General features: G+C 42.9%; 2 protein-coding genes across 15 annotated transcripts; both read left to right on the top strand.

Moving 5' to 3' along the window:
• Window positions 1-4,919: 4,919 nt before the first annotated feature.
• Window positions 4,920-40,687, top strand: NOD2 (nucleotide binding oligomerization domain containing 2). Of its 5 annotated transcripts, none has more exons than XR_016035815.1 (13): window positions 4,920-4,986; window positions 10,164-10,384; window positions 11,576-12,042; window positions 14,499-14,604; window positions 17,725-19,540; window positions 24,962-25,045; window positions 25,258-25,341; window positions 28,307-28,390; window positions 30,589-30,672; window positions 31,723-31,806; window positions 33,610-33,704; window positions 37,175-37,258; window positions 38,742-38,760. XR_016035815.1 is itself a non-coding variant. In XM_055412798.2 (13 exons), exons 3-13 carry the CDS (start codon window positions 11,584-11,586, stop codon window positions 38,812-38,814), a joined length of 3,042 nt encoding a protein of 1,013 aa, XP_055268773.2. In that variant the 5' UTR covers window positions 4,920-4,986; window positions 10,164-10,384; window positions 11,576-11,583; the 3' UTR covers window positions 38,815-40,687. The 5 variants fall into 5 exon arrangements, 4 of the variants coding, with proteins under 4 accessions (XP_055268773.2, XP_055268774.2, XP_055268776.2 ...); XM_055412798.2 differs by having other exon boundaries at window positions 33,610-33,693; window positions 38,742-40,687; XM_055412799.2 differs by having other exon boundaries at window positions 10,164-10,401; window positions 33,610-33,693; window positions 38,742-40,687.
• Window positions 40,688-51,326: 10,639 nt separating this feature from the next.
• CYLD (CYLD lysine 63 deubiquitinase) lies at window positions 51,327-128,394 on the top strand. Of its 10 annotated transcripts, none has more exons than XM_055412788.2 (18): window positions 51,327-51,389; window positions 52,006-52,085; window positions 57,725-58,376; window positions 59,506-59,808; window positions 62,297-62,402; window positions 92,964-93,062; window positions 94,783-94,899; window positions 98,667-99,046; window positions 99,947-100,112; window positions 101,909-102,050; window positions 103,762-103,884; window positions 106,257-106,348; window positions 107,157-107,223; window positions 117,921-118,053; window positions 120,169-120,277; window positions 121,052-121,170; window positions 121,444-121,660; window positions 123,291-128,392. In XM_055412788.2, exons 3-18 carry the CDS (start codon window positions 57,873-57,875, stop codon window positions 123,473-123,475), a joined length of 2,862 nt encoding a protein of 953 aa, XP_055268763.1. In that variant the 5' UTR covers window positions 51,327-51,389; window positions 52,006-52,085; window positions 57,725-57,872; the 3' UTR covers window positions 123,476-128,392. The 10 variants fall into 10 exon arrangements, with proteins under 10 accessions (XP_055268763.1, XP_055268770.1, XP_055268769.1 ...); XM_088830240.1 differs by having other exon boundaries at window positions 51,389-51,481; window positions 121,444-121,604; window positions 123,291-128,394; XM_055412790.2 differs by lacking the exon at window positions 51,327-51,389 and adding an exon at window positions 51,396-51,481.
• Window positions 128,395-144,179: the final 15,785 nt, after the last annotated feature.

Below are 144,179 nucleotides of genomic sequence, written 5' to 3'. Positions count from 1 at the left end.
AGCCTTTGTGCGCATGCGCAGTGTCTCCTTTGCCCCAGGGATGGGAAATATGTGACCTCTTGATCTTTTAATCAAACAGGGTTTAGCCCCTCTTTCTCCCTGCCATAACTGTTATCTTAAAGTGTCCGCAGAAGACAAAGTCCAGCCATACCCTGTTCCTGTTGCTATTTCCATCTCGAAGTGCAAACAGGAGACTGGTTGTAAATATCTATCCTAGATCCCACATGCCTCCTTCCTCAGGAAACGTAAACAGGAGGCTAGTTGTAGAGTCTAGCCAGGAGCCCATCTATCTCCTGCTTCAACACCACTTTTGAGAAATTCAATAGGAATTGATCCATCACAGGCATAACTTCACATGTTTGGCAATGAAAACCCAAATGGTGAGGGGTTTGTTCATAGGTGATGAAAAACCTGGTCATGTCAATCTTGTTTTCTTTTCATAGCTAGGTGTACACGCATCAGCCTTTACAAAATCTGAAAAGTTCTTAATATTGCAGGGTTTTTAAATTAAGGCCACAGACAGAGTGGGCTGTGGGGCACAACTATGGTTATCCTGAGACATAGCATGGTGGGGACGGGGGTGTGGGCACCACTTAGTTGTAAGCGATACCTAGGCCAAGGTTAAATAACTGATTAAATGGCACAGAGTTGGGATTCAAAGCCAGGTTCGCTTGAGTCCAGTGTCTATGCTGTTCAAACTGTTGCCACCCTGGGCAGAGAGTGAGCAAAGCTCAGGTGTGAGGACCAAACTATTAATGTAAGGACATTAGTGCCTCGTTTGGGCCTGATTGTAGAAAAGTTTGGACACTGGCAGATGGGTGGGCTGCTTAGAACAGCGAACTGAAATGGAGACTGGGGTTCAGTGTGAGGCTGGGATAGAAGAGAGACTAGTTGGAATCATAGGGAATAGCTGGGTACTCTTGCCATAACCCAGGTGAGAATGACAGTGATTTGGACTCAAGTGATCAGGGTGTATATGGTTAGAAGTGGCTGCATTCTGAATATGTTTTGAAGGTCAAGTTGACAAATTTGATCCCAGGATGGGTATGGGATATGAGATAAGATAAATCAGGTAAGTTTTCCAGGTTCAGCTGCTCTGTCACTTTTCTTTATAACTGGGCATTTAGGAGGCTTCTGGTTTTTTACTGTTACAGATAAGATGGTGGCGAACATCCTTCTAGGGTTTTCCAGGGGCACAGTGGAAAAGAATCCACCTGCCAATGCAAGAGACATGGGAGACTTATCTTTAATCCATGGGTCGGGAAGATCCTCTGGAGAAGGAAATGGCAACCCACTCCAGTATTCTTGCCTGGAAAATCCCATGGACAGAGTACCCTGGTGGGCTACAGTCCAAAGGGTTGCACAGACTCAGACACAACTGAGCTACTGATCACAAGCATGAACATCCTTGTAGATGGGTCTGTACACCATCTGGAAGGGTTTTCTTGGGGGTAGATTCAGTCCTTCTGACTCAGCCAACTGTGCACCACCTGTGCAGGTATTTACCTGGAGGCAGAGTGGGGTGGTAGTTTGAGTATGAACTTTGATGTCAGACATTTGGGAGCAAATCTGGGCTTGGCTGTCAGGACTTGGATCGATTGATCAACTCTTCTGTGCCTCAGTTTCTTCCTCTGTAGATCAGAGTAATGATAGCCAATATCCAACATCAAGCAAAATACCAGGCTGGATGAAGCACAAGCTGGAATCAAGACTGCTGGGAGAAATATCAATAACCTCAGACATGCAGATGACACCACCCTTATGGCAGAAAGTGAAGAACTAAAGAGCCTCTTGATGAAAGTGAAAAAGGAAAGCAAAAAGGTTGGCTTAAAACTCAACATTCAGAAAACTAAGATCATGGCATCCAGTCCCATTGCTTCATGGCAAATAGATGGGGAAACAAGGGAAACAGAGACAGACTTTATTTTCTTGGGCTCCAAAAACACTACAGATAGTGACTGCAGCTGTGAAATTAAAAAGACATTTGTTCCTTGAAAGAAAAGCTATGAAAAACCTAGACAGCATATTAAAAAGCAGAGACATTACTTTGCCAACAAAGGTCCATGTAGTCAAAACTATGGTTTTTCCTGTAGTCATGTATGGATGTGAGAGTTGGACTATAAAGAAAGCTGAGCACCGAAGAATTGATGCTTTCGAACTGTGGTGTTGGAGAAGACTCTTGAGAGTCCCCTGGACTGCAAGGAGATCCAACCAGTCCATTCTAAAGGAAATCAGCCCTGAATATTCATTGGAAGGACTGATGCTGAAACTCCAATACTTTGGCCACCTGATGTGAAGACCCAACTCATTGGAAAAGACCCTGATGCTGGGAAAGATTGAAGGCAAGAAGAAAAGGGGAGGACAGAGGATGAGATGGTTAGATGTCATCACCAACTCGACGGACATGAATCTGAGTAAACTCCTGGAGTTGGTGATGGACAGGAAAGCCTGACGTGCTGCAGTTCATGGGATCACAAAGAGTTGGTTGGACACGAGCGACTGAACTGAACCGAGCCAATATCCTGTAGGTAGGATTAACTCAATGTCTGTAAAGCACTATGTCAGTGTCAGTTTGTTTTCCCTTGAAATTGATTTCACATTTAAAAATTTCCAAGTACAAATGTTTTAAAGGGACCATTTATACTAATTGTTGTTGTTTAGTCCCTAAGTCATGTCCAATTCTTTTCTGATCCCGTGGACTGTAGCCAGCCAGGCTACTCTGTCCATGGGATTTCTCTGGCAAGAATACTGGAGTGGGTTGCCATTTCCTTCTCTAAGGGATCTTCCCAACCCAGGGATTGAACCCACATTTCCTTCACTGCCAGGCAAGTTCTTTGCCATTGAGCCACCAGGGCAAAGCAATACGTTCAGTGAAAAAGTAGCAGTCAGTTCCCATAAAATAAATTTAATGTGAAAAAGAGTTCTGGTAAATTCTAGTTAGGTAAGGTCACAGAGCCAACTGGACTAGGCAGTGTTAGAGAGGTGTTCAAGCCCTGTTATTACTAAATTGAGATTGTTTGTCTCAACTTGGAAGAATTGAAAGAAAAATATAAAAAGAGGAAGTTTAAATGCCCTGTTACCTAACATGTAACCATCATTCTTGGGAGAACTCTGTCCTGGGACTTCACAATAGGAAGGCTTTAGATGACTAAACCTCAGATAGGCAGATGACTCCACCCTTAGTGCAGAAAGCAAAGAGGAACTAAAGAGTCTCTTGATGAAGGTGAAAGAGAAGAGTGAAAAACCTGGATAGAATTGATGCTTTTGAACTGTGGTGTTGGAGAAGACTCTTGAGAGTCCCTTGTACTGCAAGGAGATCCAACCAGTCCATTCTAAAGGAGATCAATCCTGGGTGTTCATTGGAAGGACTGATGCTAAAGCTGAAACTCCAATACTTTGGCCACCTCATGTGATGAGTTGACTCACTGGAAAAGACTCTGATGCTGGGAAAGGTTGGGGGCGGGAGGAGAAGGGGATGACAGAGAATGAGATGGCTGGATGGCATCACCGACTCTGTGGACATGAGTTTGAGTGAACTCTGGGAGTTGGTGATGGACAGGGAGGTCTGGCATGCTGTGATTCATGGGGTCGCAAAGAGTAGGACACGACTGAGTGACTGAACTGAATTGAAAGCTCAACATTCAGAAAACTAAGATCATGGCATCCAGTCCCATCACTTCATGGCAAATAGATGGGGAAACAATGGAAACAGAGACAGACTTTATTTTCTTGGGCTCCAAAATCACTGTGGACATTGACTGCAGCCATAAAATTGAAAGATGCTTGCTCCTTGGAAGAAAAGCTATGACAAACCTAGAGAGCATATTAAAAAGCAGAGACGTTACTTTGCCAACAAAGGTCCATGTAGTCAAAGCTATGGTTTTTCCAGTCGTCATGTATAGATGTGAGAATTGGATCATAAAGGAGGCTGAGCCGAAGCTTTAGAACTGTGGTATTTGAGAAGACCCTTGAGAGTCTCTTAGACTGCAAGGAGATCCAACCAGTCCATCCTAAAGGAAATCAGTCCTGAATATTCATTGGAAAGACTGATGCTGAAGCTGAAATTCCAATACTTTGGCCACCTGATGCGAAGACTTGACTCATTGGGAAAGACTCTGATGCTGGGAAAGATTGAAGGCGGGAGGAGAAGGGGAGGACAGGGGATGAGATGGTTGGACGGCATCACCGACTCAATGGACCTGAGTTTGAGCAAGATCCGGGAGATAGTGAAAGACAGGGAAGCCTGGCGTGCTGCAGTCCAAGATGTGGCAAAGAGTCGGACACCACTGAGCGACTGAACAAAAACAAGACGACTATTGACTTCAGTTGGGTTCAGTCGCTCAGTGGTGTCCGCCTCTTTGCGACCTCATGAATCACAGCACGCCAGGCCTCCCTGTCCATCACCAACTCCCGGAGTTCACTCAAACTCACCTCCATCCAGTCGGTGATGCCATCCAGCCATCTCATTCTCTGTCGTCCCCTTCTCCTCCCGCACCCAATCCCTCCCAGCATCAGAGTCTTTTCCAGTGAGTCAACTCGTCGCATGAGGTGGCCAAAGTATTGGAATTTCAGCTTTAACATCAGTCCTACCGATGAACACCCAGGACTGATCTCCTTTCGAATGGACTGGTTGGATCTCCTTGCAGTCCAAGCGACTATTGACTTACTGACCCTCAAAGCGGGGGCAGGTAATACTGACCCCAACAGCTTACCTAGCTTTTCAATTCAAAGTACATCTCTGCGTGTGTATGTGTGTGCCCTCTGTGCTCAGGCCGCCGGGGTCTCTGCGGTTCCCGACTCCCAGGAGGTGCGGGGCGGGGCCGGGAGAGGTGGGGCTGCCGGGCAGAGGGGGCGGGGCAGTAGGGGGCGTGGTCGGGATGGGGGCGGGGCCGAACGCCGGCTCAGCCTAGTCTGGCCGGTGCGGAGCAGGCGTGCGGAGCAGGCGAGCGGAGACTCAAGCTGCACCGAGGAACCTGGTTGCCGGGGGTGAGTGATCCTGAGCCCAGCGCAAGGGACGGCGGGCGCCGAGGGTCCCGCTACTGGGATTGGGACACCTGACTGCCGTCCAGGCCGCCAGGCTCGCGATAAAGCTGCCTCGGTTTCCCCTTCGGGAGTCCCGAAGTCTAGAAGGAAAGGGGCCGTCTGGAGGTTGGGGAGCCTCCTGGCGGACTGTGACTACAAACTTGAGGCGGCCAGAGGGGAGCGGCGTGAGCAGAACTTCCGTCCCTGGAGCCTCTGAGTTCCGTAGAGAGGTGTGATTTGGGGGTCGAGGTTGTGTGTAGGGAGAAAGTCCACGATGAAGTTGTGAGGCGCCGGCCGGCCACGCTTCAGGTTTCTGAGCGGGAGCTACTTTCTGTCCAGCCTGCTCCTCGCTCCCTCAGTTTCCCCAATTTCCCCTTGCTTTTGAGTGGATGGGTATAAATGAGAGTGCCCGGATGCTCTCTAACCCTGCCTGTGGCCTGGTAACGGTCCTGGGAGTCTCCTGCCTCCACCTCCTCACTGGTGGGTGTGGAGACCCCTGCCCATCCCCAATCCTATCTCTGCCCATACCCACCCACACCAGTGCCTGCCAGCACCACATCTTTTGTGCTGTTCATCCTCTCATTTCCTCCTCCTGTTGAGGAACAGCCATCTGGTCCTCCTTGCTTTGCGGCAAACTCAAACGCCTCCTCCATCTCCTCCAGGAGGGCTCCCCCAGCTGAACCCTTGGCTCCCAGTCTGTTCTTGCTTCTCTCCCTCTTTTTCGAGCTCTTGGGCTTCTCCCAGTGGTGGGCTCCATCTCCCCACAGGCTGTTCTCTGGGCCCATGGTCCTTGTTCCATAGAGGGGAGAAGACCCCATCGGTGAAGACCAGAGTGACATTGCTGTTGCTTCACGCTCCTAATCACTCTGCTCCTAAATTGACTGATTACTCAGATTCCCTTCACCAATCAGCATTCTGAGGTCTGAGGCTGGAAGGGACGACCCCACCTAGCCTGCTAACCTCCTACCCAGTGCACGATGCCTCAGCTACATATGCTCAGTGTTGGGGAGCTCATTACTTAAGAAACACTATTCAGCATCCTGCAGCTCTGGCTTCATTTAGTCAAAAATCTGTGGCTTGCAGATTGCACCTCTTGGCTCCACTTCTGGCTCCTAGAACCATGCAGAGGAAATCCATTTTTTTATTCGTTCATACAGTCTTGATCAGTTCACTGGATGTGACACCAAGGGTACAGCAAGGAAAACATCAGATAAAATTCCCTGCCCTCACGGGGTGCGTTTTCTGGAAAGGAGTTGGACGGTGGTCAGTAAGTAAATGCATGACCTGTCAGGTAGTAATAAGTGCTATAGAGGGAAAGAAAGCAGGCAAGAGGGATGAGGTATGGGGCCAGGTGGTGCTCGTGTTAAAGAACTCGCCTGTCAATGGAGGAGACGTGGGTCTCCGGGAAGATCCCCTGGAGGAGGGCACGGCAACCTACTCCAGTATTCTTGTCTGGAGAATCCCATGGACAGAGGAGCTGGCAGGCTACAGCTCATAGGGTTGCAAAGAGTCGGACATGACTTAGCACACATGCATTGTGGTTTTATACAGCTTAGTCAGGGAGGCCCTCTCTGAGAGAGTGACAACTGAGCAAAGCCTTACAGGAGGTTAGAGGGAAGCTATGTGAATAACTGGGGGAAAGGACAGTGTGCCCACAGAGGGAAGAGCATATACAAAGGTCCTGGGGCAGAAGTATGACAGGTGGAAGCAGGTCTGGCTTGTTCTAGGAACAAGGTCAGTGTGGCTGGAGCAGGGTAGGTGAGGAGCCAGTGAAGTATGAGTAGGAAATGAGTGCAGAGAGGTAAGGGGTGGGAAGCTGGGGATCCTTACATAGGGTGGGGTCTTGAAGGCCGCCTCGAGGGCTTTGGTTTTCACTCTGAGTGCACTGGGAACCACTGGAGGTCTTTGTGCAGAGCATCACCTACTCTGACTTAGGGATTAGCAGGTTCATCTGGCTATAGGCAGGAGAGAGGCTGTAGGGAGGTGAAGGCAGAAGGGTAGGGAGACCACTGAGGGGACCACTGTTGTCATTCTGGGGAGAGACCATGCGGGGCTTGTACCCATGGCAGAAAAGTGATGAAAAATATCAGATTTTCAGATTTGGGATATATTTGACGGTAATGGGTGATAGAATTTGGGATTTGAGAGAAAGGGGGAGTCTAAGGTGCCTGGGAGATTTGGGGGCTGAGCATGGAGTGAAATAAGGTTTCCCTGGAAACACAATGCGGGAGACCCAGGTTCAATCCCTGAGTCAGAAAGATCCCCTGGAGAAAGGAATGGCCACCCACTCCAGTATCCTTGCCTGGAGGATTCCATGGACAGAGGAGCCTGGCAGGCTATAGTCCATGGGGTCACAAAGAGTCAGTCAGACATGACTGAGTGACTAACACTTTCTTTTCTTTTTCATAGACTGAAATGGGACCTGTTTAGGAGGAAGATCTAGAGTTTGGTTCTGTGCTTGTGAAGTTTGAGATGCCCATTGGGCATCCCATTAGGCCGTTGGAAAAGCTTAGTGGGGACGTTGGAGTTGGAAATAAAATTTAGAGCATCCTCACCAGATAGCTGGTATTTAAAGCCACAGGCTCACTATGGAGAGAGTCATTCAGAGAAAAGAGGTCCCACCAGGGAGTTCTGTGGCTCACAGCATTAGGAATTAACCAAGGAGACAAAAGAACACCCAGTGAGATGGGAGGAGAAATCAGAGAGTGGGGTGTTCTTGAGGGAACACAGAAGCTGCTTCAGGGAGAAGAGAGGGAGTGATGATTGACGAATGCCTTTGGCAGAGCCAGCAAGTGAGGGTTGAGAATCCAGCAACCTGGAGGTCACTGGGGGCCATGACAAAAACCGCTGGAGGCCAAAGGGGACAGGAGGGGAGAGCTTGAGGAGAGCAGTACAGATGACAGCTCAGGAGTCCTGCTGTGAAGTGGGCAGAGTAATGGGGTTAGGTGGAGAAATTACATTATGTGTATGTGCTGCTGAGAACAGCTCTCCCGGTGAGAAGCTTGGTGAAGGGGGCAAGAATGGAGCATGCTGCAGTCCGTGAGGGGGCTATAGGTCCAGTGCCCCAGGGGAGGCGTGGCCCCTGAAAAGAGCTGGACAGCTCAGGAGTTGAACTTCTGGGGCCTCCCTCTCTTTCCTATCTGCAGCGGTCCAGCAGGCTGAGATTTCAGCACTTAGGCAAATCAAATGGCTCAGGGCTCCAGAGAAACCAGACCGGCTGTGTCTCAGGAAGGGAGGAGGGGTCAGGGCTTGCCCTAGGCTTGGGGATAAGCAGGGGCCCCGTGTGGGTTGCCCCTTCCACTTGACCCTCTGTTTCAGCAAGGAAGTGCACCTTTCTTTGCATAGACTGTACCCTCCTCGAGAGAAGACTATAATGACCTCAAAGTCTCAGTAATTGAGGTGGAGAAGAAAAGGTAATGGAGAGAGGCTGATTGATTTAGTCTGAAAAGGGGAAGTCTGGCAGGGAATAAAGGGGCAAGAGGTAGGGTTTTAGGGACAGTTTTTATGAGATAGGTGTTGAGTGGACATCTGTTTTCTTTCGTTCGCAATTTAAACTGAAGCAGGAAAAACTTTGGTTAGACATGATGAGGAACTTCCTGTACTGGTTAGTGAGGACAGCAACGTGCCAGGTCTTTTGCCCTGGATGTTTAGGATGAGAAAGGACAATGCCTTCTTAGACACAGAGTGCTCGCAAGATTGATCCTTGGAGAGTCTCCCAGCTCTGAGGTTTCTGGAAGAAGGCTAGGACAGAGATGGGACTTTCCAGCTCTTGGTGGGAGGATAGACTGCCAAACCTTCTGGCTAGGGCGTGCCTCCTTCTCCGGGTACCCTAACGTCACAAGTCTGATATCCGTGCCTCAAGCATCTGTCGGCTGACCCAGACTTGGCCTGCTTGCGGAGGGCCCCAGCTTAGCTGGAGCTCGTCCCCTTGTGGGTGAGTGTATTTGTGGTGTGTCAAAGATCATTAGGCTTGGTGGGGTCTCTCTGTGCAGGTCATGGTGGAGGCCGAAAGCTTTGTGCCAGAACTGCTGAGAATTACGTAATTCTCTACATCTGCTTGGCCAACTCTGGCCTCTGCCCATCTTGTAGGGGGTTTCCCCAGGAAAGACGTGGAGTCTGTGGGCAAATTGAGACCTGCCAGTCCTGTGCCACATCAGACCCGCCTGCAGGTGACTTGGCCAGGCCTACTCCAAGTCATGGACTGAGGAGCCTGGAGTGCTACAGTCTGTAGGGTCACAAAGAGTGGGACACGACTGAAGTGACTGAGCATGCAGTCTAAACCTGATGATCTTAGGGGGTCGGGGGTTGAGTGATCCAGATTCTCCCGATGCAAAGGAAAGAGCCACTGTTCGTCCTTAGGCCTCCTCTGGTTGAGAGGGGCAGGCAATGTCCTATCTCATCTGAACTATTCAGCTTCTTTAATTCCTGGTTGCACATGCGTCTTCTAGGCGTTAGGTCCAAGGTGAAGTGCAGACCCCATTTCTGGACTGTTTCTGGAGGACCTGGGCAGGCATGGTGATGGAGCTGGTGTTTTCACAGCCGAGAACCACTCCAGCGTCAAGCCCAGAGCCTGTCCTACCCCGTCTTGTTCTCTCCTCTCCCCTCTCCCTACTTCTATCCTCTGGACTCCTCTGCTTGGCACTGGGCACAGGGAGGAGGCCTGCTTGGCCAGAGAGAACTGTGTTCCTTTCTGGTTTACAGTGGCCTCCACGTTGGGGATTCACAGCCCCCGAAGTTGCCAGACACGTGGGCCACCTGGCTGCCTCAGTTTCCTCATCTGGCCAGCACAGGAATTCCAGCCTACATGTTGGCAGGATTCTGAGCTGTGATCTCTCCTTTCCCTTCCTTTGGCTGGCATATGAGAACGGGTACAGAATGTTCCAGCCCCACCTCTTCCCTTGGAGGATTTTTGTTTTGTTTTTTTTTCCTCGGTGGATTTTTGATTCATGAACATTCCCACTGTACTTCCCCGTGGCCCAGCTCCATGCCAGGCTTAGAGATGCCAGGATGAGTAAAACCCAAGCTTCCACTTGGGCCAAGAAGGGAATTAGGCACATAAAGAACCAATAGGGAAAAGGCAGACTTTCCAAGCCCCTTGGCGTCTGCTCCCTTGAATCTCTTGAAATGTCCCTGTTTTGTAGACAGATGCTGGAATTCCTCCTCGGTTCCCATGCCTACGCCCTATCACTTTCACTTTCTGTGGGCACTGCACCAGCCCACATCCCTGGACTCCGTGACCATCACAGAAGGGAACCTGCCGAGAGATTTTCTCTGCCGCATGGGGACCCTGCTAGAGCTTGGAGCTCTATGAGATCGCTTCCCACGGATTCCCAGGACCCAGAGTCTGAAGGCTGAGCCCAGAGTAAGCCATTGACAGAGGTGATGGCACATGGTGTGTGGTGGTGGGGAGGGGAGGGCCCGGGCATTTGGGGAGTGGAGCAGGAGACTGGAGTCAGTGCATCCATAGGCTTTGACATGTACCACGAGTTTTACTTCACCTGGGTTGGCATCTTTCCAGCAGTGTTCTGGGTCTGCCCCTGGGGGTTGCCGTGGGTTATGTACACAGGTCTGGACTCGGGCCTCTGTAAGGAACCCAAATACAAGGGAATGAAACGCATGCCTTCTGGAGTTGCTCTGCTGGGGTTCAGATCCTAACCTCATCTAGCTTTCAGCCCTTGTGCAAGTCACCAAGCTTCTCTGTGACTCAGTTTCTTCATCTGTAAAGTGGGGCTGATCCTAGTACCAAATTCAGAGTGGTTGGCGGGATTAATCAAAAGCACTTAGGATGGTGCCTGACACGTTATATGTGGTTAATAAACATTAGCCATTATTGAAGAGAGAGCTATGGTAGCGTGAATCCAACTAGCATAAAAGGGACCTCTCATTGAGAAATGATTCCCCGATTCCTCGGGAGACATTGCTCCTAATATTAATGGAATCCTTTTTAAATTTTTAAAGAAATTTTAATTTATTTTTGGCAGAGCACCAAAAATTCTTCACTCTGCCCGTGGGGTTTCTCTGGTTGTAGTGAGTGGGGGCTATTTTGTAGTGGCAGCATGTGGGCTTCTGGGTGCAGTGGCTTCTCTTGTTGCAGAGCACAGGCTTTATTTAGGGCATACAGTCTTCAGTAGTTGCAGCATGCAGGCTCTATGGTGCGGGCTCAGTAACTGTGGCACACAGGCTTAGTTGCCCTGCAGCACTTAGAATCTTCCCGCACCAGGGTTTGAACCGTGTCCCTTGCATTGGCAGGCAGATTCTTAACCACTGAACCACCAGGGAAGTCATAAACTTGTTAAACCAGGGATGACGCATAGATGTGGGAGCCAGGGGCCCTAATTTAACTCCTGGCTGTTTCAGACCCTCTGTGAGACCACAAGCCAGTTTGCCTTCTCTGGGCCTCAGTCTGTACATCTGTACAATGGGGCGCTTGCCTTGGTGGTGTCTGAGGGTACAGCCGTGGCTGGCTTGGCCTCAGGGTTGGGCAGAATTGCCCTCTCCACTACCCTCCGCCTACTTTCTGAGAAGGCCTGCTCTGACCTCATTCTCCTCCCAGATTGTGAAATGTGCGCACAAGATGCTTTTCAGACACAGAGAAGCCAACTGGTGGAGTTGCTGGTCTCGGGGTCCCTGGAGGGCTTTGAGAGCATTCTGGACCGGCTTCTTTCTCGGGAAGTCCTCTCCTGGGAGGACTATGAGGGGCTTAGCCTCGTGGGCCAGCCTATCTCCCACTTGGCCAGGCGCCTCCTGGACACCATCTGGAATAAGGGTGCGTGGGGCTGTGAACAGCTGACTGCAGCTGTGCGGGAGGCCCAGGCCGACAGCCAGCCCCCCGAGCTTCCCAGCTCCTGGGACCCCCACTCACCCCACCCAGCCCGTGACCTGCAGAGTCACCGACCAGCCATCGTCAGGAGACTCTACGGCCACGTGGAGGCTGTGCTGGACCTGACGCAGCAGCGGGGTTTCATCAGCCAGTATGAAACTGATGAAATCAGGCGACCCATCTTCACGTCATCCCAGCGGGTAAGCACTTCCCTCTTGGCTCATCAGAATGCAGAGGAAAAGTGTACTTAGTTATTGAGACTAGTTCACGACATCAGGCCTGTGGGGACATGTGGGTCATAGTCCTCCTCCTTTAAAGGTGTGTGTGTGTGCATGCATGTGTGCGCGCGCGCATGTGCGCGCGTGCATGCGTGTGTGTGCATGCGTGTGTGTGTATGTGTGCATGCTCAGTCTTGTCAGACTCTTTGTGACCCCATGGACTGTAGCCCACCAGGCTCTTCTGTCCGTGGGATTTTTCAGGCAGGAATGCTGGAGCGGGTTGCCATTTCCTTCTCCAGGGGATCTTCCCAACCCAAGAATCGAACCCGAGTCTCCTTTGACTCCTGCACTGACATATGGATTCTTTACCGCTGTGTCACCTGGGAGCCAGCAGTCTTTCCCGGCCGTCCAGTGGTTAAGACTCCACGTTTCCACTGCAGGGTGCACAAATTTGATCCCTGATCAGAGAACCAAGATCCCACATGTTGCATGGTGTGGCAAAAATTAATCAATAAAAGTAAATAAAGGTAGCTGGGAAGGTAAAAGTTGCTGTGGATTTTTGGTATCATGCCACTTCCGATTCGAGATGCTGTCATGTGGTGGCGAGCATCTTGGATTCTGAAGTCAGGATGATGCAGGCTCAAGGCCTGTGACTTCAGATTTCTCTGTGGAAGCTCTCATTCCTTAATCTCTCCTGTCTCAGATTCCTCATCTGGCAAACATCAGCAAGATCTTGGGAGAATTCAGTGAGGTGAGCGACATAACTCTTAGAACAGTGCCTAGCACATAGTAAGCACTCATTGTGGAGAAGGAAATGGCAACCTACTCCAGTATTCTTGCCTGGGAATCCCGTGGACAGAGGAGCCTGGCGGGCTACAGTCCCTGGGGTCACAAGAGTTGGACACGACTTAGCAACTAAACCACCGCCAAGCACTCATTAGCTTCCTGTCTGCTACTATCAGTTCTGTAGCTGGCGATGTTCTGTACTTGTTCACTTATAGTGCTGTCTGCTTTAAATTAACAGCTCAACAGATCACAAAAATTTATTAAGTTAAATCTGCGTTTAATAATTAATACAAAACACTATGTACTTATGTAGTTTAAATGCCCACATAGGACTTCTATATGAAATTGCGTTAGATCATAAACGTTCAGGGTTATGATAACTGCCTCTGAAGATGCTATTCCACAAGAACAGGAAAATGTCTTTGGGGTATTTCTGAAGCTCTTTGTTCTGTTTTCCCCCAAAGAGTGAACCTCAGGTCTCCTGTAATGCAGAGGGAACAGTCATTAACAGCCCACTTTATGGATTGGGAAATTGAGTCTCAGAAAAGTGAGAAAAAGCTCACAGTAGTTAATGAGAGGACCAGTGCTAAACCCAGGGCTTTGACTAATTATTTGGATTAATCAGAATTGAATTAATTAATTAGAATCGTATGACTCTATTTTGAGGCCTACAATGTACCAGTTTCTGTCTTAAAACTTATTGTGCTGAGAACCTTGTACATAGTAGGCACTCAAGAAATATTTGTTGATGAAATAATGAATTATTGAATGAATGAATGAACTGGAATACACTGCAGTGTTAGGATGGAGTAGGTTTATCTCATTTTTTATTTTGTAATAATGTTATTTTAAAAGATTTATTGGAATATCATTCATTTACAATGTTGCCTGCTTTCTCATTTGAATTTTAAACACTTGCTTGAAAAATTATTTCACATCAATTTTTGCTTCTTTTGGGAAGCTCTCGTGTGTAATTTATTGATAGCATCTCTGAAGAGCAAAATCATTGATGATGTTTGAGCAATGTTTCAGATGATGGAGGAGCCATTAGACTGCTCTAAGTGAAGGAATGTGTATCGTCTCAAAATGTCAAGGGGACTTTCTAGTTTTGCGTTTTGTCTGTTTTTGAAGTATGTGGTGTCCAAGCGCGTTTCGGTGAAGCTGATTGAGACTCGTGGAATAAGCCTGCTCATGGCTGCTTTAAAGCGTTCATGGTATTCATGCTCGGTGTCTTCAAGCAGCTGTGTGCAGTCCTCTATCACTCGTGCACCTGAAACCCACCCTCGTACCTTGTGCTGCAGTCCCTGTGGGGATTACAGAGACTCGAAGAAATCACTACTCACTCAAGTGATTTCCGTCTTCCAAGAGTTAGCTTTCCCATTCTTGTAGGTTTACGTCTTTTCCTTTTTTTAAGTTGTTCACTCTTTCAATGAGTCTTAAGAGGGAACCACACTGGATGTGTGTTCAAGTGTTCACTTCACCGCCTGATACTGCATTGACTTATTTCAATGCATCTTATTGTACAGATGTCTTTCTGGCCTTTCATTGTGGTGGAAGAGAGAGGCTCATGGCATTGCCATAGTTGGTAGAGACCTTCTCACACCTCTCCATTTTCCTTTCTGGATAAATAATGACTTTTGCTTTCCCCACAGGCAAGAAGGCTCCTTGATCTCGCCACAGTGAAGGGGAATGGGTTGGCTGCCTTTCTTCTACAGTGTATTCAGGAATTACCGGTCCCATTGGCCCTGCCTTTTGAAGGTATATATGTGTTCTTTTCAGTTATCAGAAAAGGAAAGGAAGACTTCCAGATTCATGGTGAAGAGCAAAAACATCAGCATGAGACTTGTCAGCTAAAATCTCACTTACTGGCTGTATTCAGTTCAGTTCAGTTGATCAGTTGTGTCTGACTCTTTGCGACCCCATGAATCACAGCATGCCAGGCCTCCCTGTCCATCACCAACTCCCGGAGTTCACCCAAACTCATGTCCATCGAGTCGGTGATGCCATCCAGCCATCTCATTCTCTGTCGTCCCCTTCTCCTCCCGCCGCCAGTCCTTTCCAGCATCAGAGTCTTTTCCAAACTCAGCATCTCATTTTAAGGGTAACATCACCACTGTTTGGGGGCATCCCTGGTGGTCCAGTGGTAAAGAATCCACCTGCCAATGCAGGAGATGGGAGGTTCGATCCCTGGGCTGGGAAGAAGATCTCCTGAAGGAAATGGCTACCCACTCTAGTATTCTTGCCTGGATGATCCCTGGACAGAGGAGCCTAGTAGGCCACAGTCTATGGGGTTGCAAAAGAGTTAGACATGACTTAGTGACTGAACAACAATAACAACACCACCACTGTCTCATTGGGATGTTGGGAGGATTAATGTGTGTACTATTAGGGTTTGCTTTTATTTCTGTTTATCCTTCAGAGTGATCACTGGAGCAACCTTGTCTTGAGGGCTAATACTGGCCTTTCTTACTGGCCCTTCTTACTGGCCCTTCTCTCGTTACTTGTATTGGAAAGATACAGAAACACTTTTTGATGACTGGTATCTCTTGATCTCTGCAGTTTAGCTACTCATCATCAGAAACTTAGGAGCCAAATGGATTTAGATAATGTGATATCTCTCATCTCACATGGTCACCGACCCAACTCAGGAAGGGGAGAGGCTCGGATAGCACAGCTCGAACATCCCAGGCATCCTGCCAAGTGCTTTATTTATGATGTCTGTCCTTGGCAGCAAGCCTGAGAAGCAGGTATTATTTCCTCCACTTTGCAGATGTGGAAACTGGGGCAGGAAGATTGAGTGATAAGGTAGGGGAGGATGGATCTGGTTTTAGACCATCTGCACCCATACTGCCTCTTTTCTTGGGAGAAGAGCTCATTGGTTGTAAAGAGAGGATGCAAGCCTCGTATCACCATCAGGAAAGCTCGTTACCATCAAGGCCCCCTGACTTGTGCATGGTGCTGACAGATGGATTTATCACCTCGGGCTCTGCCCCCTGAAGGAAGGATGCCTGGAAGCCTGTGCTTGGCATCTGGGTCTGCACCCTCTCACCTGAGAACAGAATGCAGACATCAGTACACGATAGGGGATGCACAGCTCTGAGCGTGGTACCCTGCTTAGCCCTTGGTTAATGTTTGCCATTGGTGTCATCAGCCTCAGCTGGCTGTTCACGCATGATTAACACTGTGTCATGGTACAAGGTTCCCAAAGGTGACAATTGCAAAGGTGACAACTGACATGTGTTTGTTTTTAAAATGAGAAAGTTTTTTCCCCTAGAGAATTTTGATATGATTGCTGGCAGCTGGAAATCCTGAATGCAAAATCAGAGTATTAGGAAAATATATATATTTTGCAGTCTCCATTCAACACTCCTAGTTTATCCAGGTGGCATTAAGGGCAAAGACAGTCATCAGCTCTGGGAACAGAAGAGGAAACAACAATCACAGGGCCTGTCCTTTGAATGACCATAAATACAGCTTCTGTGTGCTCAGAGCGTTCTGTGAGAATCACCTTTTAGCCTCTGAGTTGAGAACAAATGGGTCAGTACCTGGTTGGGGGCAGTGAGGCTGTGGTGCTCTATGGTCCTACTGCCTGGGGCTCTGGACCATCACTTCTTAATTTCCTATAAAAAGAACTAACCCCTGACCCTGGGAGTGGTTTGCTCATGTTGGTATAATGTGAGGATGATGAAGGCAAAAGGTGAAGAGGCCAGCAAAAGATGAAATGCATCATCAACTCAATGGACAAGACTACGAGCAAACTCTGGGAGATAGTGAAGGACAGGGAAGCCTGGCGTGTTGCAGTGCATGGGGTGCCCAAAAGTCGGATATAACTTAGCGGCTGAACAATAACAACAAAAGGAAAAGCAGCACCCCTGTGGACACATCCTAGACACGAGAACTTGTATTGCAGATGGTTGTATGAAGAGGATGGGGAAGTAGATCCTGATTAGGGAATATTGTCCAGGTCCTTGATCTGGGCGCCCCAGTGGCCCAGATACCGTCCACCGCTGGCTCCACTCACATAAACTAGGATAAGCTTCCCATCTCAAGGTCTTTAGTTTAATCACATCTGTCTAATCCCTTTTGCAAGTAAGTTAACATATTTACACATGCTGTGAATTAGAAAGTGGGTGCCTTAGAAGGGCCACTGATGTGCCTGCTGCTTCCAGTAATCATAATGATAATAAACATTCTGTGAGAGTTAACTGTATGTCACCATTCTTTTAAACTTTTCTTTTTCTCATTTCTTCCTGAAACAATCCTTCAAGGTGTGGTTTGTTCCCAGTTTTAAAGATAAGAATGCTAAAGCCAGAAAGGATGAGATGCTTGCCTAAGTTGATGGTAGACCCAGATTTCAAACTCAGGTGTATCTGACTTCAGAAACTGAGCTCCTATGTCCTTAAGCCTTCTGTTTCCCTTTAGAAAGAACGGCTGAGGCTGAGTGGCGAGGGGACTTGTCTAAGTCTACTGAACCAAAGTGGTGGGACAGACATCAAAATGCAGGTCTTCTGACCCCAGCCCGGTGCTCCTGATCTTTTCTACAGCTCTTTGCAACATCAGTAACGATAATGGTGCTAGGCAGTGTCTTTTGAGCACTTTGTGTTGGACACTGAACAAAGAACATTATCTTCATTGATCTTCAAGTTTTTACATGGGTCCCTACCTGCAAAACGTAGGGACCACCACTTCTCCTGTCCCACAGAGGAGAAAACTGAGTCTCAGGAAGGTTACATGACCAACCTCAAAGTCCATGGCTTTGGAGAGCCAGGACGGGCACAGCCCATGTGTCACATCCCATTTCCCCGAGGCAGCCCACCCCTCATCAGGTCCCATTTTCACCATGGTTCCAGCTCCTCTGTTTCTTCTTCTGTCTTCCAGGTGCTGCCTGTAAGAAGTATATGTCCAAGCTGAGGACCGTTATATCAGCTCAGTCTCGCTTCCTGAGCACCTATGATGGAGCAGAGAATCTTTGCCTGGAAGAAGTGTATACAGAGAATGTTCTGGAAATCCAGATGGAGGTGGGCATGGCTGGACCTTCACAGCAGAGCCCTACCACCCTAGGCCTGGAGGAGCTCTTCAGCACCCGCGACCATTTCAACAAAGAGGCGGACACTGTGCTAGTGGTGGGCGAGGCGGGCAGCGGCAAGAGCACGCTCTTGCAGCAGCTGCACCTGCTCTGGGCTTCGGGGCGGGCCTTCCAGGAGTTTCTCTTCGTCTTCCCGTTCAGCTGCCGGCAGCTGCAGTGCCTGGCGAAACCGCTGTCTGTGTGGACGCTGCTCTTTGAACACTGCTGTTGGCCTGACCTTGGCCCCCAGGATGTCTTCCAGGTCCTTCTTGACCACCCTGAGCGCATCCTCTTAACCTTCGACGGCTTTGATGAGTTCAGGTTCAGGTTCACGGATCGGGAGCGTCACTGCTCTCCGACCGCCCCCACTTCAGTCCAGAGTCTGCTCTTCAACCTTCTGCAGGGCAACCTGCTAAAGAACGCCCGCAAGGTGTTGACCAGCCGTCCAGGCGCGGTATCGGCGAGCCTCCGAAAGCATGTGCGCACGGAACTCAGCCTCAAGGGCTTCTCGGAAGAGGGCATCGAACTGTACCTGAGGAAGCGACATCGCGAGCCTGGGGTGGCCGACCGCCTCCTCTGCCTGCTCAGAGCCACCTCGGCCCTGCACGGTCTGTGCCACCTGCCCGTCGTCTCCTGGATGGTATCCAAATGCCACGAGGAGCTGTTGCTGCAGGGTCGGGGGTCCCCGAAGACCACCACGGATATGTACCTGCTGATCCTCCGGCACTTTCTGCTGCACGCCTCCCCGCCGCCCTTAGCCACCCATGGCCCAGGGCCCAGCCTGATTCAGGGCAGGCTCCCCACTCTCCTGCACCTTGGCCGCCTGGCTCTCTGCGGCCTGGGCACGTGCTGCTACGTATTCTCAGCCAAACAGCTGCAGGCGGCACACGTTGACAGTGAGGACCTTTCTCTTGGCTTCCTGGTGCGCGCCAAGAGGGTTGTACCCGGGAGTACGCCCCCCCTGGAATTCCTGCATATCACTTTCCAGTGCTTTTTTGCTGCATTCTACCTCGCCCTCAGCGCCGACACCCCGCCATCCTCGCTCAGACATCTCTTCCAAAGTCACAGACCTGGAAGCTCGCCCCTGGCCGGGGTGCTGCCCAAATTGTTCCTGCGGGGCTTCCAATGCAAGGAGGGCAGCGTGGCAGCTTTGCTGCAGGGGGCCGAGCTGCACAACCTCCAGATCACAGGGGCCTTCCTGGCAGGGCTGCTGTCCCAGGAGCACCGGAGCTTGCTGGCCGAGTGCCAGGCCTCTGAGACGGCCCTGCTCCGGCGCTGGAACTGTGTCCGGCGGTGTCTGACCCGCAGCCTCCGCGAGCACTTCCGCTCCATCCCACCCTCCGTGCCAGGTGAGGCCAAGAGCATGCACGCCCTGCCGGGCTTCCTGTGGCTTATCCGGAGCCTGTACGAGATGCAGGAAGAGCGGCTGGCGCAGGAGGCCGTGCGCAGGCTGAACGTCGGGCACCTCAAGCTGACCTTCTGCCATGTGGGCCCGGCCGAGTGTGCCGCCCTGGCCTTTGTGCTGCGCCACCTCCGGCGGCCTGTGGCCCTGCAGCTGGACCACAATTCTGTGGGCGACATCGGCGTGGAGCAGCTGCTGCCTTGCCTGGGCATCTGCAGAGCTCTTTAGTGAGTAATGCTGGGTGATGCTGGCTGGGCACTGTGGGAATGCTGCCATCCTGATTGCAGGTAGGGGAGCCTCCTTTATGCTGGGAGCCAGGAGTCCAGGCCCAGCCCCTTTTGTACAAAAACCCAGCAGAAACCCCGCCCCAGTCTGCACCTTAGATTCAACTTATGATAAGGATAGTCGAAATTCATGAAATGGCCCGTGTGCCAGGCACTGTATTACACTTTCCCCAGAATTGCCTCTTTTAATATTTTTTAAAATATTTTTTGCCCTGTGAGGCCTGTGGGATCTTAGTTCCCTGACCAGGGATCGAACCCACATCCCCTGCATAAAAAGCATGGGGTCTTAACCACAGGACCGCCAGGGAAGTTCCAGGATTACCTCTTTTAATCCCCACAACCACCCTGGGCTCTAGGAAGGGATGTTATTATCCCTATGCTATGCGTCCTTAATTGCTTCAGTTGTGTCTGATTCTGTGACCCCATGAACTGTAGCAGGCCAGACTCCTCCATCCATGGGATTCTCCAGGCAAGAATATAGGAGTGGTTGCCATGCTCTCCTCCAGAGGATCTTCCCGACCCAGGGGTTCAACCCACATCTCATGTCTCCTGCATTGGCACTGATGCCACCTGGGAAGCCCTTATTATCCCCAGCATCCTTGATTTGAGGCTCTGCGAAGCAAGGTAACTTGTCCAAGATCACACAGGAAATGGCAGAACTGGGATTCACAATTGATAGCTTTCTCGTTACCGGCCTCGGCTCCCCACAAGCAACCTGTGTTATGGATGGGCTTCAGAGGCACCATGGCAGCCTTGAAGTCACAGGCGAAGTTTGGTGTAATATGTGTCTGTATTAAGAACTACCCTCAAATCAGAGGTGACTACACGCATGAGAGATTTCATTTTGAATTTTAAAAATTTATTTATTAACTTATTCTTAATTGAAGTATAGTTGATTTACAATATTGTATTTGTTTTAGGTATACAGCAAAGTAGTTAGTAATATACACACACACATATATATTTGTCTATATATTTTCCTATTCTTTTCCATTCTAGTTTGTTACAACAAGATATTGAATATAGTTCTCTGTGGCATACAGTAAATCCTTATTGTTTATTTTATATTTGGTAGGGTACTTCCCTGGTGGCTCAGATGGTAAAGAATCCTCCTAGAATGCAGGAAACTCGGGTTTGATCCCTGGGTTGGGAAGATCCCCTGGAGGAGGGCATAGCAACCCACTCTAGTTTTCCTGCCTGGAGAATCCCATGGACAGAGGAGCCTGGCAGGCTACGGTCCATGGAGTTGCAAAGAGTTGGGCACGACTGAGCGACTAAGCATCATACACAGCACAGCACACCTGTTAATCCCATACTCCCTTGAGAGTCTTCCAAATCCCAATGAGATAGAAATTTGGAGACCCAAGAGATTGACAGTGGCCACAGAGTTTCACCTGCTTTTTAATTCTTTATGTAGTGGAGAGATTTTAACCCAGCCCCACCGCTCTCAGCTCCCGTCTGAAGTTGTGAGCTTTCCCACTTAGGAACATCTGTGCACCCCCCACCCTCCCACCCACCCCCCCCTCCCCGCCGCGGACCTCTCTCCATCCACGGGCCAGATGAGGGCAGAGAGGTGCCCAGGTCAGGTGGCCAGCACGCTGCAGGCTCCCAACTTCCTTCCAGCCTTGAAAGGGGATTTCTGCTCCCTGTTTAAACCTCTGAGAAAGCAGAAGTTGTAGCTTAAACTTAAAATCGACTCGCAGCTTCTCCAGGGCTTTATGTCTACCCTAGGGGACCTTGTGTTTACCCTGAGCAAGGAACAAACCTCTGCTTGACTGTATTAGGGTGACATACCTTTCCCTGGACTAAAGCAGGGAGACTTTTTTCTCTGTGGAGCAAGTCCATGGATATCTATTAGAAACTGCGTGGTGGCTTTTGTTATCAGGACACAGGTTTCTAAATATAATATAATAGTAACGTAGCATATAACATATCACAGAGAGTTGGTTTACATGTGCTGTGCTGTCCTCAGTCGGTTCAGCTGTATCTGACTCTTTTTGGCTCTCTGTAGCCCACCAGGCTCCTCTGTTCTTGAGATTCTCCAGGCAAGAATACTGAAATGGGTTGTCATGCCCTTCTCCAGGGTATCTTCCCAACCCAGGGATTGAAGCCACATCTCGTAAGTCTCCTTCATTGGGCAAGCAGGTTTCTTTTTTTAATCACTAGGTAGGCTGCAGTCCGTGGGGTCGCTAAGGGTCGGACACGACTGAGCAACTTCACTTTCACTTTCACACATTGGAGAAGGAAATGGCAACCCACTCCAGTGTTCTTGCCTGGAGAATCCCAGGGACGGGGGAGCCTGGTGGGCTGCCATCTATGGGGTCACACAGAGTCGGACACGACTTAAGTGACTTAGCAGCAGCAGCAGCAGTGCCACCTGGGAAGCCCCTAATAGGTATGTGATGCAGTTAATATATGTGATAAATATGAATGTATAAGGAGGAAGTTGTTGGGTGATTTGAAGAGAGTTTATTTAATAAAGGGACAGCTTACAAAAGCTTGGGCAGGAGTTAGGAAGAGCAGAGAGGGATGATGCAGGCTGCTGGCGCTGGGGCTGGGGTAGGGACAGGGCTGTTAGCCTCCTTAGGCCTGAATGCGAAGAGCTGACTCATTAGAAAAGACCCTGATACTGGGAAAGATTGAAGGCAGGAGGAGAAGGGGACAACAGAGGATGAGATGGTTGGATGGCATCACCGATTCGATGGACATGAGTTTGAGCAAGCTCTGGGAGTGGGTGATGGACAGAGAAGCTTGGTGTGCTGCAGTCCATGGGGTTGCAAAGAGTCGGACATGACTAAGTGATTGAACACCAGCAACAAGGCCTGAAGGAGCAGGGGTGGGCGGTTGGTTATTGGCTGAGAGGCGGGCGTGGAGAGGGCTGCCGGGAAGAATGGAGGCGGCAGCAGCCTGGACGGGCGAGGGCTGGAGGTAAACCCTAGCCCTTCCTCTCCTCCTCATTCTCGCTTGACCCGACAGGGAGCCCCCAGTCAGGGTGTCTGCAGGAATCAGCCAGGTGGAGAAGGGGAGAGTGGGTCTGGCTGGGTAGATGGAACGTGGCAGCACAATTCTCTAGTTCCCCAGGAAGGAGGAATCATAATTTTTTTCACTCAGGAATTTCGAGACCTGTCTGTGGGAGCTGTTTTCCTGATAGAAATATGAACGAGCATATTTATGGATAGTGGGCCCATAGTTCTCAAATGGGTTCTTGAACTCCAAGAGGTCAAGAACCTCTGGTCTGGATGATCCTCAGTAGATGGATCCCTAGAATGAATGGATCCCTTCTCCTCGGCTGGGAAACGTGACTCCCACATGGCCTAGCAGGGTTGGGTAGAGACTGGGGGCCTGCCTCTATTTTCAGAGGAAGATGAGGATGGGCTGGTTCTAGTACTCAGACCAGAGTGTGCAAAGGGGGCTTGTGGCAATGCAGGGTCTTGGGCCTGTTCCAAGAACTCCCATTCTGTAGGTCTGAGGTGGGGGCCCTGGAATTTAAGTTTTTAACAGAGTGATTCTGCTGCAAGAGGCTCAGAGGCCACACTATGAAGACTGCAGGTCTGTGGGAACCAGCTTGAATTTCCATTAGCAGTGAAAGTGCCCGACCACGTTCCACCACACTTAAGTACTGAAACCGCCATCGCTATGGGGGAGAGGCGGGTAGCAACTGTGAGCCTGCTGAGTGGGCATTTCCTGTGTGTAGAGAGACAGACAGACAGAGACAGAGAGGAGTGAGGGAGGGGGGCAGAGAGGGAAGCAGAGACGGAGACAGGAGGGAAGGAAGTAGGGAAGAGAGAAAGGGAGAGAGAGGGAGGTTTCTCCCCCATGGTGCCAAACTGTGTCTCTCCCACTCCAAGTTGTTTCCATGCCAACCGAAACCCTCAGGCTCCAAGAAGCCCCATACACAAGGTGCCCAGTGCATGCAGATTTCTTGAGACCCCGGTTCTGACTCTAGGGCCATGGCTTTCAAAGGTTTTGGACCAAGACCCCACGGTGAGGGAGAGTGTAAGCAAGCACCCAGACATGTCAAACTGAAATTTCACAAAATGACTTTCTGTTACCAACTCTGGTACACTTTGCTCTCTTTTTCCTTCCTGTTCTGTTTCCAGTTTAAGAAGGCTGCTCCAGACCTTCAGAGTTGGTTTTGTGACCCACCCATGCATGGATCTGACCTTAGAGCCCTGAGCAGGCTGTAAGGGAGAGGCCGTATGATGTGGTTTACAGGAGACTGTGGAGCCAGAGCGACTGAACACAACACACACACACACACACACACACACACACACACGGAGCTGGAACACCTGGGCTCCAATCTTTTAGCTCCTGTGCGACCTTGGTGAAGTCACATCACTTGCTGGGCCTCTGCAAGTTTCCTTCTCTCTCATGAGCATCATAATAGTACCTATCATCAGATTGAGGCAGATTAAACATCAGTACTATTGGGAAGTGCTCCATACGTATAAGTGGTCAGATTACAGGGAGCTTGTACTCTGTGCCAGGTGCTCACAGGGCTTTATGTGCACTGTCTCTTTAAATCCCCACCCGAGTCCAGTGAGGCTCACTTTACCTTCCTTCCTTTTTCTCCAGCGAAGGGACCAGCAAATAGCTAGTCACGTGACTATCCAGGATCAGAACTTTCTTTGAGGGACTCCAGAGAGCCTGAGGTGTTAACCTTTAAGTCAGGCCCAAAGCTGACCAAAAGGTGCAGAATCATGGGCACAGTGAATAAAATACACGGATCCCTGAGTCCCGCCCCATAGTTGCAGACTCACCAGCTCTGGGGAAGGGGCCAGAGAGTCTGTTTTAGGGGCACTATATGACTGATCTTGTGATCAGGTGAGCTTTGGGGAACACCGTTCCCAAAAGGAAATGTTGGAAGGAACCTGCCAGGCAGAGGCTGGCTTGCAGGAGTATTGACATAGGGTGTGTGCTCATTTCCAAAGTCTTAGCCACTCTTGTCTGATTTTCCATCTGGTCGCCTGGGTGGTGGTAACCACCATGACCCCCAGCGGTGGCCTGTCTAGTTCCCTGTGCCTTCCCCATGCTACTTCTCACCTTGGAACTTTCGTGATGCTCCTTTCTCTTTTACAGAGCTGGAAACAGTGCCTGCAATTAGGTAGTGCCTTCCTAAGGATTCCAGTGTTCTTTAGTAGAGACTCTGGGTCCCCACTTCCAAAGCCCTCCACCCCACCAAGTGCATGACATTAGCACCCTGGCCAGGCACGGGGGATTGTCCACTTTTCTGTGGCATTTCCCAGGAGCTCAGAGGCTGGCACTTCAGGGTTAAGCAAAAGTCTCTTTGGGGGTTTTGTCCATTTTTTTCCCTCTCTCATTGGCTCTGTGTTCAGATTTCTTTATTTTGACTTTGTTTAGCTTGCGAGATAACAACATCTCAGACCGAGGCATCTGCAAGCTGGTTGAACATGCTCTTCGTTGTGAGCAGCTGCAGAAGTTAGCGTAAGTCAGGCTGTGAACGTTGGGCCCCGTGTCCCCAGACTCAACCCAAGCCATGCTGCCTGGGCAGCAATTGTGAGCAAGTGATGGGCTGGGATGTTTGCATGGCCAGAGGGCACAGGGGACTCCTGAGGGAGCCAGCGACCTGGGGTTGGGGTGGTCACTGTCTACTATGCTTTATCTCCATGTCCCTCTTCTCTCTCGGAACTTTCCAGTCTGTTCAACAACAAGTTGACCGATGGCTGTGCACACTCCATGGCCAGGCTCCTTGCATGCAAGCAGAACTTCTTGGCTTTGAGGTGAGCCTGGGGCTTCCCTACTCCTGGAGACTTTCGTCCCCACAGCGGAGTCAGTTTGGTCTGGTCTCGCCCCATAATGGGCATATGACCTCACCTCGCTGAAAACAAGGACACTGTCTCATTCTGAGCAGGGCTTCACTGATGCTGTGACCTCCCCAGCAAACTCTGCACCAATGCTGCTGAGGCTTCCTGCCCTTTGACCTTTAGCCCCCAGGACTGAAGAGGGTTTCCAGGACCTTTTCTCTTCCTTGTGTCTCAGGGTATCACGGGCTCTCTGGGGTGATCCATTCCCCGATGGTACACTGAGCACGTGTTGGGTCGGGGTAGGAATGCAGCAGTCATTTGCCGCCACAGAGGCAGCCAGTTGCCAAAAAGCTCTCATAAAGTCCTTTTATTGGTGGGTCCAGTGCTGAGCTTCCCTGGTGGCTGACACAGTAAAGAATATGCCTGCAGTGCAGGAGACATGGCTCCAGTCCCTGTGTTGGGAATGTCTCCTGGAGTAGGAAATGGCTATCTACTCCAGAATTCTTGCCTGGAAAATTCTGTGGACAGAGGAGTCTGCTACAGTCTGTGGGATCGCAAAGAGCTGGACAGGATTGAGCACCTAACACTTTCACTTTCTAGTCTGGAAAGTCCGAGTTTCTGCTGCTTCCCACCCTCTCAGCCTCGAGTGGAATCTCTTTCCCATCTGACACCATTGCATCATACCCCCAGCTGGTCCATGGGTTGGCCTGGCTTCTTTTTCTCTCTGAGATGTTCTTGCCTTCTGGGTTTATGAGGCAGGGTTGTTGTTGTTCATTCGCTAAGCTGTGTCCAACTCTTTGTGACCCCATGGACTGCAGCACGCCAGCCTTCCCTGTCCTTTACCATCTCTCTGAGTTTGCTCAAACTCATGTCCCTTGAGTCTTATGATGCCATCCAACCATCTCATCCTCTGTCACCCCCTTTTCCTCCTGCCCTCATTATTTCCCAGCATCAGGGTCTTTTCCAATGAGTCAGCTCTTCACATCAAGTGGCCAAAGTATTGGAGTTTCAGCTTCAAAGTGAAGAATTGCTTCCATGCATTTGGGGATGAGCTGCCATTTTAAAATTGTTGACTCAGTCTCGGGCAGGGCCGCTGAGGCCAACACCAGAGGCACCATTCTATACTGAGGACTCTCTTCTGCCTCTACTACCTGCTACCCTCAGCTCAGGAAGCCAACAGTGGCTGTGGCCAGAGCTGGGCTGGTGCAACCTCCAGGGAAGGCTGTAGGGTAGCCAAAGGTGCTGCTCCCACAACGTGAGAGTCTGTGTTTTGGGTTAATATAGAATCTCAGTTGGGATCACAGGGCTCTGGAGCCAGACTGACCAAGGCTTGGATCCAGTATCCCTGAGACTTGAATCTTCATTAGCTGTGTGACCTTGGGTCACACAGTGACCTCTGTTTTCTGTGTGTCTGTTTCACCTTCTATAAAATGGAGAAAGTAATTATAGCCCATAGGTAGTTGTGATGATTAGAAAGTGAAAGTCGCTCAGTCATGTCCAACTCTTTCCCACACCATGGTCTGTAGTTCATGGAATTCTCCAGGCCAGAATACTGGGGTGGGTAGCCTTTCCTTTCTGCAGGGGATCTTCCCAACCCAGGGATTGAACCAGGGTCTCCTGCATTGCAGGCAGATTCTTTACCAACTGAGCTACCAGGGAAGCCCAAGAATACTGGAGTGGGTAGCCTATCCCTTCTCCAGGGGATCTTCCCGACCCAGGAATTGAACCGGAGTCTCCTGCATTGTAGGCAGATTCTTTACCAGCTGAGCTACCAGGGAAGCCCTGTGATGATTAAGCAAGTTAATATACATAGAAAGCTGGCACAGTATCCCAGGTTCTTTCCATGGTGAACTTAGTGCCTGAGAGATGGTGGATAAATCACATAAGTTCTTAGCATGTTGATCCTGTTTGTCCAGTCCTCCAAGGAGGGATTAGATACACAACAAGTTTGTTGGGGGAAATGCCTATGGGGGGAAATTGAGGAAGGGAGCTGGATGGGGAGGCTGGGAGAGCCGCAGGTCTGACCCTGAGGGAGGGAGAGAGGGAAGGAAGGGTTGTCAGGAGGAAGCATCTTAGACCCCAGTGCAGTTTGGAGAGAAGACAGAGGCTGCTGTGGGGAGTCCTCCAGCCAGTGTGCCCGAGGAGGCTCAGGTCTCCCAGTCCTTGGCTGGGAGCAGCCCGTGGGAAGCAGGCCTTGGGGCAGAGGGGGCACTGGACTTGCCAGCACAGCAACTGGGGCCCTTGGTTACCCAGGAAGGTCAGAGGTCTGTCAGCTTAAAGTGAATGAAACTTCTTTGAAAGATGAAACTGGCAGTATTATTCCAGGAAGCCTGGAGCTGTGGGTGAGATTTCCGGGGACCTCCCTGAAATTCTCTGAGGTGCCCGAATTTTGCTGAAACCCCCTCCTTCTTCCCTGCCCGAAGGTTTAGCAGGATCCCTTTCTTTCTTTCAGCCACCAGAGCCCCCCCACCCCCAGGCACTTTCAAAACAGGTAGATGCCACCTGCAGCCACCGTGGATGGGGCAGGCTGCGGGAGGAAAGCTGGGTCCAGCGCCTGCCTGCAGTCAGAGAAGAGGGTGGAAGAGTGAGTCACTCTCCCTCCCTGGGGAAGCTGCCTCCCTGCACTGTTGTGGTTCCTGTTCCTACCTGCCACGGTGCTTTGCACAACAGGCCCTTCCATGCCTCTCCCTTTGCTGGTGGAAAATAAAGTCGCAGGAGCATTCAGTGAGCCCCCTGAGCTGGAGCAGCACACACCACGTCTCCAGCTGGAGCTGGAGGACTGGTTCCTGCGCCCTTCAGAGAGGTCCCCCACCCTTTCTTCCCTGTTTCTCCATCTGGGCCACACTCCCTGTGCACCCCCCACCCCAGACTCGGGTCTGGGGCGGCAGCAAGGGTCCTGCCCTGCTCTCCATCTCAATGTCTCCTCTGTCTTCCCTTCTAGGCTGGGAAACAACCACATCACGGCTGCGGGAGCCAAGGTGCTCGCCCAGGGGCTCAGAACCAACAACTCCTTGCAGTTTTTGGGGTAGGTGGGATTCTGGGGCAGAGGGTCAGCACGCAGGGGTTGGGGGCTTGTGAGGATTTAGGAGCGGGTGAAACCAACTCTTCAGCCCCAAGATCTCCGAGACAATCCCCCGGCCTCCACCCCCTTGCCCAGGCTGCAGTGGGGAGTGAGAGTGTGGGCGGCCCTTGTTGCCTCTGCCTTGCTTTTTGCTCAATAAACAGGAAGTTCAGGATGTCAGGGTTGGGGGAGGGCAGAGCCCACGAGCAGTGGCAGGAAGCCCTCTGGTCCTCCAGAGCGCTGGAGCTGTGTTTCTCACCTTGGTCTATACGTGGGAACCACTGGGGAACTCCTGAAGAAGGCCACTTTCTGCCCCAGGCTAATTAAATGAATTATCTACATGCGAGGTCTGGAATCAGTAATGTAAAAAAGCTCCCCAGATGATGTGCAGCCTGGGGTGAGAGCCAAGGAAAGAGAAAGAAATGGGGAAGTTTGGACCCTGGACCTTGGATGGGAGGAGGCTACACTAGGTCCTACAGAGCCCTGTGGGGTCATGCCAGGCAGGGGAGAGGGCAGACAGGAAGGGTCTGACAGAGGGGTCAGGCGGGAAGGGCAGTCTGCAGACCTCAGGGCCCCCGAGTGGGGCTTTCCCTGTTTGCTGGGCAGTCAGGGTTGTACCTGTCCAGTCCCCTGGAGCCTCTTTCCTGTCCTTTCTTGCCCTGGTGTAAACTAGGGTCTATTTGAAAACAAAACAAACAAGCAAACAAACAAAAAAATGGGGATTTTAGAACCTAAGACTGTAGGAAGAATGACTTTAGGGCCTGGGTGTTCCAATCCATTTTACAGGCAGGCAAGTTGCCCACTGGCTCAGTTTGAGCCCTGAGTGGGACCGTGTTGCTGGAGAGATAAGACCTTGTCCAAAATGCATTAGTAGCATCACAGAGTCTAGGAGAGGGTGGCCTCAGCCTCACTGAGCTCCTTCCTTCTTGAGATCACATCTGGGGTGTTTAGCTTTCAACACCTATTTATGAAGGTACCTGTCTGGGCTTGGTCTTGTGCTAAAACCCCCAAGCACTATCACGTGATACAAACTGTTATGTAACTTGCTTTTTTTTTTCTTCTTAACACTGTATTATTACAGGTATTTTGTTCATATCACATGGCGTCACTTTTAAAAAGAATAGCTGCTTAGTATTCCAGTGGTTTGATGTCGTGATGTGTTTAGTTGGTTTCATGCACACTTTAGGTTGTGGGCGGAGTTTTTGCTATTACAGTGTCACACCCTGGAGTGCAGAGCGGTGCTGGCATGGGGCAAGAGCTCAGTAAGTGTTCATCTTATGAGTGAAGGTGCAATGAGCATCCCAGCCTTCTCTGCCCACGTGGGCACCTCCAGGTCCCATCCTAACTTCCCACATGGGAAAGGGCCAGGTGCCAAGGTATGAACTGGGCTCCATCTTTGAAGGGGGTGTTTCCCAATTAGGATGGGTCTGAGGAGGAGGAGCCAGAAGGTGAAGGAGCTGGAGGCTGCGAAGGAACTGGGGATGTGACAAAGGAGCAAGAGATGAAGAACCAGCGTGTGGAAGAAGAGTTTGCCTTGTTCTGGGTGGGAGGTAGCTAGGGAGAAGGCAATGGCACCCCACTCCAGTACTCTTGCCTGGAAAATCCCATGGATGGAGGAGTCTGGTGGGCTGCAGTCGGACACGACTGAGCGACTTCACTTTCACTTTTCACTTTCACACATTGGAGAAGGAAATGGCAACCCACTCCAGTGTTCTTGCCTGGAGAATCCCAGGGATGAGGGACCCTGGTGGGAGGCTGTCTATGGGGTCACACAGAATCGGACATGACTGAAGTGACTTAGCAGCAGAGGTAGCTAGGGACTCGTGGGTGGCAGTGAGCAGAAGCAGGTCTAACCCAATGTCAGGGAAAATGTCACAACTGTGAATTGACACTGAGAATGAGTTCCCCATCCCTGAGAATATGCACTGGGTGGGCCCCTATTTTGAAAGTCTGATTTAAAGAAACTAAAAAGTCTAATTGAAGTTTGGCCGTCCCTCCAAAAAGATGGAGGCAGGCTCACTTTGCTGGGATCTGAGTCCCCCTGAGACCTTTCTGGGACTGGGGAGTCCTGCCTCTCTGCCTGGAGCTGCAGAGGGGAGGGGCACGTGTCTCGAACACAAAGCAGGTTCTCACTGACACTCTCTGTCTGTTGAAACTTTCAGGTTCTGGGGCAACCAGGTGGGTGACGAGGGGGCCCAGGCCTTGGCTGCAGCCTTGGGTCATCACCAGAGCTTGAGGTGGCTCAGGTAAGCCTCGGAGTTCGTCCTGCGGTTGATGGGGGAAGCCAGTGTGAGGAGGGAGGAGCCTGGGCCAGTTATGAAGGTCTGTGAACTTCATTTTCACCCTGCTGTGTTAGACAATGTGATGAGAAAGAGCACCGGAGTGGAAGTCGGGACACCTGAGTCTTTCTGGGTGACTTTGGATCCCTTTTCCTCTCAGGGGTCTTGATTCCCTGTCTGTACTCAGAAAATCTTGGGCTGGATCAGATAGTTTAGTTGCTCAGTCATCTCCTACTCTTTGCGATCCCATGGACTGTAGTCCGCCAGGCTCCTCTGACCATGGGATTCTCCAGGCACGAATACTGAAGTGGGTTGCCATTTCCGCCTCCAGAGGATCTTCCCAACCCATGGATTGAACCTGGGTCTCCACATCTCCTGTGTCTCCTGCATTGCAGGTGGATTCTTTATCCACTGAGCCACTGGTGAAGCCCTGGATCAGATACACTTTTTAAAAATCATTTATTTATTCAGGCTGTGCTGGATCTTTGTTGCTTTGTTGCTTTTCTCTAGTTGTAAAGAGTGGGTGCTCCTCTCTAGTTGCAGTGCATGGGCTTCTCATTGCGGTGGCATCTCTTGTCGTGGAACACGGGCTCTAGGGCACACGGGCTTCAGTAGTTGCAGCACTTGGGCTCAGTAATTGCGGCTCCCAGGCTCTAGAGCACAGCCTCAATAGTGGCATAAGGGCATATGGGATCTTCCTAGACCAGGCATTGAACCCGTGTCTCCTGCTTTGGCTGGTGAAGTCTTAACCACTGAGCCACCAGGGAAGCCCTGGATCAGCTACACTTTATCTCAAGAGTCAACTCCAGTCTCTTAGGGGGAGCTGCTCAGTAAACCACGTTGGGAAGGATTCTAAAGCTGCTTCTGGACTTAATGAAAAAGAGCACTGTAATCGATTAGTCTGAAATGGAGCAGACCAGGACTTGTGGCAGTGTGTGCCGTGCATTTTGCCCTTCTTGAGTTATCTTTGAAGTCCCTCACTGCTCTGACATATTTTTGTTTTTTGACTACATCCAGCCTGGTGGGGAACAACATTGGCAGCGTGGGTGCTCAAGCCTTAGCATTGATGTTGGAAAAGAATATGGCCCTGGAAGAACTCTGGTGAGTTTAGGGGATTCATCTCTCTAGGGAGGCAGACACTAGCCTTTTTTCGTTCTCTGGCCTCATCTGTGGAAGCTGATGTGGGTGTAAGACAAAGATGGATGACTGAGTGATTGGGTGATTGTGTTTGTCTTTGTCCTAAGTGGCATGAAGCTTATAGAGCCTGGCTAATTCTTTTCATTGAATTTTTCAAACCAATATGACTGGTTTGTTGGTTTGTGTGCTTCCTCCATGGCGTATAATAGTTCAGAGCACAGACTCTGGAATCCAGCAGGCTGAGCTTCAAGTCCTGCTGTGATCTTAAGCAAGTTAAGTAACAGTCACTGAATCTCAGGTTTCTTACCTGTAAAATGAAAGTATGGATGCTTTCAACTATTAAATACTTTTGTAAGAATTAAATGAGATAACACCTATAAGTAGCTTTGTACAGTGTCTGGCGTATGTGTAAAGGCTCCATAAATGTGAAATTGTAATAGGATAGTGTTTCAATGGACATGAGCTTGAGCAAAGAGGAGATAGTGAAGGACAGGGAAGCCTGGTGTGCTGCAGTCCATGGGGTCGTACAGCGTCAGACCCGACTTAGCAACTGAACAACAGCAAATATTTCTACCACTCTTGCTGCTGCTGCTACAGTGATTGCTGCTGCTACTACTACTAGTGTTTTGTTATTTCAAGGTGAATGTGAGTGCCTAAGAACCCTGGATATGAGAGTCAGGGTAATGTGCAAGGCAGAGTATTTGGGGGAGGTTCAAAGATGAACCATGAATCATATTTATCCTGATACCAAGCTTTCCATCCTTTAGATGCCACTAGTCTAGCCTTCTTATGACATAATTCTGTGCAGTTCCAAATTGTATCAAGGAGATAAAATGCTGAATGTTTTATTTTTTTTCCAGGAAGCATAAAGGTACTGAAACCTATTGAGCATTGCCACAAAGTGGATGTTGCTGATGGTCTTTGACTGTCAGTAGGGCTCACTAGCTTGGCCAATGTACCATCAAGTATATCCTGATTAGGTTCCACAGCTTGCAAATCCTTGTTAGAGAATTGCCTCACTGTGAATGTATTGGTTATGACTACATTAGGTTGTAAGAGATGGAAAACCTCCATCTAAAGTGGCTTAAATCAGTAAAGAATTGACTTTTTAGAAAAAAATGTACATGCAGTTTGGAGGTAAGCAGCATACAGCTGTTATGGCAGCTACATACAGCCAGCAGGAGTCTGGACCCTCTCTCATTTTGATCTGTTACATCCTCAGCATGTAGCTTTGTTCTCATGGTTGGTTGCCTCGTGGTTACAAGGTGGCTGCTGCAGCACCTGCAGCAGTCCTGTATTTCAGTTTCAGCCTCTATATCTAGGAAGGGCAAAAGCCTGGGTCTTTTCACTTTAAAGAGCACTCACAGAGTCCCCATCTGTCAACTTCTCCTTATGTGTTAATGACCATGTGGATGTCCCTTAGCCAACTCTGGCTGCAGTAGAGAGCGGGAAATGTAGTTCTTTCACCAAGCACATGCTCCAAATGAAATTAAGCTTCCATTAAGAAGAAAGAAGCAGAAAATGGATCTTGAGTCACTAGGACATAAGGGAACTTCTGTGGAGGAGCCCTGGGGAAAATTCTCTCCCAGAGATGTCCCAGAAATTGAGGACCCTTACACTTTGCTTGACCTATTTTTCCTTTATTGGTTTTCAGAGGTTGGATATTCTTAATTGGCAGGGGTGGGGCACGTGGGTTCATCTTTACTGGCATCATCGTATATAATAAACGTCGCCAGCCAACTGGGTTTTCTCCTTTATTCTTGGCAGCCTGGAGGGGAACCACGTCCAGGATGAAGGTGTGTGTTTCCTCGCCAGAGGACTTGCAAGAAACTCAAGTCTGAAAGTCCTGAAGTAAGGAATCTGTAAGCAGGAGCTGGACAGTGATGATCGGCCTTGAGAAGGGGTGTTTCTGAATAAGAAATCTGAGTGGCTTCCCAGCCTGGCTAATTCACACGAGGTGGCCTCCTAGAAAACAGTCTTTCGGGGTCCTCCCAAATGCAGGCAGGGGGTAGTGAAGTGAAGCTGGGGAGGGAGAGTAACCAGAAAAGGGTGTCATCAAGCTGGTGATCACTGGGGACCACTGGGGTGCAATCCTGTGGGCATGAGGCAGCAGGGGTATTTATCCACCAACTGTCTCTGCTTCATGTATTGAGGCATACTTGTGGGGATTTTTGTTTTCCCGTGCTTCTGGCTTGCCCTGACCATGGTTAAGCATGCTCCTGGGGTCCTCAGAAAGATCTCCTACAGAGGGTGGCGGTTCTGCCAGCAAGCAGCCCTCAGAGTTCGAGGTGAGAGCTGAGGGAATAAGGGTGGGTTGCCCACAGCATCTGCTCCGTGGCTTACAGGACATGCCCTTTTGCCTCCCCAGGGGTCTTCCCTTACTCAGACAAGAGATTTCTGATGGTCATTTCCAGTGGTTCCTCTTGGTGTGTGATTAATATATAGACAGACCTTTTTGCTTTTACTCATATGTGCATGCATCCGTTTATGTACTGATCCAAGAAGTGTTTCTGGAACACCCACTCTGTGCCAAGCTCTGTTTGAGGCGCTGAGGATAGAGGGGTAAACAGGCCCTGCTCACACAGCTCTTAGCTTTGAATAGGAGACACAGATGATGAGCAAGGAGACAAATACAAGAGATCATTTCTGTTAGTAATATGCGCTCTAAAGAGAATTCAAGAGAGAGATGACAGGGGAGGGCAAGGTAGCTGCTGCTGGGCAGGGCCTCTAAGAAGGTGACATAGGACTTGAAACCTGAATAATCACAAGGGCCCTGCCATGCTGAGATCTTAGGGATATGCATTCCAGGTGGGCAGAACAGCAAGTGCAAAGGCCCTGTGGCAGAAACAGGCTTGGTGGTTTTGGGAACAGAAGGAGGACCTGTGAGGTTGGACTATAGTGGATGGTGGAGTGAGGCAGAGGTGGGAGGAGCCAGCCATGGCAGCCTTAGAGCCCTGGGAAAGAACTTGGAGTTTATTCTGAGGGTGTTGAGGAGCCTTTGGGGGATTTTAATGCGGGCAGTCGTGTAATCTGATTCATATCATCCAAAGATCATGCTTGTTGCTTTGTGCAGAACAGGTGGAGGGGAGGTAAGATGGAGGCAAGGAGACCAGCCAGGATACCCCTGCAGTCTTCCAGGCCAGAGATGGAGAATGGGTCAGGGTGAGGGCAGTGAGGGAAGCAGGGCACAGGAGCTCGGGAAGCTCCCTTGGGGGACCAGGGAAGTGATGTCAGGACCACTGGTGGTGTACTCGGTGGGCAGGGATGCATGCCACAGGAGAGGGATGGCAGATGTGAGCAGGAGCCCGGCCAGTGGTCACCACAGGCTCGTGGAATACCACACCAGCCATGCTGCCAAAGGTCTCATTTCCCAGGGACATCAGGGCACCAACAGATGGCTCCTTTCTCTAGAGGAGAGTGGCCCCTGCCCTGGCAGACATGGCCCAGGGGAAACACTTGCCTTCCGAGACAGGCAGACAGCTGCCTCTGGGAGGGCAGCCGCTTCGCTGCCTCGCTGCCAGCCCGCCATCCACTCTGGCAGCTCTTGTTTGTGTTGTTCCACAGGGGCTAGGAAGTTGCCAAATGTTTGGGGAAAACACTTCCACTCATCACGTGGGTGACGCTGGGGCTCAGGGGGCCTGGGTGAAGCCTGGGTTTATCTGAACTGGGATGCCAGGCTTTGCACATGGTGAGGGGCCCTTGGCAATACCTAGTTGATGATTGACCAGGTGCGGATGAGGCAAACTTGTCCTCCGTCACTGTCACAGGCTTACCCCGCTTGACCCCCGCAGATGCCAGGCAATGGCAGCCGCCAGGCCCCACGCTGCGTCAGTAGGAGTCTTATAATTCAGCAACACTGAACTGTATCCTCCTCCACCGTTTCCCTATAAAAATTGAGCTTCTCACCGGTCTTAAAAAAGAAAAGCAAAGCCTACATCCTTCTTCTTCTAGGTGTAATCTCTGCCAAGCATTGGTTAAGAGCACAGGTTCTGGAACCTAATGGCTGGGGTTTGGCCCCAGCTCCGCCGTTACCAATTGTTCCTACTTGGATTGGTAACTCAGTTGCCTCAAGTGTAGACAGGGTAATAATTGAACCCTTCTCACAGGGTTCCGAGCATGTGCGGAGGTGATGTAGGTTATGAGAGGCACATAGGAAGAGCTCAACAGATATTGGCTGATGTTATTATTAGCCCTGCCTTAGGTCAGCGTCTTGGAAGTTCCTGACATTGTCCGGGGGAAGCCAGGTAGTGCAGATTACCTGGAAAGACAGCTGTGAGCAAGAAGACGGGGCCGGGGCCCTTGAGCTCTCTGAGTGATACAGCAGCATCCCACTAGCTATCTGTTTAGTTCTTGAACTCCATAGTTGCCTTAACAATGTTGTGTAAGTTTCTGCTGTACAACAGTGTGAATCAGCTGTATGTGTACACAGGGCTTCCCTAGTAGCTCAGCTGGTAAAGAATCCACCTGCAATGCAGGAGACCTGGGTTTGATCCCTGGGTTGGGAAGATCCCCTGGAGAAGGGCATGGCAACCCACTCCTGTATTCTTGCCTGGAGAATCCCCATGGACAGAGGAACCTGGTGGGCTGCAGTCCATGGGGTTACAAAGAATCAGACACAACTGAACGACTAAGCACAGCACAGCATGCAAACTTGCTCAGTCGTGTCCAACTCTCTGCACCTGCTAGGCTCCTCCGTCCATGAGATTCTCCAGGCAAGAAAACTGGAATGGGTTGCCATTTCCTACTCCAGGGGAATCTTTCCAACACAGGGATCGAACACAGGTCTCCCAAACTGCAGCCAGGCTTTTTACCATCTGAGCCACCAGGGGCTTCACTGCACAGCATATGTATACATATAGTCCCCCTCCCCTTGAGCCTCCCTTCGCTCCCCATCCCACCCCTCTAGGTCATCACAGAGCCCTGAGCTGAGCTCCCTGTGCTATACAGCAGCTTCCCACTTAGCTATCTGTTTAATTCTTATACTTCATGAGGTGAGTACTCTTTTAAGTCCCTTTTACATATGAGGAAATTGGGACTCATCTGCTTGAAATGAAAAAAAGAAATAGTATAAGGTGGATTTGAGCCCTGGCACTAAAATGCATGCATTTTTATTACTGTGTTAGCTCCTTCCTAAGGGAGCAGCTACTTAATACTCATCTGGTGAATGGAGGAGAGAGGGGTACATTTCACTTTGTGGATGAATTCATTGGGAATCTCAGACACGAAAGGGCAGGTGGGCTTCAGGAGTCCAGTTCCCAAAGCCTCCTTTAATTGGATAGACTAGCCAAAATCCAAGCATCCTCAAAGTTCACTATTCTGTCTTCCTCTCTAGGCTGTCTAACAACCATATCACCTCCCTTGGGGCAGAGGCCCTCCTGCGGGCCCTTGAAAAGAATGACACCATTCTGGAAGTCTGGTAAGACCCCCGGCAGGCCTCTTTAACCTCTCTGAGCCTCGGTTTTCCAACATATAAATTGAGGTGAAGGGAGAGAGGAACTTTAGAATTTCTAAGGTCCCTTATGACTCAGACCTTCAGTCCTATTCTGCATGGGATGAATCTGGTTCCCTGGGAAAGATGTCTTGTTGTTTCTAAGCAGGGACCAACTGTCTCGTTTTTAAATTGTGTTTGTTCAGAAACGTCTCTGTTCTCAGCAATCGTGTGGGATTTGGGGTGTGGTTGAAAAGGGAAACAGAAAGGAACTCCGTTCCTGCCCCTCCCCGGCCATTACATCTGACTTCATGGGTCAGGGCTGCTGTATGAGACCCTCTGCAGTTTTAGGTGGATGTTACACAGTGTTTCCAAGTCTTTATTTGTAACAAAAAGCCATGTTCCTTCATGTATTTGAAAAAAGTATTGCGTCACAATTGCAAAGATTTCGCCTTCTTCTTCCCAGGGATCTATTTATTGCTCAGATAATAGAAAGATTTCCCCTGATTTAACATTTTATGAGTGAATGTCACTATATATGTTTCAGGCACTGAGCTAGAAATCAGTATTTTAAAATGAGGACATTTCCCTACAATCTTTCTATCTTTCAGAGGCTTCTCAAAAAAGCTGGCAACTCTGGGCCCCGATTTAGAATGGCAGTAATTAAGCAGAGTAGAGACGAGCTGACCCCATTCAGCCAGGTAGACCTTCTCAGGCTCACCTCCAACCCCACTGAGTTGATTGTCTCAGACTAGTCCCCTTTGGCTGCTGTATATTACATACCTCGTCCCTGAAAGCTCCTGAACCCTGCTTTAAATATGCAGATTTGTCCCTCTCTCAAAAAGCAGATCAAGGCAGTAGCAACTGTAGCTATCAAATGATGAAGTTAAAAATAAAGGCTTCTAAAAATCTGTCCTGAGATAGAGAGATTTTCTTTTCTGTGCGATTGTGTAATCCCTCTAGGCTGTGAGGTCCTCGATCTTGGGTAGAGAGTGGGTTTTTTTTTTTTTTTTAAACCATTGCACAATTCTGAGAAATGTCACATTCTGTGTCCAGGGGGAGCAAACCGACATCAGGTTGATATTTTAAGGGTTCTGATGTTACTGTCAGAGCTTGGGAGGACATTGGGACTTGCTCATTGCATTCTTGACAGCTTCTGCTGTTGCCTTAAAAAGAATGGCCGGCCTTGAAGAGTCAGGGCTGGCTGAGCCCAGTGTGGACTCTGCAGAGTCACGGAGGCTTGTTAAATCATGCACAGTGATTCATGAGCTGCCCTGGCTGACAGAGGGTAAAACTTGCACAGACAGCCTTCCCAGGAGAGCCGCAGCTGGGCGGTGGCAGGGATGGGGGTTGGTGAGGGGCAGGCCATCCAGGCACAGCTTTACAGGTTTACAAAGCAGCAGCTTCCTGATCGAAAGCACGGCTCTGGTCCAGTCCTCACTCAAACCTCTCTTTGCTTTATCCCCTTCAGGCTCCGAGGAAACACTTTCTCTCTGGAGGAAATTGAGAAACTCAGCCACCGGGATACCAGACTCTTGCTCTGATGTCTCCGGGCCAGCATTCAGCTCCTTGTGTTTGGGAGGAGGCCGTGGGTTTGGATCCCAGGATGGGACGACATCTGAGAACAGCCCACTCAGATGGAACCTGGATCTGCCCAGGGCCAACCCAATAGGTCACCTTTGTTCTCACACAGGAAAGTGCATCAGTGCCCTGTGGAATAGACTTCACTGAATCCCAACTTTGCCATCAACTTCTTGCCAAGATTCGACCCTGGGATGCTGAAGAGGGGCAGCCCGCCTGTACAGGAAGGGGCTAGTCTCAAGTCAAGCTGACATGCGTCAGTGAGGCCCGCGGATGCCACTCAGTATTTGTGGGTGTAGGGAGCTCCCCGTGAGGAGGGATATTCAGGAAGCAACTGCTTGCTTTGTCTTAGCTCATGGTCATCCATCAGTTTGCTCTCTATAGCTGGTTCATCCACTCATCCTGGACCCTACACATGGCACTTCCTCTGTGGTTGAGATTTGGAATGTAGGCATTCTCACCTTCGATCTTTCCCTTGTACCCTGGCCCTGCTCCCACCCTCCCATCTGCCTCAACCCTCCCCCCATCCAGGGTGGGAGGGGCTACAACTTACCGTGCCCTCCTTCTGGTACTTAAGACAGTATTGAGAGGGGACAGGTGACATACATGTGTTCCTCAAGACATTCTAGAGTTTCAAGAAAAATATGCCCAACAACTGGACTTTTATTTCCAGTGAAATCACTTACTCTTCAGTTAAACCTTTGGGAACAACTCCTTATCCAAATGCAACTTTAAAAATTAACCTAGGCCAGAATTTTGAACAGGCCCACCAGGTCTCCGATGGCTGTGAATTGAACTCTGGCAGCAGACTTCCAAAATGTATTCCTAAGAGATGGTATGGTTTGGTTTGGTTTGTGCCAGGCCACTTTAGAATATGAAGTTATAGATCAAAAGTTTACACAGCAAAATCAAAGGCCCTTCCTTATAAAACAGATGTTTTTCTCTGAATTTTTCAGAAGCTTCTATAAACTGTCAGGTGCCGTGCAAGTGTTATTATTTTCAACACTGTTATTTGTGAAAAGCTGGTTAATATTTGTAAATCACTTTGATTTATTCTCCCTAGTTCATGATTTTATATAAAACAAAACAAACAAAAAAAAATGACCATGAATGTTATGCTGTAAATAATCACAGAAGATAAAACTATTGAGTCACCAAAGCTATCTTCATTGTGACCAAACACAATGAAGTATTTAAAAACACTCTGAACATTATCACATATTAAAGCACAATATTCTCCTTGAAGGGAGGAGACATGATATTTCAACCAGATAATTGATTGCTTAAGGAACAAGCAGTGTTTAGAAATAGCCTTGCAATCAAAACACATTTGGCTTCAGTTTAGAGGAAGTCTAGCCCAGCATGGAGTTTTAAGTTAAAGAGGAACCTCACAGTGTCCCGGCAGAAACACAAATGAGAGAAATGCAAGCAGGCCCCCGGGCCTCCCTCGGTTCTCTCCAAGTGTCTCCAGGGGAGAAGGATGGAGAAGATTGGGAAACAGTTCTTCTCTGCAAGCAGCCTCGTGAGTAGGCCTTGGTGAAATAATTCTTAGCTGAATTTAATTGGCAAGGACTCAGGTGGCTGCTCACCAAGGTGGAATCGACTTCCTTGAATGGTTTCCTGTGTGTCGCTGGTTAAATACATGGCATCTCCCTGGGCCCCTCCCCAGTCAGGGCTTGTGCGTGGGTTCTCTTCGTTTGTTTGAATTTATTTTGTTGAGATATGGCTGATTTACAGCGTTGTGTTAATTTCTATGCAGCTGAATGATTCCATTATACATATATGTACATACTATTTTTCCATTATGGTTTTTCACACAATAAACTAGTAATAGTTCCTTGTGCTATACATTGCTGCTAAGTCACTTCAGTTGTGTCCGACTCTGTGTGACCCCATAGACGGAAGCCCACCAGGCTCCCCCTTCCCTGGGATTCTCCAGGCAAGAACACTGGAGTGGGTTGCCATTTCCTTCTCCAATGTGAAAGTGAAAAGTGAAAGTGAAGTCGCTCAGTCGTATCCAACCCTTAGCGACCCCACGGACTGCAACCCACCAGGCTCCTCCATCCATGGGATTTTCCAGGCAAGAGTACTGGAGTGGCTTGCCATTGCCTTCTCTGATGTGCTATACATTAGGACTTTGTTATTTATCCAGTCAATATATAATACATTTGCTAACCTCAATCTCTTACTCCATCCCTGCCCCACCCTCTGCCCCCTTGGCAACCACAAGTCTGGTCTCTGCATCCTTGAGTCTGTTTTTGTTTTGTAGATATGTTCATTTGTGTTATATTCTAGAATCCATTCATAAGTGGTATCACATGGTATTTGTCTTTCTGACTTACTGTGATAATCTCTAGGTCCATCCACATTGCTGCAAATGGCATTATTTCATTCTTTTTTATGGCTAGTATTCCACTGTGTATATATCACATTTTCTTTATCCATTCATCTGTCAGTGGACATTGAGGTTGTTTCCTCGTCTTGGCTATTGTTAACAGCGCTGCTGTGAATATAGAGGTGGGTTCTCTTTGTTGGTGGCGTCAGCTTTTGCCCAGACCATTCTTTCGAATAGAGAATTTCAGGAGGACAATGGAGGGGGTCCGCTTTCTCAGAGGATTAGAAAGAGCATCTCGTTTGCATGGCACCATCTTGGATTACAAATTCATCTGAACAAAACAGACAGACACCATGCCTATCCTCTAGGCACTGATGGGGAGGGGAAAGGGAGAGGCAGGCAGAAAACAAATAAGGTGGAAAACATATAAAATAAGGCCTACTGTGGCAAGTGCTAGGAAAGAGGTTCAGGATAGAAGCAACCCTTCAGATTGGGGGTTGATCAGAGACAGGTCCTGTGAGGAGGTGACAGGTAAGGTGACAGGCCCCCAAATAAGAAGAAACCGGCTATGCAAAGACGGAAGGGGTCAGGGGGGAGCATTCCAGTCACAGGGAACAAGCCGTACAAAGACCTTGTCATGGGAGAGACCTTGTAGTGTGGTAGGCTGAATAATGCCCTTCCCCCCAATAGCCAGGTCCTAATCCTTGGAACCTGAAAATGTTGCTTTAAGGGACTTTAAATATGTCATTAAGTTACAGATCTTGAGATAGGGTGATTGTCCTGGATTATCTGGATAGACCCTAAATACAACCGTGTCTTCATATGAGATGCAAAGGCAGACTTGTCCCAGAACAAGGCAAGGTGACCACTGAAGGAAGATGCTATACTGCTGGCTTTGCAGATGGAGGAAAGGGCCTCATGGGCCAAGGATTGCAGCTCGAGAAGCTGGAAAAGACAAGAGGGAGTGAGTGAAAGTGTTAGTCATTCAGTCATGTCCAACTCTTTGTGATCCCATGGACGGTAGCCAGCCAGGATCTTTTGTCCATGAAATTATCCAGGCAAGAATACTGGAGTGGGTAGCCATTCCCTTCTCCAGGGGATCTTCCTGACCCAGGGATCGAACCCTGGTCTCCTGCTTTGCAGGCAGATTCTTTACCATCTGAGCCACCAGGGAAGCTCCTATGAAATGACAAGGACACACATTTTCCTCCAGAACCTTGGAAGGGAGTGTGGTCCTGCAGTTACCTTGGTTCTAGACCCATTTTGAACTTCTGACCTCCAGGATTGGTGGTGGTGGTTTAGTTGCTAAGTCGTGTCCGCCTCTTGTGATCTTGTGGACTGTAGCCTGCCAGGCTCCTCTATCCATGGGATTCTCCAGGCAAGAATACTGGAGTGGGTTGCCATTTCCTTCTCCAGGGCATCTTCCTGACCCAGGAATCGAACCCGGGTCTCCTGCATTGCAGGCAGATGATTTACCAACTGAGCTATGTGACCTCTAGGATTAAACAGAGTTAATTTGTGTCAGCTTTTTAAAGACTGATTTTTTTTCTTTTTTGCCTGTACTGGGTCTTCATTGCTGGACATGGGCTTTCTCTAGTTGTGGGGAGCAGGGGTTACTCTTTTGTAGTGCATGGGCTTCTCATTGAGGTGGTCTCTCTTGTTGCAGAGCATGGGCTCTAGGGAGCACGGGCTCAGTACTTGTGGTATATGCAGGCTTAGTTGCCCTGTGGCATGTGGGATTCTCCACCAGGCTTTGAACCTGTGTCCCTGCATTGGAAAGCAAATTCTTAACCACTGGACCACTTTGCAACCCTATGGACTGTAGTTCGCCAGGCTTCTCTGTCCATGGAATTCTCCTGGCAAGAATTCTGGAATGGGTTGCCATTCCCTTCTCCAGGGGATCTTCACAACCCAAGGATCGAACTCCAATCTTCTGTATTACAGACAGATTCTTTACTGTCTGAGCCACCAGGGAAGCCCTCTGGACTGAGGGAAGTCCAGTTTTTGTCATTTTGAAGCCACCAAGTTTGGGATCATTTGTTAAAGCAGCCACAGGACACTAATACAGTGTGTTTGAGGCAAGCTAAGGGGAGAGTCCGCCACATGGGTCTGCAGAGGGTGAAGGGCCTGGTTGACCATGGGCAAGAATTATGGTGGGCTATTGGAGAGTTCTAAGGAGTTCTAAGTGACCCATTTAAAGAAGGTCTCTCTTGTTTCTGGGTGGAGAAGGGACTGGAATGCACAGGGGTAGGGGTGAGGGGAAGAGGAAGTAGAGAGACCATCCAGGAGCCATTGCAGGGGAGGGGCCCCTGGGCAGCCCCCGGGGGCATCAGTGGAGGTGGAGAGACAATGATGGACTCCAGACACGCTGTAGAGGTCGATTCCGAAAGGTTTACAGATGGGATGGAGGAGAGGGCTGAGGGAACAGGAGGGTGGAGGGAACGGGAGGGCTGAAGGGTGACACCTCGATTCTTTTCTTGTGCGTTGTTCAGTTGCTCAGCCAGCTCTGACTTTTTGCGACTCCATGGACTGCAGCACACCAGGCTTCCCAGTCCTTCACCGTCTCCTGGAATTTGCTCAAACTCGTGTCCATTGAGTCGATGATACCATCCAACTGTTTCATCCTCTGTTGTCCCCTTCTCCTACCCTCAACCTTTCCCAGCATCCCAATGATTTTTTTTATTGGAGTATAATTGCTTTACAACGCTGTGTTAGTTTCTGCTGTATGATAATATGAATCAGCTGTATATGCACATATATCCCCTCCCTCTTAAGCCTCCCTCCCCTCCCCCACCCCACCTCTCTAGGTCATCACAGAGCTCCGAGCTGAGCTCCCTGTTCTTTACAGTAGGTTCCCACTAGCTACCTATGTTACACAAGGTAGTGCATGTATGTCAGTGTTACTCTTTCAAGACTCCTAGATTTCTGACTTGAGTAACTAGGGACCTGGGGAAGACAGGTAGGAAACAAGTCTGGAAGCAAGAGAGAGTTATGTTTTGGATTTTCCAGTGTGAGGAATCCAAGTGGAGAAGTCAAATGGAGACGCCAAGTTACAGCATGGGTCTGGAGCCTGTGGGAGTGATCACCACCAGGTATAACAGCATGGGGGACCTCAACATCAGAAGTTGAACACGGGTCATTGGGCTCGGATGACATAACCCAGGGAGGGATTATGGGAAGAGAAGAGATCTAGAGAGCCAGATAAGGGTGGTACTGAGATCTTGATGTGTGACTACTATCAAAGCTCAGAGTTGATGCTGATGCTGGGAAAGGTTGGGGGCAGGAGGAGAAGGGGACGACAGAGAATGAGATGGCTGGATGGCATCACCAACTCTGTGGACATGAGTTTGAGTGAACTCCGGGAGTTGGTGATGGACAGGGAGGCTTGGCGTGCTGTGATTCATGGGGTCGCAGAGAGTCGGATACGACTGAGCGACTGAACTGAACTGAACTGAACTTGCAAAAGGCCAGTAGATCCATCCAAATCATTCTAGGCCAGACAACTTGCAAATTAGGACTCAAAATTCTCCAACAGGGAGGTTACCTGAAAGATGTGTGCTTGTGGCCAGTGGCTTATCCTTGGGCAGACAGATTCCAGATTTATAGCTCAGAATATATAATTCTTCCACGCAGAGGAAAAAAAAAAGGTACCAGAGCAACAGAATTTTTTAAAGAGCTTGAGACTTTAATTAGATTCACTATCAGCTTAGAAGAAAAAAAAAATGTCAATCTGAGTGTTTTTCCCCCCCCAAACCTATAGTGCCAAAACCAGATGCTGAAATGAATACACCCCACAGAAATGTGGGAGGTGGAATCCCATTCCAAGACGGCTGAGTTGAGATTACATACAGCATCATTATTGCACCAACATCTTCACGCCTCCTTTCCTGCTTGGGAGATTGGTGCAGCCCAGTGTGTGAGGTGCATGGCGGTTGGGCACATACCTGGGTACAGCCTGCACCAGAGAGGACTCGGGGCCTTGGTCCCTGGGTGGCAGGTTACCAGCGAGCAGCAAGGTCATTATCAAGATTGGGGACTGACCCGATCAGTTGCCCTCCAAGAATTACATGGCGGGAGACTGCAATTGGGCACGCTGGCAATCCAAGCTCTTTGGAGTCCCCAAGATTTCCCTCTGTTTCTCTCTAAATTTAATCCTACTTATCATCATGTCCAGTGGAGAAGGAAATGGCAACCCACTCCAGTATTCTTGCCTGGAGAATCCCAGGGACGGGGGAGCCTGGTGGGCTGCTGTCCATGGGGTCGCACAGAGTCGGACACAACTGAAGTGACTAAGCAGCAGCAGCAGCAGCATCATGTCCAGAACAATCCACAAATCCATCCCCTAAGTGCTGCCTCTTCCCCTGTCAATCATCTGAAAATCCTTTCTCTCTGGAGGGTTGCAATCTGCCCCCTGGCAGTAGAAGCGCAGAGTCCTGACCACTGGACTGCCAGGGAATTCCCTGCATCTCTTCTTTATCTTTCTTGACACCTTTAGGTCCTCATCTTCCTCCTCCCCACCTGCTGTCCCCCACCCCTAGGAAGCAAGGGGTTTCTTTGGGGCCCACCTTTGCCTGATCACTCACTGGTCTCTCTGCTTTGACCCTTGTCCCTTGGAGTGAACCCATTAAAACATAAGCCAGAGGAGCCAGGGCTTTCATCTAAACTCCTGAGGGCTTCCCACTGGGTGAAAGTCAAGGTCTTCTGATGGCCTGGACCACCCCTGAACTTTCTCTGGCCTCACCCCCGTTACTCACACCCCTATTCTCTGCACTCTAGCCACAATGGCCTCTCAACTGTTCCCTGACAATGCAAGTGCACTGCGGCTCCCAGACCTTCACGCTTGCCTGTTCCCCACTATCAGAACATTCTTCCCTAGACAGCAGCATGGCTGGCTTCCTCATTTACTTCTTGTCTTTGTTGGTATGCCACCTCATCAAGGGAGCTGTTCCCTGAACAATCTACCTAAAATAGCAGTCCCCGATCCCCTCTTCTCCCCTGTTCTGTTTAACCCTGTCTTCTCAGCATGACTGGCTCATCACCGTGGTTTCTTCCTTCCTCTAGGATGTCAGCTCCGTGAGAACTCAGGCCATGCTCACTGCAATGTCCTCAGAATCCAGAATGATGGCTAGCACATTGTGGGTGCTCAGATATTTCGTTTATTTCTGGCTGTGTTGGGTCTTCGTTGCTGTGTTCGGGCTTTCTCTTCTTGCAGCGAGTGTGGGCTACTCTCTAGCTGCAGCGCGAGGGTTTCTCGTTGGCGGTGGCTTCTCTTGTTATGCAGCAAGGACTCTAGGGCACTCAGGCTTCAGTAGCTGTGGCATGTGGGCTCAGTGGTTGTGAATCTTGGGCTCTAGGGCATGGGCTCAATAGTTGTAGCACATGGGCTTAGCTGTTCTGTGGCATGTGGGAATCTTCCTGGCCCAGGGATGGAACCCACGTCTCCTGCATTGGCAGGTAATTCTTTATCACTGAGCCACCAGGGAAGTCCTCAAATATTTGTTGAATGAAGGGAGAATTCATTTGCTAAAAAGAAGCAGAAATAGAAGGTAGATCATAATAATGAGTCACTTTCCCCCCCGATACTTCTAGTGTCTCCTTCCTGAGCGAGGAAGGCTGCCTGGGACCTGGGATTATTCCTGATGTGTGTGCTGCTCAAAATGAGATTCTAGATACGGCACAAAGATCTCCGTGGAGAGCATGAAACCCTTTTACTCTCTGTGTGCTTTCTAAATCACACAGAACTCATTTGTTATCAATAACAGCAAATAACTCTAATGGGAAGCATGGATTTATAGTTCGGTTGCATTCGTTTAAAGATGATTAAAGCATTTTACTCTCTTTTATTTTATGAGAGAGCTTTTAGGTAACTGGAGTAAAAGCCCCCAGACAGAATGTTCAGTTGCAGCGGTCCCCAACTTTTTTTGGCACCAGGGACTGGTTTTGTGGGAGACGATATTTCCACAGACTGGAGTGGTGGGGGCTGGTTTCAGGGTGATTCAAGGGCATTACATTTATTGTGTACTTTATTTCTATTATTATTACTGCTGCTGCTGCTAAGTTGCTTCAGTCGCGTCCGGCTCTGTGTGACCCCATAGACGGCAGCCCACCAGGCTCCGCCATCCCTGGGATTCTCCAGGCAAGAACACTGGAGTGGGTTGCCATTTCCTTCTCTAATTGCATTGTGATATATAATAAAATAATGACATACCTCAACATACTGCAGAATCAGTGGGAACCCTGGGCTTGGTTTTCCTGCAACTAGACGGTCCCACCTGGGGGTGATGGGAGACAGTGACACCCTCAGTGTGTTGCTTATGTCCAGATGAAGCTTTGCTTGCTCTCCCACTGCTCATCTCCTGCTGTGCGGCCCGGTTCCTAACAGGCCACAGGCCCGTACTGGGGGTTGGGGACCCCTACTCAGTTATGTCTAGAGTCTGCCCTCACTAAGAGAGAAGCACATCCCTGAGATGGAGGGCTCTTGAGTCAGCCATGATTGCAACACCATTCTGGTTTATCACAGAAAAAGCACTGGTAGGGTGTTTTTGCCTGTGGGAACACCTCATCCCACTTAGCCTCAAGGTTTGTTGCTGTTGCTGTTCCATCACTTAGTCATGTCTGACTCTCTGTGACCCCATGGACTGCAGCATGCCAGGCTTCTCTGTCCTTCACTATCTCTCAGAACTTGCTCAAACTCATGTCTGTTGAATCGGTGATGCCATCCAACTTTCTCATCCTCTGTTGTCCCCTTTTCCTGCCTTCAATCTTTCGCAGCATCAGTCTTTTCAAGTTAGTTACCATCCTGCTTAACACCCTTCAGAGAGCTCCCGATGCTGTTGAGTTAAAAACTAGCTACCCCTTGGTCATGGCTCACCAGGTCCTGCCTGACTGGCCCTTTCTTGTTCACACTTTCTATGCTCTGCCCTTCCCCCACAACCCAGTTCCTCTAATACGTCATGTAACACGGTCCCTTTGCTTGGGGTGCTCCCCTCACCTTGACTACCAGTCACCTTTCCTACTTTATCTTTTTAAAATTGTTTATTTATTTTTATTTTTGGCTGCACTGGTCTTTGTTGCGATGTGGGGGTTTCTCATTGTTGCAGAGCACAGGCTATAGGACCGAGGGCTTCAGTAGTTGCGGCACACAGGCTCAGGAGTTGCGGCTCTCGGGCTCTAGAATGTGGGCTCGGTAGTGTGGCACACGGGTTTAGTTGCTCTGCTGTCTGTGGAATCTTCCTGGGCCAAGGATCGAATCTGTGTCCGCTGCATTGGCAGGCGGAGTCCTACCCACTACGTCACCAGGAAAGTCCCCCACCTCGTCTTAAAGATGACTTCCTCAAACAGGTCTTCCCTGAGTGCCCGGTCACCTTTGATGCGTGCTTAGAGCAGTTCTCCTTCTGAGGTTTCCTCTAGTCTCCCTAATTAAGTGATGGTGTAATTATTCCTGTAAGGTCTATCTTCCTTGCCAAAGGGCAAGTGAGGGTGGCATTTCTCTCTTACACTACTGTGTCTCCTGCTACTGGCTCAGTAACTCAACCACCAGTTGCCTGAAGCCAGGGCCAGGCTGAGTGGAAGAGGCTGCGGGTGGTGGGCAGATGACAGAAGGGGTCAGGGGGGCTGGAGCCATTGGCAAGGACCCTGGGAAGCAGGTGGATGCTGACTAAGCCTTAAATGAAGGAGGGTTTGGAAGGCAGAGAGGATGGGCATGTCAGTTGGAGAATCCATTTAAATAGAGATATAAAGAGCCCTGGCTTGCAGTTAGGAGAATCAGGGTCCCAGCTCATCTCATGGGTGAGTGTTGACATGTTGTTTTCTCCCATCTGCAAAATGAGAGGCTGGCTTACCAAGGACTGCAAATAATAGTACCATGACACCATTCTCCATTTCATCCCCTGGCGGCCTTTCTCTTCCCTGTGAGCCTGAATATAGCTTAAGAATTATTTTCAACACAATATTCTAGGGGTCATTACCAATTGATGGGAAACGGTAACTGGGATAAGCCCTATTTATCTGGTCTGGTTTAGAAGACTGTCTCTTGGATGAATTTGAGTTCTGCCAGTGTCTGATTCAGGGAATCTGTGATAGGAGGGCTGACCACTGCTGGTAGGAAAGAAAACCTTCCTGAAGCCTCCTAGGGCTCAGCAGCATCAACTGCCATCATCAGGATGTGAAGGGCTTCCCTGATGGCTCAGTGGTTAAAAACTTTGCCTGCCAATTCAGGAGACACGAGTTCGATCCCTGGTAGGGCATATCCCACATGTCGAAGAACAACGAAACCCTTGTGCCACAACTATTGAGCCTGTGTTCTAGAGCCCAGGAGCTGCAGCTACTGAGACTGGCATACCCTAGAGCCCATGCTCCACAACAAAAGAGGCTACCACAGTGAAAAACTTGTGGACCTCATCTAGAGAGTAGCCCCTGCTCTCCACAACTAGAGGAAAGCCCACACAGCAATGTAGACTTTGCACAACCAAAAATAAATACAATTTTAAAAAAAGTACACAAAAATGTTCTAGGCCAGGAGCAGCAAATCCAAATGACTTTAGGAGCTGGCAGACAATGTAAGTGGGATCAATTAGGGAGTGGTGAGGAGTGTGGCAAACTGGAGAAAGGGTGAGCGCTTGTCCTGTCTAAAAGGATTCAGTCTTTCTCCCCCACTCCACTGCCTCCTCCTCACTGTATGGATAAAGCAAGAACAGCCCTCAGGCTGTGCTTTTCTTCCAGACAGCCAGACTGTGATTTCTGAGTCCTATTGACTTTTTTTTTTTTTTTGGAGAATCTCGATCTAGAAGGGAACAGTGCTGCCTGAAGCTACACTTAAGAGTTAAACCTCTTGATTCCCATTTTATTGCTTTCTCCTGCAGTGTGATCACGTGGACACAGAAGGATGGACCAAGGAGGGACAAGAGTGGGTTGAGGTTTTCAAAAGATGTCCATTTCATTCTGGGTGCTTATGGCAAGAGAGATGGGTAGGCTGTTTGCCAGTACTGTTAGTAATCACTCATGTGACTTCTTTTAGGGACTAACTGGTTTCAATTCCCCAGATCTTCAGAAATGTCACTTTCCACTGAGGAAATTTTCCCTCTCATGATTAAACACACACATACACAAACACACACCCTACATGTCTTTCTTCCTCAGTATTAATCACCTTCTCCTATAATTGGTACTTAAAATGTCAAAGGAGAAGAAATTAATTAACAGGAGTATCCAGTGCAGCAAGGCATGCTGCAAAGCTCTGGGACTGTTATAAAAAGCACTTCCTTAAATATTTTGAGCACTTTTGGGATTCAGAAACCTCCCTTCTAATTGAAGGATCTTTAACTACACCCCAAGTCCTGGCTGGTGGCCAGGGGTGCAGAGCCACAGGAGGCTGAGTGTGGAAATTCTTTCTCCATCACCTAGGGAGACCTCCCTCCATACTAGAATAGGTGGCAACGGAGGTTTAGAAACAGCAGGGGCCGCAGGCAGAATCTGAGAGAAAAAGGTTTAACATTACTGAGTTCCTGCTGTGTCAGGAACTTTACATTCGATTTTTCCCAACCATCTTGTAAGTCAGGCAATCCGATTATCTCCATTTTACAGATGGAGAAATTGAGGCTCAGAGTGGTTGAGTTCCCCAAATCAAGCGGCTACTAACTGAAAGCGCAAAGGATTCAAACTTAGATCTCATTCTAAAGCTTTCCTTTTTCATGGAATCCTGAAATCCTATTTCTCGCTCGCTTCTGTGCTGCTTCCCACTCCAGCTACAAACTCTCAACCTATAGGAGTTTTGACAGCTAAGCCAAAGCCAAGACCCAGACCTGGGAGGTGGAGCCGGGAGATGCCCAGCGCCCCGCCCCGGCTCCAGTGTCAGCCAATGGTGCTGCGGCCCCAGCAGCCTTTCGTCCAATCAGTCAGAGGTCCCCGCCCCCATCCCCTCTCTTCTCTTCCCCGCCCCTCCACTTTCCCTTTGGCTCGACCGAGCTTGACGGAGCGGAAAGTCCCTTCAGTCCGCTCCGGGCCGGCAGCCATTGGAGGAAGGTCTATCATAGTGCGGGCCAATCAGGGCCTGCGCAGGAATGCAGTTCGGGCTGCGATTGGTTGGAGCGGCTGTTGCCCTTCCGCCCCCGCTCACTCCCTCCCTCCCTGGGCGGTTCAGAGGCGGGGCAAGTGGGGGCGGGCCCAGGTAGCAGGTTTGGCTGCGCGGGGGCTCTCGCGTCTGAGGTAAATACTAGGGCGGTGGGTGTGGGACGGCAGGGCCAGCCGGGGAAGCGGGCTAGAGAGACTGGGGAAGGGGCGACGCCCCGCCCCGCGAGGTGAGTGAGTGAGCAGCGGCCGAGCGGCCGAGCGTCGGGTGACCCGGCCCCTCTGGCGTCCCTCGCCGGCCTCTGGGCGCCTCGAGCTGCCACCGCGGCCGTCGGGCCCCGGTCGCCGACCCGTTACCTGCCCCGGCCTTAGCCGGCCGGGCCCGCGGGGTGCTGAGCCAGCTGACGTCAGCCTGGGCTGCCCCACCCCCGGGGCTTCCCCACCTTCCCAGGCCTTCCTGAAAGGGCTCCTGAGCCGTGGGAGCGTGGTCACCGCCGCCGGGACCTCTCGAGAAGAGAGGACTTGGTGTGGGAGCAGCGCAGGAATCTGTCTACCCTTTTGAGCCCCGCATTTACAGATCGGGAAACTGAGGCGTCCGACGGCCCGGGTTGGCATCGAGAGCGCGGGGTTAATCTTACCGTCGGTGCCTTGGGGGTGTATCGGTCGATCGGTTTTGGAGTGTTTATGGCTCCCGTCCAGGAAGAGCAGTCGGGGTTCTGGCCTCGTTAATGGCGTGTTATGCTTTTTCTTTCAGTTTCCCCCTTTCCAGGGTGAGGATGCTTTTACACAACAACCTGGAGTTCTTTAGTTGAAGGTGCGCTCTGTTGAAGCAAGGTATTCATTCTTTTCCTCCTCCTCCCCCACCACCCCCCACTTATTGTCATATTAACGATCCCTGGGGAAATCGTGAAGTTCTGACGGAAGATGGTGTTCCTGGGTTTGGTTCTCAGCCGGGTCAGCTGCCCAGTTATTCATGTACTTGGCATCTTTTCTATTCTGCCCCGTGGCATTTGCATGTTTCAGTATGATTGTCGTCTTACAGCCACCAAGCCTTTCAGTCTCTCAGCCCCCATCCCGCCTGCCCCCACCCTCTCCCCATGCTCCCTGGAAAGTTATATGGTTAGCTTAACTAAGGAGCATTCCCTGCCTTGCTTTTGATTTAGAGCTAATAGGGATCTTAATAAGATTGTTCCTTTTGCAGTCATTGGCTCCTGGAGAAAAATCCAGGCCTTGAGAGAGGGTGTTCATTCAAGCGTTGGTTTTCTGCACACCCCCTCACGCCCCGAGGAGACTGAATGGTTTAAGAATTTAGCTTGCCAGTTCCCTACTGGGTAGTGGGTGGATTTGAACTAGCACAATATTAGGTGAAAATGATTTGCTGGAAATTCTTGTGTAAATTCATATACTGTGAATGTTGATAATACCCAGAACATTCTCTTGTTCGGCTACAAAATTTTACAGTACTCCTTGGAAGAAACCTTTGTTTGGAGGGTAACTTTTGTGAAGAGCTGGTAAGATCAGGGCACTTGTTATATAAAACAACAGACATGCTTCAGGAATGATTTCTTGTTATCTGGACTGCTTGAACTGTGATTTTGTTTAAGGAAGTCTACATAAGAAGACAGGAGTAATTATCCTATTCATCAAACTTTGAGTATTTTGTTTCTTGTTTTCACTAGGTGGTCTTAAATTGGTCAGGGTATTTTCTTTGGTTTTACAGAATTGTACAACCACATGTAGACATGAGGATCTAGGAATCCAGTTTCAAATGAACCTCAAAACAAGTTCTCCTGTTTGTGAAATGTTCCTTATTTATTTCCACTTAAGTGTATAACAATGAAGTGGCATAAAGACTGACCATTCATTCGTTGAGTCAGAGAATTAAAATTATTATTTATCTAGGAGATTAGGTAAAAGCTGTTAAATACCCAACTCCTGAGTCTTCTTTAAAAAGGAGCTTTTAATCACATAAATGATTAGGGTGAGGAAATGGAAATTTGGCTTTCACTATTATCACCTGAGTTAACCAAATCATTCATTCATTTCTCCTGTACTGAATGTCTAACATACTGTCAGGCCCTTGTTTGGGCAGTGGAAATATAAAGATGAAGAACTTAGGGATTTCACAGTTTGGAAGTGCAGTGGCCAGGTTTAACTCTGGTGAAACCAGAGTGTTCCTGGTTCTTTTGACTTGAATATGTAGATGTGAGAGCCAGACTCTGTTTTAAACCTCATAAATCCTATTTGTTTTAGGGACTGAATACATGTGTTCTTGGGTCACAAGTTAAACTATGAGGAAAACTGACTCTTTTCTGGCCTGGTTGCTTTTCTGGAATCTCTGCTGTTTAGGAATGTACAAACTTGTTCTTTCAGTGAGAAATATTCTCTTTTAAAATGATAATTATTCTAGTTATCTAGAATAATTTGGAAAAAGTCCTGTATATCTTCTTCTTTGGAGAGTAGTCACACTAACCTCCTTTGCCATTTATAACTATGGGCAGCTTTTGGTATTGTAATTTTTATTCTGATTTATATAGCCCCTTGTTTTTTAAAACAAGTCCAGGTATCTCAGGAGATACAGAACGTTATTGAATTGTATGTTTTTGTTTTCTTTAGTGGAATTCTTTGAACAATAACCTGATAACTTGAGACTCAAAATTACATTGTTTCTTCTGGATAAATTAGCTGTTGTCAGATTTATGTAGTTAATGTTGTTCATCTGTGCTGTATATTATCTTTTAGAACTAATTTGGACCTTTAATATTTTCATATAAAACTTATTTCTTGATCATCTTCTTTCACTGCATTTGATAGGAAACTGATATTTGTGCCTTTCCACCATCATCTTGGTTTAATGACTTTATTGTAATACAATTAAATTCTCCTTTACTCAGGATCCAGGCCCATCAACAAGCTTAGGTAACCACATATATTTTCAAATCTGTGTGATCTGAACCTCATCTGATATGTCAAAGAAAGTCCTATTCAGTATGGCTTCAGGGTTAAAAATATTACTGTATTACAACTCTTTGAGAATGTTCATTCAGCACTTATAGTATTACTCAGTTTTCCAGCCTGAAATAAGCACAATGGTATTAAGATGAATTGTTTCAAAGTGAAGTACAGTATATTGTTAGAGGTAATTTTTAAACAATTAGGCCTGAAAAGTAATAAGACAACAAAAATGAGGGCAGTCATCATATCTTAAATCTTCTGTATTTTTCAGTTTTGAACACCGTGCTGAGTGCATAAAAATACTAAGCTAACAAACCTTGATTGATAAAGAACTCACTGACAATGTGATTTAAATCTTATGTGGTCTTGAGTCAGTTTTTACTGCTTGGGGTTCTTAAGACTTAAGTGTTGTGCTTGTCCCAGTGAAAGAAGAATGTGGGCATCATATTCATTTCTACAGTGGGAGAACAGTCTCTATTAGCATATTCTGCTGTAATGCCAGTATCATGCTTGTGCTCAGTTGTGTCTGACTCTGTGATATCCTATAGACCGCAATCTGCCAGACTCCTCTGACCATGGAATTTCCCAGGAAAGAATTCTGGAGTGGGTTGCCATTTCCTTCTCCAGTAATGCCAGTTTACTGAGATATTAATGATCTTTAAATTTGTCTTATATACCTCTAGTAGAGCCATAAAATTTCCTGTTTAACTTTATCAGTTACAATCAGGAGAATCAGTTTTTAATATGATAGTTCCAAACCTATTCTTTCTTCATGTATTCTTTAAAAGAGGAAAAACCACATCCTTTTTATTTTTGGATAATGCTTTTTAAATATTTTATAACTTTCACTTTGGCTGGTCTGGTTGTCTAACATGACAACTGCTATTAATGAGTTTGTTCACTCTTACTTATGCTAATGCAAGTAAGAAAAAAGTTACTGCTGCTTGTGTAGTTCACTTTAAAATGTGGTTCATAATAACTGTTGTTAAATTGCCCACAACCTTCTTATAAACCAAAGTAGTTGGTTTAACTGTGTACTGTCTCTGAAATGATTTGCAAAAAACCTTTGTAATCAAATTGATTTGAAATAGGGTGTTCTGATGCCTTCAATATAGTAATTTAGTTTTGTCTTGGAATATTCTATTAGCACTGGTAGTTTTTATTTTAAATTGTGACATGGATTGTTAAGCTGGAGAATCAATCCAGCAAGAATTGTTGGCATATACTAATTATTAAGATTCAAATAATTTTTTAATTTTAATATTTGGAGGCATAATTTGTTGGAACTAAAAAAATTTCTTTTCAAAACAGAATTGCCCTACTTTAAAAATAATTTTGACCAAAAATATTTAAATACATTTGAAAAAGAACAATGCAACTTCACTATTTTAGGAGTTGCTTTTTGACCATCTCCTCCTACCTGGAGCAACAGAAATAATGCCTGTCAAATAAACTCTATGCGCTTTACTCCTAAAGACCTGTCCAGAATTTTTGCATTCCTCTTTTTGTTATTGTTTTATCTTTTTAAACACACAACCATATTTCATTACCTGGCTTCTCAGAACTGATGAGAAATAGTAAGCTGGAAAGCTGTAAAAGAAGTCAAGTGCATGTTGCAGGAAACCACAGAAAATGGCTGATGGCAAGGGAAAATGGTAGAGTGTAAATCTAGAGAAGGGAGATGTAAGAACTCAGAAAAAGCATAATATAAAACCTCTTAGTAAAGAGACAAACATCTTTTCATAGTGACAGCCACATACAATGATTTACATTTATGTCAATAACTAAGTGCTCAAGATAAAATTGAGACTATTTGCTTGTTGAAAAATGCTGACATTTAAAAAGAATTTTAGTCTGCAATAACAAATACTGCATTTGGGAACTTTTAAGGAACAGAGCCAAATTAAGGTTTGGGTCACTGTTTGGGTAGCTCGCTGCAGGAGTTTTGTTTATATGGTGCCAAGATAAGGGTTTCCACAGGTGTCTTATATAAGAGGCAAATGTAAATTGATCCTGTTCCTGCTGAAGCAGTGCCCTCAAGTGGAATTAAGGCAAACACATTATAGAAAAAGAGAAAACCACTTTATGCTACCCGCCCTCACTAAATGTTGTGCATATATTTCAGTGATGTTGATTTGAAGAACAGCAAAGCCCTTTACCCTGTCTCGGGCAGTCTTCATGCCTCATTTGAGCTTGTAGAGGGCCTTTTTATTAATAAAAACTTTACATTATAGAAAAACCTCATTAACTACTGATGTGTTATAAAAGAAATACTGTTCTGTGTGTAGATTTGCCAGGTTATGTATTTAATCATTAAGTTAAATGGCTAAACTTAAAATTTGGTTCTTTAGTTTTAGGAATATTTATTTTTTAACTCCAAGAATAAAATAGATGAATATGATATTGCTGTCACCTGCTGCTGTTATCCCGAATAATGGAAATGGATATCACCTCCTCATAGGAGGATGGAATAAATACTGTATTTAGAAACCAAATAGCCACATGCATGTGACAGAGAATACCTAAGAACCATTGTTTTCAGTGAGATAATGAATTAACATAATGAATTAAAGTTTTTACTTGAATTGATGAAATTGTATAGTTTTAAACCTGTGATTCAAGTAGGGTCTATTTTAATTGTGAAAGATGTGTATCCTTGTAAAAATTTCAAATGAAAATTTGAAAGTGAAAAAGAAACAATCTTTTATTCCTTGTCTACATAGTTAAACTTGTGGTATAAAAACATTTTATGCTTGATACTATACTGCAGTTATATTTCTTCCTTATGTAGTAGTCCAAATTTTGATGACTACAAAATTGATTTTTAAGACATTGTTCATATAAGCAGATTTATAATATCTGATCTTTATGATTGAGAGAGATTAAATGATAGCTATGATTAATATGATTAACATTTGCCTATTAAGGACAAAATGTGTAAGATAAAATGAAACTGAATTAGATAAAATGTTCCATTATCAAAATATGGCACACAGATAAATGAATTGTGGTTGAAGTTTTAGAATATGATTTGATGATATTTTTATTGATAAAAATGTTCAACATAATTGTGATGGGTAACTTTTTACTTAAACTACTTGTATAGAAATAATAGCCTTTTTGATTTGTGTGTTTTGCCCAAATACAGCAGCTTATTCATGTAAGTTAGGCAGAGTCTATTAATTTTACTTTTTAAAGTTTAAAAATGTCAGAATATTTATATAAGATTATATTTTACTAGAATCTGAGTTCATAAATTTCAGTGCGTTGGAAACAAACATTACTGTATTGTCTTTGGAGATAATTTACAATTGAATCTCCTTTATTAAATATGCAAGATTATAGTAGATACAAGTAATATAGTATGTCTTTTAACCTCTTAAGATATTTTTGAAAGTATATCATTATGTGTATGTGTGTGTGTTTTTACTAGCTGAATGAAGAATTTAAAAAGTCTTTGACCTTAATTTTAGCTCATGTAGAGTGAAGTGTAAAGTTTCTCTTTGCTTGTCCTCCAGGCATTTTGATTTGCTGTCTTTTTACAGCATGGACACCAAATTGCTAAAAACATGCTTTGGGACTGCCAATGAATTTATCTTTTGTGGTTTTACTACACACTTAGTGATTCCCTTTTTTTTGAGTTAATATTTTGGAGTTAATATCACAATGAGTTCGGGCTTATGGAGCCAAGAAAAAATTACTTCACCCTACTGGGAAGAGCGGATTTTTTATTTGCTTCTTCAAGAATGCAGTGTTACAGACAAACAAACACAAAAACTCCTTAAAGTACCAAAGGGAAGTATAGGACAGTGTATCCAAGACCGTTCTGTGGGGCTTTCGAGGATTCCTTCTGCCAAAGGCAAGAAAAATCAGATTGGATTAAAAATTCTAGAGCAACCACATGCAGTTCTATTTGTTGATGAAAAGGATGTTGTAGAAATAAATGAGAAATTCACAGAGTTACTTTTGGCAATTACCAATTGTGAAGAGAGGTTCAGCTTGTTTAAAAACAGAAGCAGACTAAGTAAAGGCCTCCAAATAGATGTGGGCTGCCCTGTGAAAGTCCAGCTGAGATCTGGGGAAGAAAAATTTCCTGGAGTTGTGCGCTTCAGAGGACCTTTATTAGCAGAGAGAACAGTATCGGGAATATTCTTTGGAGTAGAATTACTGGTAAGTTTGATAAGTCATTTTAGTGGGCTGTGTATTTATGTGTGTCTGTGTCCATGTGCACATACATTTTTCTTTTTCCTTTTTTGAATACAAAATAAGTTTTCCCAAAATTCTATATTTTTTAATGTTTGTAATCTTAAGGATTTACTTTCTAGTGGTAGATTGAGATGATACAAAGATGATGCTTTGAAAACTTTGAAAAACTACATATAGTAGGAAATATACAAATAGATCATGTAGTTATTGAAGTCTTTCTTATCTTTGAATGTTAAAAATGAACTCTTAGCAATTGTAAACAAATTACTTAAAATTGTTAATTATCCTGTGACATTATCATCTGTAGTTTTCTTAGCTTTTCTTAAAGTGTACTATTAAGTAACAGAATTTGGATATATAAGTTGTAGCAATTTCAGCTGGCTTACAGTTGTCCCTGATAATATATGTAAAAATCATGTTGACATTTGTTTCCACTGAAAAGAAAACCAAGAACTCTGTGATATTGTTTCCAAAATTAATATTCTCAAGAATTTAAATGTTAGTTACATTTTGACATTCTTGCAAATACAATTTCATGCCTCGTTTGCTTTTTAAGTTTTTTAAGCAGCAATTGTAAAACAATTGGAAAATTGAATCCCAGCTATGCCATTTACTAGCTGAGTTACCGGGTTATTTAACCAAACTGCTTTCTAAATCTGCATCCTCATCTGTGAAATAGTGATATTAATATACAACTTGCAGTGTTTTTGTGATATATTGATTCAGGATTTAACATGATGACTGGCACGTAGTACATACTCAATAAATGGAGATAACATTACTGTTAAAGTAAGTTTTTCTTTTTATGACAAAATTTTTGTTAAAACCACAATGTGAAATCCAGCCCAAGCTCTCTCACAGTAGAGTTATCACTTAAAATTATCATGTAATTTTATTTCAGCATCAGATACAGTTTCTTCTTTATTTTTTGAACTCCCTATATTCAATGGCAACTGCTAATAATTATATTTCTTATATGTGTCACTTAGAATTTGTTCAGTGATTTCTCTTAAGTCCACAGAGTGCATCTTTTTTCTTAGGGATCATCTTTCTCTATCAGTCACTCTTTTTTTTTCTCTCATTTAAAAACTAGGAAGAAGGTCGTGGCCAAGGTTTCACTGATGGGGTATATCAAGGGAAGCAGCTTTTTCAGTGTGATGAAGATTGTGGAGTATTTGTTGCGTTGGACAAGCTAGAACTCATAGAAGATGATGACCCTGGATTGGAAAGTGATTATGCAGGTCCAGTGGATACAATGCAAGTTGAACTTCCCCCCCTGGAAATAAACTCCAGAGTTTCTTTGAAGCTTGGAGAAACTATAGAATCTGGAACGGTTATATTCTGTGATGTTTTGCCAGGCAAAGAAAGCTTAGGATATTTTGTCGGCGTGGACATGGTAAGAAAGTTTGAATTATATTGTCTTTGTTGTATATATCTGTTAGTCTTATAACCAACTTAGGTACAGATTAAACACTTTGAGTACTTAGACTAATTTGTAGTAATTTAAAGAGCATGTTCTAATTTATCTTTAGTAAAGGAATGTTGATATGGGATAAGACTCTAGTTGTAGAATTATAGTTACGCATTTTTCCAGTCTGAGTAAATGGAAATAATGTGTTCAGTCTTTAAATTTTCTGTGTAATAAACAGAAAAAAAACCCACCAGAATATATTGCATTATGTCTTAGTTTTCTTTATTTTGAAAAGGCTTTTTTTTTTTTTTTGGTAATCTGTGTTTCTCTTTTTGTAATACTTTGCTGAATTTTACTGACTGATCTGATTTTAATGATTTAGTGTAAAAGGCATTTATGGAAAATGCCTGAATAGAGGAACAGCACATTGCTATAGAGGAAAGGACAATTCAGTGCCTTCATAGGGTGTATTTCACTCACCTTCATAGGGTGTATTTCACTCAAAAAAGTTTTTTTTTTATCGTAAAATTTATGTAACATAAAATTTACCAATTTAGCCATTTTAAAGTGACATTAAGTACATTCACATTGTTGTGCACCCATCACCGCTATTCGTCTCCAGAACATTTTCTTCAACCCAAAATGAAAGGCTGTACCTGTTAAACAATAACACCCTATTACTCACTCCTCTCAGCCAGTGTTCTTCTGACGACTAGAATTCTTTCTGTCTTTGTGTATTTGCTTATTCTCTGTGCCTCATATAAGTGGGGTCATACAGTATTTGTCTTTTCATTTGTGTCACTCATTGTTAATGTTACCTTACAGTTATAATTGTTAATAATGAATACATCTCAATATGGCAAATTGGACAGTACCTGTGGGATTAAGAGAAGGAGAAGAAAAAGGCTTGAGAACATTTTTTTATCATAGATCGAAAATATGGACAAGAATTTGTTAGGTATAATTAAGAAAATTCATATGGAATTATTAAACACCAGCAAGAATTGGGAGAGGTTGTGAGTGATAGACTCTTGTACTCATGGTGCTTTTAGTGATTATTTTTATCTATTCAGTTATACTTTGGGTAGGATATGAATGCTCCAGTGTAAGTTTCTCTTACACTTCGCTTGGAAATCCTAGGAAATTCTATTTGATACCAGTTAGTTAGACAATGGAGAAGGCAATGGCAAGCCACTCCAGTACTCTTGCCTAGAAAATCCCATGGATGGAGGAGCCTGGAAGGCTGCAGCCCGTGGGGTCGCTAAGGGTCGGACACGACTGAGCGACTTCACTTTCACTTTTCACTTTCACGCATTGGAGAAGGAAATGGCAACCCACTCCAGTGTTCTTGCCTGGAGAATCCCAGGGAGGGGGGAGCCTGGTGGGCTTCCGTCTATGGGGTCGCACAGAGTTGGACACGACTGAAGTGACTTAGCAGCAGCAGCAGCAGCAGTTAGACAAACCTCACTCTGTCCTTTAGACAAACACTTATTGAACATTTACCATGTGAAAAGTTACAGCCAGAGTTAAATACGTAGGTCCCTTGGGATAGCTAGAAATAAAACACATTTTAAACCATTATTCTTAAGATATTCAGAACTTGTTTAGAAAAGAGAGTGTGGGCTGAGCAGGGGGAAGGTTGGAGAAAGAGGGCCATAGGTCATTGGAGTTAGTTTCCTTTTGCTTTAGGTCATTTAGGCCTCAAACTTGGCAAAAGCCATTTAGGCCTTCCTCTCCTTAGATGGCAGTGTAGAAAGCATCTTGTTTACTTGGGGCGTCAGACGAGCCATTGCACCACCAACTTCTCCCCCTGCCTCTGTCTGTCTTCCAGTTGGCTTGTGCAAGCATTCGTTCTAAACCCTTCTAGTGCAGTCCTTGAAAGGAAAGTTCTGGCTAATGCACTAGTGTTCATCTCCTTCTATTTCCAATGCCATTTAGAATGCTGTCCACATTGGTGCTCAGGGCAGTTGTCTGACTGGACTGTCTTCTTAATCTAGCTCCATGAACAGCACTGGACAAGTTGGTGCTACACTGGAATATAAAGTAATTAATATAAAGATCTCCATTTTGAAGAGAATTCTTGCATACCCATAAAATGACAGAAGAACAATTGAAAAAATAGACTTTCTGTCTATAGAAAAAAATTCCTATCTATACAGGAATTCAAACTGAACATATATATAAGTGCTCAGGGAATGTGAAGGCGTGATTAGAGCAAGCTAGGGTTAATTAGGGACAGCTTTCTGGGTGAAACGGTATATGATTACTGCATCTACCAGTGCAGATGTATGTTATATAGACTATTTATTGTCTAGTCAAGTATGATGAACACTTTTGATCTTTTGCTCACCAGGTGGGTTTCTGTGGCTTGATTATTCTTGGATCTCATTTTTTAGAGGATGCTCTTGTGGAAAATATGCTTTCATATTTGTTTTATTGAGGAGGATTTTAAAGTTTATTCTGTTAATTTTAGGATAATCCTATTGGCAACTGGGATGGAAAATTTGATGGAGTGCAGCTTTGTAGTTTTGCAAGTGTTGAAAGTACAATTCTCTTGCATATCAATGACATCATCCCAGGTATGTTTTCTTTGTATTTTATATATTGTTAAGGCAGACTTCTTAGTATATTAAAAAGCAGAGACATTACTTTGCCAACAAAGGTCCGTCTAGTCAAGGCTGTGGTTTTTCCCGTGGTCATGTATGGATGTGAGAGTTGGACTGTGAAGAAAGCTGATCGCCGAAGAATTGATGCTTTTGAACTGTGGTGCTGGAGAAGACTCTTGAGAGTCCCTTGGACTGCAAGGAGATCCAACCAGTCCATTCTAAAGGAGGTCAATCCCAGGTGTTCATTGGAAGGACTGATGCTAAAGCTGAAACTGCAATACTTTGGCCACCTCATGCGACGAGTTGACTCACTGGAAAAGACTCTCATGCTGGGAAAGGTTGAGGGCGGGAGGAGAAGGGGATGACAGAGAATGAGATGGCTGGATGGCATCACCGACTCTGTGGACATGAGTTTGAGTGTACTCCGGGAGTTGGTGATGGACAGGGAGGCCTGGCGTGCTGTGATTCATGGGGTTGCAAAGAGTCGGACACGACTGAGCGACTAAACTGAACAGAACTGAAGGCAGACTTCTAAGACATATTTTTTATGAGGATATAAATATAGGCTTCAAGATGCATTTTTGGGACTTGACTTTTATATGATGGAATTGTTATTACATAGGATATCTTTCCTTACCCCCAAACAAAAATACTTAAAAGATTTTCATTTCTAAAAGTATGTGAGTATGGGGTATCTTTTATTTGTTATCATTCACTTTTTCATTACTTGTCTATTTTAACCCTTTCTGATAATTGCAAGAGTCAGAAAATATAATAAACTGCTAAATGTTTGAGTGAGAGCCTGGTTTCAACTAGAAGCCTTTTAGTAGAAGTTGGTCATTTTAATATAATCTAATATATTGTCTTGGCTTGCTGTGATTCATGGGGTCACAAAGAGTCAGACACGACTGAGCGACTGAACTGAATATATTGTGGAGAGGATTCTTGCTGGATACCTCATGAGATCTCTTCCAGTTTCAAGGTGGTATAATTGATCTGACTTCATGACTCTCTATTCAGAAACAGATCACTCAACTTTTACATCTTAAAAATAATCTTAAGCAACCTTTATTTTACCTCAAACAAGTGGCACCTAATGGCTGATGTCAACTAATTGATAAATTCTTATAGTTAGCAGCATCAGCATCACCTTCTCCCTGCTCTCCCTGCTCTTAGTAGAATTCCAGTTAGAAGCTAGTCTACTGGTAGTATGTTAATCATGAAACAAACAGAGGCAAAAGTTGGTGATTCTCATCAAACATTATGCAACTATGAATTGTCTGAAAGCCTGCATTCAATAGCCACAAATTATGGATTTCTTAATGAGATGACTTCCACATTCTTGACAAAGTTATAAGGTAGGTCTTCAGTTTAGTTCAGTCACTCAGTCGTGTCCAACTCTTTGAGACCCCATGAATTGCAGCATGCTAGGCCTCCCTGTCCATCACCAACTCCTGGAGTCCACCCCAAACCCATGTCCATTGAGTCGGTGATACCATCCAACCATCTCATCCTCTGTCGTCCCCTTCTCCTCCTGCCCTCAATCTTTCCCAGCATAAGGGTCTTTTCAAATGAGTTAGCTCTTTGCATCAGGTGGCCAAAGTATTGGAGTTTCAGCTTCAGCATCAGTCCCTCCAATGAACACCCAGGACTGATCTCCTTTAGGATGGACTGGTTGGATCTCCTTGCAGTCCAGGGGACTCTCAAGAGTCTTCTCCAATATCACAGTTCAAAAACATCAATTCTTCAGCGCTCAGCTTTCTTTATAGTCCAACTGTCACATCCATACATGACTACTGGAAAAACCATAGCCTTGACTAGATGTACCTTTGTTGGCAAAGTAATATCTCTGCTTTTTAATATGCTGTCTAGGTTGGTCATAACTTTCCTTCCAAGGAGCATATGTCTTTTAGTTTCATGGCTGCAGTCACCATCTGCAGTGATATTGGAGCCCAGAAAAATAAAGTCAGCCACTGTTTCCACTGTTTCCCATCTGTTTGCCATGAAATGATGGGACCGGATGCCATGATCTTAGTTTTCTGAATGTTGAGCTTTGAGCCAACTTTTTCCACTCTCCTCTTTTACCTTCATCAAGAGGCTGTTTAGTTCCTCTTCACTTTCTGCCATACGGGTTGTGTCATCTGCATATCTAAGGTTATTGATATTTCTCCCGGCAATCTTGATTCCAGCTTGTGCTTCCTCCAGCCAGCCTGGTCTTAATTATCCCCATTTTGCTGATGAAAAAAAACTGGGGCTTAGATGGGGATAAGATTCGCTAGGATCAACTAAGATCCTGCTTGATTTTAGTAGACCCAGAATTCAAATCCTGGTTTGTCTGATTATAAAGCTCTGCCCTTTTCAGTACCTCCTCACCGCAAGTCCTGTGTGTTAACTTGGGATATGAAGACCTGTATAGAAGAACATACTTGTCAGCCTCACATGTATACTTGGAATATTGTTTCTATGGAGATGTATTTTGTCTCTGAGTCTTTAAAAGCTGACTTTTGCTATATCAAGAACACAACTGAACAAAATGGTTTGTTATTTTTTGCTATCAGTGTTATTGCTGATTTTGACATAGGACACTTTTGAGTACCCCACAGGTCATTTCAGGTCCTCAGTTTCTTTTTTTGTAAAAATGAAAGGGTTAATTAATACTCGATGATTCTTGAGATTCCTTCTAGCCTGTATTCTTTGCCGTTCCTAATTCCCTGTTGACTTGGCAAGTAATAAATGCTTGTTTTGCTGAGTTAGGAAATGCTTTCTATGTTAGCTTTTAGCCTTGAAGCAAGAATACATTAATTTAGTTGGAGAAATGAGATTCAAGTGATAACTTTCCGTTTTGCTTTGTAAAAGTCTGACATACTTTATTTTCCTTGATTTCTTTAAAATCAGGTTTTAAGGTTTTAATTTCTTACACGTTGGTTTCTTAACTATTTCTTTGCTTCCCTTTGGAAATGAATGCTTTATGTTCAAGGCGAAGCATACATGTGCTTGATATTTTATCTAGTAATATTTAATTTACCTTTTCATGCCTGCTTATGGGAAAACATAGTTTGTGGTATTATAAGTTGAAAAACCTTTTGATGTTGCAATAAATGTTTATTGTCTAAAAAGCAGTTTTCCAAAGGCTTGTTCCTTCATCAAATATTATTAAACCCTTACTTAAGGTTTTTGTTTTTTTTTTTTGGGTGTTGAGGATATCAGTTCAGTTCAGTTGCTCAGTTGTGTCCGAATCACAGCACACCAGGCCTCCCCGTCCATCACCAACTCCCAGAGTTCACCCAGACTCATGTGCATCGAGTTGGTGATGCCATCCAGCCATCTCATCCTCTGTCGACCCCTTCTCCTACCCCCAGTCCCTCCCAGCATCTGGGTCTTTTCCAATGAATCAGCTCTTTGCATGAGGTGGCCGAAGTATTGGAGTTTCAGCCTCAACATCAGTCCTTCCAATGAACACCCAGGACTGGTCTCCTTTAGGATGGACTGGTTGGATCTCCTTGCAAGCCAAGGGACTCTCAAGAGTCTTCTCCAGCACCACAGTTCAAAAGCATCAGTTCTTTGGCGCTCAGCTTTCTTCACAGTTCAACTCTCACATCCATACATGACCACTGGAAAAACCATAGCCTTGACTAGACGGACCTTTGTTGGCAAAGTAATCTCTGCTTTTTTAATATGCTATCTAGGTTGGTCATAAGTTTCCTTCCAAGCAGTAAGCGTCTTTTAATTTCATGGCTGCAATCGCCATCTGCAGTGATTTTGGAGCCCCCCCAAAATACAGTCTGACACTATTTCCACTGTTTCCCCATCTATTTCCCATGAAGTGATGGGACCAGATGCCATGATCTTAGTTTTCTGAATGTTGACCTTTAAGCCAACTTTTTCACTCTGCTTTTTCACTTCCATCAAGAGGCTATTTAGTTCCTCTTCACTTTCTGCCATAAGGGTGGTGTCATCTGCATATATATAGTAGGAAATGAAACAGATAAAAGTTCTTCAGAAATGGAGCTTTTATTCTAGAGAGTGAAGACAGATAATGAATGAGATATATGGTCAATTAGGAGCTTCCCAGGTGGCTAAGTGGTAAAGAATCCACCTGCAAATGCAGGAGATGTTGGAGACGTGGGTTCCATGGCTGGGTCAGGAAGGTCCCCTGGAGAAGGAAACGGCAACCCACTCAAGTATTCTTGCCTGGGAAATCCCATGGACAGAGGAGCCTGGCGGGCTATGGTCCATTTGGTCACAAAGTTTCAGACATGACTTAGCGACTAAATAACCACAGTGGTCAATTAGATGCTGATTGAGTGGAGAATGGTAAGCAAGGTAAGGGGAAAGGGTGTGCTGGGGTGTGAAGGGTGGGATTTTGTTTTTACTTTATGTAGAGTAGTCCCCTGGATGTGGGGTATCTCTTCATGGCTGCTCCAACAAAGGGCAGCTGCTGCTCCTTACCTTGGATGTAGGGTATCTCCTCATGGCATTCGCTCCTGACTTTGGACCAAAGAAAAGCAAGGAGAGATAAGAAAGCCTTCCTCAGTGATCAATGCAAAGAAATAGAGGAAAATAATAGAATGCGAAAGACTGGAGATCTCTTCAGGAAAATTAGAGATATCAAAGGAACATTTTGTGCAAAGATGGGCTCAATAAAGGACAGAAATGGTATGGACCTAGCAGAAGCAGAAGATATTAAGAAGAGGTGGCAAGAATACACAGAAGAACTGTACAAAAAAGATATTCATGACCAAGATAATCACAACGGTGTGATCACTCACCTAGAGCCAGACATCATGGAATGTGAAGTCAAGTGGGCCTTAGGAAGCATCACTACAAACAAAGCTAGTGGAGGTGATGGAATTCCAGTTGAGCTATTTCAAATCCTAAAAGATGATGCTGTGAAAGTGCTGTACTCAATATGCCAGCAAATTTGGAAAACTCAGCAGTGGCCACAGGACTGGAGAAAGGTCAGTTTTCATTCCAATCTCAAAGGCAATGCCAAAGAATGCTCAAACTACCGCACAATTGCACTCATCTCACAAGCTAGCAAAGTAATGCTCAAAATTCTCCAAGCCAGGCTTCAGAATTACGTGAACTGTGAACTTCCAGATGTTCCGGTTGGTTTTAGAAAAGGCAGAGGAACCAAAGATCAAATTGCCAACATCTGTTGGATCACAGATAAAGCAAGAGAGTTCTGGAAAAACTATGCTAAAGCCTTTGACTGTGTGGATCACAACAACCTGTGGAAAATTCTGAAAGATATGGGAATACCAAACCACCTGACCTGCCTCTTGAGAAATCTTAATACAGTTCAGGAAGCAACAGTTATAACTGGACATGGAACAACAGACTGGTTCCAAATAGAAAAAGGAGTCTGTCAAGGCTGTATATTGTCACCCTGCTTATTTAACTTATATGCAGAGTACATCATGAGAAACGCTGGGCTGGATGAAGCACAAGCTGGAATCAAGATTGCCAGGAGAAATATCAATAACCTCAGCTATGCGGATGACACTACCCTTATGTCAGAAAGTGAAGAAGAACTAAAGAGCCTCTTGGTGAAAGTGAAAGAGGAGAGTGAAAAAGTTGGCTTAAAGCTCAACATTCAGAAAACAAAGATCATGGCATCTGGTCCCATCACTTCATGGCAAATAGATGGGGAAACAGTGTCAGACTTTATTTTTTGAACTCCAAAATCATTGCAGTTGGTGACTTCAACCATGAAATTACAAGATGCTTACGCCTTGGAAGTAAAGTTATGACCAACCTAGACAGCATATTGAAAAGCAGAGACATTACTTTGCCAAGAAAGGTCCGTCTAGTCAAGGCTATGGTTTTTCCAGTAATCACGTATATTTGTGAGAGTTGGACTATAAAGAAAGCTGAGCACCAAAGAATTGATGCTTCTGAACTGTGGTGTTGCTTTGAGAGTGCCTTGGACAGCAAGGAGATCCAACCAGTCCATCCTAAAGGAGATCAGTCCTGGGTGTTCATTGGAAGGACTGATGTTGAAGCTGAAACTCCAGTACTTTGGCCACCTGATGGGAAGAGCTAACTCATTTGAAAAGACCCTGATGCTGGGAAAGACTGAAGGCAGGAGGAGAAGGGGACGACAGAGGATGAGATGGTTGGATGGCATCAATGACTCAATGGACATGAGTTTGGGTGAACTCTGGGAGTTGGTGATGGACAGAGAGGCCTGGCGTTTTGCAGTCTATGGGTTGCAAAGAGTCGGACATGACTGAGTAACTGAACTGAACTGAACTGAGAGTAGTCCCAGTGAGCCTCTCTGATGTGTTGACATTTGAGCCCTTAACATGAAGGTGATTTGAGGGCTTGGCCGGCTTGAGGAATAGAAAGGGGTTCATTGTACCTTGAGTGAGGACAGTGATAGGAGAGGTAGTGAAGCTGGACCATGCAGGGCCAAGTGGGCTGGTGTATAGATTCTTGGCTTTACTCTAGGGAGTTGGGGACCTAATGTGGATTTTGCACAACGGACAACTTATGTAACTTCCATTTAAAATTGACGGCCCTGGCTGCAAGTCAGAAGGCAGAAACAGGGAAATTAGGAGGGGGACTGTTGGTATTATCCATATGAGAGACAGAATATGGTGGTTTGGATTGGATTGGTGTGTAATAGCTTGTTTAGTTTAGCCTGTTTTTAAACTTATAATAAATAGAATCATAGTGATTGTATTCTCTAATTATTACACTATTTACTTAAAGTATATTTTGAGATTCTTTCGGTAAATGATGGTATTAATAGGCTGTTTACCCTTACTGCTTCATAGTATATTTCATTGTGTGAATACTTCATGATTTAGTAATGAAGTATGGTTGTTTGGGTTCTAATTCTAATGTCAATGGTTGTTTGGATTTTGAATATTTCCATATCCTCTTCAACACTTGGTACCCATTAAAATTTTTGCCAATCTGATACCTTTGAGAAATGGTATCTCAGGGTGGTTTTAATCGTAGTTCCCTCATCACAAGTAGGGTTGAATAATTTTCATATGTTTATGGAAAATTTGTGTCCTCTATTAAATACCTGGTTGTGTCTTTCCTCAGTTTTCTGTTGATTTGTCTGTTTATTGATTTGTGAGTTCTTTATTTTAAAATTTTAATAAAATATTTTTTCAACATTTTATTATGCAATTTCAAACATAGAAAAGTTGAAAGAACTTTATACTGAACATCCCTATTCCTACCACCTAGTTTCTACAATTAACATTTTTGTATAATACTTGCTTTATCATATTTATCTATGCCTCTATCCATGCACTTCTCCATCTTTTTTTGTAATGCATTGCAAAATAAGTTACAGACCTCAGTGCACTTCATCCTAAATACTTCAATATGCATATAATTAACTAGAGATAAGTATTTAAGATTTTTTTCCTTTTGTGATGAAAGACCATATGGTAATAAAATATACATTGTATTGTTGGAGTTTTGACCAATGCAAAAACCCTTGAATTTAGTAACTATCAAGTTACTAAAATAATTTTTAATAAGAAATGCATTTGCATATCTCAAATCGAAATAATGAAACATTATAGTAGAATGTCTTGTTTCCATTCTGTCTCCTCTGCTCTAGTTGCCCCCTCACTCCACTCCTTGCCACCCACTAGTAGCTATTTTTATTAGTTTCTTGTATATCTTTTAAGAGTTTCTTTATACAGTATAAGTACATATTCTTCCTTCCCTTTTTAGGCGTGAAGGATGATATTTATTCTGCACGTGCTTTATTCTCTTTACTTTTTATCTTGGAAGTCTTTTATATCTGAGGTTCTCATTATTTATAGTACATATTTTCCATTGGTATTGTGGTTCCCTAATGGTTTTTCCCGTGGTCATGTATGGATGTGAGAGTTGGACTGTGAAGAAAGCTGATCGCCGAAGAATCGATGCTTTTGAACTGTGGTGTTGGAGAAGACTCTTGAGAGTCCCTTATACTGCAAGGAGATCCAACCAGTCCATTCTAGAGGAGATCAATCCTGGATGTTCATTGGGGGGACTGATGCTAAAGCTGAAGCTGCAATACTTTGGCCACCTCATGCGACGAGTTGACTCACTGGAAAAGACTCTGATGCTGGGAAAGGTTGGGGGCGGGAGGAGAAGGGGACGATGGAGAATGAGATGGCTGGATGGCATCACCGACTCTGTGGACATGAGTTTGAGTGTACTCCGGGAGTTAGTGATGGACAGGGAGGCCTGGCGTGCTGTGATTCATGGGGTCGCGGAGAGTCGGACACAACTGAGCGACTGAACTGAACTGAACTGAATTTATTGATTCTTATTAATAGATATTTGTATTGTTTCTAAATTTTTACTATTGTGCACAATGCTGCACTAGCCTCATACATATATATTTTCTACATGTGCTAGCTTACGTGTAGGATAAACCCAGAAGTGGGTTTGTTTGGTGAAAAGCTACATGCATTTGTGTTGTTCTAGATACTGCTAAATTGCTTTTGGTAATTGATGTGACAATTTGTATTCCTGACAGCAGAGTGTAAGGGTGATTTATTTTTTATTTTGCTTTTTATTTATTTTTTACTGAATAGTTGATTTACAGTGTTGTGTTTCTGGAAGTACAGCAGAATGATTCAGTTTTACATATGTTTGTGTGTGTGTATGTGTGTGTACACATTCATATTCTTTTCATTATGTATTATTACAGGATAACGAATATAGTTCCCTGTGCTCTACAGTAGGACCTTGTTGTTTATCCGTTTTATGTAGTAGTATGTATATGTTAATCCCAAACTCCTAATTTATCCCTTTCTCACCCCTTTCCCCTTTGGTAACGATAAGTTTGTTTTCTATGTCTGTGGGTCTGTTTCTGTTTTGCAAGTAAATTCATTTCTGTCATATTTTAGATTCTGTGTATGAGTGATACCATACTATAGGTGTCTTTTTCTTTCTGATTTGTTGCTGCTGCTGCTGCTAAGTCACTTCAGTCGTGTCCGACTCTGTGCGACCCCATAGACGGAAGCCCACCAGGCTCCCCCGTCCCTTGTTAGGTTGATACAAAAGTAATTGAGGTTTCAGACTGTGAATTTCAAATCATTATAACTAGCCTCAAACACATCTCTATTAATCAAAGTAGGAACCTTTACAGTCAACACATTTTTGCAACAAGAAGTAAGTTTGTTTATTCCTGTAGCATAAAAATCTGAGCTTCAGGATTTGAGGAACTCTTGGAAAGCATTTTCTATATCCTGCTGGTTGTGGAAGCATTTTGCCTGCAAAAAGTTGTCGAGATGATTGAAAAAGTGGTAGTCAGTTGGCAAGAAGTCAGGTGAATATGGCAGATGAGGCAAAACTTCGTAGCCCAGTTGGTTCAACTTTTGAAGCATTGGTTGTGTGACATGCGGTCAGGCATTGTTGTGGAGAAGAACTGGGCCCTGCAGACATTGTATTTTTTGGTGCATCTCATTGATTTGCTGAGCATACTTCTCAGATTTAATGGTTTTGCTGGGATTCAGAAAGCTGTAGTGGATCAGACCCATAGCAGACCACCAAACATTGACCTTGACCTTTTTTTAGTGCTATTTGGCTTTGCAGAGTGCTTTGAGGCTTTTTCTCGGTCCAACCACTGAGCTGTACTTTCTATTCTGTCTGTTAATGCTTCAGCACCACACTGTTTTAATGATTCTTTATATTTTCATTACTCTTCGGAGTGTTTTAGATTGTCTTCTAAAAGTTTAATGATTTTTATTTTCACATTTAAGTTGATAATGCACTTAGATGTGATCTTATGTAGGATATGACATTTGTATTCGTAATTTTCTCTACCGTGCTTGCTGAGTATAAATGAAGTTTATCGTGCATATATACATATATATATATATATAGAGAGAGATATTTCTGTGTCATAGCTTTAGAAGAAATCTAATATCTGTAAGAGTACATTTCCCTTTTTGTTCCTTTTCTTAATGAGTGTCTTGGTTGTTTTTGGTCCTTGAGTCTTCAATGTAAATTTAACAGTCAGCTTCTCAAATATTATAAGAGAGTTCTGTTGGGATTTTGATTGGAGTTGCACTTAAACTGTGGAACAATTTGAGGAAGATTGACATTTCTATTATATTGAAACTTGATACATGAACATTGTATAGCCTTTCATTTATTTAATCTTTTTGGTAAAATTTTATAATTTTCTCTATTTCTTGCATGTATGCTGATACATTATCAAATAAAACATTTTCTAATAGTTTTTTGATGATCTGTAGAAATTAGTTATAAAAACGGTTGTATTGAGATATGATTCACTAGTTTAAACCATCCAACTCAGTGTATTTTAGTGTATTTACAGATATGTGCAGTTATCATAGCAATCAATAAGGGAACATTTTCATCAGCTTACAAAGAAACCTTGTACATTTTAGCTATAACTCTTTTATCTCTTCATCCTCCTCTGTCCTAAGCAACTGCCAGTCTATTTTCTGTCTTTGTATGTTTGCCTATTGTAGACATTTCATATAAACAGAATAACATAAGATGTGCTCTTATGTTAACATAAGATGTGACTTTGTTCACTTAGCATAATATTTTCAGGGTTCATCCATGTTATAGCATGTATCAGTACTTCACTCTTCTTAATGCCTGAGTAATATTCCATTGTATTAATATAGTTTATCCATTCATCTGTCAATGGACATTTGGGTTCCCTCCCTCTTTTGGCTGTAATGTATTGGTATAATGCTGCTACACACATTCCTGTACAGGTTTTTGTGTGGATGTATGCTTTTATTTCTCCTGGGTATATATCTAGGAATGGAATTGCTGGGTCATGTGTAGCTCATGTTTAATCATGTATGTAATTGCCAGACTGTTTTCCAAAGTGGCCACACCATTTTACAATTTATAGTGTTGTATGAGGATTCTGCATGACGGCTTCCCTGGTGGCTCAGTCAGTAAAGAATTTGCCTGTAATGTGGGAGACCTGGGTTTGATCCCTGGGTTGGGAAGATCCCCTGGTGGAGGGCATGCAACCCACTCCAGTATTCTTGCCTGGAGAATCCCCACGGACAGAGGAGCCTGGTGGGCTGCAGTCTGTGGGGTTGCAGAGTCGGACACAACTGAGTGACTAAGCACAGCACACAGGAGGATTCCGATTTTTTCATGTCTTTGTTATTATTTGACCTTTTGATTCTGGCCATTCCATTGGTTGTGAAGTACTATCTCAGATGACTTTTGTATGCAGAGTTTTGTTATAAACAATCTTATCAAGATCTTTTATTCACAATTTATCTGTAGATTAATTTTTTAGTAGTAAGTCATCTGCAATTGGAGAAGGAAATGGCAACCCACTCCAGTGTTCTTGCCTGGAGAATCCCAGGGATGGGGGAGCCTGGTGGGCTTCCATCTATGGGGTCGCACAGAGTCGGACACAACTGAAGTGACTTAGCAGCATCTGCAAATACTGTTTTACCTCTTCCTTTTAATCCTTATATCTTTCATTTTTAAAATGTGGTTTGTTATTCTAATATCCCTGTCAATACAGTATTGAATGGCATCTTCACCTTGCTCTTGATCTTAAAGTGAATGCTTCTAGCATTTCACTATGAAGTATAATACTTATCACAGGATTTTATTGTTGTTACTGTCATTTATCAGGTTATAGAAGTTACCCATGATTACCCAAGAGTTTTATCCTGAGGGGATATTGAATATTATTAAACTTTTTTCTTTATCTATTGAGATAGTCCTATGTTTCTTTTCTTTTAATCAACTAATTTCCAGTTTACTAATTTTTGCATGCTTTAAAATTTTTTAAATATTTGCATTGCATGTTTAAAACTTTTTTTACATGGTGCCATGGAATAGGATTGTGCCAAGAAGGACCTGTTCCTTGGAAAGTATTGGGGTAAAATTTAAAAAAAAATTGAAAATGCACATTTAAATTAAAAAAATTTTGTTTGATAAAATACATATAACATAAAATTACCATCTTAACCATTTTTACCTGTACAGTTCAGTGGTATTAAATACATTCATAATTTTGTGTAACAGTTACCACCATCTGTCTCCTTAACACTTTTCATCTTATAAAACTCTATGCCCATTAAACAGTAGACCTCCATCTCTCCCCTAACCTTAGCCTCTGGCAGCTGCTTTTCTTCTTTCTGTCTCTATGATTTGGACTTCTCTAAGTACCCCTCATTTAAGTGGAATCATACAGTATTTGTCTTTTAATGATTGGTCACTCCACCCTCCCACTCTGAGGTAACTACCACTCTACTCTCTGTTTTTCTTAGTTTGTCCTTTTCAGATTCCCTATATAAATGAGATCATACAGTATTTGCTTTTCTCTTCAAAAAGTTAAAAATAGAATTATCATACCATCCAGCAAGCCCACTTCTAGAGGTATATCCAAAGGAAATGAAACAGAATCTCAAAAAGATAACTACACTTCCGTATTCATTACAACATTATTCACAGTAGCCAAGATTTGGAAACAACCTAATATTCATCAGCGGATAAATGGATGAAGAAGATGTTGTGGAATATTATTTGGTCAGAAGGAAGAAAGTCCTTCCATTTAGGACAATGTGAATGGACTGTTGAGGGCATTATGCTAAGTGAAATGAGGCAGAGAAGAAAGTCTTACAGGATTCTCACTAGCATTTACTCAAAAAGCCATGTTTTGCCAGAACCCCAGCCACTGACACTCCCAAGTGGCCACTGTGGAAAGTGCCACAGCATGTGGGCAGAACCCCCCTCTCCCTCTCCTTGGCAGGAGGGAGTGTACCCACCCCACACTGGGGCCAAGTGTGGCTCCTTTGGGCTTCCCTGGTGGCTCACGTGGTAAATATTCTGCCAGCAATGCAAGAGACCTGGGTTTAATCCCTGGGTTGAGAAGATCCTCTGGAGAAGAAAATGGCAACCCACTCCAGTATTCTTGCCTGAAGAATTCCATGGACAGAGGAGCCTGGTGGGCTACACAGTACCTGGGGTCACAAAGAGTTGGACATGACTGACGCTTTCACTTTCAATCCTTTCTAGATATATTGATTTTCCATTTTAGTAGTTTTAAAAATTATTTTTTCTTTGCCTTTTTGTGGATTTATTCAATTTTTTTAAACCATTACATTCAAATGCTTAGCTTATTAATTTTTAGTATAAAGCATCTAAGGCAACAGATTCTTTGTACCCAGCTACCTACATTCCATAAAATTTGATATGTAGTTATCTTGTTACCATTAAATTTGAAGTATTTTGTAATTTCCTTCATGATTTTTTAATGTAATTCATGAACTATTTTAAAATGAACTTTAAAAATTTTCAGATGTCTTGCTTTTTGTTTTCATTGTTATTCATTTTCAGTTTGATTGCATATGATAAGAGAATATGATACCAATACTTTGACATTTGTTGAGGCTGTTCAGAAATGTTCTCTGTGAATTGTAGTTGCATGTATTTCATGCATATTTTATGTGTCCCTTAGGTCAAGCTAATTTATTATGCCATTCAAATTTTATGTATCATTACTGAGTTTTTAATTGTGAAGTCTAACAGTTACAGAACAAGGCATGATAAAACATCTATATATGATGATGGATTTGTTAAATTCTTCTTAATTCTGAGTGTTTGCTTTAGTTTTGAAATTGTTATTAGCTGCATACAAGTTGAGGATTTATAGGTACCTAGAATTTAGAATTGTTACACCTCCCAGGTAATTTGAGCTATTTCTCATTATGTGGTGACCATTTCCATCTCTAGTAAGTTTTTTCTTTTGACTTAAATTCTGTTTTGTGTGATATAGATAGGTTTTCTTTTGGTGAATATTTTCCAGATGTTTCTTTTTTTGATATGTCTCTTATAACCACATATAGTTGGTTCCTTAATATAGTTTGACAGTTTATATTTTAACTGAAGACTTTAATCTGTTAATATTTATCATTATGACAGTTGGATTTATTTCTACTGCCTTGGGTGTTTTGTGTTGGTCCTACTTCATCTGCCCTATCCCTAACGTGTTTTTTTGGATCAAAATGTTTCCCATGCCCCACCTTCTTTACTTCAGTTTCCCACTCTATCCCACTTGGTTGGTTTTTATGCATGTCGTTTTTTAAAAAATCCAGTCTGATGATCTCTGTCTTTTCATTGTTGTGGTTAATCTATTAACACTTAAAGTAATTATTGTTGTTATGGGTTTCAATCCAATAATATTTTATTATCTATTTTCTATTTGCCCCTCTATTTTTCATTCTTCTTATAGTAATTTTCTACCTTTTTAGTAGACTATTTGAAAAATTTTAAGAATTATATGATAATCTATTGGCCTTTAAGCTATACTTCATTGTCATATTGCTTTTAGTGGTTTCTCCAAGGATTATAATGTGTATTCTTAATGTTTAAGTCTAGTTACAGATAATATTGTGTCACTCATATATACTTATATAAGATGTAGAAACCTTGTAACCATGTAAATCTAGTTACCTCTTATCCTTTGTGTTACTAATCATCATGAACATTATATCTATGTACTTAAAAAATGCACAGGAAACAGTTTTTGTTGAAATAATCACTTATATTTTAAAGAGTTAAAAGATCTATATGTCTGTTTGTCATTTTCATTCATCCTGAAGAACTTCTTTGTGGTGTTTGTTGAAGTGAAGTCTTCTAGAAATGAATTTTTCTTTATTTTCTTTTGTCTGAGAATGTCTTTATCTTGCCTTCATATTGAAGGATATTTGGGTATATATAGAATTCTGCTTTAAATTTGATTTTCTAGCCTCCACAGTTTCTGATGAAAATCATTAATAGCTTGAATCATTGTGCCTCTGTATGTAATATAGTATGTTATTTTTCTCTGGGTATTCTGTAGACTTTATATTTGGTTTACAGTATTTAACTGTGATGTGCCTAGCATGGTTTTATTCATCTTTATTCTGGTTGGCATTTGCTAACCTTCTTAGATTTGTAAATTTATATTTTTTAACAAAGTAGGAAACATCTAGCCATTTTTCCTTCAAATGTTTTCTTCTGTTCCTTTCACTCCTCTCCGTTTCTGTACCTTCAGTTAGACATATGTCATAATTTTTGATACTGACCCTTACGCTTGAGTGTCTGTTAACTTTTTTTTTCTTCAGATTTTAGTCCCTCTGTTCTTTAGACAGTTCGATCGTTCTACCTTCAGTTTTATTCAGTTCCCCTTATTTTATCCCCATTGTTTTCCAGCATATTCAATACATTATTTATTGAGACACTTGTATTTTTAAGTTTTTAAAAGTTTTTTAAGGCTTTTCCATCCAGTTCCTTGTTTTATTTCTCTGATGAGATAGTCCTGTCTTCTCCTTCACTGTAAGCATATTTTTCTTTACTTCAATAGTCATGGTTTTAATAGCCTCTTTAAAATTCTTTTCTGCCAGTTCCAACATCAGAATCATCTATGAATTGGTATCCATTGCAGTTTTTTTTCTTTTGAGACTGTCATGGGTTCTTTGCCTTCCCCTGCGCCACCCCCCGCCCCGGTATGTTAAATAATTTTTAAAGTTTTTTGTTTTACTTTTAACGTTAGTACAAAGCCTTCACCTCCAGAAGACATTTTGCTCTGTCTGGAGATATTTATGGTCGTCACATCTGGAGTAGGAATACTGCTTAAATCTAGAGGGTAGAGACAGAGATGCTGCCAAACATCTCTGATGCAGAGAGCAGCACCTCTGATCCTCACAAAAGAAGTCTGATCCAAAAAGTCAGCTTTGCTCAGGTTGAGAAACCCTGTTCTAAAGAAATTCTTGAGTGATGCTAATTTTATAATGTTAGCTTGCTGAATAGCTAGGGGGAATCCCTTGTAAAATCGATTTTTCTTTCACTGTTTGTTCTTACAGGGATAACCAATTCTGTGTTAATATTGTTTTTCCATAGCCACATGAATAAATGTAATTTAAACTTGTCTTACCAAAGCAAATATCTCCATAGGTTTTCCTTTTCTTTCTTCCTTTTTCTTTAATTTCCAAATATTACATTTGAGAGCTCAAAATCATATTAGTATAACCATCCTTTTTACCTACTTTATCGAATTTCTTTGAATTTTACATTTTACAACTAAATATAATCCATTACTTTTACAACTAAATATAATCCATTATATTTAGTTGGGAGGCTGCAGAAATCATTAGTTTAGTAGTATAATTTAAGAAAGAAAAAGTATCTGAAATATGACATTGGCTTTTGTATAATTGATTGTGTTTTTCTGTTTGCTGTAGAATAAAGATTTGAAATGCCCCCATCCCACATTTTTAAACTCTAGAGCTGTATTTCTTTCTGTGTACTTTTTCCATATCTCGATTTGGTTTGAAATGTAAATGAACTTGGGTTCTATAGCAGCACTTAAGAAGAAAAGAAAAGAAAAAGCTACCATTTCTATTTTTCATGTGATGGAATTATGTATAAGCTACCAAGGAATTCATGTTTAGTAGTATTTATCTTCAAAAGCATTTACAATTATATTTTATTTAATTAGTGATGTAGGATTAAAATAATCAAAATTGCTTGCACGAATCTCTTGGAAATCACTTGTCAGGCAAACTCTAATGTTACAGATCACTGACTATCATTGTTGTTGTTACTGGCTCTCAGAGCAGTGACAAGCAAGGCAAATAATGCTTTTTTTCCCCCTTTTAAAGCTTGGTTTTCATGAACCCTGAATAGAAGATAATTAAGAATGATACCAGCTTTTCTTACATAATACACCAATTATACTTTTTTGCCAACAAAATAAAGCCTGCAAATAGACTTTAAAAAGCAAAGTTGGCTAAATGAGAATTAGTTTCATTTATGTAAATAGGTCTTCATCTATATTTCATGTCATCATTAACACCCATTTCTTTAGAGAGAAAAAAATAGTCATAATGTCTCATTTAGTTCCTTATTTTTTTCTTGCCCAATTACCTTCATTTGTAGGACAAAGTTATTTTCAGCCTTAAAAAAAGTTTTTGAAAGCAGTTTAACAGTTGATGAGATTAGGAAAGAATTCATCCTATTCAATTATTTGTTACAGTAGGCTTCTGAAAAATATCTTTGACTAAAAATTCAGGCATCTTCAACTTGTAGAGCTTTTCCTCTCTCTGTTACTGTTTTAAATGTTAAAAACCTCTAACATATCTAATTTGACTTTATATTCAGGTTCTTAAATCTGTTGTGATGAAGCATATCAATTAGTTCGGTTCAGTCCAGCTGCTCAGTCATGTCCGACTCTTTGTGACCCCATGGACTGCAGCACACCAGGCTTCCCTGTCCATCACCAACTCCCAGAGTTTGCTCAAACTCATGTCCATCGAGTTGGTTCTGCCATCCAACAATCTCATCCTCTTTTATCCCCTTTCTCCTCCTGCCTTCAGTCTTTTCCAGAATCAGGGTCTTTTCCAGAATCAGGGTCTTTTCCAGTGAGTCAGTTCTTCACATCAGGTGGCCAAAGTATTGGAGTTTCAGCCTCAGCATCAGTCCTTCCAATGAATATTCAGGACTGATTTCCTTTAGGATGGACTGGTTGGATCTCCTTGCAGTCCAAGGGACTCTCAAGAGTCTTCTCCAACACCACAGTTCAAAAACATCAATTTCTTTGGTACTCAGCCTTCTTTATAGTCCAACTCTCACATCCATACATGACTACTGAAAAAAGCCATAGCTTTGACTAGACGGACCTTTGTTGGCAAAGTAATGACTGCTTTTTAATATGCTGTATAGGTTGGTCACAATTTTTTTTCCAACGAGCAAGTGTCTTTTAATTTTATGGCTGAAGTCACCATCTGCAGTGATTTTGTAGCCCCACAAAATGAAGTCTGTCACTGTTTCCATTATTTCCCCATCTATTTGCCATGAAGTGATGGGATTAGATGCCATGATTTTAGTTTTTTGAATGTTGTGTTTTAAGCCAGCTTTTTCACTCTCCTCTTTTACTTTCATCAAGAGGCTTTTTAGTTCTTCTTTGCTTTCTGCCATAACGAAGGTGTCATCTGCGTATCTGAGGTTGTTGATATTTCCCTTGACAATCTTGATTCCAGCTTGTTCTTCATCCAGTCTGGCATTTCTCATGATGTACTCTGCATATAAGTTAAATAAGCAGGGTGACAGTATACACCCTTGATGTACTCCTTTCCCAGTTTGGAGGCAGTCTGTTTTTCCATGTTCAGTTCTAAGTGTATCAATCAGTTAGTGCTAATCAATATCAATTAGAGCCTCCCCTAAATTTCTGCTTTTTCTAGTCCAGTCTGTGTTGTCTTTTTTAGTTTTGGAGGTTGGGAATGTAAGGTTAATTTTTAGATTATATAGTACATTCACGTTTGCACAGAAGTTTCAAAGGGTGTGTGAAACTTTTTCCTCTTAATTGTGCCCCAACTACCTATTTTTCTTCTGTATCCTTCTTGGTTAATATGTTTCTTTGTTGTTCAGTATTTGCATATTTTTTACATTTTGGGGTATCTTGTTTTTATCATCTTAACAATTTTAATGAGTTTTAATTGACATAAAATAAAGTGCACATACTTTAAGTATATAGTTTGATATGTTTTTCTCTATGTCTAGACCTGTGAGACCTTTACCACAATCAAGATAGTGAGCATGTCCATCACCCCAGGGTGCCCCTTTGCTTCCTCCCTCCTCTGCCTGTTCCCTCCTCCAAAATCCATGTAATCATAGGATCTGTTTTCTGTCGGAATGCATTTGTCACATTTCCTAGAGTTTTACATAGATGGAGGATTCAGGATGTACTGTCTTTCTTTCTTCTGGTCTGACTTATTTCATTCAGTGTAGTTATTGACTCATCTGTATGTCTTCCTTGTTGCTGGGAAGTATTCCATTCTGTGATGTAAAATAGTATATATATATTTTTCTGGGCCCCTGATTCTTGCTAATGTTTGGTCTTTGACCCAGGTTCCTTACACAGAGCTCCTAAAACTCCTGTCATTTCCTGAGTGGTAGGAGTGTCTGACACAGAGCTTCTAAAATCCTTTGGAATTTCCTGGGTGATAGAAGTATCTTTTGTTTTTATGAAGTGATTTTTGGTGGACTTCTAGATGGGGGACTGGTCACTGCAGAGATGAAGCTGTGTTTAGAACCTTCAGCTAGAACCCCATCCTCTGGAGAGGGGAGATGAGCTGGAAACTGAGTAAATAATCAGGTGTGCCTATCTGATGAAGTCTCTACAAGCATCCCCATAGTATGGGGTTTTGAGAGCTTGTAGGTTACTGAACCCATAGAGGTCTGGGAGGGTGGCATGCCTAAAGAGGGCATGGAAGCTTTCTGTCTCTTCCATATTTTTTGTCTGTGTGTATCTTCATCTGGCTGTTCACCATATCATTTATTATACCCTTTATAATAAACTGATGAATGTGTTTCCCAACCCACGGATGGAACCCAGGTCTCCCACATTGTAGGTGGATTCTTTACTGACTGAGCCACCAGGGAAGCCCAAGATTACTGGAGTAGGTAGCCTATCTCTTCTCCAGGGGATCTTCCTGACTCAGGAATTGAACTGGGGTCTCCTGCATTGCAGGTGGATTCTTTACCAGCTGAGCTACCTGGGAAGCCATATCATTCATTAGATTCTTTTAAATAAACTGGTGAATGTATTTTCCTGAGTTCTGTGATCCATTCTAGCAAATTGTTGAACTCAAGGAAGGGGTTATGGGAACCCTGATTTATAGCTGGTGGGTCAGTATTACTGGGGACAATGTGTAACTTGCAATTTGTATCTAAATTGGGGGCAGTCTCATGGGATTGAGTCCTTAACTTGTGGGATTTGCTACTAACGTAAAGGATCTACCTGCAGTGTGGGAGACCTGGGTTCAATCCTTGGGTTGGGAAGATACGCTGGAGGAGGGAATGGCAACCCACTCCAGTATTCTTGCCTGGAGGATCCCAATGGACAGCGGAGCCTGGCTGGCTACAGTTCATAGGGTCGCAAAGAGTCTGACACAACTGAGTAAGCACCAGGTAGATTGTGTCAGAACCAGATTGAATTGTAGGACACCCAGCTGGTGTCACAGCTTAGTGTGGGAAAACTGCTCACATATTTGGTGGCCAAAAGTGTCAAAATTGTTGTGAGAGTGAGAGCAAAGGAAAAGATGATATGTTTTCCCTAATAGCATAAGGATATACAAATTTGTTTCTTCATTCACTTGTTGATGGATATTTGGCTTGTTTATAATAAAGTTTGTGGCTATTGTAAATAATGCTGCTATGAACATTCACATGTAAGTCTTTGTATGGACATAGGCATACATTTTTCTTGGGTAAATATCCAGATGTAGAATGGCTGGTACTATCCTAGGTGATTGTTTAACTTTAAAAATAAAACGAAACAACAGCAACCTGCCAAACCTTCTTTCCAAAGTGATTGTACTATTTTGTATGCCTAGCAGCAGTGTATGAGAATTCCAGCTTTGGTATGTCCTTGCCAGCACTTGGTATGGCCAGTCATAAATTTTAGCTATTCTAATAGGTATGTAGGGGAACTAATTGTAGCTTTAATTTGCATTTTCCTGATGACGAGTGATGTTGAACTTCTTTTCATGTGCTTGTTTGTCATTTGTTTATCTTCCTTGGTAGAATATCTGTGCAAATCTTTGACCAATTTCTTATTTATTTAATTTTGGGGTTTTGAGAATTCTTATAAATCAGAATATAAGCCCCTTGTCAGATATATCATTTGCAAATATTTCAGATTATTATAGATTTGCATTTCAGACTATTACAGATTTACATGCAGTTTTAAGACATAATACAGAGGGATCTTGTGTATCCCTTACACAGTTTTCCCCAAAGGTAACATTTTATAGAATTAGAGATCACACCAGGGTGTTGACACTGATATGGTTAAGATACAGAACATTCCCATTACCCCCAGGATCCTTTATGTTGCTTTTTTATTGTCACTCTGTCTCTCTTGTCTCCACCCTCTCCTTAATTCTGGCATCCGCTAATTTGTTCTTCATTTCTACAGTTCTGTCAATTCCAGTAATATTACATAAATAGAATTGTACAGTATTAACCTTTTGAGATTGACTTTTTTCACTCAGCATAATTTTCTAGAGATTCAGCCATGTTGTGTGTTCAGTTCAGTTAGTTCAGTCGCTCAGTCGTGTCCGACTCTCTGCGACCCCCAATGTTGTGTGTATCACTGACTTACTCCTTTTTATTGCTGAGTTATATTCAGTGTTATGGCTATACCACGGTTTGTTAAACAGTTTTCCTATTGAAGAACATCTGATTTGTTTCCAGTTTTTAGCAGTTATAAATAATGCTTATAAATATTTATGTAGAGGGAACACAAGTAAACATAAAGTCTTCATTTCTCTTGTATGATGTCCAGGTGTGCAACTACTGGTTGTGTGGTATTTGCATGTTTTTTTTTTTTCCAGCATGCCTGTACCATTTCACATCCAACAATCTATGAGTTATCCCGTTTTTCATGAGCGTTTGGTGTTGTCACTATTTTTTACTTTAGTGATTCTGGGCTGTGTGTAATCATATCTCACTGTGGTTTTAATTGAATGGCTTATGATTGTTGGTTATCTACTTTACTGTATCAGTTGCCATCTATGTATCTTTAGTGAATTGTGTTTTCATCTCTTGTCTATGTTTTCATTGGATTTTTGCTTTTTCACTGTTGAATTTTGAGATTATATATTCTAGATACTAGTTCTTTGTTGGATATGTGGTTTGCAAGTATATTTTTCCCCAGTCTGTAGCTTATCTCTTCATCCTCTTAGTAGAGTCTTTCACAAAGCAAAAGATTTTTATTTCTGTGAAGTGTGGTGTTTCTGGCTGTTTTTTAAATTTCTTCCCTGTTCCCTTCTTCTTCTCTTGCTCTTTTCCTTTGTGGTTTGATGACTTTGCTTAGTGGTACGGTAATATTCCTTTCTCTTTGTCTTTTATATAAAGATGTTTCTGTTTTTCATTTTTTTCCCGTGTGTTTGTAATTTCTTATTGAAGCCTTTTTATCATGATTGCTTTACAGAGCTTTGTCAGATGATCATCTGTCATCTCAGTGTTGGCTTTTATTGACACTCTTTTCAAATTCTTGTTGGCATCTTCCTGGTTCTTGGTATATTGAATGCTTTTTATTTGAAACTTGGACAGTTGGGTATTGTATTCTGAGTGCCTAGATCATATTTAATCTTTGTTTTTGCTGCTTCAGTTTACACGTGTCGTCTTCTTATAGTCAGGTAGAGGCAGAAGTCCAGACTCCCCACTTGGCCTTTATTGGAGTGGATGGGGCCACTGTATTTGGCTCCAGTGCAGTGATTATTATAAGTTTCTGTCTTACTAGGATTTGTCTTTTCTCATTCTTTGACTAATGGGATTACATCTTTGTTGGTTTTTGTTTTTTTTTTTGTCTGTGCCTTTTGGCATTTTCAGGTTGCTGGTTTCTTCAGCTCTAAGTCTGAGATGTATGAGACAATAAGAAAACCCAGGGAAATCTCGTGTCATTTCTTAGGTCCTGTGCTGCCTAGCTGATCTGGCTTCTCTTCTTCGCCTTTCATAGTCTTAGTTTTGTTTTATATGTTACATCCAGAGTTTTTAGTTGTACTAACCAGGAGAAATAGAAAAAAGTCCATCTACTTATCTTTCCAGAAGAGCAAATTGCACCTTAAAAAAAAAAAAGCTAACAGTAGAATTTAGGGATTATTTCATATTAGTACATCAATTGCATGCTTAATATTTTGCTTAAATTATTGCATTGTATTTCATTTTATAAATGTATCATAATTTTTTAACCAGTGCCCTCCTGATGGGCATTAATGCTGTTTTTAGTCTTTTGCTTATATAAATAGTGCTTCAGTGAATAATATCATATGTATGTCACATATATGTATCAGATTGCATGTATCCACTATAGCTATAAGATAACTCATCATCTATATCATCTTAGGAAGCTGTGTGTTCATTTGATAGAAGAGTCACTTTGTCCTGGAGGGAATTAGAGTTTTTCATTTTAGACAGGTCTAAGTGTGAAAAAGTCACTCCTTGTATGATACATGCTATATCTGTCTTCCTACAATTTCCATGGTGAATTCTAGTTCTAACTAGGGATGAAGTTAGGACAAATCCAGCTCTCTTTCCTTGTAACAACCCTCAGATATTCAAAGATGAATGTCTTTGACACCTGCATCTTCTGTTCTCCAGCCTAAATTGAAGATACCCTCCCTCACACTTGGACACCTAGAGGTGAACAAAGTACCATCATCTGTATGTGGACTAATCAGTGCATAGAATAGGACTTATGGAGGAAAGATTTGGGGACAGCCCTGTCATAGTTTGAATTATATTTTCAGAAATAACCATAGTGCCTTCCTTGCCTGGAGTTGGTAGTATTCCTTAACTGAATGAACGTACTATAAACTAATGAGTTAATGATTCCTTAACTTATGCTTGACTTAAATCCCCAGTTTTGTTCACATTTACTTCTGCTTCTGATTCTATACTTTTTTGTTTAATTTGGGGGATAGATGGCAGGACTTTACATTTGTCCCTGTTTGACTTCATGTTATTAGAGCTCTCCAGTCTTCTGAAATGTTCAGATCATTTCGGATACTAATTCTGTTCTTTCGTGTTTTGTCTCTCAGTATCATGTCATCTGTTGGAGAAGGCAATGGCAACCCACTCCAATACTCTTGCCTGGAAAATCCCATGGACGGAGGAGCCTGGTGGGCTGCCGTCTATGGGGTCGCACAGAGTTGGACACGACTGAAGTGACTAAGCAGCAGCATCATGTCATCTGTAGTGCTTGTGTGCTGCCAATATACTTATCTGAGTATTTAAGTGGGATATGTTATATTTAGATTTACATAAAAATATTCATGAAATTTTTAAAAAAGATAACTTCCTGGAAGTAAAATTGCCTGGATCCGGGGGTGTATGTACTTTACAATTGATAGTTATTGCTAAGTGGCCTTCCGTAGAGATTGTCAGTCTGAAGCATCCTGAATATTGTCTGCACAGGCAGGAGTCCTCTCGTATGAGACAATTAGAGCCTGCAAGGTTATTTTGAAGCACTAGATCATAGCATGCAACTCTGATGTTATCTTATGGACCTGCCAGCAATTCAAGAACAGTTTTTTGTAAAAAATTATCTAAAGTATAAGGAAAATATTTATTTTGATAAGTAATCTTACCTTAAGGAAGTTTTTGTGTAGTTGCTGTGTATGGTATTAATATCTTTGGTAATTGGGTTTTATAATTCTTCATTCTACCCAAGTAAACTTACATTTTCTTCAGTAGACTTTTCTGTCTATATTAAATTCTCATTTGGGTTTAAATTGTGCTCTTGTGGCTGCTGATGTTGAGTAGTACATCAGTTAAATTGTTTTTCTCAATTTAGAGGGTCATTCAAATTTGCAGACATTTCTTGTGCTTTGCTTGTTATTGTTCACTAGTTGATTGTTATGATTTTCAACCCAAGTTTCCCCCAAGGGATTTTTGTTTTTCTGATAAATCAATAAGAGTGATAGGCAGGCTACTAATTTTATCATTCTGAATGCACTCCTGCTGTGTGTATGTGTATATACATGGATACACACACACACATACATACATATATACATATATAAAATGGGTACTTTAGGCTTCATTTCTGTTCTCAACACAATGTCCATGTTGTTGTGTATTCTTTTTTTATTGCTGTGTAATATTCCACTGTGTGAACTTATTAGTTTATCTATTCTTCTGTAGGATGCATTGTTCCAGTTTTAGGGTATTATGAATAAGACTCCTATGAACATTTTATACATGCCATTTGGTGAACATATCTTTCTATCTCTTTTAATCTCTTTTAATCAAAGTTATATTAATCTCTCAAAATCGTCAAATTTATTCCTCACTTTATTTACCTTTCATACTTACCTTTTCCTGAGATGATACTCTCTTAAAATTTATTTAAGGTAAATGGTTTTTATTTTGGATCATGAATATAAATGTGACAACTCAGAATTTGTTGTTTGTTGTTCATTTGGTCAGTTGTGTCCGACTCTTTGTGACCCCATGGACTGCACCATGCCAGGCTTCCTTATGCTTCACTATCCTTCAGAGTTTGCTCAAACTCACGTCCACTGAGTTGGTGATGCAATCCAACCATCTCATCCTCTTGTTACCCCCTTCTCCTCTGGTCTTCACTCTTTTCCAGCATCAGAGTCTTTTTCAGTGAGTCAGCTCCTCACATCAGGTGGCCAAATTATTGGAGCTTCAGCTTCAGCATCAAACCTTCAGTGAATATTCAGGGTTGATTTCCTTTAGGATTGACTGGTTTGATCTCCTTGCTGTCCAAGAGACTCTCAAGAGTCCTCTCTAACACCACAGTTCGAAGGCATCAATTCTTCAACACTCAGCCTTCTTTATGGTCAAACTCTCAGATCCATACCTGACGACTAGAAGAACCTATAGCTTTGACCATATGGACATTTGTTGGCAAAGTGATGTCTCTGCTTTTTAATACACTGTCTAGGTTTGTCATAGCTTTTCTTCCAAGGAGCAAGTGTCTTTAATTTCATGGCTTCAGTGACCATATGCAATGATTTTGGAGCCCAAGGAAATAAAGTCTGTCACTGTATCCATTGTTTCCCCATCTGTTTGTCATGAAGTGATGGGACCAGATGCCATGATCTTAGTTTTTTGAATGTTGAGTTTTAAGCCTGCTTTTTCACTCTCCTCTTTTACCTTCATCAAGAGGCTCTTTAGTTCCTTTCACTTTCTGCCATAAGGGTGGTGTCATCTGCATATCTGAGGTTATTGATATTTCTCCTGGCAGTCTTGATTCTAGCTTTTGCATCATCTAGCCTGGCATTTCTCATGATATTAGTTGGTATGTAACTGTTGGAGATCAGTTGCTAAATATGGCATGTACCCTTTATCTGCATAGAATTATGTAGGATTGTCCTATTCCTCAAAATTGATATTTGAACTCCTCCCTCCTCTCAGACAAAGTCTTTGGCAGAAGATAACCACTATTTCCAATTCCAGTGCCCTGTATGTTCCTAATCTTTGGAGCCCTCCCCTAGCATCACCAGCAGAGTTGTCACAGCGGCTCTTCCATTTGGCCCTTTGGTACTGCCAGGCGGCCTTAGTTAAGGCCATTTTCTGTTTTTGTTATGATCACTGCTAACTGTATATAAATTAGATAGATTATGGTATACACATGAATATCTTTTTAAAATGAAATTGCATGCTGTCATTTAATAATTACAGTTAATATGGATATATCTTTATATATAGCTGAGAAAAGAAGAGAAGCTAAAGGCAAAGGAGAAAAGGAAAGATATACCCATTTGAATGCAGAGTTCCAAAAAGTAGCAAGGAGAGATTAAAAAAACCCTTCCTCAGTGATGATTGCAAAGAAATGGAGGAAAAGAATAGAATGTGAAAGATTAGAGATCTATTCAAGAAAACTAGGGGTACCTAGGGAACATTTCATGCAAAGATGGGCATAATAAAGGGCAGAAAAGGTATGGACCTAACAGAAGCAGAAGATATTAAGAGGTGGCAAGAATACACAGAAGAACTGTACAGAAAAGATCTTTATGACCCAGATAACCATGATGGTGTGATCACTCAGCTAGAGCCAGACATCCTGGAATTGTGAAGTCAAGTGGGCCTTAGGAAGAATCACTACGAACAAAGCTAGAGGAGGTGATGGAATTCCAGCTGAGCTCTTTCAAATCCTAAAAGATGATGCTGTGAAAGTGCTACAGTCAATATGCCAGCAAATTTGGAAAGCTCAGCAGTGGCCACAGGGCTGGAAAAGGTCAGTTTTCATTCCAATACCAAATAAAGTCAATGCCAAAGAATGTTCAAACTACCGCACAGTTGTACTCATCTCACACACTAGCAAAGTAATGCTCAAAATTCTCCAAGCCAGACTTCAACAGTATGTGAACCGTGAACTTCCAGATGTTCGAGCTGGTTTTAGGAGAGGCAGAGGAACCAGAGATCAAATTGCCAACATCTGCTGGATCATTGAAAAAGCAAGAAAGTTCCAGAAAAACATTTACTTCTATACCAAAGCCTTTAACTGTGTGGATCACAACAAACTGTGGAAAAATCCTCAAGAGATGGGAATCCCAGACCACCTTACCTACCTGCTGAGAAATCTGTGTGCAGGTCAAGAAGCAACAGTTAGAACCGAACCTGAAACAGCAGAATGGTTCCAAATTGGGAAAGGAGTACATTAAGCCTGTATATTATCACCCTGCTTATTTAACTTATTTGCAGAGTACATCATACAGAATGCCGGGCTGGATGAAGCACAAGCTAGAATCACGATTGCTGGGAGAAATACCAGTAACCTCAGATAGGCAGATGACATCACCCTTACAGTAGAAAACAAAGAAGAACTAAAGAACTTCTTGATGAAAGTGAAAGAGGAGAGTGAAAAAGCTGGCTTAAAACTCAACATTAAAAAATTAAGATCACGGTTTCTGGTCCCATCACTTCATGGCAAATAGGTGGGGAAACAATGAAACAGTGGCAGACTTTATTTTCTTGAGTTCCAAAATCACTGCAGATGGTGACTGCAGCCATGAAATCAAAAGACACTTGTTCTTTGGAAGAAAAACTATCAACCTAGACACCATATTAAAAAGCAGAGACATTACTTTGCCGACAAAGGTCCATCTAGTCAAAGCTATGGTTTTTCCAGTAGTGTATGAATATGAGAGTTGGACTATAAAGAAGGCTGAGTGCCAAAGAATTGATACTTTTGAACTGTGATGTTGGAGAAGACTCTTGAGAGTCCCTTGGACAGCAAGGAGATCCAACCAGTTCATCCTAAAGGAAATCAGTCCGGAATATTCATTGGAAGGACTGATGTTGAAGCTGAAACTCCAATACTTTGGCCACTTGTTGCAAAGAACTGACTCATTGGAAAAGACCCAGATGCTGGAAAAGATTGAAGGGGACGACAGAGGATGAGATGGTTGGATGACATCACCGACTTGATGGATATGAGTTTGAGTCAACTCCAGGAGTTAGTGATGGACAGGGAGGCCTGGCGTACTGCAGTCTGTGGGGTCACAAAGAGTCGGTTCAACTGAGTTACTGAACTGAACTGTAATATTGGAATTAGTTTTCTGTAGTCAATGTGTGTGTTGTAGTTTGGAAACCTCTGCGAGTGACTAAGAAGTTTTACCTTTCACAGTAGCTCTCATATGTGGTATTTGGAGATATTTGAATGGCAACATAATAAAAAAATACTAGTAAATAACCTTTGTTTTACTATATCACTTGGTTAAAATACATGGTTATTCAGTTTAATTTTGAATTAAAATAATATTCCATTTGATCACATTATGAGACAGTTAAGATATAGTTTATAATACTATCTTCTTCTCCAACTGTGAAAAAAAGTTACATCATTTATATATAATTAATTCAGTGTTATTTCCTTTTTACTTAAAAAAAAAAAAAAGACCCTTTCCTTGTACATATACTGTAAAACTTTTCTTATTTTCTACTTTGGTTTCTCAAAAATCCACTCTGGGTACATTGCTTCTACTGATACATAGCTTTATCAGGTAGGACTCCTGAGAGTCTTGTTGGCCTCCATGGATGCACTGAACTTTCCATCGAACCACTTTCCAGACTGACTTTCTACATTTGCTTGATCATTGTCTGTGAATATCTTATGAAAATCACTGACCTTAAGATTTAAAGTAGTCTTTGTATCAACAAGTACGCCAGAATTATTGCATTTATATTTCAGAAATGTTTTAACTTTTTGCTTCAGTAATATTATTGGTATTTATCTCTGGCTTTCTGCATTATTCATTTGTCTATAGTTATCTCTGTTGTTTCTCTTTATATGTATGTGTTATATTAACATATATATGTTTTTAAAAACTGATAAATATACCTAATGAGACTTTTTCCAATCTGTGTTCCATGAAATGTATTGATCTGGGATGCTAAGTAGAGTGACACAAAAGATGTTATCAAGTAAGTTTACTATATTTCTCTTTGAGAGATCACATTACGTATTAGCATATTAGAAGTTCTGGGGTGATGCAGTAAATAAGTCTAGGACACTTCCCCACACACAGGGGTGTTCTGGGGATACCAATCTGGGAAATCCTGCAAAAAACTCAGAACTAAGTTTTCTTGACATATGAAATAAAATTGATTAAAAGTGGTTAAATTTTCAAGAATTTAAAGCATCTAGCGGGACTGTATTTGAGAGTGTATTATTTTGCAGAAATTGCATTTTGAAATATAGCAATAATTTGGTTTTGGTATGATCTTTCTACTTTCTATCTGTTCAGTTGCTCAATTGTGTCTGACTCTTTGCAACCCCGTGGACTGCAACACACCAGGCTTCCCTGTCCATCACCAATTCCCAGAGCTTGCTCAAACTCATGTCCATTGAGTCAGTAATGCCATCAACCATCTCATCCTCTGTTACCCCTTCTCCTTCTGCCTTCAATCTTTCCCAGCATTAGGGTCGTTTCCAATGAGTAAGTTCTTTACATCAATTGGCCAAAGTATTGGAGTTCAGCTTCAGCATCAGTCCTTCCAATGAGTATTCAGGACTGATTTCCTTTAGGATTGACTGGTTTGATCGCATTCAGACCGTGGGACTCTCAAGAGTTTTCTCCAATACCATAGTTCAAAAGCATCAATTCTTTGGCACTCAGTTTTCTTTATAGTCCAACTCTCACATCCATACATCAGTTCAGTTCAGTCGCTCAGTCATGTCCAACCTTTGTGACCCCATGGACTGTAGCACGCCAAGCTTCCCTGTCCATCACCAACTCTCGGAGCTTATTCAAACTCATGTCCATTGAGTCAGTGATGCCATCCAGCCAACTCGTCCTCTGTCGTCCCCTTTTCCTCGTGCCTTCAATCTTTTTCAGCATTAGGGTCTTTTCAAATGAGTCAGTTCTTCTCATCAGATGGCCAAAGTTTTGGAGTTTCAGCTTCAGCATCAGTTCTTCCAATTAATATTCAGGACTGATTTCCTTTAGGATGGACTGGTTTGTTCTCCTTGCAGTTCAAGGGACTCTCAAGAGTCTTCTCCAACACCACAGTTCAAAAGCATCAATTCTTCAGTGCTCAGATTTCTTTATAGTCCAACTCTCACATCCATACATGACTACTGAAAAAACTGTAGCTTTGACTGGATGGACCCTTGTCAGCAAAGTAATGTCTCTGTTTTTTAATATGCTGTCTAGGTTGATCATAACTTTTCTTCCAACGAGCAAGTGTCTTTTAATTTCATGACTGCAGTCACCATCTGCAGTGATTTTGGAGCCCCCCAAAATCAAGTCTGTCACTGTTTCCATTGTTTCCTCATCCATTTGCCATGAAGCAATGGGACCGAATGCCGTGATCTTAGGTTTTTGAATGTTGTGTTTCAAGCCAGCTTTTTCACTTTCATCAAGAGGCTTTCTACTTTCTATGGCCTTAATGATTTGTGAGACTACTGTGAAAATGCTACTTTTTTTGTTGGAAAGGGATTGTTGTTATTACTGTCATTATTTGCTTGTTTCTCTTTTATAAGAATTTCCTTTTATCTTAAAAGAAAATATATGTTTACTGTTTCAGAGAGCGTGACACAGGAAAGGAGGCCTCCCAAACTTGCATTTATGTCAAGAGGTGTTGGGGACAAAGGTTCATCCAGTCATAATAAACCAAAGGCTACAGGTATGGGTTAATAAAATATAGTTCTTAGTTATTTATATGATTTTTTATTTGCCATAGATTAAAAAATGTTAAAAAGTATTACTCATTAGTGTATATATATATTTTCTTCTTTCAGATATTTTTAGTCATTTACTAAACAAGTTTATAGATGGTATTGCTTAAGCCAAGACTTCCCAACCTTTTTTAATTAATGAAAAACTTCCTGTGAGGACCTGTGTCTTTTTCTGGTCCATTTAAGCTGATTTTGGGAATTCCCTATTTGTAACATTTGTATATATAGCTTATGTGTGGCTCAGTCACTTAGTCATGTCTGACTCTTTGCAACCCTTATGGACTGTAGCCCTCCAGGCTTCTCTGTCCACGGAATTCTTCAGGCAAGTATATATTCCCTTCTCCAGGGGATCTTTCTGACCCAGGGATCAAACCCCGGTCTCCTGCATTGCAGGTGGATTCTTTACTGTTTGAGCCACCAGGGAAGCCCCTATATATAGTTTATAGTTGCACTGTACAAAATAATCTTTTATTAGTAATGTTATATAGGATAAAGTTTACTAGAAAGTATGTGGATTTTGCTATTAGAGTTGGCACAAGTTAAATTCCAAACTGCTAAGCAAAAATTTTTGTCTTTCTCCCAGAAACTCCCTCACAGTACATGTAGAGTTCTTAGTTGTTTTTTGTTTAGCTTTCACATAGGTCATAGATTTATTAGGTGACAGTTATACAAGCCAAACAGCTCATTTAAAAGGTGGCAAGAACCCAGATATAGTAGGAAAAGATTATTTTTTCTTTGGTTTCAGTTCATTAAAAAGAAATTGTACTCTAAGAAATATTTTATGTGGCATTGGACCCTTAGAGACTGTGAATTAAATAGAATACACGAGCCGTAGTATTTTTTATGTTAACCTATGACTCTAGATAGGTAGTTCAACTTCCTGCTCTCACTTAAATATAAATAGCCTAAAGATTTTAAGACATGTGTGCTACTTTTGCTGCAGCAGATTTTAGTTATAGGAATGAAGTATAGAGTTATCTTTGAGTTATCTTTAAGTTGAAAAAGATATCAGATTTATATGGGTTCTAAAGACCCCACTGCTCTCAACTATAGCATGTCCTCTTAGTACTAGGACGGGAATGTCTTGCCCTGTCTGTAACATAGCTACACTAATGTTTTCTTACATTTAATAAATCTAATGCATAAGAAATAATACTGCTTCACTTTTCCAGAGACATGAAGAAACCCAGCAAGGGATTTGTTGACTACAGTTCCAAAATAGTTAAACCTTAAATCTTTTAAACTTAATAAGTGCAATTGATTTATATACATTTGAAGAACTTTTGAGGGCAGCTGTTTTAGAATAAGAGGTTAAGTTTGTGAACGAAGAGATTTGTCAGATGAAACTGGGGAATGATGATTTTTGACATTTGGAAAAAGTCATAGTACATGAGGTGATTTTTTTTTAAGTAGTTTTTTTTTTTTAAAGGTAGGCTTTTCTTTTATATTGTCTACTCTTACATTGTCTCTTGCACCGAACAATCTTCTTGATGTTGCAAAAATGGTTACCAAATTTTTCAAAGCTGAAGACACTAATAAAATATATAGTATTTGCATACATCTGTTGGTTGTATAATTGTGACACCATGTGCATATTAATTTCTCTTATGGAAAAACTTTCACACCATATTGGCTTTATTTTTAAAAGAAACTTTTCTTGTTCCATAGGATCTACCTCAGACCCTGGAACTAGAAACAGATCTGAATTATTTTATACCTTAAATGGGTCTTCTGTTGACTCACAGCCACAATCCAAATCAAAAAATTCATGGTACATTGATGAAGGTAATCTCTAATTTTAGTTTTTTTTTTTAATAACGATTCTGTCCTTTTAACTTATCAGAGAAAAAATAGCTTTTCACCAATATAGAGTTTTTGGAAACAAAATGAGTAGACCATAAAACTTTCTTTATTAATAGTGCTGAATTAAAGTATTGTACACGGTTTGAATGACACTGCTATTAAGGTTATTGCAATATTTAGAAAATGTATCAGCAGCTTGTTTTCTTCACTTCACTCATCTGTTTAAGGTAGAAGATCTCTAGAATCAACTGAATTGTTTAAAGACTTCTTGCTCTCTTGATATCCTTAAACACTGCTTTTAAAAAACCCTACTTTCCCTTGGTTCTAGAACATCACTTTCTCCTGGTTTATTCTTTGTTGTTGTTGTGCATCTGTTCAACAAATATTTATTGAATGCTTTCTGTGTTCCAGAAACAGATGTAGAATTTTAATCTTGATGAGCATAATAAAAGCATATGATGCATCCTTAAATTAGAAAATATAAATAATTTAGTTGTAAAAGAACATTGTTTCTATCATTGTTTTACTTATATAGTTTAAAAGCTATTCTCTGCAACATTTGATTCATTTATTCTCTTTAAAAAACAAAACAAAACAAATACTGAGTATTTTCTTAGTGGCTATGAATCCAGCCATGGAAAAGACTAACAAAGTTCCCGGTTATAGGCAGCTTATATTCTAGTTGGTATGATAGACAATAAATGTATAGACACATAAGGTAATAATCAACTGTGACATGTGCCATGAAGGAGACACACAAGGTGATAGCAGCTGGTAGGAAGCCAGCTTCCAGAGGGTGGTTTGGAAAAGATTCTTTGAGGAAATGATATTTATGTGAGATCTGCATGGTGTGAATGAACCGACCAGAGAAAGAGCTTGAGAAAAGCATTCTAGGCAGAGGAAATAGCAAAGGACCTGAAGTGAGAAATGTTTATATCTGGGGAACAGGAAGTAGGGGCAGGCCAGAGTGGCTGCAGCAGGGTAAGCAAGGAGAGGAGGTGTATGAAACGAATCTGAAGAGACAGGTAGGAGCCAGATCATCTAGAAACTAATAAGTATTGTTGAGAAGCTTAGTATTTATTGAAAAAACACTGGAAAGCCATTGAAGGTGTTAAACAGGGGAATGACACAAGATCACCTAAGATCTTTAAATTTTAAAAAGATCTCACTAGTTGTTGTGTGGTAATTAGATTGGCAAGTAGAGGGCAGAGAGACCAGGTAACACTGGCTGCAGTGTGAGATGATGGTGACCTCGACTGTGGAGATGATGGTAGATGGTAAGAGTGTTGGACACATTGGGGATATATTTTGGAGACAGAAACAAGACTTTGCTTTATGGAACTGAGTGTTGGGCTTGGAGGGTTGAGAGTTTGGAAAAGAAAAGAATAACTTTAAAATAGATTAAATATCATGAGTAAAGAATCTTCAGTTCAGTTCAGTTCAGTCGCTCAGTCATTTCGGACTCTTTGCGATCCCATGAATCACAGCACGCCAGGCCTCCCTGTCCATCACCAACTCCCAAAGCTCACTCAAACTCATGTCCATCGAGTCGGTGATGCCATCCAGCCATCTCATCCTCTGTTGTCCCCTTCTCCTCCCGCCCCCAATCCCTCCTAGCATCAGAGTCTTTTCCAGTGAGTCAACTCTTTGCATGAGGTGGCCAAAGTATTGGAGTTTCAGCTTTAGCATCAGTCCTTCCAATGAACACCCAGGATTGATCTCCTTTAGAATGGACTGGTTGGATCTCCTTGCAGTCCAAGGGACTCTCAAGAGTCTTCTCCAGCACCACAGTTCAAAAGCATCAATTCTTCAGCGATCAGCCTTCTTCATAGTCCAAAGAATCTTAAATGAGTTAAAGTGTTAAGTATAGTAAACACCCTCGTAGTCACTACTCACTTTAAGAACACATTGTGTTCTTAGCACCTCTTCCTAGTGTCACCCCCTGCACTCTCCTCTGAGCTTAGTGTTTATCATTCTCTTGGTTTTCATGATCTTTTTATGAGTTTGTCTATCTAAATAGCATACTGTTAGTTCTGCATGGTTTTGAGTTTTATATGCAAGGAATCAGACTGCATGGATATTGTGGTATTGTCTTCCTCAACTTTATGTTCTTAAGAGTCATCCAAGTTGTAGTATGTGATTATGATTTATTAATTTTCATTGATGTATATCATTCCATTCCATTTCATTGCTGTGAAATATTTAAATATACCACAATGTAATTATCTATTCATCCATTGATGGACTTTTGAATTGATTTTATTTTCTTGCTATTATTAACAACTACTGACTGTTAACAACTATTATTAACAACTCTGCTGTTAACATTCCCAGCCATGTCTAGGGTATGTTCCTAGGAGAGGAATTACTGTTTGTGCATGGAATCTGCACATCTTTCCTTTACTAAATAATGCCAAGGTGTTTCCCAGCATAGTAATTCACACTCACATCAACTTTGTGTAAGGGTATCATTTACTCATCATTCTCACCAACAGTTCATGTTCTAAGATCTTTGCTTTTGAAATGATATCTTATGTTGGTTTTGACTTTCTTTTATTGTGTTTCCTAATGAGGACAAAAATCTTTTCATTGATTTGTTGGTGATTTAAGTTTCTTTTTCTGTGAGTTGCCTTTACGAGTCTTTCTTGAAAAGAGAAATTTTTTTCTGGTCTTTCTTAAAAAAGTTGATTTATAGACCCTTTTCAAGTACTAATCCTTTGTCAGAAATAAGGATTACAAATATTTTCTTCTTATTTGTGGCTCTTATTTTTATTCTTGCTACAATGCTTTTTTAGTGAACAAGTAGCTCTTAATATTATTGTGGTCATACTTGTCAGTCTTTTCCTTTATGATTTTGCATACTCACGTTTAAGATATTTTTCTCTACTGTAAAGTCACAAAGAACATTCTTCTTTATTCTTTTCCAAACTTCGTAGTTTTGCCTTTGATGTCTTTAAGCCATTTGGAAATGGTTTTTGTGAAGAGTATGATAGAGGAGTTTCAATTTAATTTTTTAAAAAATATGGATAATTGATTATGTCAGCAGTTTATTAAGACACTTGTTCTTTCAACACTGATTGGCAGTGCCCGCTTGGCAATTACATTAGTTATTTTAATGAAGCAGCTTTTGACTTTGGTCTTTTAACTCATTGATTTCTGTTTGTGTGTTTATTCTTCCTCTTTGACTACTTTTTAGGAGGTTGTTCTGTTGTTTTTCTAACTTCCTAAGTTCTTAGCTGAGTTTATTAAATAAATTTTTTAAATAAATTAAAAATAAATTTTTTCTAAAATAAGCTACTAAGTGTATACATTTCAAAGTATTACTTTAGTTGTATTCCACCAGTGTTCATTTTTTCTCTTCCTTTTTTCCTTTATTTTAAAAACTTACTTTATTATTTCTTCTTTGATTCATTAGTTAGAAGCATCTTTCTTAAATTTTTTGCCGTCTTTTTTATATTAGTTTTTGAAACTTGATTGTATTTTGGACAAAGAATATAACTTATACAGTTCCAAGCAATGATATATTTTTTTGCTTTGAGTAATTGGGAGCCTTTCACTGAGGCAGAAAAATTTGGAGGTGGGGATGGAGAATAAAGAGTGCTGACTTGGAGACAGTAAGTTTGCAATGCTTATGAGAATTATACTAGAAGAGGTCTGGTGAGCAGTTGGACTTATATGTACATTTAAAGATGTAGGGCATATTTAATATTCTTGAATACATTTATCTAATTAAGAATAATTTTTTATAGTTGCTGAAGACCCTGCAAAATCGCTTACAGAGATTCCTCCAGACTTTGGACACGCTTCACCACCACTGCAACCTCCTTCCATGAACTCACTCTCCAGCGAGAACAGATTTCATTCTTTACCATTTAGTCTGACAAAGATGCCCAACACCAATGGAAGTATTAGCCACAGTCCACTCTCTCTGTCAGTTCAATCTGTGATGGGAGAGCTGAACAATGCCCCTGTGCAGGAGAGTCCACCCTTGGCCGTATCTTCTGGTAACTCACATGGCCTGGAAGTGGGCTCACTGGCTGAGGTCAAGGAGAATCCTCCTTTCTATGGGGTAATCCGCTGGATTGGTCAGCCACCAGGCCTTAATGAAGTACTAGCTGGACTGGAACTGGTAATTTAATTTGACCTAAAATTTATATTTCTTTTCCATCTGGAGTTTTGTACAGATTTTTCCTTATTATATTTTTTTGGTGAAATATTTTATTTGTCAAAAAGCCATCACTAGAGAAAAATTTTATTACCGAATTGCCTGACTTCCTTTGCCACAGGTTAAGCATCTGATCCTCTTGTTCCCGATGTTAGTTTGATGTATGTTCAAGGAATGAAAATAGATGTTTTTAGGCTAATGTGTTTAGGCTCATTGTATTAAACAGAATACGGTAACGGAAGCAAATTTTTATCACTTTTTATTTTTCTTTTTTTTCTTAACCTTCCTTCTACAATCAGTTCCAATGTTTATATCATTGACTTTAAGATTAATCACCATTTTTAGTGACATTTTGAAATCTTTGGTTGTGGGAAAGATTTTGGAAATTAGAATATTGCTTGACATTTCATAATCAGAAAAAAGAATTTGAGTACACTTAGGTTTTATTTAAAAATATTTATTTTTTAATTTGTTGGTTTTCCTGGCTAGTGAATGCTAAGTTTTCTTTTTGAGTGGTTAAAATAAATAGCTTTGTTTGCCCTTCTCACCCCACTAGTTTTAATGCTTTTGGAAATGGTGCAGGAAAGTCAGTGAACCAGGGAAAGTTTAAGCATGTATTCAAAAGGGAAATACATTGAATATTTTATGCTGGAATAAGGCATTAAATTTCTCAAATTGTTGGTTGTGGGCTGCAACACTGATTAGTCAACCCCCTTTTTCTGATGGAGTTCTCAGGACAGGTGTGACAAGGGAGTTCTAAAGAAAGGTTAACTTAGTTAACCCTAAGGTAAACAAGTCTTAGTTCTTTGTATAGGTCCTTGCAAGATGCAGAATAATGCATGTCTAAGCTTTTTTTTTTTCCAGGAAGATGAGTGTGCGGGTTGTACAGATGGAACCTTCAGGGGCACTCGCTATTTCACCTGTGCCCTTAAGAAGGCGCTGTTTGTTAAACTGAAGAGCTGCAGACCGGACTCGAGGTTTGCGTCCCTGCAGCCAGTTTCCAATCAGATCGAACGCTGTAACTCTTTAGGTATTTGCCTGCCTTTCATTTATTTACCAATCTGAAATGACTCTAGTTCTAATCTCATGTTATTTTGCAACAGGTAGTAGTAACAGTGTTTCTTTCTTGCCAGTGTTCATCAGGCTTTTATTTTATTTATTTTAATATAAGTGTATTTATTTTAATTGGAGGCTAATTAGTTTAAATATTGTATTGGTTTTGCCATATGTTGACATGAATCCACCACGGGTGTACATGTGTTCCCCATCTTGAACCCCCCTCCCACCTCCCTCCCCATCCCATCCCTCTGGGTCATCCCAGTGCACCAGCCCCGAGCATCCTGTATCAAGCATCGAACCTCGACTGGCGATTCGTTTCACATAAGATAATATACATGTTTCAGTGCCATTTTCCCAAATCATCCCACCCTCGCCCTCTCCCAGAGTCCAAAAGACTGTTCTATACATCTGTGTCTCTTTTGCTGTCTGACGTACAGGGTTATCGTTACCATCTTTCTAAATTCCATATATATGCATTAATACACTGTATTGGTGTTTTTCTTTCCGACTTACTTCATTCTGTATAAGAGGCTCCAGTTTCATCCACCTCATTAGAACTGACTCAAATGCATTCTTTTTAACAACTGAGTAATATTCCATTGTGTATATGTACCACAGCTTTCTTATCCATTCATCTGCTGATGGACATCTAGGTTGCTTCCCTGTCCTGGCTATTGTAAACAGTGCTGCGATGAACATTGGGGTACATGTGTCTCTTTCAGTTCTGGTTTCCTCAGTGTGTATGCCCAGCAGTGGGATTGCTGGGTTGTATGGCAGTTCTATTTCCAGTTTTTTAAGGAATCTCCACACTGTTCCTCCATAGTGGCTGTACTAGTTTGCATTCCCACCAAAGGTGTAAGAGGGTTCCCTTTTCTCCACACCCTCTCCAGCATTTATTGCTTTTAAATCAGGAAAAAAAAAAAAAGATTATTTGGTCTATAAGAAAGTTACATTTATTCTAAGAGGGGCCATTTAAAAAAAGTAATTGCCAGGAAACTGTGCTTGAGACCTTGAGAAATAGTGGGATTTACTTTTCCCTTTCTGTTTATTACAGACATTTAATTTTCAACAACTGAGGAGGTAGAGATGGAAATGTGGCCTTTTGTATGGCACTGATTTTCATCTCTCTGTATTGTTCAAGTACATTAGTCAGCATATCTTATCAAAAATGACTTTCTTCTCAGTGTATTGTCTAAGTACCTCAATAATCATATCTTATCAAGAAGTCAGCATTATTAGAAGAAGTAGTTTTGATTGCTTGATGAGGGCTGATCCTCTCATCATTTATAGTAGGTGGCAGTTTCCTGATACTAACCCTTTCCAGTTTTGTATTGTCATGGTGAAGCATCTTGAGGGTTAAACAGGTAAAAATAAGAAAATTATTTTTATGAAAAACATGTTTTTTACAGTAGAAATAGTGCTTTGAAATTTTTTGTTTTCCTTTCCAACTTGAAAAATGAAACATCTTCAGAAAAAATATTTGGGAAACAAAATATTTTGCTTGCCAAAGATGCTTTTTTACATTTCTTTGATACTCTGAAGTGTTTTTTAAATTGTGGAAGAAGTAAGGTTGAAAATGAATGTTAGCATTTTTTATAATCCAGGCTGAATAACAATTAACCAAAACCTACCTTTAGCTTAGTTTTAAATTGGGTAATAAATTGTGTAATAAATAAAATATAAAAAGATATTTTAAAGTGAGGAAATATGTATGGGAATATATACTATATTAGCTTAAAAGAGTTGTTTTCATTTTTATCTTTGCAGCATTTGGAGGATACTTAAGTGAAGTAGTAGAAGAAAATACTCCACCAAAAATGGAAAAAGAAGGTTTAGAGATAATGATTGGAAAGAAGAAAGGTATCCAGGGTCATTACAATTCTTGTTACTTAGACTCCACCTTATTCTGGTAAGTTTAAAATTAATGCACTAGGAATATAATGCCATGGGGGCAGGTATGTGTGTGTGTGAGAAAGGGGAGGGAGAAGGAGGGAGAGAGACAGAGGGACTGCCAACTGGCTCTGAGTGAAGAAACTGGGGGCTCTGGGGCTCAGGAAAGAAAGGGAGATTTGCATTTCACTATATGCTCCTGGGAAACTACTGAGTATTGTTTTATGTGCCTGTATCCACAAAATGAGTATAAGAAGTCATGCAGTGAATGATGGATAAGAGGAAATGGTGGTGTTACAGGTGGAACAGATATTCTGAGTATATGTGGGAAAGCAAAGGACTGAAGAGAATAAGTACAGGATCTTTGTGCACAAATCAAATAACAGGACTTGCCATAAGTCATTGACTGATTTGCGTGTTTGTTTTACGAGGTAGAGGCAATTATAAGTCTGCTTTAAAGAATTATTTTCAGTAGAAGCAATTGCCCTTGTATATGTAGTTGATTCCACAGTTGAACAATTTAACATGGCAAAAATTTTTATGCTCTGAAGATTAAACCAAGTGCACTGCTAGTTAAATTGAGCATAACCTGCCAGCTCGGTACAGCCATGTTGTAAGAAGTAGGAAGTTAATAAGATGTTAAAATTTTAAAGGCAGGAAGAAGAATAAAAGTGGAGGTCATTTTGGGGGCAGAATATTTTCAGTCTCTCTGATGTGTTGACAAAAGCAAGAATTGATGTAATATTCTTCAGATTTTCTGATAAAACTGTGTTAGCCACATTTTCTTTTTTCTTTGATGTTAGCATGTAACTGCTGTTAGTCCCAAGTGATTTTGACATTTAAAGTAATTTAGGTCTCTGCAAAAGGGTGTGGCGAGAAAGAAGTGTAATATTTAGAGCGGGTTGTGTATTGGCAATGTTTTTACCTTGGGAGGTTAGTTTCCAGACTTTCTTCTCTGTTGTCTATTTGTTAACTCAGATTTGTAGGCTTTCTTTCAGTTTTTGCAAAGAACTTTTTCCCAGTAGGTATATTTTTATCCTTTAACAACTGTCAATCAATAGTTTACCTTCTTCTCCTTTTTTTAAAAAAATAAACTAAGCAGCAGTATTTCTTTTTAAAGATTTATTTATTTTATATTTTGGCTGCAGTGGGTCTTTGTTGCTGCATGCAGGCTTTCTCTAGTTGTGACAAGCAGGGGCTCATTGCTGTGCATGGGTTTCTCATTGTGGTGGCTTCTCTTGTTGTGGAGTGCTGGCTCTAGGTGCACAGGCTTCTGTAGTTGCAGTGTGTACTCAGTAGCATTGGCTTGAGGGCTCTAGAGTACAGGCTCAAGAGTTGTGGCAGAGTGGCTGAGTTATTCCACAGCATGTGGGATCCTCTTAGACCATGGATCAAACTGGCATCCCCTGTACTGCAAGGTGGATTCTTAACCATTGCACTGCAAGGTGCACTTAACCCTGCACTGCAAGGTGGATTCTTAACCAGGGAAGCACTATAGTTTACCTTCTTGATATTAGTGTTCTCCTTATCCTGGGAGGATTTCTAGGCCCTAATGAGTGAGCCATAGGAAACCTGACAGGGGTTTTGGTTGCCTGTATTAATGAAAAACACTGATTTGTATGTTATGTGTTCTCTCTTGTGATTTTTCTCTTCATATTCTTTTTAGTATGTGTTTCTCAAAAACGAGTACACTTCCAGCATGAGGAAAAGTATTCTTTTTTATTTTGCAGCTTATTTGCTTTTAGTTCTGTTCTGGATACTGTGTTACTTAGACCCAAAGAAAAGAATGACGTAGAATACTATAGTGAAACTCAAGAACTCCTGAGGACAGAAATCGTTAATCCTCTGAGAATGTAAGTAGAAGATATGCAGTTATTTTTCCCTTTAGATGGTGTCCTATTGGCTGCTTCTTGGTACAGTAATTAATTTATTCTCTGCTTTCATTTAATGAGAAATGGGAGAAGATTGCTTCTCTTGATGAAGTATTAACTTTTTAAAAGACTTTTGGCCCTTGTACTATACTTCTTTAACATCTGACCAAAGTGTGGCACATAGTGCATGCCATGAAATGATGAAGCCATTTGGTAGCATACACTCAGAAACGCTGCTGTAAGGTACTTGGGACTTTTACCGTCTCCCACACAGTTCCTAAAAAGTTCCCTGATAGCTCAGCTGGTGAAGAATCTATCTGCAATGTAGGAGACGCCGGTTCTATTCCTGGGTTGGGAAGATCTCCTGAAGGGATAGGCTTCCCACTCCAGTATTCGTGGGCTTTCCTGGTGGCTCAGATGGTAAGGAATCTGCCTGCAATGCAGGAGACATGGGTTTGATCTCTGGGTTGGGAAGATCCCCTGAAGGAAGGCATGGCAACCCACTCCAGTATTCTTGTCTGGAGAATCCCCACCGACAGAGGAGTCTGGTGGGCTACAGTCCCTGGGATTGTGCAGAGTCAGACATGACTGAGTGACTGAGTACAATCATGCTTATGAGCCTACTTGGTATGATCTGGCTTCTTAAACTTAATTTTATCTGAATCAATAGCAGCAAGGGAAATTTTTTATGCAGTAGTGAATATTTAATAGTTTTGTATTAGAAATAGATGAGATATATTTTACTGACATATTTCTCAGTTAAAGGAAGATATTTGGGTCTCCCTCCACCTCCCTTAAAAAGGTGATGTTTTTGGTCATTTCCTAGTTTAAGACTTAAAAATATGTCTTTCTTTGGCCATAGAGAGCAATTTGTAGTGGTAGAAGTACAAGATGTTTAGTGAGAGCTTTTGAAAGTGGTAGAAGGAATGTGGGATGATGTCACATTATAAAATTTAAACTATGAAGAGTCAGGGCTGTAGATCACAAAATAAATCCGTTCTTTCACGAACACAGAGAGAAAGCTATATAGAGTCCATATTATAAGCTTAAATTTTGTGACATATTTTTCTTAACAATGGAAATTAATAAATATCTTGATATAAGATTGCAAAATGCAGAACACTGAAATATAATGAGCAATCAGAAAGACCTATTATATAACATGACTAGGAAAGTATATTTATAGGTGAATAATTTTTCTACTTGTATCTTTTGTTTACCTTAAATTCTATTATGATGAAAAAACTGTAGTTTTCACTTAAGATAATTGTGAGTCTTGATTTTTACATTAATTATTTTATATTTGTATAAATACAGTTTTTTAAAAATACTATCTATTCCTCCCCCCAGTGATACTAGAACAAGACAGATTAAATCCAAAACTAAGGCATGTGACCAGTTCCTTATTTCCTTCTAAAACACCATAAATCCATTAATAAACATTCTTTGAATATTGTTGTCCAACCTGTTAAGAATCATGGTTAATCAGACTTTGTCAACCTGTCCACAACAAGAAACTTGTCAAATGCCCTGTTTTGATCAGGATTCTTCTTGTCTACAGCAGCATATCTAGGTTATAGCTGACTAGTTTTACTTGGGACTGAACCTGTGCATTCTCCATTTCAAGTTTCTCACAAGTGGATACCCTGTTTTATTTTTTTTTTACCTTACTCACTTTTGTATTCCTGGTGACCAAAAGGTTAGATTATGGTGTAAGTTGTAGATGCTCAATATATGTTGGCTGCAAAGAGCTAATGAGTGAGTAAATAGTAGATAGGAAAAATGGTTATAAGATTATCTGGTACTGACTTGCCTTTATTAAGCCCATGGTGGCCTCTAAGGTGTCTTCTGAAGCCATTTTTAGAATTAGAATTTTATCAAGGATTGAGTTTCCTGTGTTCAGACAAAGATGAGAGTAAATGTAATTATGATAATTGGTTTGACTGCAGATTTTAGAATTTCAGTTTCTTATCACTGCCCTTTTCCATTTCCCTTGGTATCTATTTCATCCTTTAGTATTAAAAGGACTTTCTCTCAAAATTGTATATTCTATTTTGTAAAGTAAATGTTTTAATTCCTTAAGGACATAGAGAAAACAGTCATCATAAATTAAAATTATTTTTTCCTTTTATTACTGTATAATAGTTATATCAAAAAATTTTAAACCTCAAGAAGAAGCTTATAATTGTATTTTTAAAAATACTTATAAGCATATTGATTTATGACACTAGATTTATGTAAGAAATACATGATTATTAAAATGTGTTATGCTCATTGTAAACCAACTATATACTTCAATAAAATGTTATATTAATGTAATATGTATGCTAGAATTAATTGTTTTTTACTAACAGATATGGATATGTATGTGCAACAAAGATTATGAAACTGAGGAAGATACTTGAAAAAGTTGAGGCTGCATCAGGATTTACCTCTGAAGAAAAAGGTGACTTTTAATTTATAGGATTTGCTTTAAAAATAACTTGAACGCATAAATGCTAAATTATTGGCTGAAATGTTATGTCTATGTAGTTTTGGGGGTTTTATTTTAAAATATATTTTTTTCTTTGTGATGTACAATTTTATTCCCTTTTTATAAATACTTTCTCTCTTCTAAAATGAGTGATATGTGGAATAATGAACCCCTTTAAGAAGTTGGCTTGTTTTAGTATATTATGAATACATAAGGAGAGTTTCCATCCAGCAATGATACTCGGAGTTGTTTTCTTTCCGGTGGTGAAGAGTTGTGCTGAATTACCCACAGTTCCCACTTAGCTTTCCTTGTTATTAGGTGAGTTACAAATGACTGATTAGGATTAAGATTATGGTCAGAGACAGTATTTAATCTCTTCATTAGCTAATGAATTTCCTCAGAGGTTCAACTCCTGACTTTGAATGTGTTAACAGTATATTGTAACGAACTGTAATATTTACAGTCTTGATAATTATTTAAATAACAGAAAAAGTAAGGTCATACTTAAGGTTAAGTTCCCCCCAAAGAAATTAAAGTTATTTCCCTATATATGAATTATTATTTGAAATGCAATAATGTTATAACAAACTTGGCACATAATACTTTCTCATAACATTTAAATATCCTTTGTATTTTTTTGTTAGGAAAACTTGAGAACTATTCTTTTAATTGAAATAATATTGATTATGAAATTGAATTCTGTATAGGAATATGACTGTTTTAAAAAAAAGTAGAATGGTTTAAAAAATTTTGTCTTATTTGATTTTTTATCCTCTTCTAGATCCTGAAGAATTCCTGAATATCCTGTTTCATCATATTTTAAGAGTAGAACCATTGTTAAAAATCAGGTAATTTAAAATTGTTACATAAGCATTGGAAAAAAAGACAATCCTCATTTCCACTGCCATCATACAGTAGAACTGATTTTCTTAGTGATTACTTAATATTTTATTTATTTAATGATCCTAATATGTTAGATTCCTACACTGCAAATTAATTTAAATCAGTCTTCTCCATAGTATCATACTTAACTGGAAGATCAAATTCAATATAAATTTATGCTTTTAATTTTAACCCCAGTAATAAATACTATTGTAAGTCATTTTCTTATAAAACTGTATATAAATATATTTGTAATTTAAATTAATGAATCCTTTAAAGAGAATCTTATTTTAATTCAGTCAGACATGATGGGAGCACTATTTCTGGCTATACCACTCAGTTAATTTAGCTTTAAATTAGCTCTTTTGTTCCCAGTTTTATAGCTTGGTCTTTTCCCCGGCATCTTGAATGAAAGTCTTGAATTTCATGCAGTGAAGTTCTTCATAAGATATTCTAAGTGGATGAATTTTCCAGGTTGAATGCTGGACCTTTTTACATTTTAGTGTGGGTTATTTTGTTGAAGATCTTGCTAATATGCTATTTTGTTGTTCTTGTTCAGTTGCTAAATGATGTCTGACTCTGCAACCCCATAACTGCAGCACACCAGGCTTCCCTGTCCCCCACTATCTCCTGGAGTATGCTCAAATTCCTGTCCATTGAGTTGGTGGTGCTGTCCAGCCATCTCTCTGCTGCCCCCTTCTCCTTTTGCCTCAGTCTTTCCCAGACTCAGGGTCTTTTATAGTGAGTCGGCTCTTCTCATCAGGTGGTCAAAATATTGTAGTTTTGGCTTCAGCATCAGTCCTTACAGTGAATATTTGGGGTTGATTTCCTTTAGAATTGACTGTTTTGATCTCCTTGCTGTCCAGGGGACTCTTCAGGAGTCTTCTCAGCACCACAGTTCAAAATCATCTTAAAAGCATCAATTCTTCAGTGCTCAGTTTTCTTTGTGGTCCAGCTTTCACATCTGTACATGACTATTGGAAAAAACCATAACTTTGACTATATGGACCACTGTCAGCAAAGTTGATGTCTCTGCTTTTCATTACACTGTCTAGGTTTGTCATAGCTTTCCTTCAGGGAACAAGCATCTTTTAATTTTGTGGTTGCAGTCACTATCTTCAGTGATTTTGGAGCCCAAGAAAAGAAAATTTGTAACAGCTTCCACATTTTCCCCTCTGTTTGCCGTGAAGTGATGGGATCGGATGCCATGATCTTAGTTTTTTGAATATTGAGTTTTAAGCCAGCTTTTTCACTCTCCTCTTTCACCTTCATCAAGAGAGTCTTTATTTCCTCATTACTTTCTGTGAGTAGATTGGTATTACCTGCATATCTGAGGTTGTTGATTGATGCTTTTGAACTGTGGTGTTGGAGAAGACTCTTGAGAGTTCCTTGGACTGCAAGGAGATCGAACCAGTCCATCCTAAAGGAAATCAGTCTTGAATATTCTTTGGAAGGACTGATGCTGAAGCTGAAACTCCAATACTTTGGCCACCTGATGCGGAGAACTGATTCATTTAAAAAGACCCTGATGCTGGGAAAGATTGAAGGCAGGAGCAAAAGGGGGCAACAGAGGATGAGATAGTTGGATGGTATCACCGACTCAATGGACATGAATTTGAGTAAGCTCCGGGAGTTGGTGATGGACAGGGAGGCCTGGCGTGCTACAGTTCCTGGGGTTGCAGAGTCGGACACGACTGAGCGACTGAAGTGAACTGAGGTTGTTGATACTTCTCCTGACAATCTTGATTCCAACTCGTGATTCATCCAGCTCAGTATTTCGCATAACTCTGCATATAAGTTAAATAAGTAGGGGCAATATACAGCCTTGTCGTACTCCTTTCTGTATTGAACCAGTCTGTTGTTCCATATTCAGTTCTAACTATTGCTTCTTGACCTGCATACAAGTTTCTCAGGAGATGGGTAAAGTGGTCTGGTATATCCATCTGTTTGAAAATTTTTCAGTTTGTTGTGATCCACACAGTCACAGGCTTTAGAATGTTCAATGAAGCAGACATAAATGTTTTTCTGGAATTCCCTTGCTTTCTCTATGAGCCAACAAATGTTGGCATTTTGATCTCTGGTTCTTCTGCATTTTCTAAATCCAGCTTATGCATGTTGAAGTTCTTGTTTCACATACTGTTGAAACTGCTTGAAGGATTTTGAGCATAACCTTACCAGCATGTGAAATGAGTGCACTTGTACAGTAGTTTGAACGTTTTTTGGCATTGCCTTTCTTTGGGACTGGAATGAAAACTGACCTTTTCCAGTCCTGTGGCCACTGCTGAGTTTTCTAAATTTGCTGGCATATTGAGTGCAATACTTTAACAGCATCCTCTTTTGGGATTTGAAATAGCTTAGCTGGAATTCCATCACCTCTATTAACTTTGATTATACAAGCACTATCTAAGATCCACGTGATTTCACACTCCAGATGTTTGGCTATAGGTGAGGGGTCACACCATCTTGGTTGTCCAGGTCATTAAGACCTTTTTGTATAGTTCTTCTTTGGGATGGTTTTGGTCATCGCTTCTTGTACAGTGTTACTAACTTCCGTCCATAGTTCTTCAGGCACTCTGTTTACCAGATCTAATCCCTTGAATCTATTCGTCACCTCAACTAGATAATCTTAATGGATTTGACTTAGGTCATACTTGAATGGCCTAGTGGTTTTCCCTATTTTTCTTCAGTTTATGTCTGAATTTTACAATAAGGAGCTGGTGATCAGATCCATAGTCAGCTCCAGGTCTTGTTTTTGCTGACAGCATAGAGCTTCTCCATCTTCGACTGCAAAGAATTTAATCAGTCTGATTTCAGTATTGACCATTTGGTGATGTCCATGTGTAGAGTCGTCTCTTGTGTTGTTGGAAAAGGGTGTTTGCTATAACTAGTGTGTTCCCTTGACAAAACTCTGTTCTTCTTTGCTCAGCTTCATCTTGTACCCTAATGCCAAACTTGCCTGTTAACTCTAAGCTATCTCTTGACTTTCTCCTTTTGCATTCCAATTGCCTTTGACGAAAAGGACATCTTTTTTGGTGTTAGTTCTAGAAGGTCTTGTAGGTCTTCATAGAACCATTCGATTTTAGCTTCTTTGGCATTACTGCTTGGGGCATAGACTTGGATTATTGTGATGTGAAATAGTTTGCCTTGGAAATGAGCTGAGATCATTCTGTCATTTTTGAGGTTGCACTTCCTTAAAAGCTAGCACAGACAAGGATTCTTACTCATGTCAATGTCTCAAGTGATTTTCTTTGATGCCAATGTTGAGTTAATGAGTAAAAAGGAAGGAAGGGTGGATGGACAATACTGCAGTTATAACTTGATAATGTTTTGGAAGTTCTGGCTAATGAAATAAGACAGGATATATTTATCATTTTGCCCTTTGATACTGTTCATGGGGTTCTCAAGGCAAGTATACTGAAGTGGTTTGCCATTCCCTTCTCCACTGGACCACATTCGGCTGTGGTCCATGTGATCAGATCAACTAGCTTCCTATGATTATGATTTCAGTGTGTCTGCCCTGTGATGCCCCCTCGCAATACCTACCGTCTTATTTGGGTTTCTCTTACCTTGGTCATGGAAAATCTCTTCACAGCCGCTCCAGCAAAGTACCTTACCTTGGACGAGGGGTATCACCTCAAGGCCGCCCCTCCTGACCTTGAACGTGGAGTAGCTCCTCTCGGCCCCCCTGCGCCCGCGCAGCCACCCGCTGTTGGACGTGGGACAGCTCCTCTCGGCCGCTGGCCCTGGCCTCAGGCGTGGGGTAACTCCTCTCGGCCACGCCTCTTTGCGTGGTCGGTTGAGCCGGGGCCGGCGTCCCTCGCGTCTGCGCCGCCGGGGCAGATGGAGAAGCTGTATACAGTTAGCAAAAACAAGACCAGGAGCTGACTGTGGCTCAGATCATGAACTCCTTATTGCCAAATTCAGACTTAAATTGAAGAAAGTAGGGAAAACCACTAGACCATTCAGATATGACCTAAATCAAATCCCTTATGATTATATAGTGGAAGTGAGGAATAGATTTAAGGGACTAGATCTGATAGAGTGCCTGATGAACTCTGGACGGAGGTTCATGACATTGTACAGGAGACAGGGACCAAGACCATCCCCATGGAAAAGAAATGCAAAAAAGCAAAATGGATGTCTGAGGAAGCCTTACAAATAGCTGTGAAAAGAAGAGAAGCGAAAAGCAAGGGTGAAAAGGAAAGATATAAGCATCTGAATGCAGAGTTCCAAAGAATAGCAAGGAGAGATAAGAAAGCCTTCCTCAGCGATCAATGCAAAGAAATAGAGGAAAACAACAGAATAGGAAAAACAAGAGATCTCTTCAAGAAAATTAGAGATTCCAAGGGAACATTTCATGCAAAGATGGGCTCGATAAAGGACAGAAATGGTATGGACCTAACAGAAGCAGAAGATATTAAGAAGAGGTGGCAAGAATACATAGAAGAACTGTACAAAAAAGATCTTCACGACCAAGATAGTCACGATAACGTGATCACTGACCTAGAGCCAGACATCTTGGAATGTGAAGTCAAGTGGGCCTTAGAAAGCATCACTACGAACAAAGCTAGTGGTGGTGATGGAATTCCAATTTAGCTATTTCAAATCTTGAAAGATGATGCTGTGAAAGTGCTGCACTCAATATGCCAGCAAATCTGGAAAACTCAGCAGTGGCCACAGGACTGGAAAAGGTCAGTCTTCATTCCAATCCCAAAGAAAGGGAATGCCAAAGAATGCTCAAACTACCACACAATTGCACTCATCTCACACGCTAGTAAAGTCATGCTCAAAATTCTCCAAGCCAGGTTTCAGCAATATGTGAACCGTGAACTCCCAGATGTTCAAGCAGGTTTTAAAAAAGGCAGAGGCACCAGAGATCAAATTGCCAACATCCGCTGGATCATGGAGAAAGCAAGAGAGTACCAGAAGAGCATCTATTTCTGCTTCATTGACTATGCCAAAGCCTTTGACTGTGTGGATCACAATAAACTGTGGAACATTCTGAAAGAGATGGGAATCCCAGACCACCTGACCTGCCTCTTGAGAAACCTGTATGCAGGTCAGGAGGCAACAGTCAGAACTGGACATGGAACAACAGACTGGTTCCAAATAGGAAAAGGAGTACGTCAAGGCTGTATATTGTCACCCTGCTTATTTAACTTCTATGCAGAGTACATCATGAGGAACGCTGGGCTGGAAGAAGCACAAGCTGGAATCAAAATTGCTGGGAGAAATATCAATAACCTCAGATATGCAGATGACACCACCCTTATGGCAGAAAGTGAAGAGGAACTCAAAAGCCTCTTGATGAAAGTGAAAGAGGAGAGTGAAAAGGTTGGCTTGAAGGTCAACATTCAGAAAACAAAGATCATGGCATCTGGTCCCATCACTTCATGGGAAATAGATGGAAAAACCGTGGAAACAGTGTCAGACTTTATTTTTTTGGGCTCAAAATCACTGCAGATGCTGATTGCAGCCATAAAATTAAAAGACGCTTACTCCTTAGAAGGAAAGTTATGACCAACCTTGATAATACATTAAAAAGCAGAGACATTACTTTGCCAACAAAGATCCGTCTAGTCAAGGCTATGGTTTTTCCCGTGGTCATGTATGGATGTGAGAGTTGGACTGTGAAGAAGGCTGATCGCCGAAGAATGGATGCTTTTGAACTGTGGTGTTGGAGAAGACTCTTGAGAGTCCCTTGTACCGCAAGGAGATCCAACCAGTCCATTCTAAGGGAGATCGATCCTGGGTTTTCATTGGAAGGACTGATGCTAAAGCTGAAACTGCAATACTTTGGCCACCTCATGCAACGAGTTGACTCACTGGAAAAGACTCTGATGCTGGGAAAGGTTGGGGGCAGGAGGAGAAGGGGACGACGGAGAATGAGATGGCTGGATGGCATCACCGACACTGTGGACATGAGTTTGAGTGAACTCCGGGAGTTGGTGATGGACAGGGAGGCCTGGCGTGCTGTGATTCATGGGGTCGCGGAGAGTCGGACACGACTGAGCGACTGAACTGAACTGAACTGATATTTATCATCTCTTGAAATATGGTGATAACTATATGTGTACCTGGGCTTCCCAGGTGGTGCTAGTGGTAATGAACCTGCCTGCCAATGCAGACGATATAAGAGATGCAGGTTTGATCTCTGATCTGGGAAGATCCCCCAGAGAAGAAACAGCAACCCACTCCAGTATTCTTGCCTGGAGAATCCCATGGACAGAGGAGCCTGGCAGACTAGAGTCCATAAGGTCACAAGAGTAGGACATGACTGAAGTGACTTAGCATGCACGTATGTATACCTAGAAAATCCTAGAGAATTGTATAGAAACTGTAGTATTAATAGAAAGATTTGTAATTTGGCCATGTAGGATGAAATCATGGAGAAATCAATTGTATTTGTTTATCACTAGCAAATATGAAGAAGAGATAATTTCATGCTTCATGAAAGCATAAAATTCTAAGAAATCAATTTTATTGAGATAGATTTTTTTAAAAGTTGTTCTGAGCTTTTAACAAGTGATTTGATTAATTAATGAGAAAGATTATATTTAAGTAGAAAGATTAAATAAGTTTAACATGTTAATTTTTACAAAATAATTTGTACATAATCAAGATCTTAATTCTTTCCCCCCCTTTGGAATGCTGTAAAACAATTTTAGAATTCTCTACAAGATGTGAAAACATTGTCGTGTTTTTAAAAAACAATTCTATTATAAGCTATAAAGATAGCACAGTAGACATTAAAGCAATGTGATGCTGGTGCACAATTAGAAACTGAATAGATAGAACTGAATGCAAAGCCCAGACATAGAATTAACTGTATGTGGTATTTCAGTATGTCAACCTTCAAATACAGCTTAGGAAGGAAATATATGTTTAGTACATAATGTAGGAAATTTAGCAGGCAATTTGGGAGGAAAAAAATAACTTCTATTTTTCATCTTGAAGAGATAGATTTCAGATGATTAAAACAGTTGTCTTTTTTTTTTTTTTTCCATAGCCCAACACACCTTGGGGAGGTAATGCATTCCTGGTAATAACACAGGATGAATACTTCAGTGATTCTCAGAGTAGGTGAGGAGGGGTCAGGTATATATAGAAATATATCTCAGTGTCTAAGGTATTGTGGAGTTTCAAGAGGGCCCTGGGAAGCTCTGCCTCTCCTCCCCCTTCAGCAGCCTCTTCATATTGAGAATCACTAAAGACAGAATGAGATGGCTGGATGGCATCACTGACTCGATGGACATGAGTTTGAGTGAACTCTGGGAGTTGGTGATGGACAGGAAGGCCTGGCATGCTGTGATTCATGGGGTCGCAAAGAGTTGGACACGACTGAGTGACTGAACTGAACTGAACTGAAAGATTATTAAAAATATGAAAAAAAAGATACTTTAGAAGCAGTTTTCTCCCAAGTGTCATTCTTCACCTCCTTGGACCCATCTTTCAGACTGAGGGAGAATCAGCTGATGCAACTGATGAGTACCTTAGAGACTAGTCTAAAATGATATTCTTAGTATGAAATATTTTTAAATGGTGAAGGGAATAAAGAAGGAATTTGATACCTATGGAGGATGAGTATAGATTTGATAACAAAAATAAAAAAATATAAAATTACCATAAGTAGAATAAAAAACTATATGTATAGTTTATATACGTGTGTATATATATGTGTGTGTGTATAATGTATGTATAGTTTATATATATGTGTGTGTGTTTGTGCTCAGTCGTGTCTGACTCTTTGCAACTCCATGGACTATAGCCCACCAGACTCCTCTCTCCATGGAATTTTCCAGGCATGAAAACTGGAGTGGGTTGCCATTTCCTACTTTAGTATAGCCATACAGATATGGCTGGGAGAGGATACCTCACTGAATGCAGTATGCACAGCTAAAGAGAGAATTGCTCATTTAGAAGATAGATCTGAAGAAATTACCTAGAATGTAGCCCCAAGGGATAGAGTTATAAAAAATAAAGGATAAAAAGGAAGAAAAGCGACATGAAAGACAAATTCCAATTGTAGTTCTCAGAGGAATCACTAGAGAGATTAGGGAAGCAGCAATAGTTTGAGAGATAGTAACTGAAGATTTTACAGAACTTTTGACAGACGTAAATTCTAAGAGAAAAGATGTACAAAATTCCTGAGCAGGAAGAACCAGGACTAAATTACCAGTCAGAAACTTATTACAAGGTATACTTTAGTAACATAAAACCAAATTTAGAATAAGGGAATGTTATGCAAGAAACAAGGAAGTCAAGCAAGAAATTGGTAAATGTAGGTATATCAAGCTTTCATACTTAAAAACAGTAGCAATGACCAAGTGTGTGTGTGTGGGGGGGCAGAATGCTAGAGTGAAACTGAAGTCATAACCACCAAGGGGAGAATATAGTGGATGGAGGTGAAGCACTCCAGGAAAAATAATGGAAAAAGTCAGCATCAGGAAGCAGCTATAAGGGAATATTCAGGTTGTACTATTGAGTACCTCTCACTGTAGAACCATAGAACTGGGGATTCTTCTTTTGTTTTTTGTTTTTAGTAGTCACTGGGACAAAACAAAAAGGTGTCTAGATCCAGTGCAGCAAAATTAGCTCTTGATGAGCTTCTACAGCTGGATGAACCTGAACCAAGAATTTCAGAAACATCAGGTCCTCCTCCTATCCCTGCAGAATCTATTGCTTCTTTTGTTTTTTAAATGTTTGATTGTAGTATAATTGCTTTACAGTGTTTTGTCAGTTTCTGCCATGCAACATGAATCAACTCTGTATGTGTCCTAAGTCGCTTCAGCCATGTCTGACTCTGTGATTCTATTGACTGTAGCCCACCAGTCTCCTCTGTCCATGGGATTCTCCAGGCAAGGATACTGGAGTGGGTTGCCATGCCCTCCTCCAGGGGATCGTCCTATATAATCAGCTATATGTATACGTATATCCCCTCCTTCTTGAGCCTCCCTCCCTCTCCCTCTACCACCACCCACCCCTCTTGGTCATCACAGAGCATCAGGTTGAGCTCCCTGTATTATACAGCAACTTCCGAACTGGGAATTCTTATTACATGGATATGTTATATTCCATAGTACTAGATAATCCAGAATCTGTAAAAATTTTAGCCAATTACCCACTATAGTCTGTGTTACAAAGACAGACCTACAAACCCATGAATTTTTATCTCCTCCCTAGATATTTGTTTTCTTTTAAAGTTAATACAACATTTGTATCCTTCAGCTCTTAGTTTTTTTTGGGGGGGAGGGGGTGATAAACAGAAATGTAAGGTGTGTGGTTTTGTACAATAGCATCAATTTTGCTCTAATTCTTATATATATGTGTCTCAGTGATGAGCTGATCACCCTAGGATATTATTAACCTTCTAGAACTTCAGTTATGAGGTGTGAGTGGTAGTCGCTCCCCTCCCCCTCTCGTTTTCTGTCCAAATATCACAAAGCTGTTGGTATTACATCCTCATTTTTGATTCCCATCTCATGTTTGCCTCTCTGTGCTCCCTCCAACCACCATCCCTCTCATCTATCACTATTTATATTTCTGAGTTTTGTAACTGCTCACCTCTACTACTGCTTTCTCTGTTTCCAGTCTTATTTTTTCTGTTACCTGTTGATTCTATTTAATGCTTTTTGCTTTTCACAGGAAAATGCTGGCATTTTATTGTCATCAATAATAGATTAAAATATTGATACACCATAACCTTCAGGTTTTTTGGTTATCTTTTTTTTTTTTTGTCTTGGGTTCTCAAGAATTTCTACTTTGTTACCAAATAAGTTGTCTTTATTTCAGAGTATAAGTTGCTTTGGGAAACTGAGGGTTTCTGAGGTTAGTGTCTATGTTAATATTTTTCCCTAAAAATCTTGAAATCTACTTATAAATCTAATTATAAACTGCCTGATTCTATGCCCAGAAATTCTGCTAAAAAGGGTAAGTAGTAAATTTAAAGATTATTGATTCTTTTGGTACAGTTAGTCTTGAATTTTCATGCATTCTAGTAAAATATTTAGAAGGGAAAATATGTAAGGGTAAAACTGAGATTTGCATACAATGGGTCCTAACTTGGTGCTTGTTGAATAAATGAGTGACCATCTTGAGTGCAAAGAATAGTGAGCAGTTAGGACACTTGGGTTTTACACCTGGCTCTGCTTTGGACTTGCTGGGAAGGATGATCCTTCGCCCTATCTCACTCAGGGCCTTCATTTTAGAAATTAAAAGTTTCTAAAGTTCTGGAAGGTCTTTAGACCATCTGGAAGGTCTCTAAGGGTTTGTCCCATTCAGCCATGTATGAACTGACTTTCCTGTTAAAGGCATTAAATGCAATTTACTGTTTTCTAGCTTTGGACAGTAAAGTTGAACCAATGATATTAGCTTCTGGTTATTATTTTTCACAAGTGCTTTTTGATTGCAGATGTTATTGCATTATTTTTCTCCTAATCACTATCAGTATGAAAACTAAAATAAGAAATAATTTGTAAGTTCTTATACACAAGTACATTTAATTATTTTGTCTAAATGATTGCCTTTGTACCTGTTGTTCTGACTGTCAGAGTTGCAGATTTCTGTTCTCAATAGTTTTTGTGTTCTCAAATGCCCCTAGAACCACCTCACTTTCTGATGCATTTCATAAGTAAATTATCTGGCTTTTTCTGCATATTTTTAGATCAGCAGGTCAAAAAGTACAAGATTGTTACTTCTATCAAATTTTTATGGAAAAAAATGAGAAAGTTGGAGTTCCTACAATTCAGCAATTATTAGAATGGTCTTTTATCAACAGTAACCTGAAATTTGCTGAGGTACGTGATAATTACTATATTTTATATTCAAGTCCTTAGGCTTCTTAAGAAAACTGTAACATCAATAACTATTACTTTTAACCCACTGAGAACAGTTATAAACACAAACTGTTAACAAAACACAAATTATGCCATGCTTCAACTTTGTCCTTGTAGAAAATACTTTAAATTGAACTTAGTAGAAAATACTAAGATTGAACTCTAGATTTTTGGTGCCAAAGAAAATATCAATCTGATTTGTAACTAGAAAACATTTAAGTAGCTTAGAGTAAAAAAGATTGTGAGGGTTTCTGTTGTCTTTTCACCCAATTTCACATTTTATTCAATTTAAAAGTTTGCTCAAGCATATCACCCAAAGGAAAGTTTACTTTTCCTCCTTCAATGAAAGACAAAACTCACTTATTGTAAATGAACAAGTGATATAATTTACTTTTCTTTTACTGAGTATCTTCATGATCTTAGTAGCACATGCTGTGGCTCATTTTAATTGTTCAGTTCAGTTCAGTTCAGTTGCTCAGTCGTGTCTGACTCTCTGCGACCCCACGAATCACAGCACGCCAGGCCTCCCTGTCCATCACCAACTCCCGGAGTTCACTCAAACTCATGTCCACAGTGTCGGTGATGCCATCCAGCCATCTCATTCTCCGTCGTCCCCTTCTCCTCCTGCCCCCAACCTTTCCCAGCATCAGAGTCTTTTCCAGTGAGTCAACTCGTTGCATGAAGTGGCCAAAGTATTGCAGTTTCAGCTTTAGCATCAGTCCTTCCAATGAAAACCCAGGATCGATCTCCCTTAGAATGGACTGGTTGGATCTCCTTGCGGTACAAGGGACTCTCAAGAGTCTTCTCCAACACCACAGTTCAAAAGCATCCATTCTTCGGCGATCAGCCTTCTTCACAGTCCAACTCTCACATCCATACATGACCATGGGAAAAACCATAGCCTTGACTAGACGGACCTTGGTTGGCAAAGTAATGTCTCTGCTTTTTAATATACTATCTAGGTTGGTCATAACTTTCCTTCTAAGGAGTAAGCGTCTTTTAATTTCATGACTGCAATCAGCATCTGCAGTGATTTTGGAGCCCAAAAAAATAAAGTCTGACACTGTTTTTCCATCTATTTCCCATGAAGTGATGGGACCAGATGCCATGATCTTTGTTTTCTGAATGTTGACCTTCAAGCCAGCCTTTTCACTCTCCTCTTTCACTTTCATCAAGAGGCTTTTGAGTTCCTCTTCACTTTCTGCCATAAGGGTGGTGTCATCTGCATATCTGAGGTTATTGATATTTCTCCCAGCAATCTTGATTCCAGCTTGTGCTTCTTCCAGCCCAGCGTTCCTCATGATGTACTCTGCATAGAAGTTAAATAAGCAGGGTGACAATATACAGCCTTGACGTACTCCTTTTCCTATTTGGAACCAGTCTGTTGTTCCATGTCCAGTTCTGACTGTTGCCTCCTGACCTGCATACAGGTTTTCTCAAGAGGCAGGTCAGGTGGTCTGGGATTCCCATCTCTTTCAGAATGTTCCACAGTTTACTGTGATCCACACAGTCAAAGGCTTTGGCATAGTCAATGAAGCAGAAATAGATGCTCTTCTGGAACTCTCTTTCTTTCTCCATGATCCAGCGGATGTTGGCAATTTGATCTCTGTTGCCTCTGCCTTTTCTAAAACCTGCTTGATTGTATCCATTGTTAAAGTGATGTTCTGGTAAAACCTTAATAGCTACCATTATTTATTTGTTGAAATATAAGTAATAGTGTCCTTCAGTGATGAATTTCTTAATTATACTTGCAAAAACAATTTTTCTGAAACCTTTTGAAAAATATAAACCCAAAGTGGAATGTTACTCTGCACAGTCATCATATTCTTTGAGATCCCAGGTGGTTGAACTGCCTGACCTGTGTGTCCATGTGTCCATACTTCTTGGACGACTTGTGGCTTGTGGCTCTTTGGTGCTCTGCCTTCATACTCTGTTCACACGCAGATCCCATTTTATAGGCCATCCGTGTTATGGTGGAGCCACTGCTTGGTTTGACAGCCATGACTATTTTGGGGGAATTTCAGGTAAATTTATGAGTGTTTTGATTCTAAAATTATATATCTTTTTTTTTTTAAGGCACCATCATGTCTGATTATTCAGATGCCTCGATTTGGAAAAGACTTTAAACTATTTAAAAAAATTTTTCCTTCTCTGGAACTAAATATAACAGATTTACTTGAAGACAGTAAGTATAAGATTTTTTACTTTGTTTTTCAGCAGTAGTCTATCAGGTCATTCACATTAATTGTGAATAAGAGTCTAACAGGATACAAATTTCCTTAAAGACAATTTGCTATCTGAAGAGCTTGGGAATATTACACTAGAAATTTATTCTGAATAAATCAGACAATGTAAATCAAGATTTCATTTGCAATTATGTTTATGCATATGAAATTAGAAGCACTCTATATGTTAACTAGGAGAGTAGTTAAGTGAATTACAGTGTATCTGTACAGCATAAATACTGCTATTCAAATTCATGTTTTTGAAGACTAGTGTTATATGAAAGTGGTCATGATGTAATGTTAAGTGAAAAGGTATGTTGATATTGTCTACAATAGGAACTACACACACACACACGTTAAGTATGCAGATATAAAATTATAAGAGAAATTACAAGAGTGGTTATCTCTTGCTAACTGAAATTGTAGATGCTTTCAGTTTTCTTCTGTATGTTCTCTTGTATCTTAGCACATTCATCAGTAGAAGTTTTATAATCAGGAGGAACACTCTAGAGTGTATTATTATTTTTAAAGTCATTTGGTCAGAGAAAATGTCTTTAAAAATATCCTGAATCCAAGGAAATCCAACTTAAACTTCATGGGGGTGGGAAGGGATAGACCTTATTGAGTCCATGAGCATTATCCTTTTTAAAACTTAATTTTTCTTTTTAATCTTTTAAAATAAAAGAATGCATTGTAAAAGACCCCTTAACTCCCCCACACCCCACCGTTTTCAGCCCCCAGGCAGTGCCGGATATGTGGAGGGCTTGCAATGTATGAGTGTAGAGAATGCTATGATGACCCTGACATCTCAGCTGGCAAAATCAAGCAGTTTTGTAAAACCTGCAATGCTCAAGTAAGTTTGACTTCACTTAACGGATATTCTCTTAATAAATAGTAAGTCATTTGTAGTTGAACCATATATCAGGTTTTGAAAAGTTTTCAAAATCATAATTAACTTAAAAAAATTCATAATTAAGGGGTATGCTTCTTCTATTGATTTGATGGATTTCCATGGGGTACTCAGTTGCTATTTATAGGGACATATTCCATTAGAGTAAGTGGAGTCCATTCCCTTCAAACATTGAGTTTGGCTCCTTAATGGCTTTCTCTTCATGTTCTGTTATAGGTCCACCTTCATCCCAAGAGGCTGAATCATAAATACAATCCAGTGTCACTTCCCAAAGATCTGCCTGACTGGGACTGGAGACATGGCTGCATCCCCTGCCAGAAGATGGAGTTATTTGCTGTCCTCTGCATAGAAACAAGCCACTATGTCGCTTTTGTGAAGTACGGGAAAGACGACTCTGCCTGGCTCTTCTTTGACAGCATGGCTGATCGGGATGGTACTTTACAGACCTTTCTTCCACGTGTGGTGATATTTGAGTTTGTAGTGGGCTAGCCTGGTCTGAGTAACAAAACAGTGTTGGGAAAAGCTGTTCAGGAGTATCTTGGTGATGCATTAACAGCCTTGCTACGTAACTAAGGAATAGTATTGTTGTGATAGTTTGACATGCATAGACTCTTTAAGAAAAAATAAGGAATCAGAATTTTTTCCTTTAAGGCTGAAAGTTTTTATTTCTACTTTGTTGTCCTTGACTTTTGAGCTCCTCTCATTTTCTGTACTGTAGTAATTTCTTAAGTACTTCTGTGCCAAGCTCTCTGGGAGGCACTTTAGGTCATTTACCTAAATCCTTGCAAAATGGGAGTGGTTCCTATTTTTGTCTTACTAAAGCTGAAATTTAAGGTGCCTAAGGTCTCAGAGCATGTATTTAATGCAGTCTTTCTAAATTTGGTGCTTATGTTCTTTTATATTCTAAACCATATGTCTTCTAAATGACAAAACTAAGAATAGAAGTAAATGTCTTCTTTGGAAAACTAAGCTTATTCTATGTATAATGTCTTTCTTCCTGAACTGGGGAATATACTGCACCTTCTAGGCTGCTTTCTAGGATGTTTAGTCATTTAACAAACACATAATGAGTGCATGTGAAGTGCCCAGGGCTCTAGTAGGTTTCAAAAATGAAGCAGTTGTCGAAACAGCTGTACTCCTGCCTGTATAGAGTTTACAGATTAGGATCAGCCCTAGGCAAAGTTGTGGGAATATGACTTCCATATCCCTCCAGTTCTTCCATACCCTGTTTTTCCTTTAGCCACTCTCTCACACTCCAGGCACCAAGTCTTCTGGTGTGGTCCCCTAGTGACCTAGGACACCCCCTTGTGGCAGACTCTTGATCAGATGCCCAAGCTCTGCCTCATGGGTTCTCAACATTTTCTCAGCATTCAGACATAGCATAGCTCCATCTGTAAATATGTCCCTAGCCCAGTTAAAATTGGCATTTAAGCATGAAATTCAAAAGCACAGGGGTTCCAGATATTTTTAGAAAAGCCACTGGGAGGCTAAAGCAGAAGAACCTTTCCTGGGGTCCCTAAGACCATGCCTCATATCCTCATGCTGTCTAATGAAACGTAAAGCAGAACCTTGTGAGAGTTACACAAATATGTTTTTTAAACTTAGGGGAATAAAATCGTATTCATTTTACCAGATCTACTTTAAACTACTAAATCTTCTCTAAACTGGCCAAGCTTATGGTAAAGCCAACAGGGGTGCTTGTGTCCAGGAAAGGATTTGGGAATGTGAAGAGTTGAATGTGTGCACACATGTGTATGTGACATTATTCCTTGACTGCAGGCACTGAGAAACCTGGGAAGTAGATTTTGGACCTTGCTCAGGATATATATCTTTTGACCAATTATGTTCACTGTTGGTCCCAGAATCCTTTCAGAAACCAAGAAGTGAGACTGTCAAGAGTTAAACAGAGGACTTCTAGAAATCAGAAGTAAAATGAGGTCTTTCTGATCCTGGAAATTAGCGTTAACTAAATTATGGAATTGTAAAGTTACTTTGGTGGGGCAGGGCAGCAAAAGTGTTTATAACTTCACCGCCCTCATTACGGCTCTTTCTCTTCTCCATAGGTGGTCAGAATGGCTTCAACATTCCTCAAGTTACCCCATGCCCAGAAGTAGGAGAGTACTTGAAAATGTCTCTCGACGATCTGCATTCCTTGGACTCCAGAAGAATCCAAGGCTGTGCACGAAGACTTCTCTGTGATGCATACATGTGCATGTACCAGAGTCCAACCATGAGTCTGTACAAATAAACAGGATCATCTGGACGGGTGCAGAAATCAAACGCACAGTTTTCATGTTGCATCTCACTTGAGCTGGCAGTTCTGTTCAGCATCCATTGCCGGCAATGGATGTCTTTGTGGTGATGATCCTTCAATGCAGGATTCCTGTGTTTAAAAACAAATTGCTTTTGTGTTACTAAAGTATTTAATAAGCATTTTGCACTCTAGAAAGTATGTTTGTGTTGGTTTTTTAAGAAGTCTAAATGAAGTTATTAATACCTGAAGCTTTAAGTTAAGTGCATTGATCTTAAGATATTTTTGGAAGCATAAAATTTTAATTGTGACAGTTTAAAACCTCTTTTAGTCCATTGAGAATGTAAATAAATGTGTCTTCTTTATGGACCAAGGTTATGAAATCATTTTTCCTTTGTAGCTAATGGTTGCCTTGAGGAGGATATACTTTGGTTTTATTGAGTCTACTTTCAATCCAGTGATTAAAGTTGTTTTGAGTTTGATTTGTTAATTCTTCCCCTCTCTAGTGCCGATTCCTGCATGTCTGCAATCTGCTGAGTTTCTGTGTTTCTGTGGTAGTGGTCACAAAAGTATTTAAATTTCCTCAATGGTGTTTTCTATTTGTTCTGATTTTGAGATAAATGAGTGATTTTTGTTATGAAATGTCCATTTTTGATGTAATTTTCCTGGGGGATTCACATATACAGCAATTGAAGCTATTCATTCATAGTGGTAACTGTCAGCTAACAGCTTTCTTTTCTTTTTTAAAGACTCTCTTATACAGTGGGGCACAGTAAATTTTATTAAAGAGTTGGGGTGATAAATATATTCCTATACAAATATAAGGTTAATAGGAAAATGAATTGGTCATATAGAATCACTCATTGAAGTTTCCCTGAAGAGATGTATTGGCTGTCTCAACCTCTACTATCTTAGATAAGACTATCTAGAACTTAGATCAGTCCCCGCATTAAGTTCAGTCTGATGTCCCTTGAGATAATGACAGTTATGAACCAGATATTTTATTGAAATGTTAGCAACAGCTTTGCCTTCCTCCTGATTCAATAAGTAGAAAATGGATGTTTTCGTAGCTAATACCTGTAGTGTGTGTCTGTTGTAGACTAGCAGCATAGGTTGTCTGTGTCAGTGCTGTGGGATGTGTTGTGTGGCAATGGTGTCTCTGTGGAATGACTTCCTAACCGCATGGAAAGGCAGAGGTTGTCATGTGTGTCTAGCATATGACTTCGTAAAACCCTGAATGTCCAAAAGAAGGGAAAGAATCTTTGCAAACCCTGCATTTATTTCTTTTTAAAGTCACATTTATCCTTTGGTTTTGTCATTCCATTTTCCTAGTATTTATTAGCTAGGATTCATTATTATGAATCATAATGTACAGAAAATTTTGTCATAATATTTTCATTTTTGGAATGAAAAAAGTATATAACTTTTGCATGAAGTTTTGCTCAGTACGTGGGTGACTGGTGATCTGGATACTAGGTCCAGAGAGATTGGGAGCAGCCCCACCCTATCACCCTGGGGTTGATGAGGAGCCTGGGGGGCAAGATGCCTAAGGTTCCCTCTAGCCCTGACTTTCCACAAGTCCAGTCACCCCTTAATCGGTACGTGTTGGATGAAAACATGGATGTAGGAGCTTATCAATGTGATCTTAAAAGGCTCTCTAGAGAAATGATTAGGACTCTATATCTAGGTAAGACTGGATTTAACAGTTAAAAAAGAGAAGACAGTTCCTTTCCTGTAAAAATTAAAACACAAGTTGAAGGTCAGTCCTGCTCAGCTCCTCGTGGCAGAAGACTTGAAGAGGACTTGTGGGGTTGTACGTTTATTTCCCATGGGTAAGGCGTGGAGGCGCTTTCTAGTGGGAGGGACCTCTTCAATAAACCATTTCTAGGACAGTTTCTTCAAGTAGAGCTTTCTGTTCTTTTAACATTAGCTGGGGAGGGAGCACCCAGTAAAGGGATGCAGGGCCCACTGTGATGGTTCCTCTAGAGGTCAGGGTCCTTCCAGGCCCTGGGTGTCTCCTCTCCAGCACCCCCGCCTCATCAGCAATCCTTTCTTGCTGCTGCTTCCGCAGAGCCCTGTGTGTCATGTGGGCACAGGCAGGGCTGGGCTGTGTGGCACCAGTGACCCATGTGCCTGTTGACTTACTTAATTTTTAGCCTTAAATTTTCTTCCATATTTTTCTGTTGGTCTTTTAAATGTTTCTGTTATCCTTTCTTCCATATCATATATACAATCAAGATGGCAATATAGTAAAATCATCTTATTTATAAAACAAGTCATGTTCCCCCATCTCCATTGAATACACGCGTGTGTGTTTGTGTGTGAGAATTTATATATATGGGAGGGAGGGAGGGAGGGCAACCATTTCATAATGTGTTCAGCCCATTGCTATCAGCTTTAAGAAGGAGTTTGACTCCATCCACAAAAGAATGTTTTGTAAAATTGGAAATACACATTGCAAACCAAGAGAGACAGAAACAAAACTCAATAACATAAAACTGTTACAATTGCTAAGGATGATTTCCTTAGAATAGTTTAGGATTTTTGTAATTCATATTTGCCAATAGTTGTAGGTAAATAGCTTCTTTCTATCCCATGGATTCACTTCTTTTTTTTTTTTCTTTTCACCTAATTCACATAATTCAGGAACAAGGGAAAGACGAAATTATCTTATGGAACTTGCATTGTGATTCAAATTCCTGTTGTGTGAACATGGCACCTTCATAAATTCAGAGATGTTCCTGTTGTCCTCTGATGGATCTGCATATCCAGCTAGATGACTTTGCGTCTGTGTCGATGACTGCAGACAGAGGTGTGAGAGAAGACAGAATTAGGCCTGAGCTGAGGGACTGCCTGCCAGCAAGTATTTCTTAGACACCTAATACCTAAGGTTGTGTCAAAAGGAACATGAGACATGGCACCTGCCCTCTAGCAGCTTACCACATACTTCTAACAACAGAATGTCTACTGAAGTCTTCGTAGCCTAAGTGTAAGGGCACCAGGTTGGGGGGTCTCTGGGAGGCAGTGAGATGTGACAGAAGTGGTGGACGAGGGGACAAGAGCAGGTCCAGCCCTTTCTCTCTTTCTTGCTTTATTAGTCTTGGGCAACGTCTTGATTCTCTGGGCCTCAGTGTCTTCCTCTGTATAGCAAGGGGGTGGGACTATTGAATCTTATAGGAAAGAAAGACAAATTTCTGGGTCCTTGGCCATGCCTGCTGGATCTGACTCTTCACAAATGGTAGACCACATTTCCTAGATGCAAAATGTCCATCCACCCCCCCCCCCACCACAGGTGACCCTGAGAGTGATCATCAGCCAGATTTGAAAAACACTGAACTGAAAGATCTCAAAAATATCTTTTCTTTATGTGGTTGTGTGGTCATAGAACGTTACTGTGTGAATTACTCCACATACACGTGGGTAATTGTATATTTGTCATATTGTTTCTCTGTGTTTACATGTGAATTCATACAAGAAATGCATTTTAGTATCTATGCCTCAGCCCACTGTTTCCTAGAGGTTTTAGCCATCTTGGGAACTCTCTTGAGACTGAAGAGGATGTTATTTACTTGGACATTTACCCTTCATTTAATTTCTGTAGGGGAAATTGAGGCTCTGGAAACCAAAGAAATAGAAAAATGAAATTGTTATGCAAAGTTAAAGAAAAAAAAGTAGACTAGCTGCTACTTTATGATGAAAATTTTAACCCTAATATGGGAAGATTTTTTGTCATAAAGTAAAATGTCCTTGTTCAGGTAGGGGGACTGTAGGTTCATAGTGAAGAATAAGACTGCCTTTTCTAGGGGGTTGGTGATGTTAACACACCCACAATTCTTCAAAGAAAATAATACTTGAATTCCCCAAGGCAAGTGAGGGTGGAGAAGGAGGAGAGCATATTAAGATGGAAATATTCAGAGCCATACTAAGATGCAAGAGAGAGAAGGTGGAGGATGGAAGGCCACCCTGAGAGCAGGTGTGGTACCTGCTGGGGGCTGTAAAGGTGGATTCTCTCTGCCTCCTAGGCTGTGTCACTGCTCGGAGACTGGGACTTCAGAGAACCAGGCTTCTTGCAGCGAGTCAGCATTGCATTGTCTTGTTTCCTTTCAGAAGCTTTATTGGAGGAAAAAGGGGAAGAAAAAGACTCTTCATCTTAGTCTAAATCCTGAAACAGCCGAAGGGTCTGTCTTGAGTTTGAAAGTGGTGGTAAAAAGCTAACCAGCACATAAGGCCAAGGATAATGAAAAGAGGGAAAAGAAAGACATTCCTTCTTCCTGCTCACAATAAATGTCAGTATTTGGAGCAGGTCATTCAAGAAATCCATTTGCTTTCCTGACTCTGTCTTGTCAGCGATGCCATTTTTGTTTACTGTATTTGAAAGTCTTCCTGTAACACAGGTTGCGGGGAAAGGCCAGGTCCAGAGCCATCCTCCTTTGGAGCTCCACAGACTCAGATGTAATTCTCTTGCACTTTAAAACCCTGTCCATTTCCGCTTTTTATTTTTTCAAGAGATTGTGTGGGAGATTCAACTGTTCTTGGTTTTATTTTAAAAAATGGCCTGTAGTACTCCAGAAAGTCTTAGTATCCTGTCATAAACATTCATTAAAAAAATAAATCCCATTTGGAACTTCCCGGGGAAGTCATGGTTGTTAGGAAGTTGGTATAAAGGCGCACATTTTATATTGCATTTCCCATATTTGGTATCTTGTTCAACTTTTTTTTTTTTTGGCCTGATGAACATTCTATATTTATGAAGACATTCTTTAAAAGTAAAACCACATAAGATATCCCTTTATTATCAGATTGCTCTGATTTAGCCTTAATTTTGTTAAATTTTTTAGAGATGATTGAAGTGCTGCTGTGGAAAGAAATGTACTATATACTATTTCTGTATCATTAAAATTAAATTTTTATGGTTGTTTTTCCTTGATTTCTTTGGGGAAGGGTTTTGGGTTATGGGAAGACTGGAATTGAGGAAGATTGCTTTAGGAAAATGCGGTACCAGGCACACCTGTGTCTTCATCAAATCTCTGTCATCATTGTGCTTGTTTTAGAAAGCATAGACTTTTCCTGGGAGATGTGCCAGTGGTCTTTGGGTTCCCTCCTGGCATCATGATTTTGTGTAGTTTCTTGAAATAACTTGGCACCACCAAGCTCCAATCCTAATTAAAGCTCAGTTCTGCCAGTCTCTAACCCAACCAAGAGTTGTTCATCTCTTAAATTGGGCCAAAGCTGTTGACTATAGAATAGTGTGTCTTGATCCCTCACAGCTGCCAAGGAGGCAATTAAAAACACTTTACTTTTCTGTATAACTCAGAGAAATGATTACACAATGCTATATTAGGTAACTGATATAATAAGCTTTCTTCAGGAATTACTGCCTGTAGAGTTTCAGTCCCTCGTTATGCCAAGGTAGGAAAGCTAGAATGGTCCGAGCTGGCAATATTTGTATTAATACAGTACATTCAAGAACTTTCCTACTTAGAAACCCACAGCCAAATGACGTATTGGTGATAATGAAACTTGGCCATTTGAACATCACTCTGATTTTCCTTTGTTCAAACTCAAGGGTTGGCATGCTTTCCATAGATCCCATCCTTTCTAATCCTCTGTGGGTGTGTTAGTGCAACGGTGAGCGTTCATATACGTGTGCCCATCTGTAGATGTGGGCAATCAAGACCAGACCTTGTTGGAGGTGGGCTGACAGACTGAGAGGACCATTGCCTCTCCAGGCCTCTTCTGGGGCCTGGTCCCTGCTCCTTTCCTGACTTGCTGAGGCCAATTGTCCCTCATCTTCCTGAGGAAGGGATGCGTGACCTACAGCAGCAGTTCTTAGTCCTGGCTGCACACTGAATTCATTCATGGATGGAGACTTTTCAGATGCCTAAAGCCTGTGCCCACCCAAGCCATCTGCAGATGGTGCTCCTGAACCCAAGTTCTTGTGCCTGATGCACAGGTCAAACAAACCAAAACAGGAGTTTGGAGCAGAAAAAGGTTCATTGCAGGGCCATGCAAGGAGAATGGGTGGCTTGTGCCCACACAAAACCCCAAACTCCTGGAAGTGTTTCAGCAAAGCAATTTTGAAAGCCATGTAAGGGAAGAACAGGTCACAGGGTGTGCGATCAGCTCATGCACAATTCTCTGATTGGGTGACGGTGAGGTAACAGGGAGGGTTACATCATCAATCCTTAGGCACCAGAAGGTCTGGGGGCTATGTTGCTCATGAGCATCAAGCAGTTACTTTTTTTCATTCGGCAGTGGTTTTAGCAGCTGAAAAACTCAGCAAGTATGCATCAGATAGTGTTATCTGGGTCCTTCATAGAGGAGCTAAAGCAGAGGATATGGGGAGGGCTCTGTCCCGGGAAGTTTCCTCAGGGTCCTACTCAGTGACACCACCATCAGGCACATGGTGTTTTCCACAGCTCCTTACGGTAGTCCAACACGCCGCTGGGATCTGGAGCCACTTGTCAGGACCACTGGAGGTTTCTGAGGAAACATAACCCACCTGTCATTCTCCGATGAAACTTCTGCTCTGATAAAGGGGATTATGGATGTGGACAAGCTTCAAAGGGGAAGGAGGAAATCTGTTCTAAAGCTCCTGGCCCAGACTGTTGAGGAAGAGCCTTGGGACTCTACGTGGGACGCATTCTGGAGGCCAGAGAAAGGATTCGGAAACGGTGAACCTCACTATACCTGAAGAGGGCTTGAAAGAAGATATCCTTCAAGAGGCATAAGGAAGATGCCGTTCTGCTCAGGAAGCATTCCAAAGTGTCTATAAGTGTAAATGTAATAAAAAAGAAAGTCCACCAGTCTGATTAGGTAGGAAGCTGAGTTCTTGGAAAGGGATTCAGTTTTTTGGGGGTGGGGTGGGGTGGGTACGGCCTTCACACTGTGGACAGTCAGGTCTGTGTGAGTTGCCACTTTTGAAGGGATGGATTTTATTGGAAGAGGGGAGTAGTTTGAGATCTAACTGAAGTAATTCAGTGTGTGAATATTGAACATCATAAACATAGAGTAATTCACCCAGCAGTGGCCTCTGTCTCAAAAGTACCACTGAAATTTGCAGGCTGGGTCCACTGCTTTACCCCTTGCCTAGGAGTTTATGCTGGGAAGGATTGGGGGTGGGAGGAGAAGGGGACGACAGAGAATGAGATGGCTCGATGGCATCACCGACTCTGTGGACATGAGTTTGAGTGAACTCCGGGAGTTGGTGATGGACAGGGAGGCCTGGCGTGCTGTGCTTCATGGGGTCGCAGAGAGTTGGACACGATTGAGCGACTGAACTGAACTGAACTGAACTGAGGAGTTTATGAAAACTCTTAATTCTATGCATCAAACCACTCCCTTAGAAATAGGACTCAACTTTGTTTCAAATACTGCCTTTTCCAAAGCAATTTGAAGTTGAATTCAGGTTTTAAGAGTTGGATGGAAACTGACTTCCCCAGGGAGGACTCCCAAGTTCCTTTCTGCCATCCCGCCCTACTTGTGAGACATGGAATGTGACCTCCAAGGTCAAAACTTGCAGGTCTCATTTGAGGCAGGCAGGGTCTCCCCAGCCTGTGGAATAAATGAGGCCAGGCCTTGGGCCATGATGCAATTTCTTGGCTGTGTGTCCTACACACTTGAATAGAGGCGAGGCTGCTCCTTTGAGTGTGCCTTGATGGGGTTATTGATACTGGAATCTATATGTTTCATTTGTTTTAATTTAATTTTTAATTGGAGGATAATAACTTTACAATCCCAAAGAAAGGCAATGCCAAAGAATGCTTAAACTACCGCACAATTGTACTCATCTCACATGCGAGCATGGAGAAGGCAATGGCACCCCACTCCAGTGCTCTTGCCTGGAAACTCCCATGAACGGAGGGCTGCAATCTATGGGGTCATGAAGAGTCGGACACGACTGAGCGACTTCACTTTCACTTTTCACTTTCATGCACTGGAGAAGGAAATGGCAACCCACTCCAGTGTTCTTGCCTGGAGAATCCCAGGGACGGGGGAGCCTGGTAGGAGGTTGTCTATGGGGTTGCACAGAGTCAGACACGACTGAAGCGACTAAGCAGCAGCAGCAGCACATGCTAGCAAAGTAATGCTCAAAATTCTCCAAGCCACACTTCAACAGTCCGTGAACTGTGAAATTCCAGATATTCAAGCTGGATTTAGAAAGGGCAGAGGAACCAGAGATCAAATTGCCAACATCCATTGAATCATCGAAAAGGTGATAGAGTTCCAAAAAAACATCTACTTCTGCTTTATTGACTATGCCAAAGACTTTTACTGTGTAGATCACAACAAACTGGGAAATTCTTAAAGAAATAGGAATCCCAGACCATCTGACCTGCCTCCTGAGAAATTTGTGTGTAGGTCAAGAAGCAACAGTTAGAACTGGACATGGAACAACAGACTGGTTCCAAATAGGAAAAGGAGTACATCAAGGCTGTATATTGTCACCCTGCTTATTTAACTTATATGCAGTTCTTGCCTGGAGAATCCCAGGGACGGCAGAGCCTGGTGGGTTGCTGTCTATGGGTTGCACAGTCAGACACGACTGAAGCGACTTAGCAGCAGCAGCATAGTATATTATGAGAAATGCTGGGCTGGAAGAAGCACAAGCTGGAATCAAGATTGCTGGGAGAAATATCAATCACGTCAGATATGCAGATGACACCACCCTTATGTCAGAAAGTGAAGAAGAACTAAAGAGTCTCTTGATGAAATTGAAAGAGGAGAGTGAAAAAGTTGGCTTAAACGTCAACATTCAGACAAAGATCATGGCATCTGGTCCCATCATTTCATGGCAAATAGATGGGGAAACAGTGGAAACAGTGGCTGACTTTATTTTTATGGGCTCCAATATCACTGCAGATGGTGACTGCAGCCATGAAATTAAAAGACGCTTGCTCCTTGGAAGGAAAGTTATGACCAACCTAGACAGCATATTAAAAAGCAGAGACATTACTTTGTCAACAAAAGTCTGTCTAGTCAAGGCTATGGTTTTTCCAGTAGTCATGTATGGATGTGAGAGTTGGACTATAAAGAAAGCTGAGCGCCGAAGAATTCATGGGGTCGTGAAGAGTTGGACACAACTAAGTTACTGAACTGAACTGAACTGATAAAAATGAAAGAGGAGAGTAAAAAAGCGGGTTTAAAACTCAACATTCAAAAACCTAAGATCTGGTCCCATCACATCATGGCAAATAGATGGGGAAACAATGGAAACAGTGACAGACTGTTTTTCTGGGCTCCAAAATCACTGCAGGTGGTGACTGCAGCCATGAAATTAAAAGACGCTTGCTCCTTGGAAGAAAAGTTATGATCAACCTAGACAGCATATTCAAAAGCAGAGTCTAAAGGCTATGGTTTTTCCAGTAGTCATGTATGGATGTGAGAGTTAGACTTCAAAGAAATCTGAGTGCTGAAGAAGTGATGCTTTTGAACTGTGGTGCTGGAGAAGACTCTTCAGAGTCCCTTGGACTGCAAGGAGATCCAACCAGTCCATCCTAGAGGAAATCAGTCTTGAATATTCATTGGAAGGACTAATGCTGAAGCTGAACCTCCAATACTCTGGTCACCTGATGCGAAGAACTGACTCATTTGAAAAGACCCTGATGCTGGGAAAGATTGAAGGCGGGAGGAGAAGTGGACGACGGAGGATGAGATGGTTGGATGGCATCACGAATGCAATGGACATGAGTTTGAGTAAACTCCAGGAGTTGGTGATGGACAGGGAGGCCTGGCGTGCTGCAGTCCACGGGGTCACAGAGTCGGACACGACTGAGCGACTGAACTGAACTGAACTTTACAATATTGTGATGGTTTCTGCCATACACTGACATGAAGCAGCCATAGGTATACATATGTCACTTCCCTCTTAAGCTTCCCTCCCACCTCCCTCCCCATCCCACCCCTCTAGGTTGTCACAGAGAACACCTTTGGGTTCCCTGCATCATACAGCAAATTCCCACTGGCCATCTATTTTACATGTGGTAGTGTATATGCTCAGTACTACTCCCTCAGGCTATCCCACCCTCTCCCTCCCTCGTCTGTTTTTTATGTCCGTGTCTCCTTGCTGCCCCGCAGATAGAATTGTCAGTACCATCTTTCTAGATTCCATGGATATGCATTAACATACAGTATTTGTCTTTCTCTTTCTGATTCACTTCACTCTGAATAATAGGCTCTAGGTTCATCCACCAGAACTGATTCAAGTGTGTTCTTTTTTATAGCTGAGTAATGGAATCTCTGTATTTTAAACAAGTGTGTGTTTTAGTCTTTCTGGCCTTCTTTGCAAACTTTAGACTGTTTTGTTGAGATCTACTTCCAAGCTACGCCCTGTATGTTACCCCTGGTGGGTGGGATGGGCAGCCGCAGGATAGAAAGACTTAAGTCCAGTTTCAGGTTCCTGTGCAAGAGGTCATGTCCCCAGAGAGGCATTCTCAGACCACATTGGCCTCTGGTGTGCTGGTAAGTGTTTAACAGCCAGCTCTCCAGGGAGGAAAAAAAGCCCGGATCTGTACTGTGTGCCAATTTTGAGGTGTAAATACTCAGCGTGGCCGACTGCAAGCTGCCAGTGTGACATCCCTGGAGGTGGTGCTTAGAAGAGATGCAGCTGGGATTAGCACACAAGTACATAGCACTTCCACCGTGTAGACAGAAATAGCTGAGCGCAGACCTCGGGGCTGCTGAGTGTGGTGGGGGGACCACACCCAGCTCCCTGCCTGTTACTTTCTCCTGGCGGTGCTAGGTCTCTGTGGCTGTTCGGGCTGTTCTCTAGTTGCCGCGAGTGGAGGCTGCTCCCTAGTTGCGGTGTGCTGGCTTCTCATTGCAGTGGCTTCTCTTGGTGCGGAGCACGGGCTCTAGGGTACTTGGATGTCAGCAGTTACGGCACATGGAACTCAGTGATTGTGGCTTCCAGGCTCCAGAGCACAGGCTCAATAGCTGTGGCTCATGTGGTTAGCTGCAGGTGGGATCTTCCTGGATGAGGGATCAGACCCATGTCTCCTGCACTGGCACTGCACTCTCACCGCTGAGCCACCAGGGACGTTCCCATCGCCTGTTTCTGATAACATTTTATTGCAAGACAGTCAGGCCCATTCTTATGACATACTTATGGCTGTGTTCATGCTCCAGTGGTAGAGTTCAGTAGTTATGACAGGCCCTGTATGCCTCGCACAGTCTAAAATATTTACTATCTGGTCCTTTAGGGAAGAACTGTGCTTATCAATAGATAACTGTAACATGTAAAATAATTAGGAAGGAATGAGTTTTAAATATGACTTAATTAATGGTAACTTTAAAATATAACTTAATTGTAAGTTTATATAATTTAACACTAATAATGGGTGTGTTAGGAGAGAGTGGGACATATGGAGAGAGTAATGGAAACTCACATTACCATATGTAAAACAGATAGCCAATGGGAATTTGCTGTATGACTCAGGGAACTCAAACAGGGGCTCTGTATCAACTTAGAGAGGTGGTATGGGGAGGGAAATGGGAGGGAGGTTCAAGAGGGAGGGGATTTTTATATCCCTATGGCTGATTCATGTTGATGTTTGACAGGAAATAAAATTCTATAAAGCAACTACCTGTCAATTAAAAATAATAATAATAAAAAAGAATTGACTCATGGAATTCCTGTAAATTGAATGACTGGTTCTGTGGGCTGGTGGGACCTAGGTCCATCTCAGCACCAACATCCTCTAAAATGCCCCTGCAGGCACTTTTTGCCCCTGAGGCACCTCTCCTGGGACCTAGTGGTTTATCAAGTCTGTTTTTGCACTAGACGCAGGGTTTTCCTTCAGTTCTCTTTCCTTAGCACCTTGAACAGGGCATGGCACGAATAGGTACTCAGCTATTCGCTCAATGAAAGAAGGAACTTTCTACAGCTTTTTATGCATAGAAGCCATTCCATTCACTATTGTTGATGTGGCCAGAATCAGATCAGTGTCTTCGTCTCTTTTGAGAAAATACAAGAGGTCTCGGCTTCTGGTTTCCCACATAATGCTTCCTCTCAGAAGTGGAGACATCGTGAAACTTCCCTCGTAAGGCTTGATGAACTCGAAACTATGCATCCATGCAGAGTGCCTATCACGGCCTGGTACGCGGTAACCCCTCAGTAAACGGCAGCCGCTGGTAGGGGCAGCTGTAGTGATGAATAGTGAACTTGTGAGACAAGTTGCAATCTAACCAACATGTCTCTTCCTCTCCTTTCCCTCCACGACCTTATTTTCACGACGTATTCTCAAGTCTTTTTATTGCCTTTTAAGATTTAACTGTTCCTATGCATCCGGTCGTCCTGGCGCAGCACCGCCATCTTGTGGTCATAGTAGGTTATGTCACTGTCCTAGATCTTAACTCCCAGCTAACTCCGCAGCCAGCTCCCAGGTTTGGGGAGAGCAGGTGATGTTTTGTTTGTTTGTTTAAACAAACGTGTCAGTTAGTCAGGGCTACACACCAGATCGCAAGTTACATCCAGGAGGGTCTCAGCTCCCTCTGTGATGCTGCTTCTTGCGACTGTCCCCTGTCCCTGTCTTGCCTTTACCCTGTCTCTCCATCGATCTTGCGCGTTCAGTCTCCTTTAACAAACGTTTTTAAAACGAGTTAGTGCCATCTGCTGGGGGAACGACGTAAGGTCTGGTGTGAGCGCTTCTCTAGGGGACCTGCCGAGAAATAGCCTACCGATGCCTAGCTTAATGGGAAGGAAGGAAGTAAATCATAGGGTCCTGATCTCAAGCCCCTAGATTGGTATGCGTTTCTTTTTTTGTTAGAAACATTCTTCTCTGGGGGTCCGGAGTGCCGGGGAAAGACTCTCAGCGTGAACCGCACAGCTACTGAACTAACTTTGCGACGGTGGAAGTTGCCAGGGTCTCAGCATGAAAATCAACCACCCTCTCATCAGTGTTTCCGAAGAGTGGTTTGTGGACCACTTGCATCGGAGTCACCCGGGGCCTTAAGAATGCAGGTGCAGAAGGCCCGCAGAGAACTACAGGCTCACACTCTCAGCGGGTGGCCCTGGAATCTGCACTTTGAACACCTCCCCCTCCGCCCCACTAAGTGAGCCTTGTACTTGCTTTGTGTGTGTTTGAGAATCACCACCCTAGATCTGCCCCTGTGGAAAAGACTTTTTTCCCCAGCAAAATCCAGAAAGGGTTTGCATTTAGATGATGTCTTGCATAAGCTGCTTTTTGTGTGAGCGAGAGGGGGAATCGCTTGCAAAATTGTAGCTCCTTCCTTCACTCAGTTTGTCCTGTGGGTTTAGTGATCACAGACCCAAAGGCCTGGACCAACTCCCGGCATGTTGCTGTAAGTCCCATCTCCCCAGCTCGCATCCACCAGGTCTCTCCAGCTCTGCTTGGCAGGTAGGATAAGACCGGTCCACATTCCGTCGCTCAGGTGCAGCCCTACCACCTTGACCTGCTGTTCCCCAGCGGGGTCACTTTACAGAAAGCCCAGGGCTGTGTTGGAAAGATCCCGGAACCGGGGGTCGCCACCTCCCTGGTTGCTGTTCTTTGCCTGCTTCTCCATTCCTTAACATAGGGGAACTGGGCTATGGTCTCTGCTGTCCTCTGACACTCAGGGCTCCACAGCTTCCCAAGCCCCAACCCCATGTTCACATCTAGGGATGTCTAGGTCTGCTGCAAGCACAGATCTCGCCTCAGCCCAATGACTTCTCTTGCTTTGTTTCCTCTTCAGGCCCCCGGCCCTAAACAATTACACACAGGTTGTGAGTCATGTGGGGGTTCCATCCATGTGTGCTTAATTTTTCGAAAGCCTGAATGTTTTCCTTGTACCTGGCAATTCTATTGCTCGGCCATTTTTCTCAGGATGTGATCACCAGGATGCCTAAGATTCGCTGTAAGACCACAAATGCTCTGCTTATAATGTGGCTACACTTGAGACGCTTAAGTGTGTAGGGCTCTGATCAATTTCTGGTATAGATGTTTGGAGTATTTGGCAGTTGTTGATGATGCTTCTAGAACGTTATTATTTTTTTTAATGACATGAGCCAAATTCCACAATGTATTAGGAGAAAAACGTAGATGATGAAACACATATCGAAATAGATCTAATTTTGCTCATACAAACGTCTGTACAAATGTACTGAAAAGTTTGTTAGCAGTGAATATACTGACTGCATAGATTACCGTGACCACAAAAGATTCTGACATTTTCATCTTTTTCCTTAATCAGTATCATCCACATCAAAACCCCTGTTTGACTGAATGACAGGATACGCAGGGAGGTGGCTAGGAAGGGCCACATATCAGGAGACAACAGACGTGAGAATGCCCATGAGCTGCCAATCAAATACTGCTGGGGCATTTGGGAGCTTGGGTGGTGATTCTAGAAGTCATTGGCTCAGTGGTAAAGAATCTGTCTGCAATGCCAGAGGCAGGCAGGAGACATGAGTTTGATTTATGGGTGGGGAAGATCCTCTGGAGTAGGAAATGGCAACCTGCTTCTGTATTCTTGCCTGGAAAATTCTATGGACAGAGGAGGCTGGTGGGTTACAGTCCATAGGGTTGCAAAGAGTTGGACACGACTGAGAACACACATGTAGCATGATGAAGATACTGACGTACCCACCAGTTTTCAGGTTCTCTTCTGGCGGTCCTGGAGAGAAAAGACTGCTCTTGGGGAACGGGAAGGAGGCTGGAGGGGCCATGGAGGTCCGAGGGCGTTAGGACCCCAGAGTGTGAGGCAGCGCGAGGCCAATCACTGGACCCAAACAGAAGCTATTCCCAGACCAGGAGGATCATTCTGGGCTAGGAGATCTTGTTCAGTCCTTCGTGGCGCTGCCAGGACACTCACAGCCTTCATCTTCATCCCCTAAACGCACAGGATGGAGAGGTTCACTTTACCCGCAGAGAATCTGAGGCCCAAGGAGCTGGGGATTTGGTAGGAGTTACAGGTTAAAGTAGAATTCTACTGTGGTGCTCCTGAAAATATAAGCTGGCTTCTCCCAGGGTCTGCAGAAGCAGGTGCCTGCGGGCTGGGCCCCTCTTCAGAGCCTGCTGCCTGGTCATGTTGGAGAAGCGGGAGGGGAGAACGAGGGAGCCCCGCCCTCCCCAAAGCCACGCCCCTTTGAGCTGGGCGTCTGGAGCAGCTGGGCTGGGGAGGCTGGGGGAGGCTGAGATGGGGTCGTTGGGGCCAACACGAAGGGCAGCGGTGGGCGGGAAAGAACCACAAGAACTGGACGTATCCCTGTTGGTGGCAGAACAAGCTGGGGGGAGTTGGGGCTGGAGGAGGAGCCGCCACAGAGCTCTGCAGCCACGGGGTCCGGACACTCCCATTGAGACGAGTCTGTCTGCTCCCTGAGTCTCAGTTTCCCCATCTGGTGAACATCAGGTCCTGGGTTAGGTGCTTCCTATCTGCAGATGCTGATTGCAGCCATGAAATTAAAAGACGCTTGCTCCTTGGAAGGAAAGTTATGACCAACCTGCCAACCAAGGTCCGTCTAGTCAAGGCAATGGTTTTTCCCGTGGTCATGTATGGATGTGAGAGTTGGACTGTGAAGAAGGCTGATCGCCGAAGAATCGATGCTTTTGAACTGTGGTGTTGGAGAAAACTCTTGAGAGTCCCTTATACTGCAAGGAGATCCAACCAGTCCATTCTAAAGGAGATCAGTCCTGGATGTTCATTGGAGGGACTGATGCTAAAGCTGAAACTCCAATACTTTGGCCACCTCATGCGACGAGTTGACTCACTGGAAAAGACTCTGATGCTGGGAAAGGTTGGGGGTGGGAGGAGAAGGGGACGACGGAGAATGAGATGGCTGGATGGCATCACCGACTCTGTGGACATGAGTTTGAGTGTACTCCGGGAGTTGGTGATGGACAGGGAGGCCTGGCGTGCTGTGATTCATGGGGTCGCGGAGAGTTGGACACGACTGAGCGACTGATCTGATCTGATCGGTACTCTCTCATTTTTATAAGAATCTTACCCCCAGTTCCCAAACGAGTAAACTGAGGCCCAGACAGAGCCAGTGAGACTTGAATTCAGGGCTGCCTGGCTTCGGAGGCAGCTGTGGCCCAGCGTTTGGAGTCCTGCTCCGGCTGGCCTGCAGAGAGCATGCCATCATCCCCACCACGGAGGGGTGCTTGGGGGTACGGAGCTAAGATATAGGATTTATTCGAGGATCTGATGATGGAGGGAGGCTGAGGATGCCCCACCCACCGTGGGTATGACCGAGTGGGGCTGCGGCCTTTTTCTTCTTTCTTATTGAGATGAATCTTGTTTAAGCGCATGTCTTCTGTGCAGGGCTCCACAGATTTCAAGCATCCATACAGGCGTCAGGTCAACCTCCAGGGGTTTTCTAGCGTGCGGTCTCTTTGCTCCTCTCATGCAGTTCCTGCCCACTTGCCCAGCAACAACCTCTGTTTTAATTTCTGTCCCCCTGATTCGTTTTTCCAGGTTTGGGACTCCACCTAAAGGGAGACAGGATCCTGTACCACTCAGTGTAGTGCCTATGATTTCACCCATTTGTGTGTATCCGTGGTTCTCTGTCATGGCCCTTTAGGACTCTTTGTGTAAATACACCATAATTTGTTTATTGGTTCTCTTGCTCATGGATGTTTGTTGTTTCCAATGTGGGGATGTTGTGAATAATGCTGCTATGAGCCTCTTCAGCATGTTTTTGGTGTATGCTTGGAAGCCCTTCTCCTGGGAACACCTAGGAACAGGCCTGCTGGGTCGTAAGAGAGGTGCGAGCTGAACTTCAGACTGCTTCCAAAGCAATTTTGATTTCCACTCCCTCCTTGTTTTCTTTATAAAACCAGTGTAAATGTAATTAAACAAGGAGGCCACTGGTCTGGGGCGGCTCTTCTGCCTTGGTACCTAAACAAATCTAAGCCAGAGTGGTGAGCTCTAAGTCAGAAGATGAAAGCCAAGGACAGCCAATCACAAACAGAGCCAGGAAGGCCGACCAATCACAAACAGCCAGCAAGGACCACCAATCACAAACAGTCAGCAAGGCCCACCAATCATGAACAGCCGGCAAGGACCACCAATCAAAAATAGCCAATGAGCTTGGTTTTCCCAAACAAGGCACCTGTGATGCTGTCATGAATCAAATAATTTCTTTGCTTCCCTGGCTTCTCTGTAGAATCCTGTTCCCAGCTCCTAACCCCTTTTGGTTTGATACTGATCCCAATGCTCAAATGAGCTGAAAATTTTTTTCACATGCCTCAGTTTGCGTCTTAAAACCAACTTCACCGAAGTCTAATTTACATACAAAACTTTCAGTAAACACTTGGAGGAGTTTTGACAAACATTTTGTCATTAAAGTTCAGCAACTTTAATAGCCACCTCCAGCTCAAAAGGAGTGTGTGTGTGTGTGTGTGTGTGTGTGTGTGTGTGTGTGTGTGTGCGCGCGCACTGTGCTTCCTTTTGAAACTCAGGCCCAATGTAGGATGAGAAAACCCTCCACAAGGTCAGGTCTGCAAGCAGGCCTTTCCTTCAGTCTGCTGGCCACAGGGGCCTGGGTCACTGGCATGATGAGGAATGGATCAGACCCTTCATTTTGTAGTTGGGTGCCCTGAAGCCTTCAAAGAAAGGGCGTGCCCAGGGTCATGTGATGAATTAGGACAGAGCTGGATTGGACCCCAGGTCTGGGTCAGTGCTCCCCTACCCCTGGGTGGGCCGCTGTCTGCTGAGCTGAGCTGTGGGGAGCAGCTGAGTGGGAACTGTGCTGGGTCCCCAGCCCTGCAGACCTTGGGGGAGGTGGGCTTGCTCCTGCCATGCCTGCTTGGCCTTCCCTAAGTTGCAGGGAGTGTGTGTGTGTGTGTTAGTCACTCAGTTGTGTCCAACTCTTTGTGGACCCATGGCCTATGAAATTCTCTAGGTAAGAATACTGGAGTGGGTGGCCATTTCCTTCTCCAAGAGATCTTCCCGACCCAGGGATTGAACCCAGGTCTCCTGCATTGCAGGCAGGTTGTTTACCATCTAAACCACCAGGGAAGTCCTGTGCAGGCAGTGGGTTGGTCCAAAGGCTGACCTTCTGACAGAAGCGGCCTCAGACACTCACTTCTAGCTCCTGGATTTTATGTGAGACCTCTCAGTTTCCTCACCAACAAGGCCTCTGAGGCCTAAACCTGCCTTATTCCTTCCTCTCACTCCTCATCAACCTGCCGCTTCCTGCCTCAGGTTGACACAGGGAGAATTCAAGACTTTCCCTACAGAAATGCTATTCTCACCTGCCTGAGTGCAGAGGAAGGCCGGGTCTCATCTCTAGAGCTTCTTCCTCCCTTATTGTCAAGGGCCCCCCTCCCCAGGCACCCCCAAGACTCCTGGGACTTAGCCAAGCTTTGTTCTCATCTGTTGGCTCCAGTAGGGGGGCGACAGGCTTCTTGTCCCTGCCGTCTCAGTGTCCCTCCCAGGAGGACCCAATGGGAAGTCCATTACATCCCCTGGAGGGTTGGATGGTTCATGTGAAGGTCATTTTCACGGGCATCTCCAAGCTTACTGTTCTTTTGTACACATGCTGTTTTAATTGTCAGGACTTTCCTCTTCTGGTCCCCTCTTCCAACCATGTGCCTCAAATGTCAGGATTAGGAAGAATTTCCCCCACCCTTCCCCAGCTCCACCAGAAGAATCTGGGATTAGTGGGACTTGTTCTGTGGTTTCCCATTGCAAACATCCAACATGGTGGTGTTGGCCCATCTAGTCTATAGCAGGGAGAGGGTCTACTCAGGGACAGGTCCACCTGCCCTTGGGCCCCAGGCTCTGCCTAGATGCTTGTGAAACCAGCCACACCAGCCTGCTTGGAGCCTGGCCACCATGTACTTGATGACCTATCCCTCTGGGCTTCAGTTTCTTCACCTATAGAATGGGGGAGCTCTCCTAGACCTTGGCAGTCAAGTTCACTGCCTATACAGACCAGGCAGGTAATGAAAGAAGTGTTGAGGTGATAAAGAGAATGGGAGAAGCAGGCCCGGAGGATTCCGATTTTTCTCAAAGTCAGGAATTTCCAAGAGAAGTGAGATTTCCCAAATTTGTTAAAAATCTGGCCAAATTTGTTAAAAATCTGGCCACCAATTCATGAGCTCTGGCCAAGACATTCTATTCCAGGTCCTCTATTCTGCCACTCCGAATCTCCGTTCCTTCTGTGCGGGGTGTTGGCTGGTGGTAGCAGGGTGGGAAGCCCAAGCTCTGGTGACCGAGTTTCTGACTGCCTGCATCTCCCCCCTCCCCAGCACACCAGCTGTCATATCACAAGCACCCTTTGTAGGAAGATCGCCTTCCTTTTGGGGCGCCTGAGCTAGCATATGAATTTTTGATCAGATTGCCTTTTGAATGAGTTGACTGTCATGAATAGTAGGGCAAAGGGCGCCAGCATTGTGTCTTAACTATAACTGTTCCAATTAATTATGGGTTTAATTAGCATACATCGAGAACAGCCCTGGAAAATAATACTTCATGGGTTACAGATGCCCCGGCAGCTGTTACATGAAGTGTGATACCGGGTTGGGGTAGAGATAGTTATTAATAAATTACTCCCATTGTCAGAGACCCTTATTTATACAAATTAGCAGGGGATACATAATCAAGTTTAACTGTATAATTTATAATAATTGATTTCATTTTGACTGACCACTAGTCGCTCACCAAATACCCTCGGAAGAAAAATTGCTCTATTAGGGTAAGTTTAATCCTAAACATAGCTAATGAATCCTATTACTTTAAGGTCATATTTGAAGCTTTTGTTAATTGTCAGAACCATTTTAAATTGATTAGAGTTAAATTAAATCAATGTAATGTTTAGAAAAACAATATTTCTAATGGATGAGGCTGGGCTGACCTCGAATAAACATATTTATCAACCGATTCTCGGTGACGAGCAGGGGAACAGCTGGGCCCATAATTCACACTTGTCTATAATATGGGAAATGTCACCAGGCAATTAGTTATGTCAGGTAATGAATAGGGAGCATGGGGACGCCCCTCTGGCAGCTGGGGTGGACAGGGGTAGAATGTTTTGGACGGTAAGTGGCAACTCACTGCCTCATGGTTTCCCTTTCCCCAGCCTGAGCACAGGGCTCCCCAGCTCCCTCAGTCACCCACTCTGGGAATTCACCTGGCTCACTGGCCCCTGGGCCCCTCCAGCTCCCTCTCTCAGGCCCTTGGACTTCCTCCAGGAGCTGGGAGGCTGGCCCTTGGCCTGGTCTTTACCTCTCAGGTTTCACTTAAGCATCACTGGCTCAGCGGAGACTTCACTTGATTCCCCCCACCACCACCAGGCTCCACCAAGTCCCCCAAGTATGGGTTCTTGGGACAACAAGGTACCTGCCCCAGCCATCATTTTATATCGCGTGACACTCTGATGGTATCTGACTCTTGCAAACTCTGTGGGAGCCATCATACTGTTTTGCACTAGGTTCCCAGATTCTGACCCAGATCAGGAACTCCAGGAGGACTTGCTGAATGAACGGAGGGATGGATGATGCAGGATGAGGCTGTGCTAGCCTGTAAGTTCTGCTGGAAGGAGAGGAGAGTACTGTCTACCACTTTCTGAATGCTTACCAAAGCCAAGTGCTTTATATACATCCAGCTAGTTTTTGGGATATTCCCACAAGGTGGGCAGCGGTACCTCCGTTTCACAAAGCAGGTAATTCACCTAAGGTGTCTCAGCTAAGCAATACAGAGCCAGAATTCAAACTCAAGTCCAAGAGAATCCAGGGTCCTTTCTGGAATTTTCATCTGA

The sequence above is a fragment of the Moschus berezovskii genome, chromosome 22 (assembly GCF_049115385.1).
Source record: "Moschus berezovskii isolate FMDL1 chromosome 22, NW_MosBer_1.0, whole genome shotgun sequence".
Taxonomy (NCBI): Eukaryota; Metazoa; Chordata; class Mammalia; order Artiodactyla; family Moschidae; genus Moschus; species Moschus berezovskii.
The sequence above is the reverse complement of the archived record's forward strand: the minus strand, read 5'-3'. Positions and strand labels throughout refer to the sequence as shown.

What these genes read in the sequence shown, in the direction of transcription:
- CYLD (XM_055412788.2), top strand. Translation starts at nt 57,873, where the DNA reads ATGAGTTCGGGCTTATGGAGCCAAGAAAAAATTACTTCACCCTACTGG. An exon ending in TACTAGCTGGACTGGAACTG is followed by an intron (nt 99,047 to 99,946) that starts GTAATTTAATTT and finishes TTTTTTTTCCAG; the next exon opens with GAAGATGAGTGTGCGGGTTG. An exon ending in GTAACCTGAAATTTGCTGAG is followed by an intron (nt 118,054 to 120,168) that starts GTACGTGATAAT and finishes TTTTTTTTTAAG; the next exon opens with GCACCATCATGTCTGATTAT.
- NOD2 (XM_055412798.2), top strand. Translation starts at nt 11,584, where the DNA reads ATGTGCGCACAAGATGCTTTTCAGACACAGAGAAGCCAACTGGTGGAG. An exon ending in CAGAGCTTGAGGTGGCTCAG is followed by an intron (nt 30,673 to 31,722) that starts GTAAGCCTCGGA and finishes GACTACATCCAG; the next exon opens with CCTGGTGGGGAACAACATTG. An exon ending in TCAAGTCTGAAAGTCCTGAA is followed by an intron (nt 33,694 to 37,174) that starts GTAAGGAATCTG and finishes CTTCCTCTCTAG; the next exon opens with GCTGTCTAACAACCATATCA.